The following is a 132607-nucleotide window of genomic DNA, read 5'->3' on the forward strand; positions in this document are numbered from 1 at the left end:
CCTATGCCCCAGTTTTGAGCACTTTTTGGTTTGGAAAGACCCTTCAATATTGCGTCCATGATTGTTTTCAATCCTAAGTGCCCTTCGGAGGGCGATATATCCCGTTTGGAAAGCATCGTGAATCGTTTGGGAGTCGTTGAGCAATTGAGGTAAACATAAATGCACATTATGTATTAACCGTTAACATACATAATCTTATTGTATTATCAAAGGAACCATTTAGAAATTATTATCAGTATAAACACGGCCCTCATCCCTTTTACCGCATCCTATACATTTGACAATTGTAAATACTCGAAACAGGCTTCATCTTTAGTCTTCAATGAATGATAGTTAAGTGGGTAAACCGGTTTTAAGAGTTGGCATATGGATTCACTTTATTTATTGGTAGACATTTCGGCAACCCTCATACAAAATTAAACCGCACACAGCCGAGCTTCTATGGGAACTTGGAAAAATTTGATCAAAAACAGACATACTGTTGAGTTTCAGTCCAAGTTTTAATTACAGATACAATACGGATTATAAAGGAGACCAAATGACAAAATCCTGGGTAACGTATGAAACCATAAAAGATTAAAACTAAAACCTAATGAGGGGGATTCATGTGTTGTTATTGTAAGGATGGTCCAGTGTCTGTCAAACAGAAGTGGGCGGAGTCATTCACTACAGTTTCTTCAAATCACAGATCACCAGGCTCAAGATACAATGGATAGGCTCATAAAATGTTAACGCAAGAACAACAATGACATTTCTTTGACGTATAATAATAAAAAAGAAAAACACTCCGTCATTTCTAGTACATTAACAATTACCTGTTATAACAACCGTTCATAATTTGTCATGCCAACTTTAAGAAACATGTTACAGTGAAGCCCAAACCATATTTTACTCATAAGCTAATCAAAAGGCCTAAACACAATGAATTGGCACCACCATGTGGTCACCGTGTCTAACTGCATGAATGATTGGGTGTTTAAAAAACAAAACAAAAAAACCCATCCCCTCTATTCCTGCTTTCTTCAGTCAATGTGAGTGGTACACCTCGCAGAAACCGAGGGTAGACGGGTCAAAACAGTGCTGATATGACAGACATGGAGAGTTCAGAGGTTCTTTAGTTTGTGATCTCAGTCACTGTCGAACTTAATGGAGTTCACGGAGGTGGAGATTGCGCCGCCACTGTAACTGCCACGCTTCTTCTTGGTCTTCTCATGCCGGAAAGATTTGCCCTTAGTAAATTTAAGCACGCTGTTGGCCTTCTGGCCCCAGTCACCGTTGGCTCCCATCTAGAAGAAAATAACAAGAGACGAACGTATTAAAGCACTATACGCGCACAAAGACTCTCCTTACAGTACACCCTCAGCTAATATGCATTCAGGTTTAATATCTTACCTTTGCGTCGAATGAGTTGTCTGCCAGGCGGGGGTCCACCTCAATTTCCTCGTCTCTTACTCTACGGAAAGGAGCATTGCTTTCCTTTATAAGTCACATGACAGAGAGACAGATATAGAAAATAAGTGCATAAACAAACTGTGAGTGGAGCGGAGCTGGAATGAGGAACTCTTGCCTCTTCTCAAAGCTATAAACTGGTTTCAAATATAAATTATTTTTTAAGCACGAGTTTTTTTAAGCTCAAAGCTATAAACTGGTTTCAAATATAAATTATTTTTTAAGCACGAGTTTTAAAGGGGCCATAAACTACTCCTGTTTTTTAATTTTGTACTGTTCTCCGAGGTCCACTTGTAATGTTATCAGGATTTTTACATCAAAAAACATTTACAAGAAGCTATTTTCTGTCCGTTACTTTTGAGGCGTCAGTTTTCACTTGAGGGACGCAACAATAACTTGGATTTCATTACAAATATTGTAATTTGTGCTTCGAAAAATAAACGAGTAAATGATCGGTTTGATTTTGGGTGAACTATCCCTTTAACACTTAAAGAAATGTGAAGCACCAGTGCTGCTCGCATCAAAAGCAAGATTCACTCGATACTGATGCTCAAATCCTAACATTTAGACTGATATAGTCCAGATCCCTGGGAGTGTGTTTGAATATGCACTGTACAAGAGCCGACATCAACACAATCACAAACACAGCCCTTTACCTTCTGTTTGGTTCTGGGAAACGTCTGAGGTGTGGATGTGGTGAGTTTTGAACTCTTGGGTGTTGTCGTTTCTTCCTCTTTGCCCTTTTTTTTGCTCTTTGCCCCTGTGATCATAGAAAAACTATTTTTAGTGGTTTACAATTGTGCTGAAGGCTAAATGTCTTAAGAAAAAAAAGAGAAAGAAAAAAAAAAGGATAAACATCAACAGTTTAACGCCAATGTAACCAATGCCCTCTCTTCCAAGATCATCTGAGTGTGAGGCCTTGACCTGCCACAAGCAATCTGACATTATAAACATCACAGGTGTGCTGCCAATTTTTATCCAAAACAGCAGACAAAACCATAAGAACCTTGAGTGCAAATAATTCAAATCCAAAGTAGTATGGCTAAAAACTTTAATATTTGCATGTGACGTGTCTTGTAAAACATGCAACTTGTGTTATATTAGATGCAACTTGGCAATAAAACAACTGTGGCACTTCTCAACTGTTTTTCTATGTAAACATGCACTAAATGTACATTTTTGATGGTTGCACTCACATTTTCAGTACACCATGTTGAGAGTTTGTTATTTTTTCCATTGCACTGACCTTTGTAAAAAGGTCATGCCATTTACAACATGACAAGTTAAACTTATGTCTCAAGATATTTTTCCCCTCATAATGAGCTGCCCTTTATCAAGCATAAAGTGTTGAGTGGTGATTTACGGTTTCTTGGCGTATCACGGGCCTTATTTGACAGGTTTGATTTTCAGTGTTAGTGTAACGCATTTAAAGTAATACAAACTGGCTTGAGAACCAGTAACACAAAAAACACCTTGCTATCAGATAAACTGAGTCCAGTAAATACCGTTTGTTGTGACGGGAGTCTTGGCCGTCGTTTCCTCTTCCTCCGATGAAGAGTCCTCAGACGAGCTGCTGTCTGCTGTGGCTTTAGCAGCCTGTGCTTTCGTAGCAGGTGGTGTTTTCACTGCTGGTGTTTTAGGAGACTCTTCTTCATCAGAGCTGCTGTCACTCGAGGAGGAAGACTTTGCCGTCTTCTTGGCCGGCGTCTTCGCTGCTGAGGTGGGGGTTTTTGTTGTAGCAGCCTTCCCGTTGGTGACGGCAGGCTTGGCGGGAGTCTTCTTAGCCTCGGTCTCGGAGTCAGAGCTGTCAGATTCAGAGCTACTGCTCTTGGCTTTCTTCGCACTAACTGGAGTCACGGCCGGCTTCGCTGCTGCTGCTTTGGGCGTCACCATAGTCTTCACTTTCTTCTCGTCTTCACTGGAGCTGTCCGAATCACTGCTGCTGGACTTAGCGACGCTCTTACCAGCTGGAGCAGGTGGTTTGGAGGCAGAAGCAGGGCTCTTAGTCGTAGCAGCCGCTGCTGGTTTAGCTTTCTTCGCAGCTGGAGTCTGGTCTTCAGAGTCAGAGCTGTCGGTTTCAGAGTCAGAGCTGCTGTCAGCTGGTTTAGCTGCAACTGCAGGTTTAGCTGGGGTGCCCTGTTTGGATGCCGGTGTGGTGACTGCTTTCTTTTGCGGTTCCTCATCTGAAGAGCTGTCCGAGTCTGAGCTGCTTTCCGCTGGTTTAGCGGTCGGTTTGGCTGCAGGAGTCGGTTTGGCTGGGGCAGCAGGTTTAGACACCGGTGTGCTGGCTGGTTTCTTTTGAGGTTCCTCGTCTGAAGAGCTGTCCGAGTCAGAGCTGGATTCAGCGGGCTTGGCTGCAGGTTTAGGAGCGCTCGAAGGCTTGGACTTAGCTGCTGGTTTGGCAGGTGCCTCGTCCTCAGAGCTGTCTGAATCTGTGCGAGATAAAATACATCCATCAGCTAACACAATCTTGATAAACAGCGTCCAGATGATGATACTCCATTTCTCTAGATCTCTGCATTCACTGCCAGTTTCAACTCTGTAAGACTCAATTTTTCTAAATGTAAATGACTAGCTCTACCAAGCTCCAAAGAGAGCAAGCTTAGGGCTTCAGTAAAATTGGGTGCAGAAGTTGTAGATATAGAAGCTTCTTTTTATGGAAAGAGATAATCATGAACATCTCTATTTGTGTTCCATATATATCAACCATACATGCTGCAAATGACATGAAGGCAAGTAAATAACGATTACATGCAAATGTTGTGTCTTTATGATGTGATGACAACTGACCTGAACTTGAGGAATGGTCTTTCTTAGCAGGGGTCGTCTTTGGAGGAGCAGCTTTAGCAGGAGCAGCCTTGGCTGGGGTTGGTTTTGTGGCAGGTTTGTCTTCCTCAGACTCGGAGCTTGATGAAGACGATTCTTTTGCAGCAGGCTTGACTTTAGCTGCTGTTTTCTTGGCTGGTGCAGGTTTAACAGGGACAACTTTAGCTGCCGGTTTCTTCACCACCTCCTCCTCCTCATCGTCAGAGTCTTCAGAGCTTGAAGATGAAGCCTTGTCTGCAGCTGGGGTCACTTTAGCAGGTGTAGATTTAGCAGATGCTGCTTTAGCGGGTGTAGATTTAGCAGATGCTGCTTTAGCGGGTGTAGATTTAGCAGATGCTGCTTTTGCGGGTGTAGATTTAGCAGATGCTGCTTTAGTGGGTGTAGATTTAGCAGATGCTGCTTTAGCCGGTGTGACTTTGACAGCTGGCTTTGCTGCTTCGTCCTCGGAGCTTGAAGAATCTGAACTTGAAGAGTCCTTTTTGGGAGCAGGAGTGACCTTTGTAGGTGCTTTCTTAGCTGGGGCTGCTTTAGCCGGAGCAGCTTTGGCAGCTGGTTTAAACAAAACAACAAACTATATATTATATGTAAAACTAATGTCTACATTATTACACAAAAAAGCATAATGAATACTAGTAACTGTAAGATTGATTATCCAGAGCAATGTGTTTTCTCTGCAGAGTTCTCAACTTTTGAAATGTTAACGTTCAGCTAAACTATATGGTTTTAAGGATAAGTCTATCTTAGGACCAGACATGCAAATTAATCTGTGCTAATCTTCGTATATTACATAATTGTTTACCTTTTTCTATGCTCAAATTATGCCTTTTGTACTATGCTTCGATACAGATAGTCAAAAAATGATTCATTCTTGTGTATTACAAATATAACTTACAGCTAATTACAAAAAATCAACGTAGAATTGAATTGTATATTATTGCACCATGCTGCTTAACATTATTGAAGGTCTGTGAGAATCTATGGATGAAGGTTTACTTTGATTATTAACATTGCAACCATTATAACACTAATCATTACTGTAATGTACACTTCAAACTCTTACCAGGGGATTTGGCTTGAGCGGTCAGTGATCCTGGGGGCGGGACGGCACTGAACTGTCCTGTAAAGAGAGATGCTCTTCGGTTTCGTGTTCAACTCTTCTTTTCCAGAAACTCACTTTTCAGATTTCTTAACATGTTCAAATGAGGCAAGCTTAGGACTCATTCTTGGACCAAAAAAGCGATTTAATTATGTTGTGATCGCTTGATCCAGTAAATAAAGCGTAATGACGGAGACAGGGTGATCGTTTTCGGTATAAAGTCAGATCACTGTAATACTGGTTGTTTGGGAACACTGATATATGCCGGAAATCCCATTTCTTAATGCACCTTTACGATCAAGCAATGTAAAAGAAATGTAGTAATACCAGTCTTGGGTTTCTTAGTAGGAGGTGCATCTTCCTCGTCTGAGGATGACTCCTCACTGCTGGACTCTGCAGGTTTAGCTGGAGGGGTCTTCACTGGGACTGCTGTTTTTACGGCTTTCTGTGATCAAGTGAGAGGAACTAGTTGTGAATAAGCAAGCAAACAATTGTAGTTTTTATTCTGAGCAAAAATAAAATTAATCATAGGTATTCAGGTTCTATTATGGTTAGATTTCTAAAGCATGATTGCGCTGGAGATATAATCTGCAGGTTGAAGTACCTTCGCCGGAGCCTCGTCCTCAGATTCACTCGAGCTGTCCTCACTGCTGCTGCTGTCCTGCTTCTTCTGAGCTGCAGACACGGGAGTGGACGCCGGTTTAGGGGTCCCCGCCACAGGCTTGGCCTTTGCTCCTGGAGACCACAGATCACCACTTTGATTATGTAACTTACTTTGAACAATTATACTTGAAAATAGGAACTCTAGTGGTGTTGACAAATCTTTGCATCGATGCAATAACAGAATAACAGAATAAATTATAGCCTTCTGACATAATTTGCATACATGCATGTCACGAGAGTATTAATGCACTCCCTATTTTAAAATCTGAGCTTGGCTTTTTCCTGTTGCAGCTCTGCACAGATGAACCAAGTGATCACACTGATCACACTCGTCAAAGGTTGAATTACTGTAATTTAGAAATAGACTATTACATGCAAAGATTACACGCAATCTTTAACGATTATTAAATTCAAGTGCTGTGTCATGTTGCTGGTGACAGCTCTCTTACAACATGTTTAGCTATCACAGATATTATACTCTGCTTTTTTGTTTTCTGACTGAAAATGTAGGCAAACTTTGGAGCACGCTTAGATTAGCGAGAAAGGCCTTGGCAGATCTCTAGGTCCTCACAGATGAAAAAAAAAAAAAAAAAAGCACATTTGACAGCAAGTATTTTGATTGCATCTACTTATGATACAAAACTGATGCAAACAATCAATTCTTTTTTCAGAACAGATCATCTTATGTGGAAACAGATCTGTGCATTATTGTGAATTCAGTCCATTAAAGCTGCCACTGTCTATGAGCTCATCATCAGTAATAAATGGCAATAATGTGGATTAAAAAAGAAAAACCCATAACTACTATTATTACTACTACACCCATGCTTCCGCTCACCTGTCGCCGGGGGTTTGGCCGGCTCCTCCTCCGAGTCCGACTCCTCACTGCTGGAACTGCTGTCTTTCTTCCTGGCTGCGGCTGCAGGCTTCACAGCTGCAGGCTTCTGTACAACAAACAAACAGATCCAGATTCAGGACGAGGCATCCTAGCAGAGTCGAACCACACAAGCTCACATGAACAGCTACAGCTTCCTGACCTTTGCTGCTGTTTTAGCCTGAGCTTCATCCTCCGAGTCGCTGGAGTCTTCAGAGCTGCTGCTCTTTTTAGCAGCTACAGCTGCAGGCTTCTTTGGAGCAGGAGCTTTCGCTGTTAGATGCAAAACATTTAGTTAAATACTTAGCCATTCATATTTAAGTTAAATACTTAACGGAGGGTTTAAACAAACAACTGCCCAAAATTTGAGGTCAGTAAGATTTTTAAATAAACACTTATATTCAGAAAGGATGCATTTAAGAACATTTTCGACATTTCTGAAGGGTCATGTGACACTGAAAACTGGAGTAATGATGCTGAATGTTCAGTCATGCCACGACAGGAACAAACTACATTTTAAAATAAACTTTTTATTTTATATTGTTATAATGTTTGGTTATACTTTATTTCAAGGTATCCCTGTTACATTAGAGTACTGAGTAATATTAATTAACTACATGTACTTACAATATGGTTAGGATTTGTCTTAGTGCTACTTGCATGTAATTATCTACACTTTGTTATTATAAGAGCAGTACATGTAACAAGGACAACATAAAATAAAGTGTTACCTAATATTTTGCATTTCTGATCACGTGAATACAGCGTTGGTGAGCTGAGCATAAGAGAGCAAAGCTCTGTACCTTGTAGGGGTTTTTTGGCAGGTGCTGCAGCTTCCTCTTCACTGCTGGAGTCCTCACTACTGGAGCTCTCCGCATCTTTCTTTGCCTTCTTGGCTGATGGGCCGTTGACCGCCGCAGGGGCACTGGTGACCGCTTTGCGCTTTTTGGTTTCTGGGGACCTTGTGCAGACAAATCATAGTTAGTACAAGCCAACAGTGACAGCAAAACTACAGGTATATGACCAAAGCATAATTCGGATGGGACTAGTTTTACAGGGGTTGGTTAGAGAAATCGGTGTTTCACAGACGCACTTGGTGATTTTAATCCCGTCTGAATCTGTTTTTTTCTCACACAATGGCTATTGTAATAACAGCATCAGGGAAGATTACTCACGTTAATTTATGCACTCAATGATAATGTTTTCATTACAGATAAACCTTTAGGAAAATTAAACATGGGTTTATCCTACTACAAAATAAGAAAAGTTAAACTAAAGAAACCACACATTCAAATGGTTTTGCTATACTAGCCATCTAGTATTTATTGTGTAATAATACTAATGGTAATCAATCTGAATGATTATATGCAATGCACGCATACAGAGCACGTGATCTCTGTGACGCCCAGACCCTCACCTCTGTAATAAACACGGAGATAATAGTCTCGTCCTAATTGGTACATGAAAATCACTTCAGGTGGTAAGAATCGAAACTCAAACGTAGATTAGTAAACTAGTCTCGTACGAATAGGGCTTGAGAGTGGCCCCATTCAAACACTCATAAGACACAGCTTGTACATACTTCACCCAGAAACTGAAGATGTCCATGAGACGCTCCTCATTTTGGTCTTGAGGTTTCTAAAGAGATGAAACAGACACAATTGTAAATTATATATATAATATAATTTAAATACGGTAAAACTCGCATAATCAAATTGTAATACTACATAAAAAGTACAATTTGTGAACGAATCCTGAACTTTATAATCTTCTTAAGAGTCAGAGATAACGCTGAAACTTATGTGGCTACAGAACACGTGTGAATCATTCAAGAAACTGTTGGGTTATTTCACATTGATTTCTTGTCTACTTTGATTCCCCTTGGCATTTGTTCTCCCTTTGCATCTTCTCGTTTTTCAGCTTATGTTGTATAATTGTATTATTCTTATATAAAGATAAAAGACAGCACTCAAACTATTGAAAAAAAAAAAGAACCATGATGAATAATTAATTCTGTACAGAGAAAAACAAGTTAAATGTGTAAGAAAAACTAAGCTGTGATGACACGGGTCAAAATGTTACAAAGACCAGCAGAAATTACAAGTAATTAAACACATCCTCAACATGAGCTCATATACACGTGTTCCACACAGAGCGCGCGTGTCAGTTCCATGCGCGTGCAGGACTCCGTGCGCCGATAGACACGTTACAGCACAACTACTCCCGCGCACGCGAGGGGATTTAATACACAAGTAAACGGGCTCTTACCACTTTAGCCTGCTTTAAAAACTCTTTCGCGGCTTTGGCGAACTTGTTTTCCACGAGAAACGAGTAAACATGCTGGTAGAGATCGCTGGGCACCGTGCCGTCCTGCGCCATCTTCGTTCGCTCGTGTGGAGGAGGAGCGCGATTGGCTATTTCACCGTCACGTGGCGTCGCTGGAAATGGCGCACAGTAACTGCGTCACAATTCTTACGCGATCGCATTACGCAGTTATAAATATAAATATTGTTTATTTGCTTTCTGTTTGGTAAGTACAGAGATGAATGTTATTGAACCCACAATATATATATATATAACAAAAGTAAACTGTGACATATTATACCCACAGTCTATGTAAAACTAACTAAAAATAAATGAATAAAATTCCGAGACAAAAAATTATTCAGACACTTTGACCTGAGCAGTTTTGCTTAAATGTTATTCTTTAAAATATAATCTGACCTTTCACATCACAGACTGAACTAAATTAAGCATTGCTAAGCGTGGCTCAACAAAGTTAGTTGTGTAAATATTGTCATACTAGCAGTTATCTGAATAATTTTGGTTGACTGTAATCCATTTCTTTCTATCAAAGTTATCTGACATTATCAATATGAATTTGTTCTGACACAGTCCTTGCCATATTTTATTAAAATTTTCTAAGCTATAGTGAATAAAATGTTGAAGGTTTGACTGTAACTGCACAAACGTCATCAGGTAGGTCCCACCCAACCAGAGTATGTGAGCGGAGTGGAGTGGGAGCGGAGCGTGGAGTGGTGTGATTTTGAAAGGAGCGAGGAGCGGATTTTTTAAAAGTCGGAGCGTTGTGGTTTTCACTCTCTCCAAGAGCACTCCACCACCGCTCCATCACGAGTACAATTCATGCCAACGGCCCGTAATATAACTGCATATTTAGCAAGTATTCACGTTAAACATATTCAACTATAGCTTGATAAAGATGGATCTCTCAATCAGAAGGTTACAATGACGACAATAGCCGAGCGGGAAGTTATAGGTTAGTTCTCAAGGAGTTTGTCTGTTCCTTTTACTGAATATTTTCGGGTCGAAGCATGATTTAAACAGTTACAGCACATTCACACGCAATCGCTTTTGCAATAATGCATTCAAACAAATGTAATCTTACAGTGTTACTTCATCTGTATCTGATTTTGTTGTTTGTGGAACCTATAGTGGATCTGCAGTTATTAAATAGCTGCAATATTTAAAGAGTAGAGCAGAGGTAGATTTATGTTGAGTTTTTTGTGAACATATGAATGAGGAGTTTGATGGGTATCTGGATATTTACATAGATGGGTCTAAAGATCCTAAAGATCCTAAATCTGGGCAAACGGGCTGCATTTGGAATACCAAAAATGGGAATTAAGGTACAGAAGAGACTGTCTGATCAAGTATCTGTATTTACAGTGGAATTGATGGGTATCCGGCTGGCTATACAGTGGGTAGAAGAAACAAGACCAGATAAAGTAGTAATTTGCTCAGACTCTAGTGCAGTACTAAATAGTTTGCAATCATTTAAGTCAAAATCAAGACTAGACATCTTGTATGAGGTACTGGAATGTTACACAAGGATTTCTCAGTTGGGGGTGAAGGTAAAATTTACATGGGTACCAGCTCTTGTTGGTGTTAAAGGAAATGAAATGGTAGATGGTTTGGTTTAACAAGCCAGTAAAAGAGAAGATGTGGAAATATCAATCTTAATAAGTAAAACAGGCTAAAACAGAAATCTGGATGGAAATTATGGAAAGGTGGCAGAATGGTTGGGATAGAGCGGAGAAAGGGAGACATTTATATAGAATACAACAGAAGGTTGGGACAGAGAGGATCACTGGAAGGAATCGAAGGGAAGAAATAATTTTTACTAGATTAAGGATTGGACATTGTGGGTTAAATAAGTGCTTACATATTTTAGGTAAGCATGTAACAGGGCGATGTGAATTTTGTGGTAGTATTGAATCTGTTGAACATGTGGTACTTGAATGCCAAAAATATTATAGAGAAAGGATAAAGATGAAAGAGAACATAATGAATTTGGGGGTGCAAGGGAATTCACTCAAAGAACTTCTGGGATTCACTTCAAATGATATTAGTACACATATATTTACCTTCCTGAAGGACACAGGGATAGCAAAGAGAATATATAACACAATTTTGGAAATATTTATTATTTATTTAAAGGGTGGGGTAAGAGAGTTGGAAGTCTCCATTTTAGTTATAGTTTCTCGTCTAGCTCCGGTTCACACTCCAGTACAGTAGGTGGCGGTAATGCACCTTTGAAGTTGGATGCCAACCGCTGTTAAACATCAAAGAAGAAGAAGACAAACGTCATCAGGAGGTGTTTAACCCTCCGATGCTGAAGGTGGCGCACTACACCAAGCTCCACGGATATCCTTGAGGAAGACGCGTGCGCCTCTTTTACTGTCTATGCTCTGTGACCGCTTTGCGGGGGAAGTGTGCAGCGGGAGGTGCGGGGGATTTCCAGAGCGTCGCTGCGTCACTTCCTTCTCTTGGTTTGCGTTTGTGGCTTCGACACGGAACATGGCGGAAACCTCAGCAGGTGGACGGAAAGGATCGGCGGCAAGGCACAACTGCTCCGCGAATGGAACAGAGAGGTTTGAGTGGGGGGATAGTGAAGGAAGTATGGATGTAGGAAGCGAAGAGGAAAATGGTGGATATTTAGGGAACCGGTGGAGTGAAGTTAGAAATAGTAGAGGAGAAAAACGGAAGAAAAGGAGTGATGTTGAAGAATCTGACGAAAGGAGTAGGGATAGCATTAAGTGCATTGTGAGATTTGGGGAACAGTTAGGGGTAAGCAAAATTAATCCGCTAAAACTGACAAAGATCATAAATAGGGACATCGGAAATGTTGAGTTTGCTAAAGTACTTTCTGATGGAAATTTGCTAGTTGGATGTAATAATGAAGAACAGGCAAACAAAGCTCTCAAAGTAAAAGAAGTAGGAGGGATTAAAGTTGTCAGCACAAACAAAGTTGGAACTATAAGTAAAGCTAGTGGTCAAAAAGGGATTATTTTCGGTGTTCCTCTTAACATAAGTATGGAAGAATTTAAAGGTAATGTAAAAGGAGGAAAAGTAGTGAATGCGCATAGGCTAAAGTCAGTTGTTGAAGGGGTTAGGAAAGACACTGAAACAGTAGTGATAGAATTCCAAGGGGAGGGAATTCCAAAAAGAGTTATGTTGGGGGTAATGAGTTATATAGTAAGAGAGTTTATACCGGGGCCAGTGAGATGTTTTAATTGCCAAAGATTTGGACATGTTGCTACAAGATGTAGAGAAAAGTGTAGATGTGCACGATGTGGAGGAAATCATGAATATGGCAAGTGTGAGGAGGGAGTAAAACCAAAGTGTTGTAATTGTGGTGAGGGTCACAGTGCTGCCTTTAGAGGATGTGAAGTGTTAAAGAGGGAGATGGTGATTCAGAAAAGGAGAGTGGAGGAGAAGATAACTTATGCAGAGGCAGCAAAACTGGTTAGAGACCAAAATACAAAGCAAAGTGATCAGCCAGGGGATGCAGTTAGAAGAAATAAAGATGTTTCAGAAGATTATATGATTATTGAAAAGAAAAAATTTGTGACATTTATTGCTGGAGTTATTAATGGTACAGCAGGGATTGAATCAAAAACTCAAAAAATACAGGTAGTTGTAATAGCTGCAATACGTCATCTTGGATTGGTGGGCTTGACCTGGGAAGAAGTTAGGGATGAACTTCAGATAAGGTCAAGTCAGGATACAAATGGGTAATACATATCTATGAGGGTTTGTCAGTGGAATGCTAGATCCTTGATGGCAAATGGTCAGGAGTTCAAGCAGTTTATTGAGGAATTGTATATAAAACCGGATGTAATTTGTGTTCAGGAAACTTGGTTGAAATGCCGTTTGGAATATGTTTTACAGGGATATAATGTAGTACGTCAAGATAGGGAAGAAGGGAATGGTGGAGGGTGTGCAACATTTATTAAACAAGGAATACAACATAGGGTGCTGGGAAAAGGGAGAGACCAAGAATATATTTCTGTGGGGGTATGGGGGAGAGGACAGGAAATAGTTATTATAAACTATTATAATCCATGTAAAAATCTGGTTTTAGATAAATTGAAGGAAGTGCATGGACAAGATAGTGGTAGAGTAATATGGTGTGGGGATTTAAATGCACACAATACATTATGGGGAGGGAAACTTATAAACGCTAATGGACAAGTGGTGGAGGAATTAATAGAGGAAAGAGAGCTGGTTTGTTTAAATGATGGCAGGGGTACAAGGATAGATCCTCGTACGGGGATGGAGGCTGTGTTGGATTTGACATTGGTTTCTAATAATTTAGCTAGTAAGTGTAATTGGGAGGTTTGGGAGGAATCTAGCATTGGGAGTGATCATTATCCAATATTTACAACTTTGGATATAGAGATGGAGAGAACATCAGCGCAAGGAAGAGGAAGATGGGTATTTGAAAAAGCAAACTGGGCTAAATTTGAAGAAATTTGTGAGGAAAGATTAGAAGTAATTGAATCAAAGCAAGAAATTAACAACTTAAATAATAACATTTGTACCATACTGCTTGAAGCAGCGTCGGAAACAATCCCAAAAAGTAAAGGAAAAATGACAAGGAAAGCGGTTCCATGGTGGACAGATGAGTGTGGTAAAGCCGTTAGAGCTAGAAATAAGGCTTTTAAACTTCTTAAGAGAATGCATAATTATAATCATTTAATATTATACAAGAAAGCTCAAGCAGTGGTAAGAAGAACTATAAGGCAAGCTAAAAGAAATAGCTGGCAAAGCTTTTGTAGTGAGATTGGGAGAACTACGCCAGTGGGTGACGTGTGGAGTATGATAAAAAGAATGGGAGGCAATAAAAGAGAGTGTGGATATCCAGTATTAGAAGCAGAAAGGGAAATTGCAGTAACAGACAAAGACAAAGCAGAAATGTTGGTAAAAACATTTGTACAGATCCATGGGTCAGGGAATCTGAGTGAGGAAGGAAGGAGGAGGAGGGAAATAAAAAAGAGACAACATCTAGAAGAACTAGAAAGAAATGGGGCAACAGAAGTTCTGTCAGTTAACCTCCTGTTTACCCTAGATGAACTGAAAAGAGCCATTAGTAATTTAAATAATACACGGTCGTCTCCAGGAAAAGATCAGATCACAAATATAATGTTGAAACATCTTAAAGATGGAGCAATGAAAAAAATTTTAGACTTGTATAATAGAGTATGGGAGGAAGGAAGGTTACCAAATGCTTGGAAAGAAGCTATAATAATTCCAATAAGAAAGCATGGCAAAGATCCTTCTAAACCAGCTAATTATAGGCCAATAGCTCTTACTTCGAATATATGTAAATTAATGGAAAGGATGGTTACAGACCGTTTGACATATTTATTGGAAAAGAGAGGAATATTAACTAAGTATCAAAGTGGTTTTAGAAAAGGAAGAGGAACAATGGACCCTGTTGTATGTTTGGAAAATGAAATTAGAAAAGCTCAGGTAAATAAGGAATCAATAATTGCAGTATTTTTCGATGTTGAGAAAGCATATGATATGATGTGGAGGGAGGGACTTTTGATAAAATTGAAAATGATGAATATAGGTGGAAGAATTTACAGTTGGATTAAAGATTTTATGGCGCACAGAAGTATACAGGTAAGAATTGGCAATGAATTTTCAAACAGATGTGAGATAGAAAATGGAACTCCACAAGGGAGTGTTATAAGTCCATTAATTTTTTCCATAATGATTAATGATGTTTTTAATCAAGTACAGCTAGATGTAGGTCGATCTCTTTTTGCTGATGATGGAGCTCTATGGAAAAGGGGAAGAAATATTTTGTATATTAATGGAAGGATGCAAGAAGTAATTAGAAAGGTAGAAGAATGGGCATATGATTGGGGATTTAAATTTTCAGTAGAAAAGACTAAGACTATAATTTTCTCTAGGAAAAGAAATATACCAGAGATAAATTTGAAGATGTACGGGAGGTCCTTAGAGAGAGTTAATGTTTTTAAATTTTTAGGTATTTATTTTGATACAAAACTTACATGGGTGGAGCATATAAACAAAGTTATTGAAAAATGTCAGAAGGTATTAAACATCATGAGATGTGTAAGTGGAGTGGCATGGGGGGCAAGTTTTTCATCAATAAAAACTATTTATGTGGCAATGATCAGATCTGTGTTTGATTATGGCAGTGTGGTATATTGTTCAGCTTCAAAAACCCTGTTGGAAAAATTGGATAAAATACAAGCACAAGCTATGAGACAGTGTTGTGGAGCGGTAAAAACAACACCCATTCCTTCTTTACAAGTCCTGGTAGGAGAGATTCCTCTGGAAATGAGAAGGAAACAATTAATGATCAATTACTGGGCTAACCTCAAAGGTCATAAAGAAGATCATCCTACAAAAATGGTTTTAATGAATTGTTGGGAACAAAATAAATTGTGTAGAAAAAGTTTTGGATGGAGTAGTAAAGTGTATGTAGAAGAAATGGAGGTAAATCGGTTTAAGATGAGCCCAACAGTGGTGATTCCTGAAAATGAACCATGGAGTTATACAACTCCCCATATAGATTTACATCTGTTGGAAATTAAAAAAGCAGAAAGAGAAGTAGACATGTCTTCAGCATTCTCTGTACACTTTAGAACACAATATCCTCAATACCTGCAAATATTTACAGATGGCTCAAAAGATCCAGAGCGTGAGACAACTGGAGCTGCCTTTTTAGTTCCAGAATGGACAATGAGTTGTATAAAGCGAACATCCAATCATTTGGCAGTATATACTGTTGAAATGATAGCAATACTTTTGTCCTTGCAGTGGGTAGAAGATTATAAACCTGAAAAGGTTTTAATTTGTTCTGATTCACTCTCAGTTTTAAAGAGTCTAAGGTCTTTTAAATCCAGTCATCAAGATATTCTTTTTAGTATTTTACAGATATATTCTAGATTGGTTCAGAATGATATTTTAATTAGTTTTATTTGGGTTCCATCACACATAGGTATAAAGGGAAATGAGGACGTAGATAAGTTAGCAAAACAAGCCTTGCAGAGAGAAGAAATAGAATTACAAGTTCCTCTAAGCAAGTCTGAAATTAAGGTTTTAATCTGGAAAAAGGTTATTGCAGAATGGCAAATAAAGTGGGACAACAACGAAAAGGGTAGATTTCTCTACAATTTAATTAACAAAGTAAGTAAAAAAATAAGACATATTGGTAAAACAAGGAAAGAAGAGGTTGTATATAATAGAATATTGCTGGGACATTCCAATCTCAATAGTACACTCAGAATATTAGGGAAGCATCCAAATGGACTATGTGATGAATGCAAAGTAGAAGAAACAGTAACTCATGCAATTCTTGAATGTAAGAAATATGAGGAAGAAAGAAGTAGTATGATAGTTGAAATCAAGAAGAATGGAATTCAGGTGGTACATTTTAAATCTTTAATAAAATGGGCAAGTAAAATAAATAGCAAAGCTTTCTTTGAATTTCTTAAAAGGACAGGATTAATGAGTAGAATGTAACGCTCTGTTCCACACTCCGGAGCAGAAGGTGGCGGTAATGCACCTAATTACGCTGGTTGCCAGCCGCCGTTAAAAACCAAGAAGAAGAAGAAGAAGAAGTCATCAGGAGGTGTTTAACCCTCCGATGCTGAAGGTGGCGCACTACACCAAGCTCCACGGATATCCTTGAGGAAGACGCGTGCGCCTCTTTTACTGTCTATGCTCTGTGACCGCTTTGCGCTTTCCACTGAGAGTCATTTAGTTTTCCTGAACGCGGTGGTCGCCAGACCCCAGACAGCGGGGAGATGCCGCGGTATGAGCTGTGTGTGATCCTGAAGGCGATGCAGAGGCCGGAGACCGCGGCGGTGCTGCGGCGCACGGTGGAGACGCTGCTCGCGCGCGGCGCAGTGGTCCGGAGTCTGGAGAGCCTCGGCGAGCGCAGGCTGCCCTACAAGATCTCCAAACACGACTCTCGACACACGCACGGAGGATACTTCTCCGTGGACTTCCACGACTCGCCGAGGATCGTCAGCGAGCTGCTGGATCACCTCGAGCGGGACATTGACGTGCTGCGCCCGACAGTCCTAAAGAAAGACCCCGAGCGTCTTCAGGCGCTCTGCTGCGGAGCACAGGCTGAGAGAGCACACACTGCCACCTCCAGATAAACGTGAGAGCACTTGTGTCTTCCTGATCTGTTTTTACCTTCAGGGTAGGGATGAAACTAAGATAAAACAATGGACAGAATGTTCAAAGTGAAGTAGTGCTGTCATACGATTAATCACATCCAAAGTAAATGTTTTTGTTCACGTATTATATGTGACCATGGACCACAAAGCCAAACATGAAAGTTGTATAAATAATATTTCAATTGATGTGTGGTTTGTTAGGATCGGGCAATATTTGACTGAGATACAGCTATTTGGAAATCTGGAATCTGAGGGTGCAAGAAAATAATTCCAAAAATCGCTCTTAAAGTTGTCCAAATGAAGTTCTTAGCAATACATATTACTCATCAAAAATTACGTTTTGATATATTTCTTTTATATTAGGAAATTACAAAATAGTTTAATGGAACATGATCTTTAATTAATACCCTAATGGTTTTTGGCATTAAAAAAATCCATAGTTTTGACCCTTACAATGTATTATTGGCTATTAGTACAAATGTGTGACACTAGAGTTCAAAACCAGTCATAAGGGTCCATTTTTTTAAATTGAGATTTATACATTAAAAAAAGAAAAGAGGTAGTGCTGTCAAATGAAAAATTGCATCCGAAACGAATTATTTTGTTCACAAAATATATGTGACCATGAACCACAAAGCCAATAATTAAAGTTGAATAAATGAGCTGGTTTGGTTTGTTAGGATACAACACATTTTGGCAAAAAATTTAGTTTTGATATATTTATATTTACAGTAGTAAATTTACAAAATATCTTCATGGAACAGGATCTAAACTTAATATCCTAATGATTTTTGGCATTAAAGAAAAATCCATAATTTTGACACCTTAGTAGTAGCCTACGATGTATTTTTGGCTATTGCTACAAATATACCCCAACGAGTTAAATGGTTTTGTGCTCCAGGGTCATACATGTGTGTGTAGTGTACTGTGTATATTTATTATGTATATTTAAATACACACATTATAATATATTGAAAATAATTGCATCTATTTAGATCTATATATTTATGTTATATATAAATATATTTAATAATAGCATATTTTTCTTAAATATATTCATGCACGTGTGTGTGTGTGTGTGTATACATACATACATGATAAATATAAACAGTACACTCCTAGTTCTATGTCTAGCATTGTTTATTTTTTGGGCGCTGCTTGTTTTGATATGCAGTTAAATCTGCACTAAGGTTCTCAAATGCTTTTGAGCTCAAAGCTCCCAATTTGGTTGGAGTTTATGTGTGTTGAATATTTTAGTTGTTGTTGATGATTGTGCTTTTATATGTGCTATAATTAAATTCTTGTCTTTTTTTCCCCTTAGGACTGGCGTCTTCTGCTGGATCGTATGAATGGACTTTTGTAACAAGACAAGCTAATAAATGTCTGCATCCTTTTTATAGTTTTGGAGAAATGCATTTACTTCAGCTAATTATGTGTTGTTTATTTCCACAAAGAACTATACATATGGCCTCTTTGCGGGATCAGTATTTTTGGAATATTTAATATTAATATGACTGCTTCAATACTGACAAGCTCATAAATAAATAACATAAAAATGAAGTTGTGTATCTCACTTTCCCACAAACCTGACTTACAAACAAGAAAATAAAAGTACGTAGAGGAAAGTGATTTATCCTCAGGATACTGAAACATGAGAAGTGCTGTTCATTGAATGCAACGCTTAAACTTTTCCTTTTAGAGAATATAATATAAACAGTCACCAGAAATAAAGATCAAACACGGCAGTTTACACATGAAAAGTGTTTAATCAATTGGAAATCAACTCAAGCCAGATGCTGAAATAACACAAAGGTCTTTTTTTCTCTCTCTCAGTCTGTTATCATGACGTTGTGGGTTTTATTGTAAAGCTGCTTTGTTTTCCAATCTCATTTCTTGTAAGTGGTTTTATTCATCTCTAGCTCATACAGATATTGGCCTCGACTAATGTCATCAACATAGTTAGGGGTTCTTCTTTTAATATGTTTTATATATGTCTTCTAATTTTAGAGTCTCTTATATAAATAGGTTAAAGAGGGGTCCAAAAATATATTCAAAAACATTGTTTTTAAATCTCCAATCTACCAACATGTCAAACGTTTGTGTTTTAATGGACAGGTTACATTTGATTTCTTCAACAGAGTCATGTAACATTTTACAGTTTGTTTCAGTATTATAATTGTCATTATTTTGGGATAAGCTGTAGTCAGAACAATTTTAGATAAAAGAGACATTACAATGGAATGAAGTAAATTAAACTCTCATTATTGTTGTTGAAAGCCTGATATAATCAGCTTGAGTCTACATTTAGGAATGAACCACATGTAAAGCAGTTCTATAACACTAATGTATTATCTTCTTGCCTTATTCAAGCAATGCAAAACAGTCTTCATCATCATTTCTCAGTACATAAGAACAAATAAACAGTAGAATAAACTTAATAAACACATACAATAAGTAATGTTTAGAAGAACTTATTATGAAGAACTTTTTAAGTAAAAAGGCAGAAAAGGGGTAAATGTTCTACTTGCACTGGAAGGTATTAGACATTAATATAATAACACATGGTACTCTGTTATATTTTCAAGTGGAAATTATATTCATATGTAATAATGGTCTTCAAAGATACTTTCATCTCATTGCACAACTAGAGTGCATGTCTAAAAAAACAGGGCAGGTTGCAAATGGAAATATAATTAATACCACACAGTGAACTTGTGTGACACTAGCAGTGCATGTTATGACGCTATATGGACTAGTTCTTTCAACATGAATTTACCACTGGAAAAACTTTAAAAACATTTATTTTTATAAAAATAAAAAATCATAAGGAATAAAACAGTTCATGAAACTGATTATGTACACATATTAACCCAGAAATGTATAGAAAATACGACGTTATTTGAATATTAGTTGAAGGGCAGAATTAGCCAAAATTATTATAATGTAGGTTTTTGAAACAGGGAACACATTTTTTTAAATTACTATTATATTTTGTATGTATAAATATAATTCTGACTCCAAACTCTATAGCTATTATAGTTAGGGTTTTAGGTAGACATAAATCACAAGACATAAATCACATCAATACTACGTAAAACTGCAAAATACAACAAAAAATGCAGTTCAGACGATAAGAGCACTGATTGCGACACACAGAGAGACGCCTCGGTCGCGCGCACGCGCATGCGCAGCGGTCAGCTGACAGTGAGATCATCAGCATAAAGCCTGGTCACGCGGAGCGGGCGAGTCACTGCAGCACAAACACCTTCACCACCCGACACATTCCAGATTCACAACACGACACTGCGGTTCGAGAGAAGCTTTTGCCCGAGTCACGATGCTTCTCACACTACTGTTTATCTCCACGGGTAATATTCTTGAGCTTCGCATGATTTCTAGTGTTTCGTTGTGAGAAGTGTGTCACAGCTGCAGTTAATGGCGGAGGGAGTGTTTGGTAAACATGTCATGTAGGTTATTGACAGTTGGGCCTGCTTAAATGAAAGCGTTATCTTTAAATCCAAACCTTAACATATAATGTATTCTTGTTTTCTTGAACAGATTAATCTTGTATATTGATTGTAGTAATATTGTTTTTCTTTTTGTTTATTAGGCAATCCGTCGCGTGTTGTGCTAACTGGCTAACGTTAACTGGTTTTTGATTTTTTTTTCTTTTTTTTTTTTTTTTTTTAACTGCGTCCATAAGTCATTTCCCCCCTTCTTTTGTAACAGTTTCTTTAAAATTATTTAAGTTGTTTTTAGCTGGTATATGTGGTTTCGTACACATGCATTTGTTTGTTGCTTATATGTTTTTGATTGGTCTGACTTGACGGAAGTATATTTTAGTTAAGATAGTTATAATTTGTATGAAAAAGTTGGGTTAATTGGTAATCTGTTGTAGTTGGTAATGTATTTCTTAAATTTAATTGGTATTTAATGCGAATCGTTTCCGCGTCATGACGCATCAGTTTTCATGTAAGCTTCGTCTCGTGCTTGATCGATGTAGATGATTTCATCAGCTTTATCTCTTTCTCTGATAGAGTTGTCTGAATGTTGAGGCAGTGACCGATACCAGAGGCTTTTTCTCTCTTGTAATTGTCTTTTGTCTGATCAATTGTATGCGTAATTTGTTACTAGGTTGCTTAGTGCTTCAAAATAACACCTATTCATACGTCCAGGAATCAGATCAGTTGCTACATTTGTAGTTTCTCTTTAGGATTTGCCATTACTATCACAATTTCAGGTCGTATTGTTTTTTTTTTTTTTGCGCAAAGGATTATTAATTTTGCAGGTTTTTTATTTTTTTTTGCTCCTGAAGACATAGAGGAGGCCTTTATACTTCCGTCTATATATGAGGTCATTCTCGCGGTCTCTGGCTTGTGGAGAATGGTTTATTAATAAACACACTCATACCTCTCAACCATATTTTCAAAAGAGGAAGCTGGAAACTGTCATAGTTTGGTCTATTGGCCAATTAGACCATGTGTATGACTCAGCAAGTTTAGTGCTAGTTATTTTGAGCATGTGAGTGTCTTTTCGTATCGCTTGAATCGTTTCCTCATTTTGGATAGTCTGATCACATTGACAAGAATTTGTAATGAAACATTGGGTTTTGGTTTACTGAATAGTTTTGCAATTAGCTTAAATCCAGTGGAATCCTCTGAACCGGTGGAATTAAACCCATTCTCCCTTAATGAGTTCATGCGCACAAATATAAGAGAATTAGAAAAATGTTGTTTAAAGCAGTTACTGTAATTTCTTTACATGCTTTTGTAACTTCCCATTAACAAATTAATTGGCCTGTTTTCTGTCTAGCATCAGTTGTTATTGATTGATCTTGTTCTGCTCTTGTATTTAGCACAAGTGCTGGTAAAATGTAAGTGTTTTATTGTTTGAAGGATCAAAACGGTCTCCTAACTAACACAGTGATCATGCAAAGTAAATGACCCATGGTTTATGGCAGAGTTTTGCCATAATCTTTAATGTCTGCACGGTTTCTGACTTTATGCTTTTATTTAGGTGGTTTCTGCTTTGGTTTTGATACTTGATATGTAGTGACCGAACAGAAGTGAAAGTCTGCTGGTTTAAGGTTGTGTTTTTATTGGTAGTAGAGTACTTTGTGTGTTGTCTGATTGTGTCAAGAGTTTAGTCGTCCTGGGATGGTTTTAACATTTAGTCATGGCACAGGTTTTTTTTTTTTTTTTGCGGATGCTGAGCTGGTGGAAACTGACACTGGATCATAAGACCTCTTTAGCTTGTTTTTGACATTGGTTGTGTCTTAAGTCAGATGATATTGCCTACACATTTTGCTATGCCTTGCCTTTTTTTTTTCAGCAGGAGGAATGATTCTTTAAAACATTTTTTCTGATTATAACTGTTAGCCTGCACTCTTAAAAATAAAGGTGCTTCACAATGCCATATAACCGTTTTGTCTAAATGGTTCCATGAAGAACCTTTAACAGCTGAAGAACGTTCTATTTCACAAAAGGTTGACGAAAATTTCTTCAGATCCTAAAAAGGTAAGGAGGAGGTGGATCTTTAAAAAGAACCTTTGACTGAATGGTTCTTCTAAGCCATCGCTGCGAAGAACCTTTTGCAGCACGTTCATTTCTAAGAGTGTGTTTGTGAAAATGGCAGTCTCTTAGCAGCTCCATGCAAGCTCAAGACATCTGCAGGCACAGACTGTGAAGCCTGTTCATTTCACTGGTAGTTTTAATATCCATTTTCAGTCGATAGAGCAAAGCAGCTTAATGGTCCCAATAGCGGTTCTGTGTTGAAAGCTTGCGGTATTTTGTTTTCGTGTTTTGGCAGCTATTATGATTTGCTTCTCAAATCTATATAACTTTTGATCAGAATTCAATGGGGAGCCTGCGCAGTCTTTTATTCTGCATTTTCTACAGTGTCGGTTTTGGGCACGAATTGCAGAAACGAAAACGTTATTGGTCACTTGGTTGTAGAAATATTAAAGACTCTGATTGTTGAAGAGATGGTGATTCCTGATTCTGTGGATACAATACAAATTGAATTCAGTAAACCATACGATGTTACCTGATCAGATAAGAAATGAGGCACTGCTGTGTAAATGCTGACTTGATTGGGCCGTCTCATCTGTTTGACCAGTGTGTCTGTTTTATACACATCTAATCTATTTTCTCTTGTTTCCTGCTAGCCGTTGCGAGTCCCCTGTTGGGTACGGAGCAGTGTGCCCGCGGTCCACCCTACTGGTGCCAGAACGTGAAGACCGCGTCCCTTTGTGATGCCGTCCAACACTGCCAACAGAACGTGTGGAACAAGCCTCAGATGGTGCGCTGACCGGATTCTCAGAAGAGCTTTTGTATGCCAGTGCAGAATTCACAAGCTCATAGTTTATAAAACCTTGTTGTTGTTGCAGAAATCTGTGCCATGTGATCTGTGCAAAGAGGTGTTGGTGGTGGTGGAGCAGCTTTTGAAGGACAATGCCACACAGGTATGCTGACGTGATAGCACTGGGGTTTTGAGTACTTTTTATGGGAGGCCAAAGTCCTAATTCTTATGTCAATCTAGAGCGAACTCCTGGACTACATGGAGAAGGCCTGTCAGCTGATCCCTGACGAGGGCCTGGCTGACCAGTGTAAGGAGATCGTTGACAACTACTTGCCCATTCTCATGGGCATCCTCGAAGGAGAGCTGGTGAGCCGGACACTTCCTTCCCTTTTGACTAATTCAGTATCATTATTCTCCTTTTAGTTGGTGGTAGTTTGTGATTTGAAAACTGTTGAACACCCACCATGTACCAAACACAAGCTCTGTTGGAACGGAAAGGCAGATATGCCGTTTGAAACTTGAGGAACCATCTGCATGTTTCCAATCCAAAACTATTATTAAATAACTGTGTGTGTATAGATTTTTTTTTTTTTTTTTTTTTTTTTACAATCTTGGCGTATTGAGCACTGACAGTATTTTTCTCAATGCCTGTTAACACCAGAGTCATAAATATGTACTTATGAATATATTGGTTGATGCTGATAATTAAAAAAATAGTGACATAACTGTGAAACCGGAGAATGTATATACGTAACTTCCCACCAAATAGTGGATTTTAAGCAATTTGTGCTTTTTTAAAAAGCCACACATCAGTGACATTCAAACATGCTGGAGGAAAAATTGATCAAATCACAACTTTTACCATCAAAGTCATGAAATTGTCTTGGTGGGTATAATCTGAAACTAAGCTCTTTAATGTGTATTACTGCTTGCTTTGGTCTGATTAGACTGGTCTAGTGCCGCTAAGATGGTTAGTCACCCACAAAGCATCCTTTGTGTAATGGGCACTTCCTTCCCACACAGAGCCTCATCTGTAATTCACCGCATCAGCCACAGTCTTCCTTAAAGAACTGAAGCAAGGGGAAATGTATTCAGCTGTGGATCCTATCGGTTTATATCATGCTTTACAATGCTTCTGTGTTCCCATCATCCCTCAGGATGACCCCGGTGTGGTCTGCAGTGCTATGGGCCTGTGTGTGTCCCAGCAGGCAGCTCTGGCTGAGCTCGTATCCAATGAGATCCCTAAGGTGGACCTGAACCAGCGTGTCAGCCCCTTCCTGCTCAACATCCCTCAGCTGCTCTATCCCCAAGACAACACCAAGGAGACCCCCAAACAGGTGAAGCTGTCATACCTGAATGTTTTAATGGGGGCGGGTCTGATTAAAATATGCTTAATCTCATCTTGTATGTTTATGAACTGATTTTTGTTCTCTTGTGACTGCAGACTGGTGGAGATGTGTGCCAGGACTGTGTTACGTTCATCTCTGACACTCAGGAGGAAGCCAAAGCCAATTCCTCATTTGTCAACACACTCCTCGCGCAGGTGGAGAGCCAGTGTGATCTGCTGGGACCTGGCATGTCTGATATGGTGAGAGCAGGAGTTTAGAGTTGGGTGCTCGAAGTAAAGATGCCATGCTTTTATGCATTGCACTTATGGGACACCTTTGGAGGTCTTATCTCTCATTTCTTCAACAGTGCAAGGAGTACATCAGCCAGTATGGGCCACAGGTCTTCGAACAGTTTATGTCCATGGTAAGTGATTTTTGCATCCCTATTTTTGTTTGTCTTTGTCTGCATTTCAGCGGTTTCATTTTCTTCCATCCTCTATTACCAAAATGGGTGTTTAAGTTCCTCTTCTGGTGGCACACCACAGTGAGTTTTAAAGGGGTCATATGAAGAATCAAGTTTGAATGTACTGTATCATGTTTGATTTCCAGATCTCAAAACCTCCTTCCTAGTGTAAAAAGTGATTTTAAACTATATATCGCTCCATCCTTTGGTTCTGCCGTTTGAAAAAAGTGACATGCAAAGAAGGCAAACAGTTATTTTTAAAATGTCACCCCTTTAATATGGGGATCTTGTTGCAGATTTTGTCAGTCAAGTGAACAAAACTGCGTTTAATTTCCCTGTTAAAACACTCTGCCTGTCAGCTTAATCCACAACTCTAATCACGTGTCTTTATTTTTTTAATACCCACCTTCATTTCTCCTTTCTCTTCACTCCCTCCTCTTGTGGTTTTGTTTGCTCTGGTCTTCAGGAGAAGGTAGGTTTTTCTGAGCTGCTTGTCTTATCCTAGCTTGTGCCTTTTAATCTGTCTGTCATGTGGCTAATTCATCTGTGCTGTTTTCCCATCTAACCCCGACCGTTGCTAATCTGTGCTGTTGTTAGACTAGTCACTCACACAATCTTAAAATAACCCTAACCCTGAGGATTCCATGTTTTGTGTAGATTTAGTACCAGACCAATCATCTATTATCATGACCTCCATCAATAAAAATGCATAGTAGGGTTGAAACTATGTACCGTATTTTCCGGACTATAAGTCGCACTTTTTTTTTTTTTTTTTTTCATAGTTTGGCTGGTCCTGCTACTTATAGTCAGGTGCGACTTATTTATCAAAATTAATTTGATGTGAACCAAGTGAAAACATTACCGTCTCCAGCCGTGAGAGGGCGCTCCGTGCTGCTCAGTGCTCCTGTCTACACTGTTCCGGACTTATACTCCGGTGTGACTTACAGTCCGAAAAATATGGTACTGATTCTACTTTGGTTACTGGTTTCATTCAACACAAGTATTTCAGAAAGCAGGGTTAAACTTGCTGACAAATAAACCCCAAACTCTTTGTTTTAACCAGAAACTTCCTTGCTGGTAAAAATGGCTGGGCTGGGCTGGGCTGGGCGATATATATAAAAAAAAAAAATCTCGATATTGTCAATTTTTACGATATTTGATTATATATCTCTATGTTTCCATTTGCATTTAAATAATAAAAAAAAACATGATTTTCTTTTTCCCGATAAAACAAACAACTTTTTTTTTTTTTTAGATTTAAACAGCTTATTTAAGCAGTTAAAAAAATCTAGACCAAGAGATCACTTACTGCTTTTTATTAAATGAATACATGTAGGCCTATATGTAACTGAAGCAGTGCAAATTAAGTACAGAAAGCGCATTGTCAACTTTTTAGTGCATGCAATTCACAATTTAAACCATGCAACTGGGATAAGTATTTTATTTTATTTTTTTTTAACAAGTTTTTAAGCTAAGAACACAAGTCTGTCAACTGTCTGCGGTTTTAAGAGAAGCTCTGTGGCATGAAACTATGTTCCTACTGACATTAAAAACCCTCTTAGATGGGGAGCTAGTTGCTGAAGCACATAGCTATTTCTTATATATATAAATGATTACCAAAGACTTTTGCATTTTCTCTGTCTATATTATGGAAACTGGTAAACGTATCAGTGAAATTCCCCAATAGTAATTCCAAATGGCCATAGCCTATGTTTCTCTATTCAATCATCAGCGGTCGAGTGAGTGCATTTATTTTGCGATCACAAATACAAACAATACAGTTGAGATCTCACGCAGAACACAGACCGGCTGAACGACGCTTTCATTAGATCGCTCAATTCCAGCTTGTTCGTGTTTTCAGATTATCGGCGGCGGCTCTTCCGCAATGAGGAGTGAACATGTGCACATGGTTGCCAGATTGCTTAAAATAAGCAAACACCGGGCAGAAAATGTATCCTTGTAACAGTGGAGCACTGATTTGGAGGTTTAAACTCTTGTTATCTGGCAACCGCTATCATTAAAGCTCTCGTAGTAGAGGGGCGTAGAGCAGTCAGCAGTTACAGGTTACTTTTTTGGACATGCGGCACGTTCTTTTGGGAAAGTATGCTTGAATTTGAAATATTCGATATTCCCGATATATTCAAATTTTACATCGTCGTCAAAATTATTCCGATACTATCGCTAATATTCGATATATCGCCCAGCCCTAGCTGAGAGTAAGTTCACTCGGCTCATTCAGCATCCAAGAACACACAAAGACATTGCAGCAGACTTGGAAATGGATGCTAAGTAGCACACCATACTAAAATAGTTTTTATTTAATTTTTTTTTAGTGTGAAAAGTTGATTTATAATACTATTAAAACCTGGAGCTTCATCAATGGGTATAAGCTGATATGGCTACTCGGTTACCTGTTTTTGTTTACTTAGCTACAAACTTGTTGCGAATGCCGTGTAACCAGCTTTCTAGAATTTACCAAATGTCCATTCTATTTTGGTTCTGACAACATTCTTCCCCAGGCAGATAGAATTACATGCAGACTGTTTCCTGAATTCCTTTCAGTGGCCAGTGACCTAAAGTATTTTGTGACTGGAGCGTTTGTATTGCAGACCAATTGCTTGAGTCTGTTCATCTGAAGTGACCAAATCTGTCAAAAGTATTTTAGGTTTGTGTCCAAGTGCTAAACAAATCTTTAAGGAACTGATTGTTCCAATTGCAAATAAGGATTAATCTTTGTCTTCCATCTTGAGAGCTCTTGTTCAACACATTTTGATTTGAACATGTGGTTTATATAGTGTTACACTGGATGAATTGGTCTTAACTGAACCACTAGCTTTTTGCACCTCTTGTGCTTGCATGCATGTTTGGCAGGGTGATGTTGGAAGCTGTGGGCATGAATTGAAGCAGCATCATGGGTAATTGGTTAGTCAGAGCTATGCTGCATGATGTCATCCAGGAAGATGGTGCGCTGTTAGTGCATGGCTAATATTCCGCTCATCTTGCTTTTTATCTGGTCTAACTGGTGCCATGTCTTACAATCCCTCTGCAGCAAGCCAAGGACATCTGCTCTGGTGCTGGATTCTGCCCCACTCAGATTAAATCTGTGCGCATGGAGAAGCTGATGCCCGCCAAATCAATCCCTGCTGTCAAGATGTTCCCTGCAACCAAACTTGAAACACCTGTCAAAAGCAAGCCTGCTGTGGTACGGAAGCATAGCTTTTAAATCTGTGGATTTGGTAGTTTAACACTTTTTTTTTTTTTTTTTTTTTTTTTTTAAGAGAAAATAAAGAAATGAATAAAGAAATGGAAACTTTTACTTTGCCAATGCAGAGGTCTAAAGTAATTTAGTGACTCAAATGTGGTCCGCTGTTAAATGGCCTTTTAAATGAAGCTTTGGTTGGGAAATTGGGAGAGGTTTCCTTGATGCATGTGTTACTGTTTTGACAGACTCTGGTGCGAGTACGTGACTCTCCTCAGTGTGCCATCTGTGAGTTTGTAATGAAGGAAATTGAGGGCTTGGTTCAAGATCACACATCTGAGGTAAGAAGCCACATGTCAGACGAACGATCAAAAATAAATGAATTGAAATGTGGAGTTAATTAAATTTCATTAACTATTAGTAGTAGTAGCCATTTATTGTAGTAGCCCTTTGTCACAAGTACCAGTGCAATTAGATGTAAGGACTGAATGATTGAAGCCAGTGAGACAAACATAGCAGCAGCTGGGACTGATGGAATAAGGCCTTCTCCATTCAGAGAAGAGAAAGTAGATAAATATAAAAAAGGATAATGCATGCATCCTGTTTCCAGTCAGCAAACCATAGCATGCGATTCACTTGAACTATAAAATTCATTATTAGATAAAATAAGCATTGTGTCAGTGCAGAAATGGCTTCACATTATGAAATACTTGAATTAAAATACTCAACTGTTTTTAAATATTAACACTGACAGCAAGGTTTAATTAGCTATAGCTATATTGTTTGTTTTTTCGCGCTCAGATTTTCTGGAGAACTTGCTTTATGATTTTGCGCCTATATGTCCTCTATTAAAGGTGTGCTTACTCTGTTTTTTTTTCAGGAAGAGATTGTGCAGGCTGTGGAGAAAGTCTGTGATATTTTACCCTCCACACTCACAGCTCAGTGCAAGGACCTGGTTGAGACCTACGGCCAGGCCATCATTGAACTGCTTGTGCAGGAGGCCGATCCCAAAACCATTTGCACTTTCCTCTCTCTCTGCAATGGGGTCAGCCATGTCCGTAAGTGCTGAAAACACCTTTTGTTTTCTTTATAATGTTCCTCTTTTTCTAGATGTGAGCTGCATTTGTAATGCTCTATTCTTGCAGCTGTAATGGACAAGCAGCGGTTTGAAGCGGGAGGCTTCTGTGACGTGTGTAAGATGGCAGTGCGTTATGTGGACGGGATCCTGGAGCAGAACGCCACTCAGGCAGAGATCGAGGTGGCTGTGCTGAAGGTCTGCAACTTCTTGCCTGACGCTGTCAGAGATGAGGTAAAGTCACGCTTGCAGTAAAGAACACCCATCTTACATCATTACTTCATGTTTTTAATACATCCAACAACAGAACAAATACAAGTGTTCATTTCATTTAAATTGTCAGCAAACATTCCACTGTGCTGTTGTCCAGCAACATGCAGTGTGAGATTTATTTGCTAACAAATTTGGGTCATTTTTAATTCACATTTAGGAACAAAACAGGTCAACCAAACTTGTAATGAGGCAAACTGTTTGGTTAAAGGGATAATTCACCCAAAAACGAAAATTGTCATTTAATTACCCTCCCTCCCCTCGATCCAAACCTGTTAGTCCTGCATCTTCAGAGCACACATGAAGATTTTTGATAAAAATCTGAGAGCTCTGATCCTCCCAGACAGCAATGTAACTGACACGTTCAAGGCCCAGAAAGGTAGTAAGGATGTCGTCAAAATGGTCCATGTGATATCAGTGGTTCAACTCTAATTTTATGAAGGCACGAGAATACTTGTGCAAAGAAAACCAAAATCATGACTTTATTCAACCATTCTTCTCTTCTGGGTCTGTGTGTGTGTGCTGCTGACGTAGAATGCACTGCTCCTTGTTTACGAGCAGAGGAATGCACACGCGTGTGTCGTGGGACTCATTAAAAGCGTCTATGGTGACCCAGAGAATTGTAGAACAAAGTCAATTTGAACAAAGTGTTCTCATAGCTTCATAATTTCTGTTGAATTATTTCGGCTGTCTATGGAGGGTCAGAAAGCTTGTAAGGTTTCATCAAAAGTCTTAATTTGTGTTCCAAAGATGAACGAAGGTCTTACAAATTTGGAACAACATGAGGGTAATTTAATGACAACTTTCATTTGAGTGAACTATCCCTTTAAATGTTTACAAAAATTGTACAGCCCTATTTATACACTTACATTGCAGAAAATATTAACTTTTTCCTCCCACATCGTGCAGCCCTTCATCAATCAGTGTTAGATAACTCTTTGAGTGCTGTAGGAAATGATGTGGTGTGTGTGTGTTCTCCTGCCTGCAGTGTAACCAGCTCATTGAGCAGTACGAGCCTCTTCTGGTGCAGCTGCTGCTCCAGACGCTGGATCCTGACTTTGTCTGCATGGTAAGATTTACCCTACACTCTCCAGCTCAAATCATGTGATCAAATGATGATCCCTGACCAAGTTTGTTGGGGATTTATTTGTGTGTACAGAAGCTGGGAGCGTGTCCTGAGGCAGTGCAGAGGCTGCTGGGATTGGAGCAGTGCAGCTGGGGACCAGCATACTGGTGTAAGAACGTGGAGACCGCTTCTCGCTGTAATGTAAGTGTCGTCTGTCTAGAGTTACAGAAGATAACTCTTTGGGTTTATAATGTTGTACTGCACATCAAAACTGGCTGTGACTTGAAGTAGCTTCTGTGTTTGTGACGTAGGCCTTGGATCACTGCAGGCGTCACGTCTGGAGCTAAAGGATGAGCAGAGCGGTCCTCAACAATCTTAGGAAACTAAAGGAGAACTGCTGTAGAGCTGCTTTTCGGTTTTAAAATCAATATTTGGGTTTTCTTTAAAAAGTGACATTTGAAATTGGTCACTGCTAATTTAACAGCCTTGTTTCAGGGGAAGTAAGCTTTTACTATAGTTTGAGGGGGCAGGGGTTCGGAGGGAGTTATGAACTGCAGGTGTAGATGTATGGGAAATACTTGCACTGAAAGTTTTTTTTTTTTGCGCTATTTTGGGGACTTATCTTTTAGAATAATATTCTTTTAGTTGTACAATGTTGATTTCTTTAAATATGCACACAGCGTGAGTTTATATGGAGATATGTGTCTTTATCAGAAGAGGTGGTCTGAGACCCCTGAGAATGAAGATGAAATGCTTTTGGATGCTCTGGTATCCCTGCCTCCCTCTTTAACTGCACCTGCAAGGCCAGTCATCGAAATCTTTGTTTTTAATGGAAGTCGATTATCTCTAACTGTCACTGTTTATTAATGATCTGAAGGGGAAGTGATTGTGGCATTCTTCATCTGATCCCATTAACTGCTGCCCATCACCGATTGATCGGTCACCGCTACATACATGTGTTTTATCCTTGTGCTTCATATGGTTTGTTTTTTTTAAAGTGAAAATAAAACCAATTTCAACCCCATTCTCCATGGTTTCAGAAGTTTTTCAGACCAGCTCTGGAAGTTAAAATACCATTTGATTTGTTGTATTATTGTTTGTAAATTGTCTGAAACTGTAAATTACGCCAATGTCTTTTGATGACGTGAACCGGACCATTTAGTTTGCTTAATCTGCCTCTTTCTTAAGGTGCAGTCACATTTACTGTTCTGTGAGATTTATAATTCAGTAGTTTTCGATAGGAATCCTTCAGATCAGGCCGTTATTTACAAAAAATCTTAAGGCTAAAAGTTGCTCATGACAAAATCATAAAAATAATAGGTGTGCCAATCCTACATTTAGGACTCTTACATTTTTGCTCTGAGTATTTCACAAAGGTGAAGAGGAGTCTTAAGGCTACACTCTCCCTAAAATGTCTGTTTCCAGAATTTTTTTTTTTTACGTTTGCATGTATTCTCAGCCATGATTATGAAGGGTGTTTATATGCATACCCGCTAATTAAAAAGCATACATGCAAGCAGCTGTCAATACACGCAACATATATTTGTTTAATGACACTTATTCTACATTTTAAAATCTTTATTTTAACGTGACAACTTTATTTTTAAGCCTATTCTGTATTCCTTACTGAAAGTTCATCACAGCTTTGTGAATAGGTTTTAAGAGAAAACTAAGCTAAAAACTTCACGGCTATTTAGGAGAACTCTTAGTGGTAAGATAAAATGTTTTGTGAACACGAGCCCAGGAGTTTTGTGAGAGTGAAACATCCACCTATGGAGATTTCAGTTGGTTGCCTGAATTTGTCATGTTTCGCAAATCAAAAGGCTGATCTGCTGGAATGCAACCTCCATCACAATCGACATATAAAACCCTTTTTTGCCCAGTATGTCACAATGTGTGAGAAAAGATCTGTTGCTAGTGCCATTTCATCGTGATTCCTGTTAACTCTTCATCATTCTTCGAGAGTTGTTGCTCCTGCAATCACATCAGTCAAGTGTACTGTAGTTGTTCTTTGGCAATAAACAACACTAAACACAATTTGGCTTTTTTTTTTTTTTTTGTGGATTCTCTGACTGACACATTTCTCTGTGCTTGGGTTACTTAATGATGCACAGGGTTCAAAGTTAAAACAACAAACGAGTGACACAACCAGTGTCATCCCTTCACTTCCAGCGATTGATCCGACGCAGCTGCACATACGAAAGAATCAGACACACGCACATAATGCCTGTCAGTGCTACCTGGTTCTGCCAGAAGCCCCAAGTGCTGTAATCGATCTCTTGATGATCCAGATACATGTCACCTGTCATGCTGTCAATAAGAGAAGACACCTCACATTACCCACATCACCTCCTAGAGACTAAACTCTGGTAATAATTCAGTCTTTACAGTAGGTGGCACCACAGAGCTTGAGTCTTACCTGGTGTAGTTACTGGTAAAGACTTGATCTTTTAGCTCGATGATGGCAAGTGCCTGAAGGGAGGCAGTTTGATTTGATTACTGCTGAAACGCAAATATATACCGAGTCATAAAATGTTCTATGTTCTTACATTGTAGCCATATCTGAATATACTGGCCCACTTCAGCCAGGACATCCAGCTCAGCATCGAATTCAGGTTCACTAGGAAACCCCCGAACACCTGAAGAGACACGGGACAGAAAGACATGTGCGAATAGATCAGGCCGAATTCCAAAAGTACATCTTCATCCCATTAACTGTAGTTTACTTCCTAATGTTGTGTTGGTGCATTTAAAGCAATTATTTTTACTATCTCAACCTGACATAATGCTTTGCACATTAGTTTGGTTTGTTTAGTAAAATGGCAGTTTAGTGCCACATAAAATAAAATAAAAACCTAAGGGTGTGTTCACACTTGTAGTTTGATTTGTTTGGTATGGACCAAAAGAAAATGATACATTTGGTCCTGGTCCGCTTATAGTGTTCACATTGGCATTTTTGATACCGAAAGACAATGAACCCAAAGGCAAAGTGATGTGTACACAACCTGATTGTTCAAAGGTGCAGTCAACAAATGCAGTCTCTGCTGGACTAAGCGCGCTCATTCTTGCATGTAAATATAATTTTATTTTCACCACCTGCATACTCTCAAGGAGCTCAAAAAAGGCACTTAACCTCATCATTGCTCTATGTTTGCTCTCTGCTCATTTTTTTTTTTTTTTTTGATTACACTGTGTCGTCAAATCATGTAGCATAGCGTCGCATTGTCATTACTTCCTGTTTTTGGTTCATTTAGAAGAAGTATTTGTGCTGAGTTTATATGTAATCTGAACTACACCTGAGTTATCTTTTTAGCGGTCTCAGTCCACTTGTTTGGTGCACACCAGAGTTCGGATAGCAGCGTTCACACTTACTCAAACGAACCGCACTAACAGAGCAATCGCACCAGGGTTCGTTTCGGTTGAACCAAACATGACAAGTGTAAACGCACCATAACATAATAATCATAATTTTTTGAGGGGAAAAAAATATGCAAAAAAAAAAAAAAAGTCATCAATAAAGTCCAAATTATGGGAATTAAGTTGAAGTATTTCTAAAATAAAATTACTAGAATTAATTTGTAATAATTAGATTAAACATTTATATTTTGAAAGTACATTCTATAGCTATAATATATAAAATAGAATATAAATAAAATTCTCAAAATATTAAAACTCTAAATGTCAATCAACATTTGATGTGGCACTAAAATGCCATTGTAGTTTAGGCATATTTTGAATAAGAATTTTGGTAAGAACTATAATTTTGGTATATTTTCAAACCAATTTGAGAATGCAACAAGTGTTTGTTTTTTGGAACAAGGCAAAATAATCTAGATGCCTGTAAATCTTCTGTTCGGCTAAACTCACCATCATTACGACGTAAGGCAGTGCGATGAGGATGTTGGCCATGGCGAAGGAGCCCACGCTGGCACTGACCAGGAAGGCCAAGCTCACCGCTGACAGACTGATCATACTCAGGGTCACACAGTACAGGAAGAACGTCTCCACGTCAGGCTTCAGGCCTGAGTCACAAATAGAGATGAAGATGAGAGTGAGTAACTGCCACTATAATGACAACACCCATATCATGCACCATCTTGGATGCTTTCACACATCTTTTCAGTGCACTACAGGATTGTGTTTGTGGACAAGGATACGTATGAGGATTCCTGAAAGAAGGCATTTTAGAAGATAGTAACACTACTCACCCATCATGAAGTATGGGATGGCAGAAAAGATGAAGACGGGGAGGATGCGGTTCGGTATGAGGTCAGCAAACACTTTGGACAGGAAGTAGACAGAGGTGCGGTAGAAACCACTGGAGTTCTCGTGGCTGCAGGTGAGAGGAACATGTGATGGGGGTCTTCATCTAATAAAGATAGCAGGCCGGAAAGCTCATGTTTAGAGGCGGACTCACATGAAGAGCACTCTCTCGCTGATGAAGAGCTCCACCGCAGACAGATTGCCAAACACCATGTTAATGACTAGGAAAAAGAAAGCTCCCGTTCTGAAGAGACAGTAAATGCATTGTTTATATGCACACATAATTTCTCAGTTAATATATTTCTGAAGGTGCTGTTGACACGAAATCACCAGATGTCAGTAACAACCAACGTAATCCATACATAGAAATAAAAAAATAAATGAGTTCAGAAATTAAGTTCTGTGTAATAAAGTCGAATGACTCAGAGAAAATGTATTGAACACATGACGAAAGGGAGGTAAAAGAGGCATGGAAAGCCAAGACACCAGCTGAAATCTATCAGCAATCCTGCCCCTGGTCAGTGGAAATTGATGGCCTACAAAAAGGTTTCTTATTACTAACATGTCACACAAGAAACACAATCCGGATTTGGAAAGAACATAGTTTCACCATAAACCAGCCACGACCAGGTGCTCCTCACAAGATTTCTGACAGAGGAGTGAAAACAATGATCAGAAGAGTTGTCTAAGAGCCAAGGACTACTTGTGGAGAGTGTCAGAAAGATCTGGAATTAGCAGGTACAATTGTTTTAAAGAAAACAATAAGTAATGCACTCGACCGCTGTGCCCTGTATGCACACTCTCCATGCAAAGCTCTACTGCTGAAGAAAAGCTTGTTGAAGCTTGTTTAAAGATTGCTGGACAACATTTAGACAAGCCTGTGAAATACTGGGAGAATATAGTCTGGTCGGATGAGATCAAAATTGAACTCTTTGGATGCCATAATACACACCATGTTTGGAGGTCAAATGGCACTGCACATCATCCCAAAATCATCATGGTGCAGCTCTGACAAAATTCATATAGACTGAACAAAATAATAAATGCAACACTCTTGTTTTTGCCCCATTTTTCATGAGCTGAACTCAAAGATATAAGATTTTTCTATGCCTGTTTCTCTCACACATTGTTCACAAATCTAAATCTGTGTTCGTGAGCACTTCTCCTTTGCCGAGTTAATCCATCCACCTCACAGGTGTGGCATATCAAGATGCTGTTTAGATGGCATGATTATTGCACAGGTGTGCCTTAGGCTGGCCACAATAAAAGACCACTCTAAAATGTGCACAAATTTGTGAACATTATTAAGAGATACAGGCCTTGTGTACATAGAAAGTGTCCTAGATATTTGAGTTCAGCTCATGAAAAATGGGAGCACAAAAAAAGTGTTGCATTTATAATTTTGTTCAGTATAGTTGAAGGAAGGATGAATGAAAAAAAAAAAACATACAGAGACATTTTTGATTAAATTTTGCTACCATCTATCAGATAAAACAAGGGTGGACACAGCCAAGGAAACCCTCAGCTGGTTTCAGAGAAAGAAAGTAAAGCTGCTAGAATGGCCAGCCAATCATCTGACTTGAGTCCAATAGAAAGTAAGAACTACAGATCAGAGTTAATAGAAGAGGCACAGAACCTTCAAGATTTGAAGAATGGGTTAAAATCACATCTGAGCAATGCATGCGACTAGTTTCTCTGAAAAGGATGCATCTTGATGCTGTCATAACTAACAAAAGACTTTTGTACAATTTACTAAAATTTCAGTGTGTTCAACACTTTTCCCCTCTGTCATTCCATTTTATTAAACATGACTTAATTTCTGAATGTATTTGTTTTGTTTTCTTTGTATGTAGGGTTGTTACCAACATCTGGGGCCTGTACCATGAATCTGGATTAGCTGACTAGCCAGGTACATTTCAGGTTAGTTTGCACCAATCCTGGGTTCTATGTACCATGTAAGTCGCTTGGCTTTTAGTGGCATGCATTCATAGTAATTTACACTCTACGGCTAAAATGCTCCGGGGCAGATTATGTTCTGAGTTAGAGATCTCAAACTGAAGTTGGACCAATCAGATGTGAGAAGAGTGACACATGTCTGACACAAAGTCACTCCAGTTTATCTTGCTCCAAATAAAAGGTCACTAATACAAAAAAAATCTGACCTTACATGTTCGAGTCGATCACTATATATTTTCAAATGTATAAACTAAGTTAACAAGTTTCACATGTCACTGCACTGATAGAGCAAGATTATTCATTTTATTTGTCCTCCATTTTTCATAAGACATTAAAATTTGTTATTCTTCAATTTCTTAACCTTAAGCAAAACCTTTAGTTTTGAATCTCGCTGGGTCTCTCGCGAGAAGTAAATCAAACTTGCTTTGTGTTGCAAGGCTCGTGATTGGCTGTTCGCCAGTGATGTCACACATTAATGTGCACGCTCCACAAACTCAGGATCAAAGCCTGAGTTGACAAAGAAAGTTGATGAACAGCGTCATGGTACCAACAAAGCCAGATTGGAGAGGTTTGGATTTGTCAACTCAAAACTAATCCTGTAACTCTGAATTTGTTCAGCTACCATCATGGTACAGGCCCCTGGTGAAAATGTCATGTCAACAAGCACCTTTTTTTAAAATTGTGACGTTTTGCTTCCAAAATAAAAACTATAGGGTTTGATCATAAAACCACAGAACTGATATTTATTTAATGCACGTAGTACGATATAATAATAATAATAAATAAAAAAAAAAATAATAATAATAATAATAATATTAAATCCCACTGATTCCCAAAACTATCAGAATTTCAGCTACTTTTGGGCCAAATAAATATTAGCAACAATATTAAATAGCATATTTATAAGTTTTGTTTAGTTTGAGCCTCCACCTGGAGTATAAACTCCTATATCGTACTATATGAGCCATTAAAGCCTGATGTATTGAAAGATATATTAAAAGATATGAAAATTACACGTGTAAACATTTACATATACTGTATACATATGTACACACACACACATATACATATATAATATGTATATGAAATATGTAAGCTGTAGATCTGGTAGCACGTACTCACCTGTTCTGAAGAGCCTCTGGTAAAGTGTGTGGGATCTGGTAGTAGATAAGACCCACTAAAATACCAAAGAAAATGTTGAGGAACAGCTGGGCGTAAGACGTCTGAGGATTCCTCAAGATGTTTCTGACGGTGCGGCCGCTCACCAACATGAGCTGCAACATGGACACACACTTATCACCATATACTGATGTTATTCCTGGTTACCTAACGAGTCAACATTAGTTCAGCTAAACCATTGCTTCTACATACCTGGTAATAGAAAGGTGTGGCGTACCCAACCCGGTCACCTTTAGTAACCTCAGGGTCAAGTGCCTCTGAAATATGAGTGAGTCTGTCTTTTACACTGAAGAAATTAGGGGACCTTCTGTAAATTACCGCCAGAGGGTTATCATTCTCCACCACCTCGTCGCTGTTGATACATTTCTCTACAAACACAAAACACAGGTAGTTAACAAGAGTAGTCAAAAAAACTAGTTAACAAAATAAATAAATAAATAACCGCAAGACATGTCTATGTGAAGTACCAACAGTATGACTCAATGATGTATTGTTTATTCCAGTCCTGGATGTGGACTGGTCAGTGTTGAGACACAGTCTGTCTCCACCACTGATTATTGGGAAATTTTGTCTTTTATTCAAAATTTTCTCTATGTAGCATAATAAAAAAAAAAATATTTTTTTGAAAAGTCTCACCAAAGCTGCATATTTGACTTCAGTGTCACATGATCCTTCAGGAATCATTCTAATCTGCCGATTTACAGCTCAAGAAACATTTCTGATTATCATCAATGTTGGAAACAGCTGTGCTGCTTAATTTTGTGGAACCATTTTTTTTTCTTCTTCTTTGGTAAATAGAAAATTCCAAAGAATTTATTTGGAAGAGAAATCTTTTGTCATTTCTTTACAGTCACTTCGGATCATTTAATGTGTCATTGCTGGAATAAAAGGTAGTAATTTAATTCAAATAAAACATTCAGCACCTGATTTATTGTTGTGTATTTGAGGAAGGATGGTTCCATTTGTGACGTCCAGGAAGAAGTCTGCCGGGTTGTTGAATGGCTCGCACTTGTAACCTACGACACATCGACACAAGTCTGAGAATCACAGTACACATGCATTGATTTAGCAGATCACTGCTGATCTTCATTTGAACGATGTCTGTCAGTACCCAAGTCCTCAAAGTAGGTAATGGCTTTGTTGGCGGCCCCTGCGTAGGTGATTTCTCCTTTATGTAGGAGTGTGAGGTGGTCAAACTGGCTGAAGATGGAGTAGCGTGGCTGGTGAATGGAGAAGATGACCGTCTTACCCTTTTTGGAGAGCCTGAGTAACAAAATAACAAATAATCAATCTCAATCAATGCATTTGTCATGATTAAAATAGACAAAAACAGGTTGTATGTGACTGCTTTATATTTGAAGTGGAATGTGGCTTATTCTGAAAACTACAGTATTAAATACAGTTTTAACGGGGAGCCATTTACCACATCATTACTGTGACTCATCTCCCAGTCTGAAGCACAGTTATACCTGTACAATAATAAACTCAATGAAAGTCAATGGGAAGAATGCACTGGAAGCATTCAATGAAGCTTGTACTTTATATTTTAAAGCACTTTATACAGCGATTTAAAAGAATGAACCACAGTACACTTTACACTTTTGAGAAAACGTATTCTACAAATGGCTTCAGTTATCTCAGCATATTAACTCTATAAGCGTATGAATTTGATGCATCAATGAATTACACTGAGTAAAAGGCCTTTTAGTATAATTCTGAAAATGCATCGTTCACGTCTCGGTTTACATGTTAAATCAAATATGATACATCAGGCTTTTGAGAAACTTATTTGTGCATCTCATAATAATCATTGTATTGTGTTGCATTATATGTTTTGATCATAAAACTAAGCATTAAAATCTCATCTTACTAAGACATTATTATGAAATATATAATGACAAATGCAAGGAGACTGCTAGACTGTTATAAAGATCTTATTGATTTACATTACAGGCTTTCTGAATTTCACGTTTGGGCCAAATAAATAAAGCAACAGCACAAACCATTTCTCCTTGAAAATGGCCTCCATATTCTCATACTACATGAGCCATAAAAGCCTACTGTATCAAATGTGAGACTGTCAAAACTAGGATCAATAAACTGATCCATTTCAAAAGACTTCTCACATGTCATGAATTTACAGGGTTGAGATTAAGGAGAAAGGTTTTTTTTTTTTGAAATGGCACACAATGTTTACAGGAAGTAGATATGTCTGATAAGAGAATGTGTGGTACTTCTGCAGCAGTTCCATGATGGAGTTGGCAGTGTTGGCGTCCAGGCCTGTGGTGGGCTCATCCAGGAACAGGAGCGAGGGGGACGTGATGAGCTCCATCCCAATGCTGCACCTCTTCTTCTCTCCACCAGAAACACCACGCAAAAACATCGTCCCAATCTGAGAGAGAACAAGTTCTGTCAGTGTGAAATGACACATTCCTGCTGTCACATTGTATATACACTGACATAGCACCCAACCCTTCTTCCTCACACACACTGTGGGGAAGTTTTGTTCATACCAACACAACAATCATTATCAACATTCCTCTTCAGTGCAGTACCTTAGTATCTGCGCAATCTTTCAGGCCAAGCTCCTGGATGACGGAGTCGACCCTCATCTGTTTGTCAGCTGAGGAATACTCTTTGCGTGACAATCGAAGATTGGCAGAGAAGGCCAAGTTCTCTCTTACAGTCAGAGTTCCCATCAGAATGTCATTCTGGAAGGTGAAAGAAAGCATATAATGCATGATTTAGTCATATTTTCAATGATCTAGCAATTCTTAAAATCACTACTATGCAAGATAAAATAATACATACTACCATCAAAACATTTTGGGTCAGTAAGATTGTTTTTTGTTTGAAATAAATTATTTATACTAACTGTACTCAGCAAGGATGTATTAAATTGATCAAAAGTGACATTAAAAATACAATTCATAATTGTTACAAAAGATTATTTCAAATAAATGCTAAACTTTCTATTCATGAAATTATCGACAAAAAATAAACTGGTTTCAACACTGATAATAATCAGAAATGTTTCTTGAGCAGCAAATCAGGACATTAGAATGATTTCTGAAGGATCATGTGGCACTGAAGAAAATTAATCACAGGAATCAATAACATTTTAAAATATATTCAATTAAAAAACATTTTCACAATAATATTGTTTTTGCTGTATTTTTGTTTGAATAAATGCAGCCTTGGTGAGCATCAGACAGTTTTAAATACATTAAATATTACCAAACCTTTGTACAGTAGTCTATATCAGATTTCTTTTTTGTAACATGTCTTTTGAAAGATCTAAAAAAAAAAAAAAAAAAAAGTGTTGTTCCCCACCTGAACTACATAAGCAGAGGAGAGTCTGAGGTCAGAGGTCACAATGGTGTTGTCAACTAGCACCTGGCCTGACTTTAAGCCCTTAGGATCTTTCCGTCCTGCAATGACATCCAGAAGCCTGAAGACAGACACACTGTAATTAATATACCATATATTGTTAATGCAAAATCTACACACACATATATATATAATGATTTATTCAACTTTATATCATTCAAAACAAGAATTACTTCTGCGAAATACAATAGAAGATATTTTGCAGAAAGCTGGTTACCAAACAACTTTGGGCCACATTGATTTCCACTATAGTCAAACAGTGCCTGAACTATCCAATTAATTGATGACTGAAAGTGCATTAATTACATTGATATAGATAAAGTATCAAAAATCTGGAGATGCAAAAATCTGTCTTCACTGCAGAACACTCCTTCCACCTTACATATACCTAAAGATACCCATATCTCTACCCCAAGCCCACCCTAAACCCAACGCTAAACCCACCCTAAATAAACCCATCTCCACCCCTAAACCCACCCAAACATCCATCTCCACCGTTAAACCATCTCCAACCCTAAACCCACCGATTCCATCTCCACCCATCTCCATCCCTAAACCCACCCATCTCCACCGCTAACCCATCTACAAAGCTACACCCACCCATCTCCACCGTTAAACCATCTTCACCCCTACACCCACCCATCCCAACCGCTAAACAATCCATCTCCATACCTAAACCCACCCATCTCCACCATTAAACCCCACCCATCTCCGACCTAAACTCACTGTTAAACCCATCCATCTCCACACCTAAATTCACTCCTCTCCTCCCCAACCCACCGCTAAACATAAATATCCACCTCTAAACCAACCCATCTTTACCTTAAAACCACCCATCTCCACCCATAAACCCACCCTAAGCCGACCCATGTCCACCCCCTGAACCCTAAACCCACCCATCTACACGTTAAACTCACCCTAAACTTACACGTCTCCACCCCCTGAACCCTGAACCTACCCATCTCCACCCCGATCCCAAAACACACATCCCCACACCCTGAACCCTAAACTCACCCATCTCCACCCATAAACCAACCCATCTCCACCCCTAAAAACACACATAAACACATCATAAGCCCACCCATCTCCACCCATGTCCAGCCCCTAAACCATAAACCCACCCTAAGCCCACCCATGTCCACACCCTGAACCCTAAACCCACCCATAAATCCACCCATGTCCAGCCCCTGTACCGTAAACCCACCCATCTCCACCCATAAACCCAACCCTAAACCCACCCATGTAAACTCAACCATGTCCACCCATAAACCCACCCATCTCCACCCATAAACCCAACCCTAAACCCACCCATGTAAACTCAACCATGTCCACCCATAAACCCACCCATGTCCACCCTAAACTCACCCAACTCCACCCCTTAATCCACCCTAAACCCACCCATCTCCACCCATGTCCACCCCCAGAACCCTAAACCTATCCATCTACACGTTAAACTCACCCTAAACCAGGGGTAGGCAAGGTCCTAGAGAGCCGCAGACCTGCAGAGTTTCAACCCTAATCAAACACCTGAACATGCTCAATGTCGTCAGGATTACTAAGGCTACAGGCAGGTGAGGGTTTTTTCAGGGTTGGAGCTGAACTGTGCAGGACTGCGGCTTTCTAGGACTGAACTTGCCTACCCCTGCCCTAAACCTACCCGTCTCCACGCCCTGAACCCTAAACTCACCCATCTCCACCCCTGAGCCCACCCATGTCAACCCCTGATCTGAAAACACATCCATCTCCACCCTTAACCCTACCCTAAACCCACCCATCTACACCGTTAAACTCACCTTAAACCTATGCATCTCCACCCCCTGATCCCATCCATCGCCACCCCTAAACTTACCCATCTCATCCCCCTAGATGTAGATCTAACCATGCGCCCAGGTGAACTGACATTGTGGGGCTACTGAAAATCAATAAAAATAAATAAAAGCTTGAAACGTGTACTCATGATGTTGTTCAGACCCACTTTATACACCTTATGGTGGATAAATGATGGGTGAGTTTGTTTAAATGCAGAAGTAAGCCGTTTTTGGTCAATGTGTGAGACTTCCAGTTAATTAGCTGCTGCAGGAAAATAATGAGAATAATAAAAAAGAAAAAGAAAAATGCAGTAAACCGTAAAACAGTTTCCAATTCAAACTAGCATGTTCATAATTAAGATGATATAATAAAATACGGAACATACCAGTATGAAATATCATGCCACAAAAAAAGAAAAAATAGCTGGAATCAGATGAGAATGGAAGCAAAACGCATTAAAGTTACAAATGTCTGCTCCCGCTTTTACGGAAAAAAAAGGTGGATATTAAGTGTCCTTAACTTATTTGTACTTGCATTTAGATTAAGAATTTGATACACACTGCACTTATTGTGTATGTACGTTTTAACTTTGTACTTCTATTTGAAAATACATATATTAATTTCTGTAATTTATTTCTGTAGTTTCACTGCCAACCTTAAACCTAAATTAATGATTAAATTAAATTAATGGCAGCAAGTGTTAAAAATGAGCATGAATTGCACCTAACAATTCATTATTGTAAGTACAAAGCATTTAAAGATTGGGACCTGATATTCTTTAAAATTATTTTTTTTTTCAGTTGATGACATTTTATCTAATGCAATGAGGTTTAGATATTTTGGTGCCCAAATACCATTAAAACAAATCAACAGAAATAAATGAAAACACACTTACGATGTCTTCCCACTTCCAGTAGGGCCCATAATCGCATTCATTCCTGGGTTCATGATGCCACTGCAACAGATTTAAAAGATGACATCACTTCCTGGATTGCTTTAAACTAGACAAGAAGTTAACTGAACTGCGAGCAGCTCTTTGCACAACTGTGTATCACTGATTCTTCTTTATACACTGCTTGTATTAACTGTGCAAGAAAACTTAACCCTGAATTAAAACTGTTCAGTAATAGGAGTTTTTCACTACGGAGAGCAGGGCGGCTGATATAATGCAGATGTATCGTGCATTTAAGATAAACTGAGATCCCCCTTTTTCCCTGTGACTAGGGTCCTTATTACTGCACACATCAAAATACAGATGGACAGGCTGGGACATGTCAGATCTAGGCTAGCTAATATAATTAATTAGCTTAGATTGCATTAGAACAATCTAAAACTACACTACCGGTCAAATGTTTGACTGGATTCATGTTTTTCCCATAGGTTTATGCTTGGATCCTTATAGGATTAAGTGTGTCCAAATGTTTGAGTAGCTGAACAGTTCAAAGCATTACCTGACATCTTTGAGGATGTCCTTTTCAACCCACTGCCTACTAAACATTCCTAATCGTTCCTTGATGCTGTAGCGGAGATTATGGAAGGTGACGGTGGGGCCCAGAGTCTGGAAACATGGCACGGTCTCCTCTGTGTCTGTGGACGGCTGTGTGTTCAGAATGACCTCATCCAGCATGATGCCTTCTTCTGTCTGCAGGAGATGCACACCCATTTAAACCAACAACCCATCTCAATTACTTTTCGGTTGCACCACTCTTAACATGTTAAGGGCCTTAAAACTAGAAACATGGAGCTTGTGTTTTATAAACCAATGTCAAATAATTATCCGGAGTAAGTGATTACTGAAGGAGAAAGTGTTCAGTGCAGTAAATGATTTACTACAATGCAGTAAATGATAATGTTAATGATAAATTTCTGTTATGCATGTCAGATGCACAGCAAATGTACAACATAACTTTTACTTTTTTGGAGATTTGTTTGTTACTCTAAAATGAGCACAGTATTTTAGCTTATAGAAAAATAAATATCTTAATATGTGTGTCACATTCTCTTCATTAATAATATAATTTACTATCTACATAATTACAAGAAAACATCTAGGATACCCAACATAATATATTTGCCTTATCCAAATACACACACTTGCGGTCTTTGCACTTGCCCACTTATGTATTTCCTGTATTTGACCCAAGTGTTCAATTGAGGATGAAGACCACAAGTGTGTGAGAACAACTTTTAATTACCTGATGGGACACACTTCTAGTGTTGTAAATACAGTACGTGTTTACAGACATTCATTTGTATTTTCAATACTTAAACTTCTAAATGTCTGTTCAGTAGTCCCTATAACAGATGACAATAACATTTCTGGTGCTTTCAATTAAACAATAACAAGCAGTCGCAAATGACGTATATAATAAATATACTCACCTTTGCATCAATAAAACGTTTAGCACTTTGTTTTACTACCAAATTATGTGCAATATATCATTATTATTAATATTTAACTTACATTGGAAAGGTTACAGTGACCTGTCGCGATCTTGGCAAAAAGTCTTGCGATTTATTTCCAGAGCATGATGAAAAATGGGATACCTTTAGCCTTGAATAGCACTCCATGGCGTATTTGAGATAGTGTGGATTAAGTGTGTGTTAAGGTCACGTGCTTCAGTTTTTAAGACCTGGGAGGACAGTCTTGCGCACTTACTTCCTGTCAGACACACGCGCTCTCAAGTGGCCAAGACCTCTAGTGTGGGTATTTGTACAAGGCAATTAAATCCATTGTTAATGCTTACTGATGCTTGTGCTGTTCCCTTTTTATACAGTGTTTGGTGCTGTTGTTATCCTAACAAAGATGATGTCACTTCCTGTAGTATGAACTTCTCGGCTCTTTTATTTAGGTTTACTTCAGAACGGTTATCCGCCGATAAAGATCACCTCTACTGGAAAACAACGTAAAACCGACGAAACATTCGGTTCTTTTTAGCGAATCATCTTACAACATGAATACTGTTGTCAGATTCTCGAACGAATGGATCTTATGTGTCGGTTCTTTAATCAAAAGCAAAGTGATTCTTAAATGACTCTCAAGAGCCGGTCAGGCTATTTGTAATGTATAAAAAACATACGTTTTTCGTAGAACCCCACATTTACCATTCGTTGCAGCCTTTCTGAATCGCGGAGCTCTAAACCGAGCAAAGAATAACTATAAAATATTATCATGTTTGGTTTCACTTTCCTGGCAGGTCAACCTCGCCGTTATATGCTTTATAAAATGTAGACGGACAATCTCGAGAAGGTAACGCTATCTAAACACAGAAATCAGGACAAATAAAACCGATGACGTTTTTAAAAAGAAAAAAAAGAAAAAGAGCACGTGTTCCGGTGTCACGTAAATCGCGGATCAAATCGCCATCGGACAACTTTTTACTAGAAGAAAATGTCACATGATGTAATTTATAATGATATTGTTCGTAGTAAAAACGAACTAATAGTCATAAACGAGGCCCCTAATTAAATTCGCAAATAATGTGTAGGTCAAAGTACACTACACAGACAGAGCTTAAATATAAAACTCAATGCACAGTATTCGCCATTTGTTTACTTAAGTCGCTAAATAGCGTCTCTTCTCGATAAAAAAAGTATTAAAATTTTTGTTTACGTACCATGTTTTTGAGGAGATGTGCTCCGGTGGGATATATTGGTCTACCTTCGGTGGTCTTGACTCCTTTGTTTAGTTTGTGTGAGGGGTGGGCTTTAACTCAAACGTCTATGAGCATCACAAAGACGAAACAAACTGCTGAAAAACCGAGCAGCTCCTCCTCACAACACAGAGCTGCTGCAGGATACACACACAGGTGATTGGACAGGTGCTCAGCATCTGAAGATTGTTTCCTCATTAGTGATGATGAGTCGTTCTTGAACGATTCGTTCATTTTGAATGAATCTTTAATATGACTCGGCAACGACGAGTTGTCTCAGCAAGGGGATTCGGTCATTTTCCCTGAGAAAATCACTTTGATCACTTTGATAATTCACATAACACTACAAAATCCGGTATGAGACTGCAGCCAGCTAAGCAATTAATTAACATACAGTACAGACCAAAAGTTTGGACACACCTTCTCATTCAAAGAGTTTTCTTTATTTTCATGACTATGAAAATTGTAGAGTCACACTGAAGGCATCAAGGGCTATTTGAGCAAGAAGGAGAGTGATGGGGTGCTGCACCAGATGACCTGCCTCCACAGTCACCGGACCTGAACCCAATCCAGATGGTTTAGGGGTGAGCTGGACCGCAGACAGAAGACAAAAGGGCCAACAAGTGCTAAGCATCTCTCGGGGAACTCCTTCAAGACTGTTGAAGACCATTTCAGGTGACTACCTCTTGAAGCTCATCAAGAGAAAGCCAAGAGTGTGCAAAGCAGTAATCAAAGCAAAAGGTGACTACTTTGAAGAACCTACAATATGACATATTTTCAGTTGTTTCACACTTTTTTGTTATGTATATAATTCCACATGTGTTAATTCATAGTTTTGATGCCTTCAGTGTGACATAGTCATGAAAATAAAGAAAACTCTTGGAATGAGAAGGTGTGTCCAAACTTTTGGTCTGTACTGTATATACATATTATAATTTGTCCTTGGTTGCATTATAGTTAATTTGTTTGTGTAAATATATTTGTTTGGGAATTTGGATATTAACATGTGACATTTTAATTATATTCTGTTGAAATGAACGAAATGAAAGAAATGACTTGAAAAGGGATTCGTTCATTTTGTTGAACGAGATTCAAAGATCCGAATTAATAAAATGATCCGAACTTTCCATCATGTAAGGCTAATAAATGAGTAGGTGAGGTGACAATAGTCTATTACATTAATAGCTCAGGATTGTGTATATTTTATATTTAATTAACCCTTAAATCACAAAGAAATTATATATATATATATATATATATACACACACACACACACACACAATTAAAAATAAAAGTATTTAAATAAGCATTAATTTTGAAAAAGAAAAAAGGGACAATTGTGTAGATGACAGATTTCTATTATCAATATATATATTTTTTTATTATTTATTTGATGTTAGATATGCTATATTATTTTGCATTTAATTTTAAAATTTACTTTTTATGAGAATGCATTTTTAAACATGACTAAAACCATTAAAGCACAGTAAAACCAGGCTATGCCTGTGTATTATTGCAGGAGCACATACAATGCTTCTTTTTACAAACATGTTTTATTATAAAGGTCAAAATGGACAAACATAATTGCATATTTTCTGAAATTTCTTTTTTTGACTGTAATAGAAAAAGCGTACAAAAAAAATATTAAAAACAAGAAATAAAAAAAAACATCCATTTCATTGTGACCACTAAAATGCATAAAGCCTGTAACAAAAAATAGGAAATATATATATATAATTTTTTTTTTCTTCTTGAGTGATGTAGTGTAAACAGTCTTGTGGCAATACTGTAAAGGTCTGAAAGGCAGCCAGTCCATTTTTTAGACTCAGATGGATCGAACGAGTGCCACAGAGAAGGCTGACCCCACAGCAAGCCCCAGCGTGAGGAAGAAGGACATGACGACCCCCGCAGGCTCAGCCAGCTCCCGCGGCACCACTTTGGGCCCGTAGATCATGGGCAGTGTGCCCAGGTACCCGTTAGAAATCCCCAGCAGACAGACGAAGACCACGGGGAAGAGGTCATGTGCAAAGAACACACTGTGCAGATGATACCGGGGCTGATAGTTGCAGAACATGAAGAGAGGAACCAAAGCGGTTCTGGAGAAGACCAGCAATGGCAGCATGCGGCTGGTGGGACCCGGCACCTGCAACCAGGCCGTGACCTGGCGGCCGCAGAAGTCTGCAACATTGTACAGTAGAAAACTAGTCAGAGGCACGAAGTATGTGGTAGCCCAAGGGTTTCCAGAGTCTTTATTCATGGACTGGATTCCTGAGGAAAGAGCAGGGAAAACCATGATGGAGATGAAGAAAACGTAGAAGACGCAGCTGCCCAGAAGCCAGGTCTTCTTCAGGATGGGTTTGAGGGGTGGCACGGATCCAGAGGATGAGTCCGAGCGGCTGCTGTGGCTGTTAGACTCACTGTAGGGTACAGAAGCTACTTCCATGTAGTATCTGAAAGACAGTTAGACAGACAGACATCCTGCTATTATGATTAGGAATGTCACAAAATACAATGTATAGACACCTTCACTGCAATGAACATATTGTCACGGGAGGAGCACAAGACAGACACAGTGGGCGTGGCGTCAGGCCTCGGAGAGGCTTTTATTAACAGAAATCATAAAATAAAAGGGAATAAAAGTGGCCATAGGGGGAAAGTGTCCAAAATAACAGGGAATCTGGTGTCCTCGTCGTGCTGCGGGGTTTGTGTAGGTCGGGCAGTGTTCATCGAGGAAGGGTCCAGGCAAGGGGCGGAGTCCGGCGGCCGCACGCGCTCCCCTCCTTGGTCCGGGGCGCGAGGGGCGGCGAGGGGCGCCGGCAGCTCACGTCTTGGTGGCGCGGGAGTCCCTCAACGCACCCTTCCTGGACCCACGAGGACACCAGTGTGCATGCACGGGGAAGAGACCGGTCTCCCTGAGGAGAGGCGCGTTGGGCTTTTAAACAGCGGCGGTAATGAGGCTCCACTTCCTTCAGGTGTGCCCCATCACACGCCGCCAGCCCTGACTCGTCCAGCGCCCCTCCTCTCACACACCCACTCCAGTCGGGAGCCTGGTGAAGGGCGGCGATTTAGGACGGGGTGCCGGTGATAATCAGGGAGGAGGCAGCTGACTCGTCACAATATTTATAGCATTTCTATAAAATAATATATCAGACCATGGACCACAACACCAGTCTTAAGTGTACATTTTTTAAACTGAGATTAATACATCATCTGAAAGCTGAACAAATAAGCTTTCCATTGATGTGTGGTTTATTAGGATCAGACTACCATAACTATTTGAATATCTGTAATCCAAGGGATTCAAAAAAAAGAAAAAAAAAAAAAACGTTTTAAGTCGTCCAAATGAATTCTTAGCAATGCATATTATGAATCAAAAATTAAGTTTTGATATATTTATGGTAGAAAATGTACAAAATATCTAAATGTAACAAGATCTTTACTTAATATCCCCGTGATTCTTGGCATAAAAGAAAAATCTATAATTTTGACCCATACAATGTTTTTTTTTTTTATTGCTACAAATATACCCCAGTGACTTAAGACTTAAGTCCAGGGTCACATATGAATATTGTAAAAACAATTTTTCTGCTTCTGAAATGTGAAATCGTTATGGTGTTTAGTCTAAAATGTTTGGGAGGTGTAACTATCTGAAAACTGAAATAAAGTGTTTCACTGATTGTTGTTATAGCAGACTACAACTACATGCTGCTTTCCTCAAGCAACCATCTCTGACATGAAAAAAGAAGTCCGGAACATTCTAATGAAGTACAAGACTCCAAATCAGAACATCATCCATGCGGAGAGGAATGATATTCGGAAAGAGCAGTCAGAACTCCTTAAGAAAGATTTCAGGGAGTCGTTCATCAGAGGACCACTCCCAGAAAGTGGAACTAACATGTTTTTACGGCTTCTTGGGCTGAATATATATCTACAAAGAACTTGCAGCATAAAAGGAGTCAAATTCATCAACAACTTCAGTCTTTTCTGGGGCCATAGACAACTGTTTAAACTGGAAGGGCTCCACCCAAACAGACTTGTGCAAGAGTGATAAAGGACTACGGATATCTATTTCTCCCTCCGCCATCCTTCAGTAGTGTGTGCCAATAAACTCCTACCTGACTGGCACACACACACACCTGGACAGAGTATGAGTCACAACAGGACTTCATATCAGAGTCATCATGTGGTTGACACATCCCACAAGGACACTGATAACACCACGCAGCCACAACATGCCCACAGAGCTCATCACAGACAGACTGTCACATATCAGAAGAGCTCTGAGACTCAGCTCCCAAGGACGGCTTTCTGGAAAAAACCCAGCCAGGGAAGCCAGGATAACACATCACAGCCACCGGAGACACCAGAGACACAGCCCATCTCACCAGACACATTATCCCTCTCTCCAGCATCTCCACTTCTGAGCTTCTCACAGAAAATGGAGGAACTGGTGTAAGCAGTGACCAAAATCTCCCACTCTTTCACTGCAAGCCCCCAGATATCAACTAAAGCCTGTGGGCCCATCTCGTCGTCCTCGTCCTGTCAGAGCTCCCCGGCCACTGCCACATCCTCCACCTGCTCCAGGTGAACCAAAAACAACTGATAAGAGCTCTCAGTGATGTGTGTCGGGGTCCCGCTGATAGCAGCAACATTCACAAATGTTTACAGAACAAGCGGGAACCCAGTGTGCCTGTAGCTTTCTCGTTTTATGTTTTATCCCGTGATAGAAAGTCTAAGGCCTTCTCAAGCCGTACATCTGACTAGTCTAATCTGCGGCCTGTTTGCATCAAACTAAGATTACTGTAGGAACAAAAAGTAATGCCATCAAGTTAGCTTTTTTAAACATTCGCTCACTAAAAAATAAATAATTTCTGATCAATGACTTAAAAACCACAAACAGCCTGGATGTTATGTTTCTAAATGAAACATAGGTGACAGCTGCAGTGCAACGGTCCTGAATGAAACAGCCCCTGCTAACTTTAGGAGAGGTGGAGGTGTAGCTGCTCTATTTACAGATGTCTATCAATGCAAGCAAGTGTCATTTGGTCAGCTCTTGTCTTTTCAATATCTAGGCATTGTGCTGAAAGGTGCTCCACACATTCTGTTTATCACTATTTACAGGCCTCCAAAATACTCTCCAGCATTTGTTGAAGAGAAATGCGATCAGTGAGTTTGACTGTTTTTCTATTGCAGGGATTTTGAAATTCACATACATAATGCAGAAATCAAAACTACAAAACAAATTATAACTGTTTTTAAAAATGGACCCACATGCTGATGATACCCAGATACCCAAATGACTACAGCCCCATTGACTCCCTCTGCCAATGCATTGATGAAATTAACAGCTGGATGTGCCAGAAATTTCTTCAGTTAAATAAGGAAAAAAAACTGAAGTCATTGCATTTAGAAACAAAGATGAAGTTCTTAAGCTGAATGCATACCTTGACCCTAGGGGTAAAACTAACTAAAAATCAAGTCAGGAATCTTGGTGTGATTCTGGAGACAGACCTTACCGCAGTAGTCATGTCAAAGCAGTAACTAAATCAGCATACTATCATCTAAAAAACATTGCAAGAATTAGATGTTTTGTTTCCAGTCAAGACTTGTTCATGCATTTATCACCAGCAGGGTGGACTATTGTAATGGGCTCCTCACCGGCCTTCACAAAAACACCATTAGACAGCTGCAGCTCATCCAGAACGCTGCTGCCAGGATTTTGACTAGAACCAGAAAATCTGAGCATATCACACCAGTCCTCAGGTCTCCAGTTACATTTAGGATTGATTTTAAAGTACTTTTACTCGTATATAAGTCACTACATGACCTAGGACCGAAATATATTGATGAGATATGTTCACTGAATATAAACCTAACAGAGCACTCAGATCACTGGGATCGAGTCGGTTAGAAATACAGAGGGTTCACACAAAACAAGGGGAGTCTACTTTTAGTTATTATGCGGCCCGCAGCTGGAATCAGCTTCCAGAAGAGATCAGATGTGCTGAAACACTAGTTACATTTAAATCCAGACTCAGAACACATCTGTTTAGCTGTGAATTTATTGAATGAGCACTGTGCGATGTCCGAACTGATTGCACTGTATTTTATGTATAGCCTATTCATTTTCTATTTTCAACTCTTTTAAATTCATTTAAAATCTATTTTTAAATAATTTTAAATTCCTTGTTTTATTGTTGATTTTTTTAAGTGATTATTTTACTTATTTTTATGTAAAGCACTTTGAATTACCAATGAGTATGAAATGTAAAGACAATTTTTGTGTCAGATATAATCGCTGCTCTAGTGCCACTTAACGGTCACTCTGAGCACTGCATTTACATCAACAATTGATCATCATCATATGCTCGAGCCATTGTTATTCTAAAACAATACCCTTAGGCTCCAGAGGGTTAAAGCTTTCTACTGTTGAACAAAGGAGATATTTCACAGAATCTCCAAGATGCTCTTTTCTGCACAATGACTTTTGAATCTGTATAATATTTGACAGCTGTTCTTTACGCAGTTATGTCATATGGTTTTAGACAATTAGATAATACTAAAGTCATATGGACTGTGATTATACACCCGTGTCACTTTCATTACATTTCAGCTGCTTGTCAGAGTCTCCTTTCAGTGTCACTGTTTTGAAAAAAGAGATTCTGCTATACTTCTCCTTTCGTGAATGACAGCAGACAACAATTTCGGTGGATGTAGGATTTTGAAAGATCCCCAACTCAAGCATATAAAAATAGTATGTTGGCACATCAGTAACTGCTGATCTCTACATCACAACTGTGTCACGAAACTGCGGTTTGACCCCAGACCGCCGATGAAACTCATGGATTCACTACCAGCACCACACTTCCCCTTTCAGCTCGTCTTTAAAAAAACAGCTCTGTCAATATCATGCGGCGAGGTTTTTACATTGTAGATATTCGTGAGATAAATGGAACAGAACAATGCTCCTTTTGTATTTGTGGAGTCTAATGTTTAGTGCAGTGAAATATTCATAATGGCAATCAAGGGTTGAGTAATTATACTGTGCAATGACAGAAATGTCATACCTTTACTGGGTTTGTGCTACATGTAAGCAAACTGGCTCACCTTGAGTAAGACAGCCTGGGCAGCAGCAGGTACATGAGGATACAGACAAGAGTGAAGATGTCTGCTGTGATGAAGTACACCAGCGCACTGTCGGTCACGTCACTCGAGGCAGCCAGGTCTACTATTGATGCCAAAGCACTCAAAGTGCCGCCCATGGCCTGACCTGAAGACAAAAGACACACGCTAAGTCTTGTGGCTTCACTCTATATATATATATATTTAGAGTTGAATAGCACCGACTTCCTTTCAGTTAACTCAAGAGGATGAACACTTCGTGTAATATGTAATTGTACCTGATATGATTGCTTGAGATATTCTCATGGGAAAGTGGCCACTGATACCGAACACACTGCCGGAGAAGATGTTGGACGCCCCACTGACCAGGGCCACACTGGCCAGTGTTCCCCCAAAAAACTGCATCCTGCAGCCAGACATGTTTACTTTCACCAGCGCTGTGGTCACCACAAACACGACCAAGATCACCAGGAGAGAGAACATTATCCGCACCTGAGAGGAAAGCCTGAAAGAAATACAGAGGCCAGTGTGAAAGATGTTCGGGACGGTTGACGGAATTAAAATTCAACATGTGCATGTTTTTAAAGAAGACATAAACAGAGGTCATTGTACTATACTAACATTATGTAAGTTTCAGAACTCAAAACATTCAAAAAAAATTCTTGTTACTCTAAAAATACCTTATAATGAATCCAATCTGCCAAAATGACAAGAATGTGAGACTTTACGATGTAGAAGAAGATCAAAGCCTGCTTCTGCGTCACGGTCTATTTAGCCCCGCCCACAGATTCACACAGATATTAGGTAAATGACAAGAGCAGCGAACACAGTTCTATGCCAGAAACCAAACTATAAACTATATTTGATTAACTGTATTTTTAATGAAGTGCCAGACCGTGTCAGTTATTTGCATCACCAACTAATTTATAATCATTCTTTTTATATTGGCATCATATTACCCTCAATCCTGCAGTCTAGATGCATCAATATCGCCAATCAAGACATTTTAAGTCCGATTCTAGTCACTAATCATTGGCTGCACCTCCACTTGCTAATTCCAGAATAGGGTTGTTGACATGCTGTTGTAGCTCCTGGAGTGGTTTGGCAGAGAGTTACAGGTTAACATCACTGCGTGAACACTGAAATATTTCTGCCATCCAGTTTGTATGATCCAATCACTTAACCCAATCCAGTTAGTCTTTGCACAAAACAGCAGTGTGTCCATCAAGCGGCTTGTTTTTACTATACCTGCTGGCCACAGACGTCTTATTTTCAACTCGTCTTGACTCTTTAAAATTAGAGTCCAATGTTCACAACAAAACCACAAAAAAGGGAAGTCTGGAGACAAACATGTAATGTTTCAAATGGACACACTGAGTCTTTATTCTCTGAGAGCACAGGGATGGGCAACAGTTACAAAGGTACCACAGTACACTTGAACAGGACTCTGTGTGTGCAGACTGATTCAATTGAGGCTCGGCCAGAGATGCTTCCATTGTGCTGCACATGAAGTTGCAAACCCTTTCTGGTTTTTATTTTGAGACAAACCAATGCCATTTTTCAACCAGTGTAGAATCTCAAATGGAAAATTCTATCCTGCACTCTTAAAAATAAAGGTTGGGAAGCACTTCAGTATAGAGACCAATTCTCACTCTTTACTAGTTGCTTAATAGCAAGCTTATTATTAACATATTGACTGTTTATTAGCACCAATACTGCATGACCACATTCTAAATAACAAATACCTAAACTGAACAACTATCTTACTAACCTTTAATAAGCAGCAAATTAGTAGTTTATTAAGGCAAAAGTCCTAGTTAATGGTTTAGTGATGAGAATTGGACCTTAAAATAAAGTGTGACCAATGGTTCTTTGTTAGCATCAATGGTTCCATAAAGAACCTTTAACATCCACAGAACCTTCCAATGCACAAAATGTTCTTCAGATTATTGAAATTGAAGTTTATTTGGGGAACCCAACATGGTTCTTCAATGGCGTCGCTGCGAAACCCCCCTTTTGGATCCTTTATTTTTAAGAGTGTGGATTTAACAGCATTTGAAATCATAGCTCACCTGTTCTGAGTGGATAATACGGAAAGTGAATTGTATATGTGTTTTGTGTTTGAAGATGTGTTTCATTACCTGTTGACCAGGAGGTAGTTGAGGATGAGACACAACACTGAGGGAATTGTGGAAGCAATGGCGATGTAACTCTCAAAGTAGTCCTGCACACCAGACCAAAAAAACAATAAAAAGCATAAGTCACTCATAAAGCATGTAGCACAAACAGTGATGTACCTTACTAGTCTTCTACCACGTTACAATCCATCACGCTCCCTAAGGTCACAAAACGCTGGACTTTTGGTAGTTCCTAGGATAGCAAAGTCCACTAAAGGAGGTAGATTTTTTTCACATTTGGCTCCCAAACTCTGGAATAGCCTTCCTGATAATGTTCAGGGTTCAGACACACTCTCTCTGTGTAAATCTAGATTAAAGACACATCTCTTTGGCCAGGCATTCAAATATTGCATCTCATAATCTTGGACTGCAGTTATATCTGATCAAATGTGCATTATTATTCTTTAGCTTGGGTTAAACTAATCAATTTTGCTTAGTTGGAACAGCAGCTACACTAATTACGTCTCTATTTGTCTCTCTGTTTCTGTTAATAATTGCTGTTAATAATGTATATAGTCTGTTTGACTACGTCTTTAATTGATTTTTCCGTACATTTCAGCCATAAACTGACATGATACATTTGATGGAGTTCTATTATGTAAAAATAATGAGTGCAGACTGATAAAAGATGAACAGTCCCAGAGCAATGTTTTCCTGAAACATCAGTCAATTATACAGTTAGTTTGAGGTCAGTTATACACGCATATCTGATCGCAGAATACAACAGTTGACCAATCAGAATCAAGTATTCCAAAGAGCATTCAAATGCAGCATTCATTTTATATCAAATATGATTACCTGCCTGCTATGTCATCATTTCTGTTTCCAAAAACTTTTGGAGAAATCAATGAATGTTAATTTTAGTAACTGTACGCAAGTTTCGTTTATTATCATTATTTGTGTCATATCATACATGCGTACTGATTTTGTAGTAGTCACCTCAAGACGCTGGCCACTGAAAACTTACTCTTTAGGCAGCAAGTAAGATCAGCGCTTTACAGCTAAAAAGCCCAAATCAGTGCTTGAGTTTTTATTTATTTGTTTATTTCTCACCTATATATGAAAATGATGTTCAGATCCCAACCGAACAATATTTAGAAAACAGTTTGGGAACCAAACAGTTGCAGGTCCCCACTGAAGAAGAAGAAAAAAAAAGAGGGTCAAATGGGATCAGAAACTGTTTGGTTACCAACATTCTTCAGAATGGCTTCTTTTGTGTGGAACTGGAGAAAGAAACTCATACAGGTTTGGAACAACTTGAGGCTGAGTAAATGATGGCAGAGATTTCATTTTTGGGTGAACTGTCCCTTTAATTATCATAAATGTAATGACAAAAGGACATGCATTAAAAGCGTCTCATAAAATGATCTGCTTTCACTTCCAGCATTTCCTGCCCTGTCGGTTTAACCAGAGATTGGGCAGAAGTGAGAGTGACAAACAGAAAATAATTATTAAATCAATACTTATAGCGAGTTTTAATCTTATTATTAAAAATATCCAGATTTCTGTTTATAACAACTAAAAACAGTTATTGATTCCAATAACAGAACCCATTCAATGAGAACTGATGGTTTTTCTTCCTGTTTAAAATATTGTGGTCTGCCTTTGCCACCCTGGCAACTAAGAGGGAAATACAAACATAAAAGCGGTATCCCAGGATGCACCTCAGCCTATTTAGAAACAAACATGAAAGTGCAGCCTGTGTGCATAATCAGATCAATTCCAAAGGTCAAGAAGGAAAGAAACAGCAGACTAACACTATAAATCACACACTAACGTCACTGTCAGAAGAGGACAGATTCTACCCAATAACCGACTCTAGAACACACTTAAGGAGCAAAAGAGAGCCTGTGCTTCTGCAGATGAAAGGAACATCAGTTCTGGCAAATATCACAAGACCTTGAGAATGCTGGGGTGAGCAGAAAGTTACAGAAACATGTTGCTTTAAATAGCTGTTCAGCATGCTAACAAGTAGGTGACACTCGTGCATTCGGTGTCATCTGACACACTTTAGCAAACAGCTGGCACATGATTGCACAATGTATATAATGTGTGTAACAACTTACTATTCTTCAAAGTCAAGTCAAGTCACCTTTATTTATATAGTGCTTTGAACAAAACAGATTGTGTCAAAGCAACTGAACAACATTAATTAGGAAAACAGTGTGTCATTAATGCCTTTAGTGTGACAGTAAAGGCAGTTCATCTTTGAATTTAGTGATGTCATCATTCAGCTCAGTTCAATTTAAATAGTATATGTGCAATCATTTGCAATCAAGTCAACGATGTCGCTGTAAATGAAGTGTCCCCAATGAAGCAACCCAGAGGCGAAGCTGCACTGTACCTTATTTGGGTAATTTTTACAGAAAAAAAACAAAAAAACTTACAAAAATCCTACAATAAAGTCCTGTCAATCGGCTTACCGTAAGTTTACATTTACATTATATTTAATCATTTAGCAGACGCTTTTATCCAAAGCGATTTACAAATGAGGACAATGGAAGCAATCAAAAACAACAAAAGAGCAATGATATATAAGAGCTATAACAAGTCTCAGTTAGCTTATGCTGTACACGTAGCAATGGCTTTTAAATAATATAAAAAAGAAAAAGAAAACAGATAGAATAAAAAAAAAGAATAGAGCAAGCTAGTGTTAGAGGTGTTTTTTTTGTTTGTTTTTTTTGCTTTTGTTAATTGTATTATAAATGAAAATAAACCTGATAAAATATAAAAAGGTTACAAAAGGTAGTTAGATTTTTTTTTTAAAGAATAGAATTAGAGTAGTAAGTGCTAAAGTAAGAGAGTCAAATAAAGATGGAAGAGATGGGTTTTTAAGCCGATTCTTGAAGATGGCTAAGGACTCAGCTGCTCGAATTGAGTTGGGCAGGTCATTCCACTAGGAGGGAACATTTAATTTAAAAGTCCTTAAAAGTGACTTTGTGCTTCTTTGGGATGGCACAATCAAACAATGTTCACTTGCAGAATGCAAGCTTCTAGATGGCACATAAGTCTGAAGTAACAAATTTAGGTAAATGGGTGCAGAGCCAGTGGTGGTTTAGTAGGCAAACATCAATGTCAGTGCAAATTGATAAACAGAGGTGTGACATGTATTATTTTCGGCTAATTAAAAATGAATCTTTCTGCCGTGTTCTGGATTAATTGTAAAGGTTTGATAGAACTGGCTGGAAGACCTGCCAAGAGGGCATTGCAATAGTCCAGCTTGGACAGAACAAGAGCTTGAATAAGGAGTTGTGCAGCATGTTCTGAAAGATGGGGCCTGATCTTCTTGATGTTGAATAAAACAAATCTGCAGGATCAGACAGTTTTAGCAATGTGGTCTGAGAAAAAATCAGCTGATCATCAATCACAACTGTTTTTGAAGGAGTTATAGTTGATGTGCCTAACTTGATGATGAAATTGTGATGAAATGATGGGTTTGCTGGAACCACAAGCAGTTCTGTCTTGGCAATGTTGAGTTGAAGGTGATGGTTTTTCATCCAGCAAGAAAAGTTGCGTGTTGATCAGCATAGCAGTGGTATGAAAAGCCATGTTTCTGAATGACAGAACCTAATGATGCCATGTAGACAGAGAAGAGAAGTGGTGCAAGAACTGAGCCCTGAGGCACTCCAGTAGTTAGATGTTGAGACTTGGACACCTCACCTCTCCAAGATACTTGAAGGACCTATCTGATAGCGAAGACTCAAACCACTAAAGTGTGGTTCCTGAGATGCCGTTTGCCAGTAGGGTGGATAGGAGGATCTGGTGGTTAACTGTGTCAAAAGCAGCGGACAGATCAAGCAGGATAAGTACTGAAGATTTGGATTCCGCTCTTGCCAGTCTCAGGGCTTCAACAACTGAGAGCAAGGTAGTCTCAGTTGAATGTCCACTCCTGAAACCAGATTGGTTGCTGTCAAGGAGGTTGTTGTGTGTGAGAAATGCAGAGACTTGGTTGAACACAGCTCGTTCAAGTGTTTTTGCAATGAAAGAAAGAAGGAAAACTGGTCTGTAGGTCTCTAACAGAGATGGGTTGAGGGTGGGTTTCTTAAGTAGTTGAGTTATATGAGCCTGTCTAAATGATGAGTGAAAAACATCAGTGTGGAGGGATATGTTAATGATATGAGTGAGTGCAGGTACATCTGCAGGAGAAATGGCTTGAAGGAGATGAGATGGAATAGGATCAAGCGGACAAGTAGTAGGATTAGAATGGATGAGTTTGGAGACTTCTGACTCATGCCGCGTTTCCACCGAAATTACCCGGAACATTTGTACCAGGAACTTTTTTTCCCAGGAACTTTTCCCCCACAGACCTGTTGCTTTCGGCGTTTCCACCGCGGTGTAAAGTACCGGGAAGATTAGGCAAATAGACTGGTGACGTAGCTCTGTGCACCCTCGGTAGTTCAGATTTCGCTTATTCGACTCGGGAGTGTGATGTCCGCGACGACGCGATTCCGGTAATACTGCAAACAGCAGCGTACTTCATAACTTCAGTCAGCTCGTCTTGGTTACTGCAATTTTCCTCTCTGTATATTTACAATAAAACTTTAATAGGATATCAAATACCATTGCCTCCTTTCGTTTTCATTTAAACATAATAACAGCTGCAGAAATGTACTTAGTTCAGGGATATGTGTATATACAGCCATTACAATGAAACAAAATATTATATAAATTTGCCTTTTTTATTTTCATTTTAACATATAGATAAATTGAATACAGACCAAAGAAAACCTGTTAGATTTACCCCGCAGCTGAATTATATTTTGTGTTTAACCACTAAAGACACATCAGAGCCAGCTGCACATATCAGAAGGTCTAGCCGAAGTGAGGCTGCTTCTTGGCGGATAGATGATCACTGAGCTCTCGCTGATTGCGTGGAGCTGACCGTCTCTGAGATCGGCAAAAAGAGGGGCTGTCTTTATAAATAAACCACAGATTTGAGTTTTAAACAACTACATTCTCGCCTGAAATACTTTTAAAATTACATTTCATGACACAATAACACTAATATTTTGAAAATGATCCGAATAAATGCTGCGTGAACTCAGCTGACCATGGCTACTGCAATTTTCCTCTCAGTATATTTACAATAAAACGAAATAGGATATAAAATACCACTGCTCTCGCTGATTGCGTGGAGCTGACCGTCTCTGAGAACGGCGAAACACATTTTTAAATAGGCGCTTTCTTTATAAATAAACCACAGATTTGAGTTTTAAACAACTACATTCTCGCCTGAAATACTTTTAAAATTACATTTCATGACACAATAACAGTAATATTTTGAAAATGTTGATCCAAATAAATGGTGGTTGAACTCAACCAATCAGGATGTTTAGTGCCCAAGTCCCGCCCCCGAAAGTTCCGGAACTTTGAAAAAGTACCACCTCGCCAGCAGGGACTTTCTGAGGGGTATTTTTTTACCCGGAACTTTATTTAGTTCCTGGTTCCTGCAGTGGAAACACACCGAGTACCAGGCCAAAGTCCCTAGTTCCTGGGTAAAGTTCCTGCGGTGGAAACGGGGCATCAGAGAGTGAAGTTACCAGTAAAAATCTGTATATTGTTAACCATCACATTAAATTCAATTATATTGTGAAATACTGTCAAACTCGTCATTTGTATTTCATTTAAGCTTCTTCTCAATTTTGTTATCAGTAATGTACAGTAGGTTGTTGTTTTTTTCATGTGTGTTATCCTGATAGTGTTTTGTGTGTGTGACCCTGTGCACTGTGTTTTATGGACAGGTCACAGATGAACTCTGATTTCCCACCTGCATTATTGTCTTGGTTATCAGTACATTTCACGGTAAAAAGCAGATTATGGTACTTCAAGCAGCTTGGTAAATTAATATTCTGTACTCTATATATTCCATAGTCCGGTGTGCTGTATAGGTAATGTCCGTTATTACAGTTAACTATGCAAAGCGATATGGAACTGTAATGTGGCCAAGAGAGCTGCCTGGAACTATGTTTGAAAGTCAAAGTCATGAAATTTGTGACATTTGCCAAGTATGGTTACCCATACTCGGAATTTGTGCTCTGCATTTAACACATCCAAGTGCACACACACACAGCAGTGAGAAGTGAACACACCGTGAGAACACACCTGGAGCACTGGGCACTGGGCAGATATATATCCAGCACCCGGGGAGCAACTGGGGGTTCAGTGCCTTGCTCAAGGGCACTTCAGCCTTGGGTATTGAGGGTGGAAGAGAGCACTGTTCATTAACTCTTTCCAACCTACAACTTCTGCCAGCACCGAGACTCGAACCTGTGACCTTCGGGTTACAAGTCCAAGTCTCTAACCATTAGGCCACATATATAATAATATAATAAGTTGTAAAGGTCACATTATATTTTATATTTTAATTCTCGCTATTAACAAACCATTAACTATGATTTTGCCTCAATAAACTCCCGATTTACTGCTTATTAATAGTTAGTAAGGTAGTTGTTAAGTTTAGGTTTGGGGTAGGATTAGGAATGTAGAATATGATCATGCAGAATAAGTGTCTTTATAAGTACTAATAAACAACCTATATGTTAGTAATACACATGCTAATAAGGAACTAGGTAATAGTGAGAATTTGCCACTAAAATAAAGTGTTACCTTTTTTTTATTAATTTAACAAGATTTTTTTTATACAGTGCTAATAAATTAAATAATGTAAAAAAATAAATAAACAAAAAACACTGATCAAACGATATAGTTTGTTTAATTTATTTAATTTTAAGATATTTTCTTTTCTTTTCTTTATAATATTTTATTGATATATTTTCCTTTATTTTATAAGATATTCAAACATATTCACATTTATTAAATGATTAAAGACTTGCTTAAATGATCCCGCCAGAAGATGAGAAACTATTGTAGCCTTTCCCTTTCTATTGCTAATCACAGAAAAGCGAAACTACAATACTTTTTTGTATACCATTTACGTTTAATGTCTAATGATTTAATCAACACAACATTTAAACAGAGACTAAGAAAGATGAGAGGTCTCTCATTTTCAATGCTGTCAAAATAAAAGCCTCCGCCTTGGCAATATATCGGTCAACCACAAGTTACTCACAAACAAAAGCGTTCTGATTTGTTAAGACACTTACGCTGAGGTCATTGTGAGGTTCCTCTTGACCAGAGGGACTGGAGTTGTTACTGAGCTTGTAGAGCCAGTACTGTTTGGCTGTGATGAACACATTCCAGGGCAGCAGAGAGCCGATGCCCATCAGGAAGAAGATGATGTACACCAGATTATAAGAGTCCTCCGGGCAGTGACGAGTGGCCAGGGACCCTGCCGTCTGCTGCCGAGAGAGCAATGGTGAAGTGTCGTCCCCAGACGCATCGCTCTCTGAATGCTCTTCATCACACATGGAGGAGATGGAGGTGGGAATGTAAGAGGAGTTCACGCTGGCCTGTAGAGACCGCTGACCGTCCATTCTCAAAGAGACGGCACGCAGCGAGGGATCCAGGGGACTCTATATGTGAGGGTGACTGGGAGAAACTAATGCTGGAGGAGAGAGAAAAAGAGATCAAAACATCACTGGAAATGACTCAAATCATTTGGATAACAAACTTTGCTACAGGCATTTCAGAAGTTGTCTGCCATTTGGTCAAGTCATGCAGACACTGGTTTAAAATGCAATAGCACGCCTCACCTTCACGTGTCACATGATTTACCGTAACATACATGTCCGTGCTTCCCACTAACGCACCACTAATAAAGAGGAAGGAATTTCAAAGAAAAGAAACCACTTCAGTAAAAACACAGAGCTCATGAAAAAACAGTATTCAAACTCACTAGAATGTTGTGAGATTATCTCCAGTCTGCTCCTAAAATCTGTCTGTCATCCTGCAGATGCTGCGTGCTCAGATCACACAGAAGAAAGAAGTAAACACTCACAGCGCTGCAAGACACAGAGGGAGACCATATGCGAGAAAACACCTCCACCACGGGTACGCTCAATTTCACACCGGTTAAAAAAAGAGCATGTGACAGTCTGGAATAACTGCTGATGCCTTACATGCATTACAACATGCTCCTGTACTCTACCGAGTCACATGACATCAGACTGGCTCTACCTAGGAGACTACAAACATACACACTGTGTTATTGACAAACTCCACTCTCTAAAACACAGCTGATAATAGAACACTTTAAATAATATTGCATACAATAAGTGTTCATTTCAATTCAGCATTATTCTTCATTTTATTTGCTAGCATTAAACTGGATTATATATATTGCCCATCAAACACTGTGCTATGTAGACCTACGATAAAACAAACAAACATTGTACATTCATCATTCACATTTATGCTGATAGTAACGTCATGGTAATTTATACCATTACTATGAGACTAAATGATCACCACACACATGTATTTAATTGTGTGGTAACTTACTCCAGAAAATATAGACAATATAGACACCAGAAAAAATTTAAGGTTACTGTTGCTCTTTTCTTTAGAACTAAAGGAGCTCTCGGTTTCACTGAAGAACAATTTTGTCTCAGAGGTTTCTCCTAAATTACTCATGAGAAAACAATAATTTACTAATGAATCGATTCAAACCTGCTGAACTGGATGAAACTGTGAACTGTAACAACGCTTATGAATTTAGAAACTCACCAATAGCTTGATTTTAGCTGAATTCATCCTTCTCGTACCTGCTCTCCACTGACAGACGATAACAACACACTATCAGTAGACATGGTGACTTATGTTTGCATCGGAGTAACTTACACAACACGGACTGTAATGTATTAGGCACTGAGATGGTCTTTTTCGGCTAAAGGTTGTAGGCTTCAAAATAAAAGCCTCACGGCAATTTAAAAGTCTTGGAAGCAAAACAGAGATATCTATAAGCGCGAATTTTATTTGCAGGTACCTGCATTAATCATCTTAAATAAATATATATGTATATATTTTATAAATATTAATAAATCTTACTTATAACGAAGAGATATTAGACAACAGAGGATTTTATAAAGACAGTTTTAAATATAAAGTGTCAAATCATAGCTAAATTAAATGCAAAGCCAATTTTTCATAAAAATTTTAACATGACGAGCGTCCACTACTTTATAGTAAATTAATAAAATACTACACTGAATACTAAGTTTGAATTTTTTTCCCTCACAATTTTAAGGAAGGGTGAGAACCAAAAAGGAGGATGAAAAACGTTAAACAATTACTTTTATAGTAAGAAATACTATTTAAGTGCACTTTGTTAATTATTATTGTAATATTTACTTGTTTAGTGTATTCGTGTAAAAAGCACACTCTGCAAGTTAAAATGTTTGATATATAACACTCAACGCTGTGGGATAAAAGAAACCGTTGAACATGTAATATTAAAATGTGGGAAATATAATATAGAGAGAATAAAAATGATAAAGAACTTGAAAAGTAATCATAAAGAAAAAAGAAGATAAACTGGATATTAGGGTAAGGATTAAAAGAAAGTATTAATCAAAGAATAGTAATAGTAGAAACAGGATTAAATAAACGAATTTGATAGTTAAATAAATAAATAAATAAAATAAATAAATAAATAAAGCAACGGAATAGGGAAACATACATGGGAGCTCAACACGCAGAAGCCAGAAATACAGCTTGGGTGAACCCGAAACAAAATTAACAATACAATAAAATAAATAAATAAATAAATATTTAATATTTAAATAAATATTACATTTGTGACAATGTGGATTACCACAGTAAATAATTGCCATGCACTGTATTTCTTCTTCTTATATATTTTCTTCTATAATATAAACTTTTTGCACAACACTGGTCATGGTGATTGAAAACTGTTCAAATAAATAAATAAATAAAATCTGAATAGAAGCAAGACTATCTTCCATGTATGAATAGAAACAGTTGATGGCGGTATGTGCCTATGGTGCGGAATACCCCCAAAAAAATCCAAGGAAGAAGAAGAAGAAGAAGAAGAAGAAGAAGAAGAAGAAGAAGGAGTTGCATGGCTTTTATTTTGAAACGCCGCTATTCGAGCATCACATGTTTTTTTTTTTTTTTTCTTTTCAGTGAGGCAAAGTGTCTCGTGTGGTTTCAGGTAAGGGCTTTTTAAATAGCATCAACTTGTTTAATGTGTAACAACTATTTTAATGAGTGTTTAATGAGCAGTCTTCGATGGCGTCTTAATGTTTTTTTTATTTTTTTCAGTCAGTGATACAAACTGTGCTTTTGTTACATGTCACCAGAACACGTGGAAAAGCTGGACATACATTGAGTCTAACTTACTTGAATGTTTTATACTTTATTATTATTATTATTATTATTATTATTATTATTAGTTTGATATGCTTTAAATGAAATATGTTACAACGTTAACATAATCTGGTTTATGGTTGTATTTAATCATCTGTTATGTATGATATGGGATATAGTCAAATATCATAGAATTAAAGATTCCAGGCCTAAAACTTCAATCAAATCGTAAAATATAATGGAAAAGGCATGGATTATGATATATATATATATATATATATATATATATATATATATATATATATATATATATATATATATATATATAATATATTTTTTTTTTTTAGTTTTTCAGCTAAGCTCAGCTATGAAATGTGTAAATAGTTTGGAGTTGGTCTTTGTGAGTGAATGTTTCTAATTTTAAAAACCACAAACGAATTAAATTGGAATTAATTTATATGAAATAATTCTGAATGTGTCACTGTTTTCAGTCTGTTCATACAATGGCTGATGATGGTCCCGCAGAGGACTATCCCACTGAAATTGAGGAAAACCTGAATGATTTCGAGTCCTCTTTGAGCACTGTCCAGAATATGGTCCAAACGCTTGCATCTGTATCCAGAAGTGACAATCTGCTGAAAGTATGTGAAAGTAAACGCAAAAATTAGTAGTTAAATTAACATTTTCACATATGAATGAATTATTTTTTGTATCTTTTTGTACCTCATTTAAGCTGGATCCTCTTGATCAAGCTAAATTGGATCTGCTGTCTGCATATGCCCTCAACTCAATGTTCTGGAGTAAGACTTTACACATTCATGGTTTGCTTTCACGTCATGTGTAATGAACGTTAACAGGTTATGACCAGATTGAACTTTCCCTCTCAGTGTATCTGGTGACACAAGGAGTCAATCCGAAAGACCATGCGATTAAACAAGAGCTGGTAAGATAAGTTTGTCATTTTACTTATGTTTTAGGCTTAATTTAAGCACAAATTCATCAGCAGCAACATTTGTGACAATGTGGATTACCACAGTAAATAATTGCCATGCACTGTATTTCTTCTTCTTATATATTTTCTTCTATAATATAAACTTTTTGCACAACACTGGTCATGGTGATTGAAAACTGTTCAAATATTGCATATCATTGTTTTTATGTGATAATCCACTTTATGTCACAAATTCAGTCTATAGAGCTCACCTTAAATTTAAACTAGAACTTTTTTATTATTATTATACTGGGGCATGTATTAAATCAGGTAAACTCCATTGTTCATGAAGGATGGTTTACTGTTTTTATTGACTAATTGAGAGTAGAACTAACATCCTCCTTTCCCTCACAGGACAGGATCAGGACATACATGAACAAAGTCAAAGAGATCACAGACAAAAGAAAAGCTGCACGTCTGGACAAAGATGCAGCTTCGCGGTTTGTTCGTAATGCATTGTGGGACGCAGAGGACAAGAAGAGAAAAGACTCAACTGAGCATCCCCGCAGAGGAAAGCACATCCGGTTTTCTTGATTGAATTGACTGGCGAAATATTGAAGTTTCCCTGCAAATATTTAGCAGACTTTGGGATTAAGCACAACAGATATCTGTGGTTTGCCTGGTGACGTGTTATGATGCTGTGTTGAGTTATAGCATCATTCTTTTCAAGATCGTTACTAATTTCAAACTAAAGAGGAAACCCAATTTTTTTTATTGTTCTATTCAGTTGAATTTAGACCAGAATGTTTTTTCTTTTTTCTTTTGAGTCATTAGTATGATTATATCTGGGGTTACATGCTCTGAAATGTGGACCATCCATAATACCAGTCCCATTAAAACTACTAAATCCTCTCTGTCTCGTCAATTCATTCTTTTAAGGAATTGCTGTCTTCTGGTTCATCATTTTTAAAATGAAATGAAATGAGTGTCCACTCTTCCACCAAGTCAGTTCTCATACACGTTGATTAGACGATCGCTGCTAACCAATCTTGGGGACGGATGCATCCATTAATGATCCAAGATCGGTCGTAACCCACTGCTTTTCTTGGGCACAATGAAGTAAGGGCTGTAAAACCCCGACCTCATATTGGCTGGAGGGACCGGCTCTATCGCATCCTTCGCCAGCAGAACTGTGATTTCAGCATGCAAGACAAGGGCATCGACAGCCTTGACTGAAGTGAACAGGTGCACCTGCTGCCTCTTATACCTCCACAAATAAGAGGGAATGACCTACCACCTATAAACTGGGTTATACTTTATTATGATAGTCCACTGTAGACATTCTACTATCTGTATAACTTTGCAACTATTTCAACTAATTCTTATTAATTAGCAGGTAGATGTCGACTAACCCTCAGAGAATACTGTTAGGTTAGGGTTAGTAGAATAAGTTGACACATACTCAGAAACTTTTTTCAGGATGCCGCATTTAAAGAGAATTGTGGACAATGAACTGACAACATTAGATAATTTGGACAGTCCTTTATGGGATGTGTTTAAGGGACTCTTTCAGGGATGGATTGACTATAGCTTTGTGTTAAAACCATTTTAATGATTCTTATTACCACTAAAGCCCTAGGACTTTAAACGTTTTGAACGGTGCAATTAAAACATATGAAACATATTAAAAATGAAGGATTTATGTTTGGTGTCCATGGCACTGAAATCACAGGCTTAACCTTTGCATGAATATTTCTCTTTCACTCTTTTATTATAGTAATTTCAGTGTAGACACAGTAGTCCTACAGAGGGCAGTAAAACATGCTGTCCAGCATCCATTACACTCAGAGCTGGCACTCATCTGTTTGTTCAGTCGAACCTTTGGGGCTTTAGTTTCAAGAACATACGGAGTGAAGTTTGGAAAGTCTTTGAAAGGCAGTTCTTAAGTGGAAGGAGCTTGGAAAACTAGAGGGTCTAAGGGACTAATTAAAAGCTTGGTTGAGGAGATCATAATGGCTATTGTTGGCATTGCTTGAGGGTTTAATTAAACAGCCTCATGTCTAATGATGCGATGTGGGATATCGCATTTGTCTTGCAATCCTACAGAGAGAGAGAGAGACTGTACATAAAATGACTTTGAAGAACGCTTAGCCGATACAGTTTGTGGTATACTGGGAAATGGCTGTTGGCTAGTAGATGATGGGAAAATGTTTGTTAGAATTATGTACGAAAAAAAAAAAGACTTCTGTCAATGCTTCATACTATGTTGGCACACAAGAAGCTCTCAAATGTGTAGACTTCAAATAACTGTGCCTTCAAGTCAGAATGATCATATTTACCAAATACAGTCAAGTATGTGTGAACACCAGCATAAAGTCTTCTAGGTGTTTACAGACACTCAAGTGAGACTTTGAGCCCTGACTTTCTCTCTGTTATGGTATAGTATAGCCTATTGTGACTAAAAAATCACGATGGAAACAAACTGATATTGATCATAATCATGTAGGCCCTATGTTGAATATACAGTTTACGTATATCCTGTTGGGAACTGAAACACCTTCATGTTTGTAAGTCGGAGAAATAAATAGGATTTTAAATGGAACACAGCATGCAATGCATGGACAAAGCATCAATTGCATACATAATGCACCTTTAGCTCTTCATTTATTGCACTAGTGCTTGAATGTATTTTGTATTAGTTAAGAATTAAAGAGAGAGAATGAGTCAGTATTATTTTAGTATCCAAAACAATCTATGTCAAATGCAAAATTTCGAATTAATCAATAAAACCGGAAAAGTCGCCTTGCCCTAAACAAAAGCATACAATATGTATATATATATATATATATTGTAAGGATTAAAGAACCTGAGATACTTTGATCTCCTGAGAAACAGACAATACAAACATACACGGGCATCTTTGAGACACCCCACAGAGTGGAGGAGCAGGAGACCTCCTCCCCTTCTGACCATTTGTTTCATTTTAAATCCCTTCACCCATTCTTCCTTCTACTCAGTCTGCTCAAAATGATTACATGAAAATATCAATGCAAGTGAACTAACACATGTCTGGTATCATTTGAAATGTCTCGGTGCAACTGGTACAATGGTCTCAATCTTACAAATGTAGATTAGAAGATAATACAGATCCGAAGAGTCAAGAGATATCTTGATTACTGTGATGGGAGGGAGTGCCCTTTCCTAGGGTCCTCCATGTAAATTACCCCCTGTTCCCATTGAGTTGTAAAACCACCCAGGCTTGGGACCTGAGTTAATGCAAATTCCAATTGTTAGTTTCTGTCTTCATCTCGGGGGATGTTTGTCTTGGTCTGAGGTATTTAAACGATTGCAGCAACAGGATCAGGGCGATTTCTGTAGCCAGAAAGCCCGTAGTGTGTTGTGTGTCTCTTCACTTCATACTATGTATTTTCTAAGGTCAGGTATGCATATTTTACTTGTAGATTCATCTTTGAGAATTTGATGTTTTGTATTGATATGATTTGATGTGTTTTCAATTGGATATGTAACTGGCAAAATACATATCTACCTGACTGATAATAAATTGTTACATTTTGGTTCTATTCTGCCTTACTCTGTAATTATTGACTCTAGTAGATTACGTTGTATCCTTGTTAGCAACATGAGCACCCGAATGAACGAGTTAATATAAAGAGTTAACTAGAATAATCAAATGTCAGAAGAATATTAATTAAAAAGGCATACAACCAATTTGCATTTCAACCTAAATTCGAGGTCATACTAAAATGGAGTCAGATTAAATAATAAAATGGAGTCAGATTTGAGTTTAACCTAAACTGGATAACTTTACACACTGAAAGACCGAACACGCAGGAAACCTTCATCCAGCACCGGATACCTTCCTTGGGCCGAGTGCCTGGACCTTACAATATATATATATATATAGTCAAAATATTAATTTATAGCATGAAATCCAACAACAACTGTTTTAAAGGTGTAGCAAGAGATCTCAGAGCTAACTTAAGCATGATAGCACTGAAGGTCCCACCCTCCCTGCAAATCACCATCCAAAGCCACGCCACTTGAACGCTTTAATGCACACAGACCACCAGACGACCAGAGACGACATTACTACAATACATCATGTGTCATTCACCGGTGAGAAAACTTCATAGTACAGTTAGTAGAAGTACTACAATACCAGGAAGGAAGATCAGGTTGTTGATGTTTGCCTGCCATTCTTGCAGTCTGCAACAAGCTGATGACGTATCATATTTTAATTTGACAAACATGTCTTGGTTCAATTCCTTCCACAGAATATATAAATAAATACATTTAGACCACTTAATGATTGCTACCAGGATGTGAAGAACTTTCAACCAGTATAACAAAAACATTTTCTGAAGTCAGTCACCTATTTTTGCACCTAAGATTGTTGTCTTGCAGATGATAAAATGTGTGACTTTCTCTTTTTTTTTTATGTGATCGACCCGGTTTGGATTCGCCTTTTGGGAAACTTTTTTCTCCTTTTTCAAATTTCAAATCACAAAAGCATTTATTCATTTAGCATTTATTTATTTATAAAAAAATTACAAATAAAGTATTGGTAGGGTTAGGGTAGGTTAAGGGAGGGCTTTATTGTCCCAATAAAGTGGCATCCATATAATAAATTGAATTAAAATTATAATTTACACTCACTACATAATTACTGCATACTGTTTTATAATGTACTATAATACTGAGGTGCAATTAACTGTAGTATAAATAGTTTTTGTCTTAAAAAAACTTTCCTGGGGGTGTGTGTATATATATACATAATTAACATAATTTTTTGGGTTTTACATAATTAACCTTTGCTAGTATATTTCACTAGTATATTATACTCTGTAAGACTAAATGTTAAAGTCCAAGTTAACACCTGACCACTCTTGTGGGTTTGCTGCTGTTACAATTAAAGATCACAGAAGGGTAAAACACTGGTGTGATGTAAGCAACACAGCTACAACAAATGAAACTGATAATGGGTGAGTCATGTTGGTGTATTTTAAGTCAAAACATTTATCGGTCGCATCAAATAATGAGACAAGATTTGGATACCTCAATCCAGGTGCGTTGCATTCTGGGATACAGTACTCCATGCAGTGTGATCTGAATATTTAAAGTAATTACAGAAATTTCAGCTAGTAGCAGCAGTGTGTTGTTTTAAACATTCCCTTTGTGTGATGAACGCATAACGGAAAGAAAACAGCAGAGGAAGTTGTGGGAATAACCCAGACTGGATGGGATGGCCTCCCCTCTCTCCCCATCTAATCACTGCTGTGACCTCACCGCGGCTGTTGCTGGCTCTAAATAAATGGTCAGGGCCTGGACCCAAGGGGGAAGCCCCTGCCATGAGTGATGGAGCGGAGCCTGACCCAGGGGCTGTTTACACTAGCGCACCAAACATTCTTCACCCTCATTTGTGCCACCTTCCATTCACCTTGTTCGTGTAGACGGATAGATTAATCAGGATAAGAGTCTTTTATTTACCCTCACTGGACTGAGTGGGACAAATTACTTTTAAAAGTCAGACTCGGCCGTGAGCCCGGTCCCCGCCGCAGAAACTAAGGGTCCTCGAGCATCAACCCCTCCTCGTGCTTTTTTTCCCGACGTCTTGCTCCCACTCACAGGGCTTTTGCATTAAGAGGAAATCACAGCAAGCTGAAGGCATGTGTGCAGGGTTTTGATCTGAGACGTAAGCTTGTGTTCACATATGCAGCTCCATGGATTGTGAAATGACCTTTTATTAAATTATTTTATTGCCAAACACTAATGTATTGATGTCTTAAATGGATAGTCCTATCATATTCATGTCATCGTTTACTCGCAAACGATACTTAAAAAAGTCCATACAATGAGAGTCAGTGGAGAAAAATTGTTGTTGTGACCACAACACGACTTTTACTTTTTTACACTAAAAAACGAATTGGTGTAGAATTTACGCTGAAATAATTTTTACTCAGAATTCCTAGAAGAATTTAGTAAATAATTAAATAGAAACCACAAGTAACACACTGATTAAAACAACAACAACAACAACAACAACAACAACAACTGCTGATTGGCCAAATATCGACTAATTTGATGATGCTATTGTTTCATATGATGCATTTGTAAAATATAATTAAATACTTTCCATCACATACAGTTTTTACACAAAATAAGAATAAAGATTTTTCCAATTATTTATCAGCTTAAATGAATTTATGCTTTTATGTCAAAGAAAAGTATTCAAAATGTATTTTTTTAACTTACAACATGCAAACGAGAGGAAAAATACGTTTGAAATACTCCATTTAATGCCAAAAGCATCGACAGTTTTTTTTATAATAATATTAATAATAATAATAATTCTGTCGCCATTTAAATGTACTAAAACACCAACATAATAAGGGATAATAAAACAGTTTCTTCACCTTACAAATGGTTGTTGAAAGCAAACATGCTACAAAATACAAAATAATAAGTTTAAACATCAAATTTTGTGAGAAAGTGTACTACAGAAAAAAATACACTATTTTTGGAATCGGCAGCCTAAACAAGTATTGGATTTCATTCAGCAAATATGATGCAGGGTGCTGTAATATTTTTTTTTAATGTTTGAATTTTTTTTTTATTCGGTCTATGAACAAATGGTTGATTTGTTACTTTGCATTCTGCAGAAGAAAGAAAGCAATGCATTTTTTTTTAAAAAAAAAACATGAGGTTGAGTAAATGATGACCGAATGTTCATTTTAAACTATTCCTTTAGGACTGTTTTGAACAGATTGCACTTGAATGTATATTCATGGCAACTTATGTTTAATCCCAATAAGCTCCCCCATTTTTACCATTTAAAAGTGTGTAGGCCAATTTGTTATATTTAAAACCGAACCTGTGCAAAAGCTGACCAAATGCTTGTTAGGGTTTTGAAATTCTGCCAAGCTTTCAAAGTGCACAGCTTTCCTAAAGGTCCTTCTTCTTAATGGATCTTGCATGCTGAGGTGGTGTGTAATGGATTTTATTCAAGACAGTGGTTTATTCAGCAGTCTTAGCGGGAGCAAACCACAGCTGTCGCTATACATATTTCCCGAAGAACGTTTCTGCCTTGTAGCTGAAGGCTGTGAAGTCAGATTTCTCCCAAATGACAGATTATAGGTTTTAAGGAACATCTGTATACACACACACTGTAGAGGGAAGAGTGTGTTGTGCATTTGTAAGGGAGATGAGCGGGATCAAGTCGGTCCTGTAACTTCTACTCAGTTAAACGACAGCTGGCTTTAGCAAAACAGCTGACAAACATTTCTCTTATGGCCATTATGTTTTAAACAGTGGCTTTGCACATTTACATGTCTGCCATATGTTCACCATACAGTACACTTTCCTACATATGCACTCTCCAAGAGCTTTTTAATGACATTGGCATCACTGAACTGTTTGTATGCAAAGATTATTTGCTGAAGGCAATTTTCATAATACATATAATTTCAAATACGTTTTACAGAAAAGTCATACTCTTATGTCCAGTCCTTCGCTAAGAACAAGTTTGCTGAGCGACATGACGAAATAAATTGATGATACAATCTGGATTTTAAATCTAGCTATATTGTATTTATAGTACTGTTTGGTAAATTTATTAATGGCGCAATGAATCGGGCACATGTCTGAGTTTTATAGAAATGAAAAGATTGTGAGTTGTCAGTTGTCGCAGATGAAAATTTTGAAAAGACTCTGATTCATGGGCACGTAGAGATTGGTGCATTGTTCTGTGAAATAAAACAAATACAGTGGCCAATTACACAGTGGAAATAGAGAGAGATCAGAGCGACAAAGAGAAATTATTCTGAAAAGCTAAGGGTTCAGGTCTCTTCCAGTGACTCAGCATCAGTGTGGAAAGGTCTGAAAGACATCACATCACCAACTACAAGACACCATCCCCAGCACTGTGGAGAATCAACAACTGGCAGACGATCTGAACAAGTTTTACTGCAGGTTTGAAAAAAACAAGCTCGCTCTGGACCCCTCACATCCAGCACACTCACTCGTCTGGTCCGCGCTACAGGCACAGAAACGGTTTCTTCCCTCAGGCAATCCATCTCATGAACCCTTGACAATAACTATGGAACACACAGCACTACCGTATTTTCCGGACTATAAGTCACACTTTTTTTCATAGTTTGGCTGGTCCTGTGACTTATAGTCAGGTGCGACTTATTTATCAAAATGAATTTGACATGAACCAAGAGAAATGAACTAAGAGAAATGAAGCAAGAGAAAACATTACCGTCTAAAGCCACGAGAGGGCGCTCTATGCTGCTCAGTGCTCCTGTAGTCTACACTGAAAACATAGAGCGCCCTCTCGCGGCTGTAGACGGTAATGTTTTCTCTTGTTTCTAAATAAATGCGACTTTTAGTCCGGTGCGACCTATATATGTTTTTTTTTCTCATTATGACGTATTTTTGGACTGATGCGACTTATACTCAGGTGCGACTTATTGTCCGAAAAATACGGTATTTATACACTTACATACTTATTTAACTAACACACATATTTAGTTCACATTTACATTTTGCACCCAATATACCTGTACATACAAAACCATCTATTGTAATATACCTGTAAATGCAATTGTCAGTTTGTATATTGATATTCCCTATTTACTTGCTCTATTTTTATTCTTTTATTATCTGTGTTTTTGTCCTGTCGCTGTCATTCTGTTGCACTGTTGAAGCTTCTGTCACGAGAACAAATTCCTCGCATGTGTAAATACAGCTGGCAATAAAGCTTATTCTGATTCTGATTATATTCATGTCATGTTTATTACATGTGTTGTTTTTTTCCCTTCAGTATGGACTTCCACCTACTTACAGTACAGAAATATTATGGGGGTTAACAGATTTAAGACCACTGGGCTGGATTTAAGCTATAGCTAAAACATATACTGTATACAGTCATGAACACATTAGTAATTTGAATGACAGAGAAGAATGAGGTGTGTGTTAAGAATGTCACTCAACATCAGTTTGAAGCGATTTATTTGAGTGAAGTGATTTTGCTGGTCAGTGGTGTTAGCCGAGTTTGAAGGTTATTGAAAGGTGTTCTGTACTCGTCCTCGTCCTCCACTGAAATAAACGCTTTAGTGAATGACAGGAGAGGCTCTCTTCCCTGTCTGGTGTTTGTGTTTTACGGCTGTATGTGGGATGTTCGTATGGAGCGGGCTCAATGTTGATGTGAGTCCACTGTAACTGTGGTTAAGGGTGTAGTAAACCCGGGGCCCTTCACTTTTATGATCTGAATGAAGTAGCTGGAAAACACTGTTGGAAAGAACAGCAAGCACGGCCTCAAATAAACTCCAAACAAAACTGTCTGGATAGATATCGATGAAACTTTCTAATGCAGAATTTTAAATTCAGTGATTCTTGTGCTAAAATATCGTCTGCCATTTTTAAAATATCAACATATATATAGGCCATATGACAGAAGAATAATACTAGATAGATAGATATATTCATTGCTTCACCTTTAGAAAGAATAATGCATTGAAACATAAAAAATAGACTTTCAAGTATTATAATGCACTTCATCTTCAGTTACTATTATATATGTGTGTGTGTGTTTTGGATGAAATAAAGGTAACACTTTACTTTACCTAATTCTAAGCCTTAATGCAACATACAACATACATTAAAAATACCATTTTTAGTAAAGCATTAGTTTTAAAATTGCTTGTTTTAATTTTGTTATTATTTTTCTTCATGATTATTTTACTTTCTTTTATGTAAAGCACTTTGCATTACCATTGTGTACGAAATGTGCTATATAAATAAACTTGCCTTGGCTTGCCTAGAATTAGGTTAAGTAAAGTGTTGCCTTTATTTCATCCAAAACACACACACACACTCACTCACACACACACACACACACACACACACACACACACACACACATATATATATAAATATAAATATATGTATGTGTGTGTGTGTGAGAGTGTGTGTGCAATCTGTGTAAAATGTATGAGGTTTGAAAACTGTGTGTGTGTGTGTGTGTGTGTGTGTGTATATATATATATTCTTATAACTGGTGGAGCCATTAATCAGTCTGATATGAAACAAGAAGAATAAGAATCTCTTCCAACAGTCTCAGACACTATGGCACAAAACGACCCCTAGGTGGCGCTCTAAGGCAGCTTATTTCTGAACAGCTGGCCCTGTGGCACACTACATGAGGCTGGTATATTTCTGTAAACAATTTAACACAAAGTCTGGTGACAAGTATGCGAATTAGAGTAAATAACTGCATGAATGCCAATAACATTCATGTCACTGTTTAGTGGAGTTACAACACAAAATATTTTCATTCTTATGTTTTCTTTTTCAAGGGGAAACATTGACTACCCACACTGCTGGAATGTACATTTCCAGTTTAAGCCCTACAAGATTTATTACATTTTCTCAAGAAAGTGACAGTGATGTTTGCTTGTGCAAAAAGGGTGTTCTGGGCGTCTGCTGTATGGTGGCCTGCTGGCCCAAGACAAAAGTGTTTATGATAATCTGATCTGTAGAAATGCCCCGGATCCATCATTCAGTATAAATCTGTAGATAAAAATAAATAAAATATATAATAATAATAATAATTTGATAAATATGATTGCTCATTTAATAAGACACTGATAAACCACATATTCTTCACAAATATTCATAGAGGTACGTGTCAAAATACGTAATGTTAGGTCAGTAACACCCCTGTAAAATAAAATTAATAACAAAATTTGTGATATATATATATATATATATATATATATATATATATATATATATATATATATATATATATATATATATATATATATATATATATATATATATATATAAACCTGCAGCTGTGGTTGCCTGAACTTTACCATAACAATATTTTACAGCAACATTTTATGTTTTACAGATTAAACTGATATTTATTCAGTTAGCTGAAACAATGCTAATACACCAAATTACTTAAATCAATGTTTTACCTTTATAATATACTGACAACCACCTAAAAACACACACAAAGAGAAAGCCACATGCTGAATAATGTGGTGTATTTTGCCGGTTCTCCAAAGAATCGAACTCAGTCAGGGATTTTTCTCTCAGAAGAAAAGACTTTATTTTGCGCAAAACAAAGTCGAGAGCTCCTGGCAAGAAGATCTCTCGTATGCTATTTTGTTTTTGGTTTTATACATTATATGGGGTGGTTCCACATAGTCAACAACTTTATCTTTAGTCTACACATTTCATACATCCCTAGAGGAGAGGCCTTCTGCTTGCTTTACGCAGGCCCTCAATGTATATCTGACCCTGTGTTTCTTATCAGTTTGGTACATTCCAGGGCGTAGGCAACTTTCTATTAGCTTTTAATAGAATAATAACTTAAAACAAAAATGGCTAGATTCACATTGATTGTATACTTGATTAATTAAAACCTTTCTACTAAAAATCTTCCACATATTCTCCCCTTTGAGACTTAATAAGTCTCACATTTGATTATTCTTATCCAGAGTGCTACTCCATAATCCAGTCATATTTTTTACACTACCTAGTGACTAAATAAGTCACATTGTATTATCACCAGTGACTAGATTATGAGATTCCACTCTGAGGGATTACTGGACCAAACATCTCTCTCCTAATTTGACTAGGAGCGAGTAAAAGATCCAGTCTCCCTAACCCCTCTTTTAACAGTAAACATTGTTAAAAGCATGAATGTGCAATTGGTTCAGCACTGGCCGGTGGTCATCACAGTTATGTATAAAAGACATACAAATACATACATCACATCACACATTGAATATCACAAGATTATAAGAGTTGATCTTTGGCTCGGATACCTTATGTATAATAGAGAGCCTTTTCGGTTACCTTCAAAAATCTATTTCCCATCATTTTGACATCTTTGAATTTAATTTGCTTAACTGTGGCTTTGACTTGTGACTTCAATATAGGAAGTATACATTAAAATAGTAAATCTCCTGTCAATAATGCAATTCCTAAAAACTTTCCCTATTTAATTATAAACTATGCTCCCCATGCTCCTAACTGTAAATCAAACCAGTCTTACATTTTATTATCTTTTCCAACAGTTTCTTTATCTACCCTTCTTAGCCTTTTCAATTTGATCAGTACTTCATTAAATGCTCCTTCTTGAGCAGTATTATTTGGTATATAAATACAGCATTGTCCCTCAAACATAACACATACTTTTCCTTCTTCAATTCACAAATAATCTTGAGCTTTTCTATTTTGCTCCTTTCATTCTATTTGTTGCATCCAATTGCTCTATTCTCCCTTCTATCCTTCCTACATCCATATTTCCCTTCTCATAACCTTCAAATTCTTCATCTACCATTACTTTACATTCTTTTTCCACTTTTTCTTTTCTATTTGTTGGCTCATATCTGCTCCCAAGTATTTTGATCTCAGTAGCAGTCCCATCATTCTCTCATTCCATCTTCACCAGGGAGACTCTTTGCGAGTCGTTGCAATGGTCTTTCCCTCGTTGGCAACTGGGGTCGTTACTAGCACGCCCTTCATCCCTCACTTCATGCTGTGTGGAGTTGTTGAAGCTGGTTGGATTATTTTAAGGTTAGAGATGTGAACTCAGGTGTCACTCTGTAACCATTTTGCTGATTAATGCCAGGCTCTCTTGAGATGATTACTGCACCCTCACTGGTTCTCTTTGATGGGGCGAAGCATTCCTTGGTCTTACTGGAACTGCTGTCACCTGTAAATGGAAAACTTAAGAGTTTTTTGTTAGTGTTATCAAGCATGCTAATTTGCTCATCTTGCCAGTCGTCCTTCTTGGTGTGACCTGTGGAAATGTAATGTGGGTTGAGGGCTGTCCTGGCCCCTTTTTGAGTTTTCAATTTCAATTTACAATTCCAGTGCTGTCTTTACTATTTTTTAATTCATTTCAATTTTATTCTCAACAATTTGCTTATTTAGTTATCTCTTTGTTTTGTAAACTGAGTTCCACTAGATTAATGGATAATTTATCTAAGCCTATGTTGCTCGGTAGCATAGGCCTTTCGACCTGGAAAACACTCAACCCACTGTATTTATTTTACAGTCAGAAAGACAATATTTCATCCTTTTGACACAAAATCAGCTCCCTGATGTTATGCTGAAAAGAAAGTTAGATGTGGGTGGACAGAGCAAGCTTGCTTTGCTCTGCTCTGCCTTCCCATGTTATACGCTGCGCATGTGTGGCACTGTTTTTCTTTCTGCCACAACAAAGACCTAGGTACTGACCAAGAAACTTAACCAAATTCATCCATGGTCATTATTTTTCTGGGCATAAGTTTGCCCTGAGGGCCCACATTCATATTTGTATACAGCTATTTGTATACAGCTGTTTGGGCAAATTGATTGAATTGCCTCAGTGTCTCGTCAGACACTCTCTTTCATGCCATACAACACCATCATTCATACTTTTTCACACACTTTCACTCCCCCTTTTTTTTTTTTTTTTTTTTTTTTTTTTTTTTTTTTGCCAAAAACGTTTATTTTCTTCTCCTTTTTTCAAAATCTCATAGATGAATTTGTTTGTCTAATTTAAAGTTTAGTCAAATACTTTTTTGTTATTGCTCATGAGCGACTCTGAGAAGAGGATTGGAGATCTCCGTAAATCTTGGATCCATGGTCATCAACATTTCCATCTTGTTATCCCCAGTGATGACAGCATATTTGATTTCATGATTTTGGATCTTTGGAATAATTTTTTATTCAATATTATTTTATTCAGTTTTACCTTAGAAAATTACCTTTAAACAAAATGGAGTGACCAATATTTCTATTTTTTCAAACATATATATTTTTTCTATTGTTCATCAAGATACCCTTTTTTTTAATTTATTTATTTATTCTCTTTTCCCAAAGCACTCAGCATTGTTGTCAAGTATTCAGTTATGCATTTTCCCCTAGTTGGTTAATGAAACAGCCCTACTATGCCAAATCCAGCTCCATGTTTATCTGATTGGTGAGTCAAGTACTCACTTCTGTCTGTCACAATATTATTTTTTCTTTAAGACATGAGGCTGGACTGGTACCTATTGAAAAGCAGATTGAGAGAGTTAGTTAAAACACAGAATTTAAAGAAATGCTGTGAGACCAGTGAATAATCAAGATTAAAACATAGTAAATAAGATAATGAAATAAAATAATTAACATTTGAAGCAGTCTCTATAGTGTTCATTGAATCTGCAGGACCTGTGCACAGAAGGGATGGAAGTCCTTCTGATGACATCATCAGCCTGGGCTGTTGTACTGGGTCGTCAGTCTGTGATGGCACTCAAAGACCTGATGTTGTGGCGTACGGTCTCTGTTGTTCCTCTGCTTCTTCTCAGTCTGGCTTCTGGTTGCTTTCTGCCAGAGTTTGGCATTTCATAATGTTCTTTTCACCCTCAGGAAAAGTCTCAAGTGAAAGATTCACCTTTTCCTGCTTAAATTCAGTCTTTCTCCTTTCTGAAGTGTGTTCTTCTCTTTCAGGGGGGTATAGCGTCCATCAGCCCCTCCCTCTTCTTCTCTCTGCTGCTGTGTTTGCTGCTTTGCCACTTCTCCAGTTCATTGCTTTCCTTTGTCAAGGCACTGTTCCAGAAATCATCTGAAAGTTTAACACTCAGAGACTGCATTAATCAAATGTACCTATGTAACTTCTGACCAAATTGTTTCTGAGCAGTCAGCTCTTTTTCAAATTTTATATACTTTTAATCCTCCTCTTTCAGTGGTCCCTTAATAAAAACAAAATCATCTGGTTGAAAACAGCAGTTCTCTTATTCTTTGTTAGTTAAGCAAGTTCTTCATTGCAGAAAAATAGCAAGCATTTTTTCTTCTTTGCAAAATGCGGAAATCAGCTACCTTTATTATCTAAGTATACTGCAATAAAATAAAATAAACCCTTTTATAACAGCATGACATGCATATGGTAAAAAAAGACTTCAATTATATTTATTCTTCTATATTTGCATACATGATTCAGCATAATCTGGTATTGGTGAATTAATGTTTCCTAACCAACATAAAATAATTCCTATTTATTGTAAATAAAATAATTAAATTAAATTATTTAAGCAACTAGTTCCCTTCCTATTGTAAAATGCCTATGGCTTTTGTATCAAAATGTCTATTAACTTGGTCACCCAATCTTGCTTTCATTCCACATTGCACAAGTTATTTATTTTATTTTTTACATTTAACCAAGCCCAATCTCTGAAACTCTGTAATGGATTAATTTTCATACTGTGTCCCAGGGATAACAAGATATAAATTTTAGATGTCTTCACATATTAGGTATAAAGTTTTAAGCACGTGCATCTTTTAAATTAATTAATCTATTAATATAAGTTATTAAATAATAAATGCATATCTTATTTTGATTAATTTATTATTATTCCTATATTCCACCATATCTGCCATCTCTATATTAGTCCATTTCTTGGAACATTTGTATTTATTTTTCTCTAAAACAACCTTCATACAGTTAACTTTATTGTTTTAGGGCTCCTGCACTTATCCTTTCTGGGTTGCCTCTGTGTTTTTACAGCTGGCTTATTTTCCTCATCCATGTCTAACTGCCCTTCTAACTCTAGTTCTCCTGTTACCTCCATGCTAAAGGCAGATAAGGAGGGGGCTCTGCATATATCTTTTCTTTTCTCATGTTATCTTTCTCTGCCTCCTTCAGGACTTTCCTAGCCTGTTTTATACTCTTCAACATATCTTCACCTTCTTTTTTAAACAGCGCAAGTACTTCTTTCTCTTTTTCCCTTTTTGTTTCTCTTTTTTCTTTTTTCATATTGATGCTTTTCATTTTATAATTTTTTATCAGAGTTTCCATTTCCTCACACAATGCCACATCAAATGTCCCTTCCTTTGGCCATTTTGTCGTCATATTTTTTGTTCTCTTCTGACATTTTTTTTTGAGATTTTGTTTATTTGCTCTTTACACAGTGGATTTTTTAATCCTATGATTTCCACTGGTGTGGCTGCCATATCTTTATTTATATTATTACCACCAAAAATCAACTTTTTAGTTTTATATAGTAACTTGGTTACAATCTCTTCTTTTCCTCTCACTGAATTTAACTATTTTTTAATCATTTCCCTCTACTTTTTATTCTTTATTATGTGTCATACCTTGTTGAATTTAGTTTTTTATTGTCTCATGCGTTTACACTTTTTTAATTTTTATTATTATTTAACTGTCTATTTTATTTACTCTATTTTATTATCACTTTTTAGATAACTATTTCTAACAATAATTCTTTATTTTTATTTTTACTTCTCTTTCCTTTTTTGTCCACCCATGTATTAAAACTTTAATGTGGAAACTTCCTCCCTTGCTCTCACTCTCACTGTACTGGGCTCAGAAAATTTTTCTCCCCTTTCACACAGACATCCAAAATGCAAAAATCCATTATAGATTTTGGTTCAAACTTTATTGATACTATTTTCCTCAACTCATTCACACTTTCTGCACTCTTTATTGAGCCAGAGTGCTTATTCTCGCATACTTTTCCCCTTGATCTAAGGGATAATCAGTCATTAATTATCCTTTTATTATCAAGGCTTGTCATACATTAATCCCTCTCAAGTGGATACCCGTTGCGTTCAACTCCACCCAGCCACCCTGAAGTGACAGTCCAAGAATGGTGCGCAACTTTTACCCACCCAACACAGAATTTATTTGTTCACACATTCATTTCGTCCGGACACAAATACATCCACACAACAAAACACAGCTCACCTAGAGCTCCTTAAGGGCCCACCTATTCAGTCCTTCGAGAATTTCACTTATACTTTCTCAAAGCGGTATCCGTGGGACTTTTCCTCGCGATTCCTTAACTAATCTGCTTATCCGTTTATCACTGCCCTTTCCTAGGTCACAGCTATCCAATAAACACAGACCCACAGCATGCAATGTCTTTCTGCCTACACCATTTTTGTTTTAAATCAAGGTTACCTTCCAAGGCTTTCCTATTAATAACCCAAATATGTGCATGCAGTTATTTCTTCTGGAGTAAAACCCCTTTTTCAATTTAGATATCCTATTATTTTTCTAAATTTGGAAGAGCAGATTTTAAGTGTCCTTACCACTCAGAACTGACCAGTCAACAACACACACTAATTATAAAAGCAAAAATGCTTACCTTATTCTATGGTGGCCACCACTGTGTGTGTGTGTTGCTCATCAGTCAGCTCAAAAGCAGTCGTCCACTCTGCTCCTTTCCAGTCCCATCTGGGGTGCCAAATATGTGGTGTATTTTGCCGGTTCTCCAAAGAATCGAACTCAGTCAGGGATTTTTCTCTCAGAAGAAAAGACTTTATTTTGCGCAAAACAAAGTCGAGAGCTCCTGGCAAGAAGATCTCTCGTATGCTATTTTGTTTTTGGTTTTATACATTATATGGGGCGGTTCCACATAGTCAACAACTTTATCTTTAGTCTACACATTTCATACATCCCTAGAGGAGAGGCCTTCTGCTTGCTTTACGCAGGCCCTCAATGTATATCTGACCCTGTGTTTCTTATCAGTTTGGTACATTCCAGGGCGTAGGCAACTTTCTATTAGCTTTTAATAGAATAATAACTTAAAACAAAAATGGCTAGATTCACATTGATTGTATACTTGATTAATTAAAACCTTTCTACTAAAAATCTTCCACAATAATAAACTCATTATGATTTGTTTTCCAAAAAGCTGAGGTAAATATCAATTAATATATCAGTTTTCAGTGCAAGTTACAAGATGCCTTCACTTCCAAAAACTACTATTGCTCTTTCTACCTGCGAGCAATAGCAATAATAATGCATGCACCTCGAATAATATAAATAGAAACATGACAAGCAAAATCACCTGTCATTTAGTGTTGGAGGAAACGTAACATGAGTTACGTAATCAGATTACTTTCCAAAGTAACACATTACATTAAAAGTACCTTTCTCCAACATTGCTGGCAATGAATGACCAACTATTAAATTTCACTCTTGTAATATTGCTCTCAGGCTTGTTTAGCCTCTATATGAGTCCTAACAGGTGCTCTTTAACACTTCTATGCCTGAAAGCGTCGATGCCCGTGTTTACTTTGAAGACTGTTTTGATGGGAGTGTTTCTGTGGGACACACGGTTCAATGAAACCCTTATCTTTAAGCAAACTATGAAGCCGTGCTTCCCCTCTGACTGGGCTTGAATAGAGACAAATGATTCCTGCGTGTAGGAGGAACTGGTTTGGGAAAGTTCTCAGTGAGACAGCTGCTGTCTAGACTGTCACCCTGACGTCTCACGGTTGTGCCGTAGGGCCAGATCGGAAGAGCAGCACTTGACAAGAAGCTAAACTGATCCTCGAAGCCTGTAAGATTATCTGCTGTCCTTTAAACATCTTATGTCTGTGTCTTTACCTGATTCTGGAGCAAAAGAAAATGCAAGCAGAGGAGCTCATGTGACACCTGAACCCTCTACACCTGAATCCAGACTCGTTCTATGACACTGTAGAAGTGTGATGCAGGTTGACCTAATATCAAAGTGCCACAGTCATTTCTTGATATAAAAAGTAGCCTACATATTTTACTGCTACCTCAGTTATTTTAGCAGTCTTAAATACGGAGGAGTAGGAGAGACAATAAAAATAACATTAAGGTAAATACGGTCAATTTACTAATTCAAAACAAATATAAATAAATCACTTTTCAAATGGACAAATTAATAGATAATATTTAAAACGGTTTATTAAATGTTCTTAAAAATTGTAGTTAAACAAAAAAGTAAAATAATAATGATAAAAAATAATAATAAATAAATGCACATTTTAAATGCATTTTCAAAATTGTACACCCATTTATGGTTTTATTTAGCTGGTGTTTTCCATCGTGAACAGAAAGCAGGCTATGCTTTAGGATACATTTATTTTTTTTTGGACACTTAATTGCATGTTATTTACAATTAAATGCAGTATATTTTAAATTAAAGGGATAGTTCACCCAAAATGAAATGTCTGTCATCATTTACTCAACCTCAAGTTGTTCCAAACCTGTATGAGCTTCTTAGTCTGCTAAACAAAGACAAAGATATTTGGAAGGATGTGGGAAACCAAACAGTTGATGGCAGCCACTGACATCCATAGTATGGAAAAAAGTAATGATATAAAACTATTTCAAAATATCTTTGTTTGGGTTCAGCAGAAGACAGAAATTCATATAGGTTTGTAACAACATGAGACGGTGAGTAAATGATGACAGAATTTAAATTTGAGGTGTACTGTCCCTTTAAGAGTTCCTTTTTACCCACTTATCCAAGGCTTTATATATATTTTCATAATTATAAGTCACATGAGAATAAACACTCTTCTTTAAATAAGGATAAACGATTGTTAAAATAGAATGATTTAAAATTAACTTGCAAATGCACAAAAGTCCAGTTTTTAAAAGTGTTAAAGTAACACTGTACATTTTGGTGCTCTAACGGTTAATAAACAGAATGGCATGCATCCCGGTTTGGTAGATGATTTTATGATGTACTCGCTCATTTTGCAAATTTTGAACACAGAAAAAATTACATTGTGTTGCTTTAAGAAACTTTTTTTTTTTTTTTTGAGTGTGCTCTCTTTAAGTACACTCAGGCAGCCTTTTATGTAATTTACAGTAAATTTTCTGCAAGCAATTGAGCGCAGTTATTTTTCACAAAGGTAAGCTGGCCAACAGGTCCTGGCAGCCTCGCAAATTTCCTAAACCCTGATAAAACCATCAAAACAGACTAACCACCTCAACCTGGCTAGAAGACTAGCTATTCAAGTCTAGAGCAGCTGTTGTTCCAGCAAAGACAACACCAGTCAGAACGGCTAACAATAAAAGCACACATTGCAGAAAAGAATCCAATCTGCCAATGCTGATTCAGGCCCTGACCAGTAATATAATGCAATCTAAATGAGGACTGGCAATGCAACTGTCAAATTCTCGACCTCTTTCCTGTTTTTCCTGCACAATGAGCAAAGCTATTAAAAGCAGCCCTGCCAAAAGTAGGAAATACCACAGCTGATGTGAGCTGCCTGAGTGGCTAATGGTGATTATGCTTGATTTAAGCCCAATGTGTCATTAACTAATCGAGCAGTATTCTCCCAAGTTCTGCCCCTTCAAAGGAGCCCATTATACTTCAAGAAAGAGTAAACAGCCGGTCCCTAAGAACCATGCTCTCCGGAGTTTAAAGAAACATCATCTATCACTCGCCAGGCACCTGCAGGTGTGACCTTGCTCTCTCGACACAGCTGACACCCAGGAGAACCATCTCCCGGGCCGCCCTCTTCAGGATGATGGGGAGGTCAGATGGAAAGCATCATGGGTTATCCGTGAAGTGGCTTCAGGCGGATACACGGTTTGTGACATTCAAGGTTTAGGTCAGAAACATACCCTTCATCTGTTGCTCTGCCTTGACAGAGGTTGACCTTTCTGGAGAAAACTGACTGTAGAAGAAGCCTTTCTGCGCTTATAGTTACTATAGCATATAGCATAACACATATATGTTACATTACACAGCCCAAAAAAATTACAATAAATTATAATAAAATAAATCAAATAATAAAATAAAAAATATATATTTTATTTATTTATTTATTATTATTATTATTATTATTATTATTATTATTATTATTATTATTATTATTATTATTATTATTATTATTATTATTAATATTATTATTAATATTATTATAAGGTCTGGCATGAAATGGAAATGTTCAAATGCATGCTGTTGTGAATGATTCATCTATTGCTTTTTTTTTTTTTTCAAATTGAATCATGTTAATCATTTTAATTTTTAATATTTTTACCTTCCCATGAAATGACAGACTTCTTTCTGGTAATGTATGCAGCCATGTAAATCTAAAAATGAGTTACAAACATTGGTAAAACACTTTGCGGGATTTAATTAAATAGATTTTCATAAAAGAAAAATTCGAATGCATATGTAATAAGGTTAGCTGAAAAAGTGACTGTCGCTAGTGTTCACTGAATGTCTTCAGTAAATCCTAATAGTATTTTATTTTTTTTTTATGTTAAAAGGGAACTTGCCTGTGCAAGCTGTTAGAAAATTTGGTCCCAAGTCTCTTTTTCTTAGAGATTTACAAAAATGAAGTGAGATTGTTTAAAACAAAGAACAAATCTATCTGTGCAAGCAATAGTAAAAATAAACTTGTAACATAATTTTTTTTATTGGAAAACAAGACTAAATATTGAACCAAAACCTTGTCCTTTATTTTTCTTGTCAATAAACCATTTCTGTAACACTTTATGGACAAATTTTTCGCCATTAACTAGTTGCTTATTTGCATGCATATTACTAGCATTTAGGCTGTTTATTAGTATTTATAAACCACATATTAATGCCTTATTCTGCATGGCTGTATTTTAGATCCTGTTACAGGCCGGTGAGGTACAAACTCACGAGGATGAAGGAGATTGACATAAAAGGTGTTTTAATAAGAATATCCAGGAGACAGGTCAATAAATCCACATGAGAGCAATGAATAAACATCAACGAGAACAGACAAAAATACCAAACAGGAAGAAGACTCTAAATAAGGCAGCTGACGAGGGAAAACAGGTGGCGGGAGTTAACTAATAACTAATAATGACTAATGAGCAAATGAATCAACATCCATAGAAACAAACAAGGCAGGAGAAAGGGGAAACTAAACCAAAACAGATCATGACCATAACAAATCCTACACCATCTAAACTTAACAACTACCTTACTAACTATTAATCAGAGTTTATTGAGGGAAAAGTCGTAGTTTATGGTGAGTATGTGTTCCCTATTCTAAATTGTCACCACCATTTCATTCAGTTCAGCTAATATTCATATATTCAGATAACTCACAACCAATTTGCACGTATTTTACAAGGTGGCTTATTCGTACGGATTTGTATGACCTTGCTCGTATAATTTCGCATGTTGTCTGTGAGGGATAGGTTTAGGGACGGGGTTAGAAATTCCTATGAATTTGCTGCTTTGTAAAATACGCATGATTTTTCACAAAACATATGAATTTGTATGACCTTCTTTCAAATTAGCCACCTCATGAAATGTCGTTGGTATGTCACAGAATACAAGATTTGTCAATGCTTCTGTGATATTGTGACTTTAAAGTCAATGTAACAAAAAAAATTACTGAATTCAAAACGTAAACGAATGTCTTCTGAGGCAGAACAAACTAAAATCTTTAACGTTAAAAATTAAGAACAAGACCAAGAATAAATATCAGCGAGTTAAATAATTTACATTTAGATTTCACTATCACAGCGAAATACGTGCATGTTGGCATTGGGGATGGAAAGGTGGTCTCTTACATTCTAAGCTGTTTATTCATCATTTTGGCCGGATATGTCCTTGAGTTCCAGTCATGAGAACGTGTGTGTTTATGTGCAGGTATGAAACAGAGTTCAATTTTCGAGTTTTGTGAGGTCCAGGGGTGCAGTTGGGTAAACAGTGCCGAACACCCTGCACTGTGTCCCTGGGACGGAAGCCAAGGTGACACCAACAAGGAAGCTCACACACACACACACACACACACACACACACACACTGTGTGAGAACGAACAGCGTATTTGAACTCCATGTGCCAGAATCTACACACAGGCACCTGTCCACCCCAGCGGAGGTGTTTCAGTAATACCAAGGCCAAATACCTCCCTGCTAATATTGACTCAGAGAGTGGAAAGGATATTGATGGGTCTTGTGTGTGTACACAGGAAGAACGGTGGCATTGTATCAGGAGCCCTCCTTTCTGCTGAGAGGACACCTCTTTATCAGTGTCTGTGTGCGGAGAGCTTATGTAAAGTTGAGTTTCTGATAATGTGCTGTGAACAACACTACAGATGCGATAAGCCAGGAAACTGAAATAAACTCTAGATGCAAACATCAAGCTTCACACTGACTTCATTTCTTATTTTATTTTTATTTTTACAAATGAATCATTGCTGGAATACATTAACTTACATACATTACTTTCTTCTTCTTCTTCTTTTTAAGGTTAAAGGTTCTAAAATATGGTCCTGCAGAATAAGGAATTAATATGTGCCTAATAAGTACTAATAAACAGCCAATTATACTGGTGATATGCATGGTAATAAGCATCTAGTTAATAGTGAGAACAGTCAACAATCAATCAATCAATCGATCGATCAATCAATCAGACAATTTTCCAAAAACTTTCATGATAAACAAACAAACAAAAAAATTAATAAATACTTTCTTATTGTAAAAATGCAAAAAAAAAAAAAAGAAAGGTATGTTGTGTAAATTCTAAGGCATGTATTTGTTTGGTAGTATTTATTGCATTTGTTGATACAGAAATCTTGTTTTGCTTGATTTTCCATGACAGTTAAGCAATTAATAAAAAAAACTTATTATTGCAGTATGCTAAAAAATCATATATAATGTAAATTATTAAATATTTATACATAATGTTATTTGTTATAATATGTTTTTGTACAGATTTAAATTGCAACATTAATTGTATTTAGATATGGTGATATGGTACTGAGAATTTACTTACTGAATCTAATCAGAAACAAAATCAAAACGTTTTCGTTTCTACTCCCTTTGGTGCACAGTCATTACATACACCATAGTTTCTGTAATGATAACATTTATTTGTTTATTTGTTTAATGGTAACAGTGTATGGTAATGAATATCAGTTTTTGAATACCAAATGTAGTCATTCCAGATTATAGAAGAATTGTTATGGCATGTTATTGATAACATTGATTCAAGATTAGACTCTAAATTAGGGTTAGGGTTAGGGTTAGTATGTCCTCATGCTGTATGTCCTAGCTAGTAATGATGTAGGCATCTGTAAAACAGCAAGAAAACACCACCATTTGAACAAAATCTGCAAAACATTCTAACCCTAGCACAGGAAGTGAGTTTCTCTCACTGACTGCAAAATTAGCAGGGGACCGTATTTTGTGGTCATGAGGCCTGAGCAGAACTGTTCTCCACACACACACGCTGAGAAAACAGCCGCTAATAACAAACCAAACAATAGTGGAGATGAAACGACGTGCCAGTGCACACAAACCTTGGCAGAATAATTGTGTGAGAGTAGTTTGAGTTGAAAACAGTGCAGTTTGAACTTTGTCAAACACGCTTGTGTAATTAGCAACATCTGCTAAGAGGGAAGGGTTTGAAACAAGTGAGTCAGTCTTTTCTCCATCTTCCTCTCCTTCTGCTCCTCCGTCTTTGAGCGAGTGCATTATTAAGCTCTGCACATATGAGAAACGTGAAGCATGTTTGTCATGTTGGTGCCTCCTTTAAAAGATGTTTTCAGGGAAGTTTATTCTCTTTTATCCCGTTCTGTAAGCTCATATTTACTACACTCGGGGTCACTGATTGAGCGGCTCATAAACGGATTATGCTGTGGATATTTTTGTCCAGAATGTAAAACTTGTAAACGTTACAATACGTTCGCTCATATGAGGCTGTGAAATGTGGTTTGCGTAACACATAATGTGCTATTGTGATGCTACATTACAGTGACTGTTGTTTTCTTGACTCTGGTTGGTGTCTTGACTCTGGTTTGATGGAGCCTGTCCTCCAACAAAAAACAACCATATAGGTCATTTGGGCAAGCACCTTATTACGACCTATATTTACGTTTTAAAGTTAAGCGCCCTCCAGCCGGCGTCAAAATAATGAAAGTATCGCGTTGCGTCTGTCGTCATGGAATGACGTATCACATCATTAACCAATCAAAACGTCTTACACCGATCTCACAGTATATCCTACATATTTTACTTGGTTGCTTATTGGTTCGAATGACCACACCTAACCCCACCCCTAAACCTAACCCTCACAGAAATCATGCTAAATTATGATTTATTGAGCATATACATTTTCGTGCACGTCCGTTCCCTGGGATCGAACACATGATTACATATCACGGTATAACGCAATAACCTACCAACTGAGCTACACGAAACACAAACCAGGCTGCAAATAAAAGAGTACAAAACATTCATATGAAAACGACGTTTTGCCGATAGGGGCGCAATTGTAGGATACGCTCTTATGGGTTGTATTTCAGGGATTTGGACAAATGACCTATACGAGCGTATTGGTTGGAGGACAGGTTACTTTGTTCTAATTATAAGGTCGGCTGATGGTCCCAAGGACAAGTTCAACACCATCCTGACCCCTGTACATTAAATTATACCTTTCCCAAACTCCTGAATTCAGTGTGGACAAATATTCTTCAGCATAAACAACCTTGTCACACAAAACTTATGTCTTAACTTCTAGTATTTCATATGTCCACCCTGGTTGATTCTTTATAATTGAATTTCTCTTGTCCCTGTGAAGAACAGGTGTCCTCTCAGTGCCATTTCCCGTCTCTTTGTGACTGTTCGTGTGGTGAGCTTCCGGTCGGTGGAAACTGCTGTTACTCACACTGCAAGACTACTTTGAAGGACACTCTGCTCATTATCAATTTTTGCCCACTCAGAAACTTAAACTATTTTTTTTTTTTTTTACAAAATGACATTGTGGAAAATTATAACAGGTAGATCCTTGCATTGATAATTGTATTGAATGTGTTCTTGCGGTGTAAAATATATTTTTAGTATATAGTGTATTGCATTTAATATAATATTAATGGCCAGCCTAGCACAGCCATGAAGAGAATAAACCATTTGAAGAATGGATGGACAGATAATATTAATTAAAACAAGACCACTTAAATGTACTTACACTTTAATTACACATACACTTTAACAGCACTTAACGTAACAATGACAAATAATGTTTAATAATCTTTTGTCATGTTTTAAGGATGTGCTCTTATTCTGATGTGTTGACTGAAGTACATGAAAAAAAGTTGTTGATTATAATTTTAACTGTAGTGTGTCATTAAGTTAATACATTTTTTTAAATTTTTAGTTTATTATTACAAATGTGTTATTACAAATATATTTAAATACATGATATACAAGTTTCAATGCAAATGACATTAAAAGTATATATATATATATATATATATATATATATATATATATATATATTTTTTTTTTTTTTTTTTTTTTTTTTTTCAATATACAATTCAAACGTCATAGTCTTACTTAAGTGGTTAAAAAGTGTTTTAAAGTTCAGTTGATTGCATTTAATACAAATTTAAATCACAATATGTTTCCATTTTAATGCAATTAACATGCATTTAGATGTCCAGAAACATTATGTAATATATATATATATATATATATATATATATATATATATATATATATATACATATTTCAAATATATTATTTCTGTAATTTCACAAGGGCATTCCTCACAGTGCTCTGGTATAGCATTGTATTTTGAGACTGGTACTTCTGTGATGAAGCATAGCTGACCTTGTAGACACCCGCTGGATGGATCTGTGGCTGATTTAATGTGCATCAATCTTACCGCTGTGGAGTGGTGGTGGTAGTGATGTATGAATGGAAGTCTGGGACCACCCACACATAATAGGACTAACAGCTGGACTCCCAAAGGCCTCCCAAACACCTCCACCCCCAGCCGTAAACCAATTTCTATCTGGCACATATTTACAACAAACATTTTCTTAATTAGTATTTTTTGTCTTGCTTTTCAGTACAGATATCTAAACATCCTTACAACATACATTTATTTGACGCTAAACTGGTATTGAGACTTTTTAGAGAGTTTATCTTTAAATTAAGTTATTTTTTTAATCACATTAGACAATTTCATATATTTATAATTAGGTTTATGCTTAAAAATTGCATTGTTATTGTCATTACATTTAATTAATAATTGTTAATGTAGTGTTAATGCCTAAATATTTTATCTTTTACTTTTGTATTTCTGTGTTGATTCTGATTACAGTGTAACATTAAACTATTGTAATACAAATATAGGTTTTTTATTTAAAACAATAAATAAATGCAACAAATACTACTTTTGTTATGTAACTTTCATAATATACCATTAAATGAATTTCTTTTGCATTTTAACAGTAATAATTAACTTTTTGTGCCGTTTTAGTTGTCATAAAAATTATATCACATTGCAGTTGTTCATAAAATTGTTTTCAAGTAAAAGAGAATTTGGAAAAAATATTAGTAATGCATTAACTAACCTTAACTAACATTGGGTATTATATTTGTATTAAAAACTACTCATTCAGTTAGTTCATTTTATTTCAAGTTTATGAAATAATATAAAAATACGTAACTATTAATAACATATTAGTACATGCTGATATTATTGCTAGCTAATAATGATAATAATAATAATAATTATTATTATTATTGTAGGAAGTATTGTTTAAGGATTTTTCAACATTTTCACTGGAAAAGAAAATTTATTTATTTATTAATTTATTGCAGCACAGATGGGATATTTACTCGTAAGGCACACATCTGCTTAGTAATTATACATAACAGATACACCACAAAAAAAAAAGAAAGATAAAAATTAGACGTAAAGTAGACGTAACTTAATCATCACATTCGAGTCATAATGAGTTTCTTAGACGTTTCACCTGCTCCTTTCAAACCCTGATCAGACGGGATATTTGTGGTGCTAAGCAGACTACAGCGCTCCGATGGAATAATAGACAGGGGATTGCCAGCTTAGATGACACTTTTTAAAACATGATCATGTCTCAAGGCGCAGCTCTCTCCTTTTTCCAGCCCGAGTCCCAAAGGTCTGTATTGAGCAACACATAAAAACAGGTAATTGCACAGATCTGGCTGGCATTACGCGACTAGGATTTCATTTTTCATCCTTTAGGAACGTTGAGATATTAGTTTTAATATCTTTCACGGCTTTATTCGGCAAAGGTCAGCTGTCAGCCTCCGTCATGCCCTGCTTATGTGTGTTGATCCACTGTACTGCATTGGCTACTTCTCTAATCCTCAGCACTTGTGCCTCAGGTATGGAGGGTGGAAATGTGTCACCTATGGAAGTAGGTTATAAGCTCAGGGATAAGTCTAATAGCTTCATTTCTCTCTCTCTTTGCTTTAGAGACTGTATTGTTACCGACCTGGCTTCGCTCCAGGACTTAAATTCAAAGAAGTCTGTCTATTGAATTTCATCCAAAAGAAATATTATAACCTCAAAAGATAATGTTACCCCTAGGCCCTCCCTTGAGTCAATGATAGTCTCTCTGTCCCTTATTTTGTCTGAAAGAGTCAACAATAGCTATTTGACCGAGACCTGTGGAGACACCTTCTTCAGACAGTTGTTTACATAATCCAGTCCCAGGGTACAGCCTCTCCAGGCCACCTGTGGCTCTCAGGTGATCAGCAGGTGCCAGGACAGAGTGTGTGTCGCAGGGAGAATGCAGAGGAAATTCAATCCGCGGAGAATATATTAGTAGTAATCAGCTTCTGTGTGCTCTCCTGCTGATTTGGGATGAGGACTGACATGATTCTCATAACTCTCAATTAAAATAGGGAGCTACCGATGGGAAATGGTTTTCTTTTGATGATTACACTATCATGTTAATATATTTATTGTGGAATATGGTAATTAAACTGTACTATGGTACATAACAAAATAAGGTAAAACCAATGCAACCAGTTCTTGACTCGAGAACGATTCAATCTTTTGTTCGTTATCTGGCTTGGTTCGGGGTTCATCTTCAGTTCTCTCTTCACTGCAGTTCTGTCTGTGTACTATTTGAGTAAATGAATAACTCTGGGATATTGGTTTATTTTAACTCAGAGGGAGTGTCAGCTTAAGTAGTTTGTGGATTAATGCTTATTGGAGATGACGTTTCAAACAATTCAGTTCGATTTGTTGAACTGGTTCAAGAAGAACCGGTTTAATTGAATGACACGCACTCACAACAGACCAGGAAGAGAAGACAATGATGAATAAAGTAATAGTTTTTGTTATTTTTGGACCAAAATGTATTTTCGATGCTTCAACAAATTCTAACTGACCCTCTGATATCACATGGACTACTTTGATGATGTTTTTCTTACCTTTCTGGACATGGACAGAATACTGTACATACACTTTCAATGGAGGGACAGAAAGATCTCGGACTAAATCTAAAATATCTTAAACTGTGTTCTGAAGATGAACGGAGGTCTTACCAAAATATGTGTACCAAAATATTTATCAGCAAGAACCATGGTGCCATAAAGGGTGCTGTATTAATCACAATGCTATAAGCAAACAATGTCTCTTTTCATTAGCATGCCGTATTTCTGTGGTGTTGCTCAGCAGATGGAGGTGTTACCCCATCACTGGTACCTCACAGAAGCCCGGGCGCTCTCAGGTTTCACTCCCCACAGTGGCAGCCTGCTCTCATGTCTGAGTGTGCCAATGTAAATTGGTGTAAACATTAGCTCTTAGGCTAACACCACAAGAGTGTTTTCAGCTCTTAACATTTCCAGTAAGCATCTACTGCTACAACTGCTATTAATAATGCATGCAAGAAGAAGCAAGTCCTTCAATTTGTCAGCTCGTGTCAACCAACAGATGGATCATAGTTAACATGTCTAAAAGCAAACCCTCATATTAAATTAAATACACTGACAAAGGTTAATAGGAGAAGGAAAGGGCATTTATTAATATGTTGTCACCTGCAATAAGTTTTGATAGCTATGGTAAAAAAATATATGCAGCATTTTAAGATGTCAGAGCCAGATGTAAAAGATGTTTAAAAAACTAGGGTCAATGATTATGTAATGAGCTCAGTTAAAAAATCCATCCAGCATGGCAGATGAAGTGAGATAAATTGTGCACTTAAAATAATATCAGGAATTGACATTAAAAAGCTATTCATTTTTCTTTATTAGCTTATATAATTACAAATATTTTAACCAATTTATTATGTATTTTTGTGCCTATTAGCCCATGTGAAAAAGTGCACTTAACTGTATTAAATGTGCATTTGTAGTGTGCTTCAAATCTGAAAAAGCATAAAAAACAACTGTACTGGCAAATTAAATAAAATATTACTCAAATAAATTTTCACTGTAAAAGACATACACCTTAATGAGGTTTCTTAACACACTTAAAAAACATTTCCCATCATTTTACACAATAAATAAGCATACTTAGAATATTTTAGTTGTGACTTTAACCATATTTCAAAGACAACAGAAGTAATTCTAATATGACTTACAATAGAAGTACAATATAAGTAATTCTAAAATGACTGTACTTAAGACCTAAAAAAAGCACTCTTAGGTTGCATTTAATTTAAACATTAAACTTAAACTATAATACAGTTTTATGTCAGTGCAAATGTATCTTTATCTGTGCGCTTCACACAGTTGCTGCTAATGTACAGTTCACTTGACCTTAGAAGGCAGCCACCTTAAGGCAGTAAACAGGAAGGAAGCTGTAGGATTTAAAACAGAGAGAGAACATGTTTTGTTCCCTTATGTCATGTCCTTAATTTAAAAAAAATATTGTCAAAGTAGCTTTACAGAGATAAAAAAATGAAATAGCAGAATCACTTATGGAAACTCAATGGCGGTAATACAGTACCACGTTGTTAGACATTACCATGATATGGTAAGTCAGAATTTTTACCTTGGAGTGCTATGTAAATAATTACTATGTAGAGTAGCCTATTATGGTAAATTTAAAAGTACCAAGGTATTGCCATCTGATATTATCATTGTACCATTTTCAAATTACTCGCCGTCTTTCGTTCTCTCTCTCAGCGAATGGCCAGCATGCAAGCACAGTGAATGAAACAGCAGACAGTAGAAGCAGGTGCCATAACAAATCTAAGCTGGGAGTCGGCGCGGTGGAACGTGTGTGCGTGTCTGTGTGCCATTACAAACAACAAAGAGGAGTCAAAACATTCAAGCACTGCTGTTCAGCCCATGTTTTGGCCAGTGCACAGGATCCTGTGGTGGAAATGTCAGAGGTTGAGTCAGCGCAGGGACGCGCCGCTGGTCTGTTAAGAGAGAGAGGAAATGTACTGATTGAAGGAGACGAGGAAAGTGTATGTGTGGATTTGCCCAGTTCCAAGTTAAGGTTTTTCTCCAAAACAATTCTGACATGCTTGCTTTGTTGGTGGTTACTCGGTCTCACATTATCAGATCTTTGACTAGCGGCATGAAGTCTGGTCCACACTGCAGCTTGGACCAGAAGCACCAGTAACCGCCTGCTAACGGCTTCTGACTAAAACTGAAAGAGACCATTTACAGTTTATTTTGTTTCTAAGTGCTGTTTAATGGTTTATCTAAAATCGACTGTACTAGAATAACAGACCTGCATGAAAAATAGCAATACCTATAATCTTATGACAGTGTCTGAGTTTAGACAGAAAATAATTTCTGCTTATGGAAAATCTATAGTATATGAACTGTCTCAAACAAAACTAAAAATAACATTTTAAAAAAGATCCTTATAAACTTGTAAAATCTTATAAACTTTTACTTTATTTCCAGACACTCTGGTTTGTTGCAGTGAGTTGCAGTTACTTTCAGTTTCAAAAATATTTGGCAGCTCTGTGTTCAAGTAACCACTAAACCACACCACCCACATTGATTGGTCTCCAAAATACTTTCGCAACTTTTGTCATATTTCTGCATTTTTTCTAACAAATGAAACAAACTTGAATTTAAATGATCAAAAATTATTTGAAAAAACCTGTTTGTACAATGTTTTGTGTGTTTTATACAAAGGTTACATAAAAACATTACCATGCTTTCATCATTTATTTATTTTTACTACATTTTAAACACTTTTAATATATAAATATATTGTTTTTTATATTTATTGACATATCACTTAAGACCTACTGATATAAAATTATAATTAATTATATATTAATTATAATTAATAACTTTATTTAGAGTATTTCTTTACTGCACAATGCACATTTCTTAATATTATGCCTAAAATGTGTGTTATTGATGAAGAATGTCTTTGAATAATATAACACTTTAAATGCAAGATATTTAAAGTGTACCTGAAGTAGTTGAAGAAATAGTACCACTCTAGCACAATCAAATATGCTTCAGTATATCTTTAGTTGGACCTCAGCGCACAATTAAAGTTGTTCCATAAGCAGACTATAATATATAAATGTTTATTTAACACAAAATAAATGTATATCAAATACAATTTAGTATTTATTTTAGGAGTTTAGCTTTCACTTCTCTGCTCCTCTTGCCTGGCGGGGCTCCTTTAAAGGTGCTGCTCATGCTAATAGTGCCTGTAATCAATCTCTGCTCTTTCTCTGCACCTCACAGGAGGCCATCATCTGCCTCTTTGATGTTAACTAATGACCCTACCAGCAGGCCAGCTCAAATGCATCTCAACAGAGAGAAAGACATGAGCAAAGAGAGGAAGACGAGAGAGGCATACATGGGAAAAATCACTCTCTTAATCAGTATTTCACTCTAGAAACTTAAAACAAGATGCTTGAATTGTTTTCATAGAATGTGTCTTTAAAATGACTTTTTTTAACAAAAAAATTGGCTTACATATATTTAAAAAAAATCTGTCAACAATAGATGTTGTTCTCTTTAATGAACAATAAATAAAACCAAAAAAAATTAAAAAATGGCCTAGTTCAAAAAGGCAGTGTTGTTTTTTTACTGCCATATTAATGTTGTAATTTCTCACATTCAAATTTCTACAGCTTCTCCTAGGGTTCCGCACAATGGTGGGTTTCCTGTTCCTTGGATCATATTATTTAGAGCCCCACTTTTCAGCTAAAAAGGTTGTGTTATTTCCTCAATGTTACTCTGTTTAAAAATATCACTGTTATTCCATTGGCTGGGAAATTTGGATTTGGAATCCCAATCCAAACATGAACAAGCTAAAGCTTGAGCTCCGTTGAGTGATTCTCTCAGATTCTGTATTAAACTGGAACCTCAATCACTCGTCACTCGTAATGTGTACGTTAAATCATATTGTTTATATCAGCCCAGCAGAAGGGTGGCCTTTGTTCCACCCTATGTAATGTTTACATGAAAGCCTACCGATTCATGAAACATAGCAAATTAAAATAAGATATTATACTGCAGAACCAATGATGCAATGTTTATGACACACATATATGGCCCTGGATATAATGAACACACGGGCGCAGATAGTGTATCCATCTTTCAGTAGGCTGGAAGGGTGTTTAATATTCATCTGAGCCTGTCATTGTTTTGGGAGAGCTACATATGGTGTAATTATTTGGGTAATTTATACCTTCATAAAGCAGTGCCTTCTGGTCCTATGTGAGTAAACTTTAATGTGAAACAGACAGTGGGAGCGCTTCAGCGGTGCTGTGAGAGAGCGTGACTGCTCTAACTGCTCCCCTGAGTGCACTGGAATCCACCTCGCACAGCCACTGTCCACTCACACACACTGACACACACACACACACACACACACACTGTGTGAGAAATTGTGGCAGAGATGCAGGACTGTATATCTGCACTGTGCACCACACTTTACATGGATGAATGTGTGCGATTAGGTTTAGAAACACTGTAAAAATCAAACACGTTTCAGTTGTTACGCTAAAGGTGAAGTGTGTAACTTCTGGGGCACCAAGCTGAATTGTAAAATTATGTAATGGACCTCATTTATGAAACACGAGCAGAACAAATTTCTGTGTAAATTTATAATATTCACATAAAAAAAACAAAACAAAACAAAACAAAAAACAAGCCAGGTTCTGTGTACATTTCTGCAAAACCTCACCTATGTTGCTCTTGGTTCATTTTGTTGCACTTTTCAAGTGATATGTATACAAAAAAAAAAATAAGTCAAAGATTACCTGACAAACATTATTCATAGCAAACATTAGGTATAGTCTTCTGAAAGTTAATTAGATCATCTTAAACAATAATAACTGCAGGTAAGGCTAAACTAGATGACACTAACTATTAATTTACACTGTAATTGAACTGAATTGAAACAACATTGAACTTAATAGAGGTGAATAATGCCAATATTTCCTTCTATACAGATAAAATTGAAGATAGAAATACATTGAAAATAGAAATGAAATTACTGCATATGTAGTGACATGCAGGTGGACATTTTTCAGTAAAATCCCAAATCGTGCTAGACATATCTACTGTATGCTGCGATTAGCTTTAATTTCGTCTGTTTATGTTGTATTGCATTTCAATGAACACAGTGGGTCCGGATACTCGGTGTTAGATCTGTAGGTCTCTGTTCTATGGACATCATTTTTCATGTTATACTTACTTCATGTAACAGTGTCATGATAAATGACTTGTAATGATTAGGAATCAAACACACAGTGTGTCCCTACACAGGTGGAGTCTGTGTGCATGTGTGCACTGCAAGATCATGAATGCCTTGACATTTCCTCCACCGTCACGCCTCCAGAGCACAGCCACGGTTCACACAGAAGCCACTTCTGCTGGAAAACACACAAACCTATACAACCCAACACACATGGGCTCCATCATTTACTGGCTCCCAGCACCAGGTCAGGAAAGAAATGCTCTTTCATTGCAAATTCTCCTTCTGTAATAAATCTAAAGGAAACAGTGGCCTTTGTTGTGGTCTAGCTGACACATAGAAAAAGCCAGACACCACAAATGAGATTACATTTGAGGGCAAAAGAGAGAAGTATGAATGTAAATCAGAATAGATGAATGGAGCGTCTTCATGTCCTCACATAACACTTCCTGTTCTCTGCCTCGCAGGAGTTTGAGTAGCTACTGTACTGTACATTCAGGGAGATATGTTTCACCTAACAGTGGCTACATATGTTCAGCACTACATAGTGCTATTCGAACTATGTTTATTGTAAATAGTATAGATACTATTCACAGTATGCAAATTTGATTATATATATTTTTTCAACTACTAACACACAATATCTTTACCTGTCACACAATATATGAAACCTGACATTTAAACACCAGAACCACACACCAAATCTGCAAAACCATACACTAATTTATAGTATTTGACACTTTTTGCAAAACACAACACACAATTCTCTATGTGACACACAAAAATCGAACAGGAATTAAAATGATGATGCTTGTTACAAAATTATGGCGAGATGTGTTTCTGATAATTTGAATGCAGTACTTCATTTTGTAAGAGATGGCATTTTGCATTTTGTTTGTGCATTTCTTAGATTTGTGTGTACATTTTATTTTTTATTTTTTAAAAAGAGGCAATGTTTTTAAAATGTGTGTAAGCAGTTGAAAAAAAGATAAAAACTGTAATGTATGTAATATCCATATGGCCTTCCATTGTATTATTGTCAAAATGTTCAGCATATAACAAAGCACACTACATGCAATGATATATCCCACAATGCAATGAGCTTGACTTGTTCGACCTTCCATTTCTTGTGTGTGAACGAACTTAACTATTTGATCGAAAAACTGTAAAATATTTTAAAACATCTTAACTATCATGGTTGTAAACTGCAGTGCTGCTTAATATATATATATATATATATATATATATATATATATATATATATATATATATATATATATATATATATATATATACACATTTTCTTTGTGTGTAAAATATTTATTTTAAAAATGTATTTTATATTTCATAAAAATATTATGTAACACTTTATTTAAAGTGTCCTTTTTACACATTACATGTACTTGCTATTATAATAACAATAAATTATGCATAATTACATGCAAGTAACCCTAAACCAAACCCTAACCATATATTAGTGAGTACATAAATGTATAATGACACTGTAACAATGTTGTAACAAACTTAAAATAAAGTGAAACCAAATATTTTTAACTATATATATATATATATATATATATATATATATATATATATATATATATATATATATATATATATATATATCTTTTTTCAGGATTCTATGATAAATAGATATTTTAAAATTACAGCATCTATTTAGAAAATATATATTTTTTGTAACAATGTGAAAAAACCTTAACTTTCACTTTTGATCAATTTAAATCATCCTCGCTGAATAATAATAATAATAATAATAATAATAATAATAATAATAATAATAATAAAAATTACTGACCCCAAACTGCATTTTTGTGATATTAAATGTAAATGTTGCATAATTACAACATTCCAAATATTCCAGCTTATATAATTTCATGTTTATTTGTATAGTGCTTTTTACGATAGAAATCATTGCAAAGCAACTTTACAGAAAATTAAGTTTCTACAATATTTAATAATAGCTTATCAGTGGTGACTGTCAGTTTATGTGCATATGACAGAAAAATGTTCAGAAAAATTTATACAAGACGTAGTCAACCGGATGATGAACACTATTAACAGCAATTATTATATGATGCAGTCACACTTGTAGCAATAATTGTTAGTTCTGTTTGTTGTTTCAGGGTTAGCATCATCTGGGGTCCTCTGAGGGTCAGCATCATCTCTTCTCAGGTGTTCTGGATCCAGACTGGAGCTTGTGTAAATCCTTGTTAACACGGTATGTAAATGTGTTTTTAATTTAGATTCAGACAGAGAGAGTGTGTCTGAACCCCGAACATTATCAGGGAGGTTATTCCAGAGTTTGGGAGCCAAATGTGAAAAATCTCTACCTCCTTTAGTGGACTTTGCTATCCTAGGAACTACCAAAAGTCCAGCGTTTTGTGACCTTACGGTCCGTGATGGATTGTAGCGTGGTAGAAGGCTAGTTAGGTACGCTGGAGCTAAACCATTTAAGGCCTTATAGGTAAGTAATGATAATTTGTAACTGATACTGAACTTAATAGGTAGCCAGTGCAGAGACTGTGGAATTGGGGTAATAGAACATGAAGAAGCAAACAAACTATATACTTCTAAATTGTCTATTCAGCATGATACTATAGTAACTACAAACCTTGAAAATATTGTGATATGTTAATAATTCAGTACCATGCAAGCTATTTATCAAACCATCATGGCTCTGCCACAATACTGGACTCCCATATAGCAGCAACATACAGAAATTCTGCTGAAACAGATGATGCCATGAAAGTCATTTAAGGTAAAATTCATTTTATTTCGTGTGTGCTGCAGAACAAATGCCTTCTTATGTGGAGAACCAGAGGTCTGCTGACCTTCCCTACGCTTTCCGTGGTTTCTCAAGGTGAAGGAGCCACAGAGATAAAGTGCATCACAGATTCACAGTGTTTCTTGATCTTTACTGGGAAGCTCCTAATTATGGGAATGAAAGTCTTATTACAGTAATGACGAACACTGAAGTGATTGTGTTCAAATAAAATGTTTATTATAGTAATTTTCATTCTTTCTTTTTTCTTTTTTCTTTGGTAAAAAACGATGCTCATTAGGTGAGTGAAAAACTATATCATTTGCATATTTGTTGATGAAGAACACTCAGACATTACTCATTTAGCCATGAGGGGATAGGCAGAATAAAAAGAATCAATTAGACGTCTAATATGCACCATTTGTTCTTTATTTTGTTGCATTAGCGCTAAAAAGTGACCTGTGTTTGGCAGGAAGTGAAAGAGAGAGAAAGAGAAATGAAATTGCACAGCAAGTCCATTGTATTCCGACCAACATCATTTGAACTTACATCAGATCATAATTACAACTTCCGAACTCCTAAGTAGGAACTTCCCTGGAGAACTTGAAAGCAGCGTAATTACGACATTGTGGCGGGGTTCATGTGCGCTCATCACATAAATACGATAATTCTGATATGATTTCAGGCTGCATGCATGAAGGGATGGGGACGTGCATTACCAAAGCTTGGCTCTCTCTCGTTTCCTTTAGTCCAGATCAAAACCAGATCAGGCCGGCCTCTCTCCTGTGCTTCACTGTGTCCCACACTCCCCAGAAGGAGCCCTTGAAGTGCGGCATGGGAGTCAGCTAACAGATGGAGAGAATTTGGAGGCTAAGTTCTGGCCAAGCCAGCTGGTGAGAGCTCACATTTCCACTGGCATGAAAATGTTCTGCTTATATCATCTGCAATCTGAGGAATTGCATTCAGGTGTTGCAGACCCATGTTTTTTTCTTCTCACAAGGAATGCTTTGGCAGCAAAACAAATACATCTTTAATTGTCCTACACACACACACACACACACATGCTCGTGTGAACACACACACACACACACAGTCAAATATAGCACTTTTATAGCAATGTATAGCACTTTTCACAGTACAGCAAGTTTCAAAGCAGCTTTACAGAAAATCATAATGTAAATGTTTATGATATCTTAAATCCTTCATGCCTTATAGTTGAATTTAGAAGATTAGAGCTGGGCCATAATATACTTTACATTTTCCAATAAAACAAGCAATCAAGCTTTTGAGATTTGCTATGTAGTATATACAGTATATCACCCTATACACAAGTTTACTATACGCAGACCGGTGCATATTTTTTTTTCTATTAACATTTACAAAGTGGGAAAATTTATGATGCCTAGTGTTTTAACATCTGTTTAATTTGTCGTATAAGTGCATTGCAGCCTTTACTTTAAAGGACAATAAAATGAGTGGCATATTGCATACAATGAAAAGGTAAATTTTTTGCCTGATTTTAAATTATATTTTGCACCCCCCCCCCCCCATTTATCAAAGGCCCCATGTGGATAGCCACTGATGTAAATAGCACATTACTCTGTCATACACACTATTACATTCTGTGTGGAGAGTTAGTTTGTATTTTTTTTTATATGAAATGTTTGCATTATTGCAAGTTTATTTACATTTTCAGCCACACATGCAATGTAAGATTCTTGGAAAAATGTTGCAGTTGTCAAATTGTCTGTTTTCATCCAAGCAAACCTGTCAGTCCATCTAGAAATAGGCTATGGGGGGAATTAGGCAATTATGCTGTTAGACTGTATATTTTACCTCAGTGCGACGGTAACACAATGACATTTTAAAACGGAAGCAGAAGCGGTCGCGTCTACCACCGGCTCTTAGTGCTGGATTATGAGCCTTTACCCTCAGAGCTGCTAAGCCTCGGCTTACCTCAACAATCGCACCAAGCAGGCCATTGAATTGGTTGTTGGTGAGGTAATGAGGAGCCTGCAGTTTGGGGACATGGACTCCAGGGCAGCGCAGCTATGACCCATGGGAGCTCATTATTTACCATGCAGCCAGGCCCGGAGTTCAGCCTCACGACTAAAGACAAACTCTCGCTCGTTTACACGTCATCTCTGACCTGTAAATAACCATGAAAGTGAATTAATGTGGTGCCATGGGGAACAAGGCAGGAGCATGTGCTCTGTTTTACACGGGCTCTGGGAATGTACAGTCAGTGTTGTTGGAGAGCGTGTTAGTATGCAGCCCTTCGCTCTCATGGGTCCTGACAGTGCACGGCTTGATTGAGTTATGCTTAAGGGAGGATTGGAGAGACGTCGATAGTATGAACTGTCTCCATCTGGAGTGCTGTTAAAACATGCAGAATGCTGTGACTCGCTTTGACTGTAATGAGTCTTTTTTATGGGTTTATGTCAAGCTCAATACTCAAATTGAGTGAATCATTATCATTTACTCTTTAATAGTGCTCTTAAAAACGGAGCTCATATTTACTTTTTTGGACAGTTATGCACATATGTGTGTGTGTGTGTGTGTGTGTGGTTCTACAGTTTTACAGAACATAAATACGTGATTGCAATTAAATAAAAATATCATATACACTTTATATAAAACATTTTTTGTAACTATATGATGCATCTGTGAGCAGAAACTTAGATACTGAGATACTGGCTACAAATCAATGTAATTTCACCATATGCTTTCTCAGTATGACTGACCCCGTCTTGGAATGAAAATCAAATCAAATGTCGCTAAAGAAATAGCATGTTATATTTCTTCAACATAATTTAGGATAATTATATGTTGCCATATGGAAACACTGTACCACAGATGGTTGAAATTGGTGTGATTTATCTTCTTGGAGTAAATTAATAATAATATAAATAATTAATTTGTTTAAATAATTATTGATTATATCAGTCATGGGATAAACAACTATGAATGTAAGAATAAAATAAGAATATAACAATAATATAACTTTTGAAACATGTTTTTCTTCATTATCAAAATGTACACTTGATAGATTATATAGTTTCATGTTGATATTCATTTGAAAGTGATGTGACATATAGCCTAGTATGGTGACCCATACTCAGAATTCATGCTCTGCATTTAACCCATCCAAAGAGCACACACACACACCATGAACAAACACACACAGAGCAGTGGGCAGCCATTTATACTGTGGAACCCAGGGAGCAGATGGGTTTTCGATGCCTTGCTCAAGGGCACCTCAGTCACAGCTGTACATTCACTCCCTCCAACTACAATTACTACTGGCTTGAGACTCGAACTTGCAACCTTTGGATTACAAATCCAAATCTCTAACCATTAAGCCACGACTTCCCCAGCTACAACTTCTACTATTAATTGATTGCCACTATTAATTGATTCATTAATAGAATTTGTATGGTTGACTATATAGATAAAACTCCATGTAGCCTATTCCACACACACACAAACAAACAAATAAATAATTAAATAAATCGTATACTCCTTTTACATTTTTATAAACGTATAAATACTGTATATTTTATGATTTAAAATTACATTATATATAATATATAATTATTTCTGAATTATATTTAAGCTCGCAAAACACCATGTGTTTAGTCCACTTTCATGGAATGACTTCAGTACTCATCTGCTTAAAAATCTGTGGTACTTTTGACATACAGACTTGTATGGTTGGCGTCCTTTAAGTCCTTTCTGATTTACTGTAAGCGTGTTCATTCAGTGTCACAAATATGCCAATGCTTTGTGAAATCTAAGAATTGCTCCCGGACAGCTCTGATTATGCTGGACCTGTAGAGAGAGAGAAAAAAAAAGGATTTTGATCTTTTCCAAAGTGAGGGATTTGATTTCGATCTCTGGACTGATTGTTTGAAGCGGTGGGGGAGTTAGATTAAAAAAAAAATAATTACAACAACATCCAAGAAACAGAATTCCACAATAAGATAAACAAAATGATGTGTTGTTGCTCCAGAGCTAAGCACTTATATTGTGCCTACCAACCAGTCAAACTCTTTTCTTTCCACAATCCCTCAGTGTTTCCTGAACAGCCTTAATTGAGATCACCTAGAGAGAAAACCATGGGTCCCAGTCACAAGCAATTAAAAATCACATTCATAGTGTGCTGGTCAGCAGCACATGGGCATTTTAAAGAGTGTGATTTTCACTGGAGCGGCCCATCTGTTTGTGATTTCTATATTTGGGCCCTTTTTTCATATTTATTTAAATGTGGCCCTTCATGAAAGGCTGGTGAAGGAAACAATGTGGTAAAATGGCTTTTTGATCATACAAATAATCAAGCACTTGGCAGGATTTGCCTTTTTAAATAAATAGCTGATTTGCAAAATATTAGCTTTTTAAAAAGTCTGTTTATTGTCTGAATGCCTTATGCCTGAACGGAGTAAGAAAACACAGAATCAATTATCACTGAATCAAACAGCCGCCTGATTAAATAATGCATCTGACAGAGGCACTGACCACATTTCACAAATAAACCCCACGTTTCTGCGAGGAATGCGTGGGAACGTGGGGCTAAATGCACCGGGCCATGCTGCATTTGGGGCCCAGTGCTGTCGAGTAATTACCTTTGATCCACCAGCCGCTTAATAGCAAACCTTATTTGTATAAATGATCCCATTACTGCATCCAAAGAAAGAGGGACAACTAGAAAGCAAGCAAGCAAGGGGAAGAAAAAAAAAAACCCTCCATGTAATACAACACTCTCCTGGAGTCATGAAAATAGATTTTATCACAGTCTCCGAGACATTTGGTTTTTATTTTGTCCCATAATGACGAATGCAATCTAAAAGTGGATGCATATGTCATCAGAGAGACATGTCATCAATGAGAAATAAAAAAGACACTCACAGGATTACATTTGGTCTGGATGTCAAAGGAGAAGGAGTTTCTGGGAGCAATGTTACGGAGCGTGTCCCGCCAACCTGAATTGTGCTGTAAAATAAGACTGATTCCGAGATTTGTGTCCTAATGAACACCGCATGACAAACTCAAGCAAACACAAACCTGGCCAGTGAGTTTGGCAGCTGTCACTCCCCACGAGAATAGAGTTTTTTTGACCGGTGAGGCATAGACTGGGCAAGCTCGACTGGGCCAGTCTGGTTCTCTTTACAGGAAACTGCTTTTTCACAGAGACCAGGAACATTCCACTGTATCTATGGTAACAGCATCATCCTGCAGCGCATCAAGCTGTCCGGGACATTTCAATAGATGTGTTCAGTGTGTTCAGTTGACTGTCATTTTAGCACCTGTGATCTCATCTGAAACTCTGTCAATCCAGATGGATGCCAGAATCTCCAACAAACCCATCAATTCACTATCTCAACAAATCAGAATACTTCATAAGACCAATAAAAAAAAAATATATAATTTAGTTAATTGTTCCTTTACGAAAGGAAAATATATTTACCAATATATTTCTTAAAATATATTGTGATATATTGTAATACATTATTTTCCCTTTTTATTTTCTAATATATTATATATTTGAATACATTGAACAATATATTGATGATACACATATTATATAATATATTGCAAAATATACAAATGATTGCTGCTTTCAATATATTGCAATATATTAGAAAAAATAAATATTAAATCCCATATATAAGAATATATGCCTAATATATTATATGATATTTTCCAATATACTGCAATATATTTTTGTTTCATAAGGGTTGGCTTTCTGGAAAGTATTTTCATTTACTGTACATGTACTCAGTATTTAGTAGGGGCTTGGCATGGAGGTGATCAGTCCTCTTTTCTTCTTGACAATACCCCATAGTTTCTTTATGGGGTTCAAGTCTGGTTCAAGCTGGTCAAGCACACCAACACCATGAACATTTAACCAACTTTTGGTGCTTTTGGCAGTGTGGGAAGGTTCCAAATCCTGCTGGAAAATGAAATCAGCATCTTCAAAAAACTGGTCAGCAGAAGGAAGCATGAAGTGTTCCAAAATGTCTAGGTAAACAGGTACAGTGACTTTGGTTTTCAGAAAACACAATGGAGCGCCACCATCAGATGACATTGGACCCCAAATCATCACAGACTGAAGTGGAAACTTATCACTGGACTTCATGCAACTTGGGCTATGAGCGTCTTCCACCATTCATCCTGAAGAGCGGACTTTGGACCAATGGGCAACAGTCCAGTTCTTCTTCTCCTTAGCCCAGGAAAGATGCCTCTGAAATTGTCTGTGGTTCAGGAATGGCTTAACAAGAGGAATACGACAACTGCCTCCAAATTCCTTAAAATCCAGCCTCAGTCCATTCCTTGTGAAGTTCACTCAAATTCTTGAATCAATTTTGCTTGACAACCCTCATAAGGCTGCGATTCTCTCGGTTGGTTGTGCATCTTTTTCTTCTACACTTTTTCTGGACAACTGTCAGATCAGCAGTCTTCCCCATGATTGTGTAGCCTAGTGAACAAAACTGAGAGACCATTTTGAAGGCTCAGGAAACCTTTGCAGGGATATTGAGTTGATTAGCTGATTGGCATGTCACCATATTCTAATTTGTTGAGATGAATGAACGAATGAATTTATGAACGAATGAATGAAAAAACAAACAAAAAAATGAATGAATGAATATATAAATTGTAACACTTTATTTTGATGGTCCCTTTTGAACTTTTCACCTACATGTCAACTAACTCTTATTAGAGTATAAGTAGATTATTTGCTTAATATCTGCTAACTCTTTATTGTTTTGGTCAATAAAGACTAAAAGTAACTTTGCAAGTAAATGTCAAATTGTTCTAACCGTAAACCTATCAGTCTACTAATACTGTACTAAAACTCTAATGAGAGTTGCTAGATATGTAAGTGCAATATTACTTGATGTTACTTTGTTAAAGGGACCATCAAAACAAAGTGAAACCAAATAATTAAATAAAAGCCACATGTAACCCACAATTATATCATAGTAGTCTACATATATTGGGGTGATATAGACTGATATTTATGTATATGCTTTTGTTTTAAGTAGTCTGCTATATTGTTATAAATATTTAACTGATTTACATAAGCTATCAGAATTTTATCTTACTTTTTGGCCATATAAATATCACCAACTACACCTATATATATATATATTCTGATTGTTATTATTATTATTATTACTGACTATCATGTATATATTAAAACTAATAATAATAAAACCACTTTGGTCACACTTTATTCTCAGTATTAACGAACTAAATGAACTAATGTTCTGCTTATTAATAGTTAGTAAGGTAGTTGTTAAATTTGAGTATGGGATGGGATTCTGGAATCTGAAATATGGTCATGTGTAATTAGGTATTAATATGTGCTTTATATGTTTGAATAAACAACCAATATGCTATTAATATGAATACTAATAAGAAGCTAGTTAATAGTAACAATCAGTCCCTAAACTAATGTATTACCAGTACTTCAATCAAAATGCAGTAACTGCTGGACAGAAGCATGCAGGAAAGACGTGAGAGCGAAGAGGTGTTGGAATGTGGTTCAGGCTTCCAGTTTGTGCCTGTCTATAAGGGGACGCCAGCCTCCCCTCATTAATTACCCGAAGAGTTATTCACAGCGCTGCGTGCTTGCTGTGCCTTCAGCACCTTGATCGCTGCCTGATCTGCCACTTACCCCAATAACTGGCTTCCATTAACACTTGCTCTTTGACGTCATGTTTGATCACGGTGACCGCGCAATGACGGCTGCGCTTTCTGGAGGGCAAATGTGGCTCAATTTTCGAGGTGCAGCTGTTTCCTAGTATGCAGAGGATGTCTTCTACCCTGTCAGCTTCACCTCCTGTAGTATGCAGCGATATAAATAAAAGTACAGAAGAAATAAACAACAGTGGGGGGTCCTTCTAAGTGGGAACAGAAGGTTTTGTGGGAGACACGGTCAAGACTTTAGAGGCCTTGTTTTAATTTACAAGTGCTCTGTGATACTAGGACAAATGAAATTCATCCACAAATGTTAGGTGTTTTGGAAGGATTCAGCGGGAGGTTGTTTTTTAATACTGGCCCCAGCAGCTCTTGGTGAATCTATCAAAAAAAAGAGTCAATCCCATCATGTGTAAGAAATCAATCAAGCCTTATCAGACAGGTGGGAGACATAGTCAGCGGTGCTATACATTAACCTGCAGGTCTTTCATAAAGGGCTGTATTTATTCACATCTGAGATTACTGTTTTATGAGATTAGTGTCTGATTTATGTGAAATAGACAGAGAGCAGTGAATGGGATTAGCATGTCCCCAATGTTTCAAACCCCAACTGAAGATCTTGGTTACGTCTGTAACCCCCGTTCCCTGAAGGAGGAAACGGAAACGTCACGTTGGTGATGAACACTTCTGGGATGTGAATGGCATAAAAGGAACTCAGATGCTTCTGTCTCCACAGAAGGAGGTGGCGGGCAAATTGATACATGTGATGGGAGCATAAACCACCTTGCCACTTGTTATGTGCAATGGTTGCAGTGTAGTCTGTGTGGACCAGAATGTCCTCGCCCCACTGGCACCCTCTGATGTGGCACAGTGCAAGGTGTACTGCTTGCAACTTCAGGCAATTGATATTGGGGTCCCGTCCAAACCCCTGACACTGTGTGCCAATTGTATGTGGCTCCCCAGCCAGTGGCCGAGGCATCCGTGAATACCACAGCATGCCTGGATACCTGTTTCATTGGCACTCCTGCCCAAAGAAATGATGGATCTGACCATGGGCCGAAGGTTCTGTGGCAGGCTGGTGTAATCTGAACCCGGTAGGTACGGTGTCACCAAGCCCACCTCGGGACTTGGCCATGGAGCCAGTGCTGAAGCAGTCTCATATGAAGCAGATCGAGTGGAACTACCACTCACAGCTGCAGCCATATGCCCCAGGAGCCTCTGAAAGAATTTTTGTGGGACCGCCATCCTGCCAGATGAAGTCTTGAGGCAGTTCAGCACCTTCAGGTCGATCGCTGCAGTCTTGGGGAAGGATGCACTCAAAAATGAGTATAAACATCTTGAATGGCAGCTTGTGAAGCACACAGTACAACATTTGAAGATCCAAGATCGGTCGTAACCAATTGCTTTTCTTGGGCACAATGAAGTAAGGCATGTAAAACCCAGACCTCATATTGGCTGGAGGGACTGGCTCTATCGCATCCTTGGCCAGCAAAACTGTGATTTCCGCATGCAAGGCAAGGGCATCGAGAGCCTTGACTGAAGTGAAACTGGTGCACCTGCCGCCTCTTATACCTGTGCTGCAGGATGACAGCCAGATGTGAAATCTGCATGCCAATGTCCATTGGCTTTGTTAGTTACACTCGAAGTGGATTGGTCACTCTGGTGAGATCCCAATTCGTCAGCATCACTGACGTGACGTTGAGAGTGACCGACTGAAATGGAACTAAAATATTTACCTTTCATTTATTGAAACTTAATTTCTTTTCACCATTTACGTTTGGTTCCTTGCCACTATTGCTTTTTGTCTTGCTAGGTTTGGGCCTGTAAGAGAAAAGTGGTATATAAATTAATATTTTATTGTCCTGAAGGGGTTTGCTTTGTAATAATGATTGGTCGACTGTATCACACTTATTACACAGCTGCTTCTTAAAAAAATACTCTACAAACCAGGAGTCAAATGTATTAAATTAAACAATTCTATTTTATTCAAATACTACTAATAGATCATTGTACTTCATAAAACAATAAAAACAACAACAAAAAGTGAACTCTGTAACCGTTTACATTAAGCAAAACTCAAATTAAATGAGTTAGTCAAATTAAATTTTCCCTGCATGCTTTGCTTTGGACTGTTAAAGGGAGTACTCTGTAAAAATGAAATTACTTTGCGCTTTGATAACGTCAAATTAAAAGTTTTACTTTGAAAGTCATTCTTAAATCATTGTTTTAATAATATTTTAATTAAAACCCTTAAATCTATCTGAAATTAGGGTAAATCCAATCAATCAGATTTTTTGAGTGAAATGTACAACAGATGGTGAGTAAATGAACTGTAGACAGGCTGAAGCTGGAAGTAGATCTGACTCCTCACCCTTCACTTTGATCTTTTGCAATGTAACCCACATTGAAGAATCACTCAGTAGCATAATAATTATTATTATTTATATTAACATTTAACTACATCAGTACAATCAGCAAGTCACCTATGATGTGAAGTAAGATCCAACTGATCTAATATACATACTCAGCATGTAGAAGACCACATGCTGCATGGCCAGCATGCAAAGCCTGCTGGGGGGCTCTGTGGGGGTATTGGGTGTTGTGTTGAATATGCAGCCTCCCTAACGACTTCAGAATCACAACTATTCCATAGCTCTGGTGTCAGATGGCCACGGGGGCTTGTGGGAACTTGTTGATGCATAGAAAGTCCGGGCCAAGCAAGTCTGTCTCTCTCTGGGTACTGCCAACCTCGTCTTTCTCAGGGTAACTGATGAGCAATCCACAATCTCCTTCTGGGACATCAGTTTTACAGCAGGAGTGAAGATTTAGATAAAGCAGGAAAACCTCTGCGATCATGTTTCCCACTTTGAGCATGATGGAGTGAGTGTGTGGAGGAGCTCATGGGTGAACTAGGACAATCCATCCTTTTGCAGAATTTAGGGAAGCGATGAACTCATAATGAGGTGAATTTACATGAAGCTGTTTTTTATTTTATTTTATTAATTTACATGAAGGAGTTTTTTATTTTCTTCAAAATTCATACTTTTCTGAAACCGCAAATAAACAAATAATAATTAAAAAAATATAATAAAAATATATATATATATTGAGCCCTTTTTTCTTAGAAGGCAAATCATAGAAATAGTGATTCAAGCAGAAATTTAAATGTGTAGTGTACATTTCAATGTGTAATTTTATTTTTATTTTTTTATCTCACTGATGTCTAAGAGAAAAGATCAAGCTATTAAATTTAGATTTTGCATTCCCTATACAAATTGATATCAAATAAAAACATTTTTAGGACATTTTAGGACATTTTGTGAAACTGTTGAAGATTCAATCTTCAAAGGAGACAAATTTGAGATTTTATACCAAAAGAAAAGAAAAAACTAAAAAAAACGAAAAAAAAAAAAAAAAAAAAAAGGGAGATATCAGTGGAGCCACATGTTTTGTTCCAAAAAGCAAGCAAAAGTCTTGGAAAACTTAAAGCCTTTGTATATCATGCATTATAATTAGTCATAATTTCATAATGATTTCATAATGTGCTAATACATTATATTGTATTGTAAATAAAACAATAACTAAAAAAATGCATAATGTAACAATTAATGGATAAGTGTTATAATGTATAAACTGTGCTTACAATTATTTATGAGATTGTACAATGCATTATAAGGTGTATTACAAGACATAATTAATGAATTAAGACTACTTTTATAATTAATTATACATAAAGGCTTTAAATAAAGTGTTACCAAAGTCTTCTTTTGGTGTCAGAAAAATCTCATTGCTATCTAGGTAAAACAATTAATATATTTAAGAAATCCCCCCCAGAAACTCTACATGAGAGCTTTACATAAAAAAAAAAAGTAATCATAAAAAATTATAAAATAATCACAAAAATAAAACAAGGAAATTAAAAACTTGAAAATGATTTGAAGATTTATTTAAATTGAATTTAAGACAATCATTTCAGGTTACATAAAATACAATTCATAAAAATACAGTGCAATCAGTTCGGACATCTCACAGTGCTCATTCAATAAATGCACAGCTAAACAGATGAGTTTTAAGTCTAGATTTAAATGTAACTAGTGTTTTAGCACATCTGATGTCTTCTGGAAGCTGATATTATGCGGGCGGCATAATAACTAAAAGTAGACTCCCCTTGTTTTGTGTGAACCCGTGGTATTTTTCTAACTGACTTGATCCTAGTGATCTGATTGCTCTGTTAGGTTTATATCCAGTGAACATATCTACAATGTATTTAGGTCCTAGGCCATGATTTATAAACGAGTAAAAGTATCTTTAAAGTAAATCCTAAATGTAACTGGAAGCCACTGTAAGGACCTGAAGACTGGTGTGATGTGCACAGATTTGTTCTTTTTGTCAAAATACTTAAAGCCACATTATGTATGAGCTGCAGCTGTCTAATAGTCTAATAGAGGAGACCATTACAATAGTCCACCCTGCTGGTGATAAAGGCATTAATAAGTTTCTCCAAGTCTTGACTGGAAACAAAACATCTAATTCTTGCAATGTTTTATAGATGATAGTATGCTGATTTAGTTACTGCTTTGACATGACTACTGAAACTAAGGTCTGTCTCCAGAATTACACCAAGATTCCCGACTTGATTTTTTAATTGTTAGACCCCTAGAGTCAAGTTATGCATTTACCTTGAGAACTTTGTTTCCAAATGCAATGACTTTCATTTTTTTCATCAAACAATGATCTAGCACAAAAGTCTCCATTTATTCTCATTGCTGTCTAGTAGTCAAAACATCTCAAAGAGATTTTAGTTGGGATTTCAGAATGAGACCATGACATCATTTAATGAAGAGAATTTGGTGGTGCTGTGATATCGAAATCTTTTAAGGATATTTTCATTGTAAATGAGGCTTTTCTCTTCAGTTGAGCACTCTCTGTAACTCCACACCTGAGTAGCACCATAATCAAATCCATATGTGTGTGAAAACCCTCCAGGGGAGTATTGGGAGCCACTCTGGATTAAGAAGATGCCAGAGTAATGCATAAATTCGAGGCCTATGAGGAATACATCACCTTCCAGCACTAGGCTGATATTGGAGATTAATCCTAAGGCTGGGGCTAGAGCTGAAAATGAGTAATAGTGGAAGAAACTTTCAAGATCAGGTTCCTAGCCAACCAGTGCTGGGTGGAGGACGGTTACTGACCCAAGAGCTGAAACAGCACTGCAGGAGGAAAAATAGTCTGGAAAAATCAACAGCGTCCAAAAGTATCTGATCCAATTTCATAAGGACTATTATTGTAATCCTTTCAGGAACTCGGGGCTCCAACTGAATTTGTTGAAAAAATAAAGTGATGAAAGCCGACATGAAGCAGGATGATTCTCAGTCTTTCAGTAGCCTTGTATGCCATTATAAAAGCATTATGTTAAGGGTGTGGGCACATTTCTTTGGGCTGAAAGCAGCTTCAGTTGACTGCCGCTCTGATGAGGAGATGAACCGATAATGTTTCACTCATGGTATTTAATGTACAAAACACGAGCTATGTAATGAGTCATGTCCAGAAAAAAATAAAATAAAATAAAATATGCAGCACAAAGGTTTCATTGTATTAAACTTTGCCCATCTGTAAAATATGTAAAAAGTAATATAAGTGGTTTCAGTGTGCAAGAAATATGGATGTGATGACTTTCTGTTTGCCTTTGTGACAGACCCGTATGTATAAATGGAATATTCAGTTCAATAGAGGACATGCTGAATAATCTTGCCATCTGCCATGGCTCTCAAATCTCATTCACACTTTCAATAGGGTACAGCAGATACAGTATATGGATTAATGAAGTACCGTAACACTTATTTTGTCTGGATCTATCATGTTTTTATACATTGAGAATGCTGTTCAAAACTTAAAACTTTTCTAAAAATATATGAATTAAAATAATTGTTAATTTTGTAATTTTTAAAGTTTTTTGGTATATAAATAAATAAATAAATAAATAAGAGAGAGTCATCTATTTTTGTTGAATTTGCTTCTAAACATATATTTGTAAATTGTCTTTAAAGCCCCTTTCACACTGCGCGTTGGACCCGTCATATTGCCGGAACATTGCCGGGTTGCCTTCTGTGTGAAAGCAAACACGTCCCGGGATTGATTCCGGCACTGAACCCAGGTGGGGACCTAGTAAAGCCCCTTTCACACTGATATTATGGCAAATACACAGGTAAAGTGTTCCTGCAATTGTTCCCGGTTCGCTAGATTTTGCACTTTCACACTGCCAGTGATAACCCGGGATATGTGCGTGCTTTCACACACAACCCGTAAAGATCCCGTAACGACACGTGACATCAGGGCGTGATGTGTAATGCACGAGTCGAAAACATTAGGCTCGTTATACTTTCACTGAAGCAAGCAAACTATCTCGGTGTCAGAGTGGAAAGTGAGGAACTAACTGATCTATGCTTCATTATAGTTTGCACATATTTTTTGCAAATGTTGATCTTCCTTCAAAACAGCCTGTAAAAGAGTCGCGTGATAACGCACATCGTCACTTCGACACGGCATTAGATCTGGCTTTTGCTCACACAGCGCTCGTCCCGGGTCGAACCCGGCAATGTTACTAGGTCCCCGACCCGGGTTCAATGCGGGAATCAATCCTGGGACGTGCAGTGTGAAAGGGGCTTCAACCCGGAACGAGCGCTGTGTGAACAAAAGCCAGATCTGGTGCAGTGTCGAAGTGACGAAGTGCGTTATCGCGCAACTCTTTTACCGGCTGTTAGGACGAAAAAATATGTGCAAACTGTAATGAAGCAGAGATCAGTTAGTTCCTCTCTTTCCATGCTGACGTCGAGATCGTTCGCTTGCTTCAGTGAAAGTATAATGTGCCTAACGTTTTTGACTCTTACATTACACGTGAAAGTACAAACGCATGAAACTGTTTCTAACATTGATAATAAACCAGCTTAATAGAATGATTGCTCAAGGGTCATGTGACACCAAAGACTGGAGTAATGATTTATAATTGAAAGAATATTAAAATAGATTTTTTAAATTATTATATTATTGCAGTAATATTTAACTTTATACAGTATTTTTTTGCAGTATAATAAAACTTTACTTTAATGTGTAAAGTGCTTTTATATATAAAGCATTGTAAAGGTATTCATAATGTATGCTGTAATGCATTATATTTCCCATAAATAATAGTAACCAAAGTTAAAATGCCTTATAATATTTAAAGGTTGGTTAATGCATTTATACTTTCTAAATGTGTAACAATTAATAGATAAGTATTATAAGGTATTATAACTCATTACAAGAACAATGTGTTTTATGGTGCATTACAATGCATAATTAATACATTAAAACTACATTTGTAATGCATTATAAATAAAGGCTTTAGGTAAAGTGCTACCTATATTTCCTTTTGATCAACTGGGACATCCTTATTTTTCCTTGCTACATTTTGTATCATTTATGTTATACTTGATATAACACATCTTCTCTAAATTTATTTATCTTCTTTTTTAATTATATTTCTTCAGACCTAACTCTCTCTCTAGCTCATTTGAACTGATGCTCTTGTTTCTACTCAGGCAGTCTCTCCACGTCCTTCACTTCAAATGGGGTCTGAGAGCACTAAGGCCTCCTACTCTGTAGAGATGCGTGTCTTTAATGAGGGCTCCAGAGCGTCTTAGGCCAAACGTAGCTTGTTGAGTGCAGGGTTTGATCTTTAGTCAGAATGCAGAATGCTGATGTTATATGCTCTGCTGTAGCTCTTCAACTAATGAGTGCCTTAGTATGCCTACCCATGTTACAATGGTACAGCCTTGGAATGAACAAACAAAGTCGAGTCAGCAGGTTAATTAAAACAGATGAGGTGGACGAGACAAAAGTTTTTTTTTACTGACTTATCAGCTGTTGTTTTTAGGTCTACACATCCTTTGCAGGAATGAATTCAAAAGTAAGCTCCACGCTCTCCTCCGGTGTCAGGTGTCAGAGGTGAGTGCTGTCCCACAGTAAATGAAGCATCCAGAGGAGGTGAAACTACACAGTTCACATCACAATGTCGAGACATTGACCAATCAAAGCTGAATGTTTAACAATGCCATAAAATACAATACAATAGGAACAAAGTGCAGGTCAGCAAGCGATCAATAGTGACTTGTGAAAGACACTTGACTCTCAGTTTTCTGGTTATGCGAAAGTACAATCAGTACTGTTGAAAATGTGCGTTCCAGTCCACATTTTTACTTTCCAATGTGGAAAAGTGCAATAGAATGGCACTTGAAATCAGATTTCTAGCTTGGAAGTTGGAAATAAACAACTCATAGTGATTTTGTCAAGATGCAACTTTATGTAGTAGATGGGGTTGTGGGAAATATTAGTCTGAAACGCATGCACAGACGCATACTTCAAACATCCACTGGAAACAGTACACCATTCAAACAGCCTAACAGTATATATATTACATTATAACATTTTGGTCACACTCTAAGAGCCAATTAACTATTTACTAGTACTTTTGTATCAATAAACTCCTTATTACTGCTTATTAATAATCAGTAAGGTAGGTGTTAAATTTAGATATGGGGTGGGATTAGGGGATCTAAAATATGGTCACGTTGAAGAAGGCATTTATCATGTTTCACTTTTGTCTGTGGGGGGGCACCTACCAGCAGATGCGGTGTAGCAGTCGATTCTGTTCCCCTCGGAATGTCTGTTTCCCTTTACGCAAACATACTACAATTCTTGCGTAGTTGCCGAGTTACTATACGTACGATCAGAACTAGCATGCGCAATAAGCGTGACTGGATGTACGGCAAGTCAAATAGTTCAAAATACCGTCCTAAATCTTAAACTTGAAAATAAATTTAAGACGAGAGGTTTTTCAACTTGAAATGTAAAAACATAAGATAAAAATAACGGAACAACTGCAAGATGAATAATTTAAAAAAAAAAAACATAAACAGAGTGTGAGAATCATTTTACTATGCTGCAGTGTAGCAAGAAATTTGTCCCTTTTTGCTTTCCTTACATCCAGGTGTGTTTGGTGCATTTGCATGCGGGTATGTTGCCAAGTCCGTGGAATTTAGGCTACTTTGGGAAATGTTTGATTAACTGTTTGGTTGGGTTTATTACACGGACCTGGCAACCCTAGGGGAAACAGACATTCAGAGGGGAACAGAATCGACTGCTACACCGACCTCGGTTGCTGTGTCAGTAGCAGCAGTGGAATTGATGGTTGAAGTGCCAGAGTTAGAAAACTCCACACTTTTACTAGTGGGTTGATAAAAAAAAACGACGAATGTCCATTTCGTTTATTTAGCATGTAGACTAAAGCGGAACAGAATGAGAAGAGAGTCCACTCATGTAACTTACTGCGATACTTTGAAGTCCACCAAAATAAGCTTAGTTTTCAATATAGTAATTAAAAATAATGAATTCTAAACTTACTCATTATATCCACAAAATTATAAGATAGGACAAATAAAATTAGAAAATATGAATTCTGTATATATTTTTATTTTTCAAAGCACAAGACAGGCATTAATTGGCTCTGGTCTGGGGGGGCAGTGCCCCCCTTAGCCCCCCCCAAACTCCGCCCATGGCATTTATATGTGCTTTATAACATCTATTTAATATGCTAGTAAAATGCATGCTAATAAGCAGCTAGTTAATAGAGAGAATTGGTTCATAAAAATAAAGTTACCAATATTCTATTTTATATTATATTTGTGTCAGTTGACTTATTATTTGATTGCACTGCCAAAAGTTAATATATTTTATACAAATGTTAACTTTAATATGCAATATAACCAATAACCTGTAACGCCACGCCAGCAGAGGGAGCCCTCTCCCAAGTTCTGACTGTGTGGATATTTAGCATGGCCGCAACCTCTATCACGTTGCGAAGTATTGCCAGCCTGTCTGCCTTACTCGGTGTAACACAACCCAACTCAACAAACACAACCCATGAAGATGCAGATAGGCCTATTTCACCAAGAGACTATTACGTTCTATGTCATTGACTCACCATTCCACGAAATTATCCTTGGATATCCCTGGTTATCTGTTCATGACCCAGCCATCTCCTGGCAGAGTGGTGAGATCAAGCATTGGTTGCCGTTCTGTTTTTCCACATGCCTGAATAACGTCCTTTCTAAGCCCTGTCTCCCTACCAGTGTCGAAAGTCTGGAGTGTAAGCTTGTCACCATACCACCCCATTATCAAGATTTTCAAGAGGTCTTCAGCAAAACCAAGGCCACTCAACTACCACCTCATTGTCCATGGGACTGCGTCATAGAACTATTACCCAACGCCATGCCACCCAAGAGTAAGATATATCCACTGTCACTTCCATAAAGTCAAGCTATGGATGCATATATTGAGGAAGCTCTCAGCTCTGGGTTTATCCGTCCGTCCACTTCCCCAGCGGCAGCAGGATTCTTCTCCGTGGAGAAGAAGGATGGAGGACTACGCCCCTGCATCGATTATAGAGGTTTGAACAATGTCACTGTCAAGTTCCGTTATCCATTGCCACTAGTTCCAGCAGCACTTGAACAACTTAGAGAAGCCAAGATTTACACTAAACTGGACTTGAGAAGTGCCTATAACCTCATTAGGATCAGGGCGGGTGATGAATGGAAGACTGCATTTCTGACCACTAGGGGGCATTATGAGTACCATGTTATGCCGTATGGGCTAGCCAATGCACCTGCGGTATTCCAGTCTTTTATGAATGAGATTTTCAAGGACCTCTTGAATAAATTTGTGATAGTCTACATAAATGATATCTTGATCTATGCCAAGTCCGAAGAGGAACACAAGGGTCATGTTAGGACAGTACTCACCAGGCTATTAGAGAATCAACTCTATGTCAAGGCAGAGAAATGTGAGTTCCATGTATCAAGAACCTCTTTTTTAGGCTACAACGTCAACCATCAAGGTGTGGAAGTGGATCAATCCAAGATCAAGGCAGTCACTGAATGGCCACGACCTACCACCGTGAAAGAACTTCAACGCTTTCTACGATTTGCTAATTTCTACAGACGTTTCATAAGGAACTATAGTATCACAGCCACACCTTTGACATCATTATTATAGGGAAAGCCATCCAAGTTGAAATGGACTGATCAAGCTACACAGGCATTCACTAACCTCAAGAATAACTTTTCCACTGCACCTATCCTGAAACACCCTGACCCCAACTTGCCATTCATACTGGAAGTTGATGCCTCCGATTGTGGGATCGATGCAGTACTCTCTCGGAGTACTCACGGACAACCAGGCAAGCTCTTCCCCTGTGCTTACTTTTCCAGGAAACTCACGGATGCTGAGCAAAACTATGATGTCGGAAACAAGGAACTACTGGCTATGAAGGCAGCCATTGAAGAATGGAGGCAATGGTTGGAGGGTTCCGCTCTCCCCTTCCAGGTAATCACTGATCATAAGAACTTTGAATATATGAAAAGTGCTAAAAGGTTAAATCCTTGCCAGGCTCTCTGGTCCCTGTTTTTTGCCAGGTTCCAATTCGCAGTGACTTACCGCCCCGGCAGTAAGAATAGCAAGGCAGACGCCCTGTTCAGAAGACATGACCACCCATCTCTCGCACACTACACCTCATGCAAAATTCCTTCTGATGGCCTGCTATGGTTAAGGATGTAGCAAATTACGTCAAGTCATGTCCTGTGTGTGCACAGTCAAAAACCCCCAAGGAACTCCCATCAGGTCTGCTACAACCCTTAGCCATACCACAGAGACCCTGGTCACACTTATCTATTGACTTTGTCACCGATCTACCCCCATCTGATGGTTTCACCACTATCCTTGAAATTATTGACCGCTTCTCTAAAGCATGTAGACTCATACCGCTGAAAGGTCTTCCCACAGCCATGGATACAGCTCAAGCGATGTTCCACCACGTCTTCAGGAATTACGGTATCCCCTGGATATTAATGTCAGTTTAACTTCAGGTTACCACCCTCAATCGAATGGACAAGTGGAGAGACTGAATCAGGAGATCGGCAGATACCTCAAATCCTACTGTGGACGTGAGCAGCATAGGTGGTCAGAGTTCCTTCCATGGGCAGAGTACGCTCAGAATTCATTGAGGCATTCAGTTGACTGCAGTTGATGACTGGATTCGTCGGAGTGAGAGGGTATGGGATAGTGCTCATGTACGTCTGCAAAGAGCCATCAGGAGTCAGGAAATTCAGGCCAATCGAAGACGTCGTCCACATCCCCCCTACCAACCGGGACAAAGGGTCTGGCTCTCCACTCGGGACCTCAAGTTGCGGCTGCCCAGCAAGAAACTCAGCCCACGGTACGTAGGCCCATTTAAAATCTTAAAACAGATTAATGCGGTCACTTATGAACTGGAGCTTCCTGTTAACTACCGTATCTCTCCCTCCTTCCATGTTTCCCTCCTGAAACCGTTCCACCCGAATACTGACCCCAAAGTCAAGAACCGGGAGCCACCTCCACCGCTGGACATTGATGGAACTCCAGCTTATGCGGTAAAGGAGTTGTTGGACTCCAGACGAAGAGGGGGTCAGCTTCAATACTTGGTGGACTGGGAGGGATACGGTCCAGAGGAGAGATCTTGGGTGGCCGTCCACGACATACTGGATCCCTCGTTAATTCAGGAATTTCATAGAGCCAGACCCGATCGTCCAGCACCGCGACAACGGGGACGTCCTCGTAGAGCGCCAGGAGGCGCTCGTGGGGGGGGGGGGGGGGGGGGTCTGTAACGCCACGCCAGCAGAGGGAGCCCTCTCCCGAGTATTGACTGTGTTCCGCTCCCTCTGCTTCACCTGTACTTCCTGTTTGTTGGATATTTAGCATTGCCGCAACCTCTATCACGTTGCGAAGTATTGCCAGCCTGTCTGCCTTACCGAGCATTTTTCCCGTTGCCATAGTTTGCCTTATTGTGTATGATCTTTGCCTGGTCTCCTCGTTACTGCCTTTGGATTTGCCCACGGTCTTGTTGTTTGGATTGGACTGCCTATCTGTGTATGATTCTCTGCCTTCTACGATTACGACTCTCTGCCTACTGTTTGGATTTGTCTGCTGTGGATATTATTAAACTGCACATGGATTCTAACGCCGCCTCCGCGTCATTACATAACCACATGCTTTGCTGTTAAAACAAACATTTATATTTATAAATAAATAAATTAATTTATTTATTTGGCTATTTACATTTCACATTTCGCTATTTAGGCTTTTTTAAAGCAATGTAGAGTATATTTTAATCTATATATTTTTTCTTTTATTTAAAAATAATAACCATAACATTTTTCAACAATAAACGTGTTGTGGATATGTTAATTGCATAATATATTGACCTATAAACGTGAATATGTACTGATAAAAAAAACAACAGATACTCTGAAAGTTTGCCTGCGATTCTTTACATTTCTTTGAATTTAATTATTTTTTGATTCTATTTGCTATGTAAATTACAATGAAGAAGGATGGAGGACTACGCCCCTGCATCGATTATAGAGGTTTGAACAATGTCACTGTCAAGTTCCGTTATCCATTGCCACTAGTTCCAGCAGCACTTGAACAACTTAGAGAAGCCAAGATTTACACTAAACTGGACTTGAGAAGTGCCTATTTCCTCATTAGGATCAGGGCGGGTGATGAATGGAAGACTGCATTTCTGACCACTAGGGGGCATTATGAGTACCATGTTATGCCGTATGGGCTAGCCAATGCACCTGCGGTATTCCATTCTTTTATGAATGAGATTTTCAAGGACCTCTTGAATAAATTTGTGATAGTCTACATAAATGATATCTTGATCTATTCCAAGTCCGAAGAGGAACACAAGGGTCATGTTAGGACAGTACTCACCAGGCTATTAGAGAATCAACTCTATGTCAAGGCAGAGAAATGTGAGTTCCATGTATCAAGAACCTCTTTTTTAGGCTACAACGTCAACCATCAAGGTGTGGAAGTGGATCAATCCAAGATCAAGGCAGTCACTGAATGGCCACGACCTACCACCGTGAAAGAACTTCAACGCTTTCTACGATTTGCAAATTTCTACCGATGTTTCATAAGGAACTATAGTATCACAGCCGCACCTTTGACATCATTATTAAAGGGAAAGCCATCCAAGTTGAAATGGACTGATCAAGCTACACAGGCATTCACTAACCTCAAGAATAACTTTTCCACTGCACCTATCCTGAAACACCCTGACCCCAACTTGCCATTCATACTGGAAGTTGATGCCTCCGATTGTGGGATCGATGCAGTACTCTCTCAACGTCACGGACAACCAGGCAAGCTCTTCCCCTGTGCTTACTTTTCCAGGAAACTCACGGATGCTGAGCAAAACTATGATGTCGGAAACAAGGAACTACTGGCTATGAAGGCAGCCATTGAAGAATGGAGGCACTGGTTGGAGGGTTCCGCTCACCCCTTCCAGGTAATCACTGATCATAAGAACTTTGAATATATGAAAAGTGCTAAAAGGTTAAATCCTCGCCAGGCTCTCTAGTCCCTGTTTTTTGCCAGGTTCCAATTCGCAGTGACTTACCGCCCCGGCAGTAAGAATAGCAAGGCAGACACCCTGTCCAGAAGACATGACCACCCATCTCTCGCACACTACACCTCATACAAAATTCCTTCTGATGGCCTGCTATGGTTAAGGATGTAGCAAATTATGTCAAGTCATGTCCTGTGTGTGCACAGTCAAAAACCCCCAAGGAACTCCCATCAGGTCTGCTACAACCCTTAGCCATACCACAGAGACCCTGGTCACACTTATCTATTGACTTTGTCACCGATCTACCCCCATCTGATGGTTTCACCACTATCCTTGAAATTATTGACCGCTTCTCTAAAGCATGTAGACTCATACCGCTGAAAGGTCTTCCCACAGCCATGGATACATGGATATTTTAATCTATATATTTTTTCTTTAATTTAAAAATAATAACCATAACATTTTTCAACAATAAATGTGTTGTGGATATGTTAATTGCATAATATATTGACCTATAAACGTGAATATGTACTGATAATAAAACAACAGATACTCTGAAAGTTTGCCTGCGATTCTTTACATTTCTTTGAATTTAAGACCCGTTTTCATATGAGTTGGAACACTAAAGCATTATTTTGTTGATTCCAAACAATCAAATTGTCACCTGTAGCTAAATAATCAGGTTTAGATTAAGATTTCATTCTGTTTTGATATGCAACAATGTAAATGACTCATTGTGTTGTGCTGAATAAGAGGAAGAAGAGTCAATTTTAAAGGCCTGTGGCTCATTTCTCAACGCTGCTGAGAAGAGCAAATCCACCACCAGGCATAAAGCACTTCTGTGTGCAAGGTCTGATCCCGAAGCAAATTCCCCTATTTTCCTCCCAGCAGACTCGTCTTTCTCTGTGGACGTCAAATGACAATGTGACTGCTTAAAGGCCCTTAAAGCACATTGTGAAACCTTCTATGGACTGCAAACATTCAGCAAATTCACAGGTATTGTGGCCGAATGAAACTCATTCAAAGCTCTTTCCATCAAAGCAAAGCTTATTGTGATGGTAAACCTCTTGTAACTAGACTTTGAATTCTATCATTTATTCAAACATGAAGCATTATATCTGATGATGCCTTTGAAGGGTAATATAAACATGCATTTATTGTTAGTGCTCTACCTAATGTGAAGCAGCTGAAGTGACCCTATCGTGACCGTTTCAGTCTGTGGTTTTATAGTGTAAGCGAAGCGGCGCGGGGGTTCCTTCACGGGTGTATTTCTGCCCAGTAGCAAAATTTACAAGAGGACATACCCTCTATTTTGTTGATTAATAAAAGTGGCCCTGAAAAAAACAATAGAGGAAGGGGGCTGGATAACTTCTAAGGATCAGCGCTGTGCTCCATTCAGAATGTAACTGAGAATTGCAGTTTAACTTCTGAATTTTAATTAAAGTACTATTGCAAACAGGATGCAGAATTTACATAGAAAATAGAATCAAAAAAGAATTAACATGCAAGAAATGTGGAGAGTTTTGACAACAGGTCATCATGATCAAGCAACTGCCCTTGTATCTCTAGTTTTCATGGCCACTTTTGTCATCAAAAAAGTAGAGACGGTATGTCCTCCCATAAACTGCACCGTTGGTACAGAAATACATTTTAAAGGCATCTATGCAAAAAGTTGTTTGTGCTTGAATGTGGAATTTTGAAATTGTTCACAAATTCCATTTTAGATTTGATAATCTTGAGCTATAGAATCTGATTGAGATATACGCCTTTTGACGCATATGATGACATTTTACACATAATAAATGTGGTCCTGGCCACATTTAACACTGAGGTATGTCTGTCTTCTGTGGCTTGACAATTCTCTTTACGAGCCTCAAATCCCTAAGGCATTATGAATAGGCCTTTTCTCTGTTTCATCACTAGGTTTTTGTGAAAATACTGTGTTGATGAATTTCCAAGCTTGGTTCCTGTTTGCAAGCTTGGCTCCATTCCTGTTCTTAAACAATTCTATTACGATTCTCCTTGATGAATTATTAGCAATTCTTTATTCTAGTACTGTACACTAAGGTAGCCTTCTATCAATAGTATGTACCAAATAAAATAGCAATACAAAACAATACAATTTTTACTAACATTTTTTGTTATTAAAGTACCTTTTATTCTGAATGTGCATGTGTTATCATGTGAACAACCATTCAGTTATTACACAATTTTTACCAGTTTAAATTAGATACAATGATGTTCAGTTAGTCACGGACAGCTCTGACTGATTCAGTGATGGAACGAATGAGTCATTGGATGATTCAGGTTTTTACAAAACAGTTATTATTGTTATTATTATTATTATGATTATTATTATTAACACAACCAGTAAAAACTGTACTGCAGATTTCCCAATTTAAATATATGTGTTGTGTTTCTCCTTATTTATATTGGCCTTCAAGGAACTAACAAAAGTTATAGACTAATTGCCTGGTGTACCTTGGTTTTGGTTTTGATTTCACGGTTAGCTATTCATTTCAATACAGCATGGGAAAACTAAACATAAAATTGCTTATTGCTTTTTCTGTTTTATTAAACAGTAGTCTACTGAACAGTTTGTTGCTTTATCTTTAAATAAACATTTTATTTTATTATTATTAATAAGCTACATCAACTAATACTGTAACTATAGGAAGCCTGATTACTTGCACGTTACTATAATATTTACAGTACAGTAAAGTATTAAAGTTACAATAGAAACAACTAATACAACACTTAATACAAACAAAATGCAGTAATAAAAATGTATTGTATTTGTTCTGTATACAGGTATAGTAAAGCAAAGGCTAACATATACTGTTATTTTACACTAAATGATTAAAGGAGTCATATGATGTTGCTAAAAATAACATTATTTGTGTATCTGGTGTAATGAAATGTGTTTATGCAGTTTAAGGTAAAAAAAAAAACATTATTAATTATCGGGGAAATTGTGGCTTAATGGTTAGCGAGTCGGACTCAAAGGTTGTAGGTTTGAGTCTTGGTACTGGCAGGGATTGTAGGTGGTGGGAGTGAATGTACAGCACTCTATCCCACCTTAAGTACCATAACTAAAGTGCCCTTGAGCAAGGCACCAAACCAACTGCTCACCAAGTGCCACATCAAAAAAATCGCTGCCCACTACTCTGGGTGTTTGTGTTCACTGCTTTGTGTGTGCACTTTGGATAAGAGCTCATTCAAATAATGAGGTGCTAAACCATTGGGGACTTCATAAGTAATAAGCAATATTTTAAAATCTATACAATGTTTGATAGGGAGCCAGTGCAGTGTTGACAGGACCGGGCTAATATGGTCATACTTCCTGATTCTAGTAAGAACTCTAGCTGCAGCATTTTGGACTAACTGTAGTTTGTTTATTATGTGTGCAAAACAACCACTGAGTAAAGCATTACAATAATCTAACATTGGGGTCATGAACACATTAATTAACGTTTCTGCATTTGACATTGAGAGCATAGGTCATAATTTAGATATATTTTTGAGATGGAGAAATGCTAAAAATGTAATTAACTAGTTCTTTGATGTCTACAGACAATTTTATCTCTAATTTTATCGGACTTGAAAGTAAAGTAGTTCATAAAGTCATTACTGCTGTGCTATTGGGAAATGTCAACACCTGTTGATGCTTTATATTTTGTTAATTTAGCCACTGTATTGAATAAATACCTCAATTTATGTTTGTTTGCTTCTAAAATAGATGAAAAATAAACAGATCTAGCAGTTTTAAATGCTTTTCTGTAGGAAAGTGTACTTTCCCGCCAATCATTACGAAATACCTCTAGTTTTGTTTTCCTCCAGCTGTTCTCCATTTTCTGGGCTGCTCTCTTTAGGGTGCGAGTATGCTCATTATACCATGGTGTCATACTGGTTTCCTTAACCTTCCTTAAGCGTAAAGGAGCAACTTAAAATCTAAAATCTAAAATGCTTGAAAAGAGAGACTCCATAGTTTCATCATCAAGTTGTTCTGAGTTTTTGGATGTGCAAAGGAATTGAGATAAATCAGGAATATTAGTTACAAAGCAGTATTTTGTAGTAGAAGTGATGCAATTGAGAGTTTTAGCTATAAGTTTACACAAGACTAGATAATGATCTGTGATATTGCTTGGCTGCATAATTTCAACACCATTAGCATCAATTCCATGTGACAGTATTAAATCTAATGTATGATTTCTACAATGAGTAGGTCCTGAAACGTGTTGTCTAACACCAATAGAGTTCAAAATGTCTATAAATGCTGATCCCAATTAATCTTTTTCATTATCAACATGGATATTAAAATCACCAACTATTAAAACTTTATCTGCAGCCAGAACTAACTCGGATATGAAATCAGCAAATTCTTTAATAAAGTCTGTATGGTGCCCTGGTGGCCTGTATGCAGTAGCCAGTACAAACATAACAGGGGATTTATCATTAACATTTGTTTCTCTAGATAATTGTATATGAAGCACCATTACTTCAAATGAGTTATACCTGAAGCCTGCCCTCTGAGAAATACTGAAAATGTTTTTTTTTAAGTTGTAGCAACACCTCCCCCTTTACCTTTTGGATGTGGCTCATGTTTATAAAAGTAATCTGGGGGGGGGCTCATTTCAAATGTAATCCTCAGGTTTTAGCCAGGTACATCTAGGTTATGATCAGTGATCATATCATTTACAAAAAGTGCTTTCATAGAAAGAGACCTGATTCAATAAGCTAAGCTTTATCATTTGTTTATCCGTAATACATTTGTTTTTTATTCGTTGAACATCCATTCAATTGTTACTCTTAAATTGGTTTAGACATTTTTTTGTATTTTCTAGTTCAAGGAAAAGACAGTATCTATAGTGTGATATCTAGGTGAAAGCGTTTCTATGTGCTCAGAATTAACTGATTTCTGTGGTGTGAGGCGGCTAGCAGATGGTCTGCTTTCTGACCTGGGCCCCAGTTAGTCAAGTGCAAACTTAAAGGAGTTTCACTTTCACAATGAAACACACAGCAACACCACAACATGGAGGTGGCGGCAACAGCGAGAATAAAATATATGGCTTCTTTCTTTGCGTGAACATTTCGAAAGCATTGTGCTAATCTTCCCATATTGTGACATTGACCTAAGAATGAATTCCTTTCATTATAATGTTCATTAGGTTTCTTAAGGCACACACCCTGAGGACTCGACCTTCTATAAAAATGTTTTCAGACAACCAGTCATGTAGTAATGTACCAGCTGAAACAGCATTTCTTTTGTCGGGGCATTGTTAATTTAATAGTGATGCAGCTTAGCTACTGAAAAATTGTGCGGTGTCAGAGTACTTTATTACAGTGTCCTAAAAGAATACAGTTCAATGTTTTTAACTATTTTGTTTTTTTACAATTTTAATATGTAAATTGTTGATGCAAGTTGAAGTTTATCATGCATATTTGGGTCACAAACTGTTGCCTGTTATCTGCATCAACTCATGTCATTAGTGAGGAAATTGAAAGCGAGCGAGAGAGAATGAATTGCCTGGTGTTGTTGATGATGGATTCTCCCCTAATCGAAACAATTTGCTTAGTTTCCCAGCTGGGTTTCATGTGCTTTTGATTACTCTCTGCTATTTAGTTCCACAAAA

General features: G+C 37.5%; 6 protein-coding genes and 1 long non-coding RNA gene across 15 annotated transcripts; 3 read left to right on the plus strand and 4 right to left on the minus strand.

Annotated features, from left to right (window-relative positions):
• Positions 1–481: 481 nt before the first annotated feature.
• nolc1 (nucleolar and coiled-body phosphoprotein 1) lies at positions 482–9343 on the minus strand. Of its 4 annotated transcripts, none has more exons than XM_052572909.1 (14): positions 9177–9343; positions 8491–8546; positions 7712–7869; positions 7072–7181; positions 6873–6978; positions 5976–6106; positions 5699–5816; positions 5336–5392; positions 4240–4824; positions 3753–3881; positions 2955–3623; positions 2106–2209; positions 1393–1476; positions 482–1286 (listed from the first exon to the last, which is right to left on the minus strand). In XM_052572909.1, exons 1-14 carry the CDS (start codon positions 9285–9287, stop codon positions 1128–1130), a joined length of 2577 nt encoding a protein of 858 aa, XP_052428869.1. In that variant the 5' UTR covers positions 9288–9343; the 3' UTR covers positions 482–1127. The 4 variants fall into 4 exon arrangements, with proteins under 4 accessions (XP_052428869.1, XP_052428868.1, XP_052428867.1 ...); XM_052572908.1 differs by having other exon boundaries at positions 2955–3587; positions 3717–3881; XM_052572907.1 differs by having other exon boundaries at positions 2955–3881.
• A 7631-nt stretch (positions 9344–16974) lies between these two features.
• LOC127970368 (28S ribosomal protein S6, mitochondrial) lies at positions 16975–18940 on the plus strand. The gene is made up of 2 exons (XM_052572912.1): positions 16975–17361; positions 18702–18940. The coding sequence occupies exon 1, from the start codon at positions 17000–17002 to the stop codon at positions 17357–17359; it is 360 nt and encodes a 119-aa protein (XP_052428872.1). The 5' UTR covers positions 16975–16999; the 3' UTR covers positions 17360–17361; positions 18702–18940.
• A 1640-nt stretch (positions 18941–20580) lies between these two features.
• Positions 20581–32105, plus strand: psap (prosaposin). Its single transcript, XM_052572915.1, has 14 exons — positions 20581–20748; positions 23547–23680; positions 23769–23843; positions 23921–24046; positions 24838–25017; positions 25125–25268; positions 25376–25432; positions 28521–28673; positions 28919–29011; positions 29551–29728; positions 29816–29979; positions 31004–31084; positions 31175–31282; positions 31393–32105. Exons 1-14 carry the CDS (start codon positions 20718–20720, stop codon positions 31426–31428), a joined length of 1560 nt encoding a protein of 519 aa, XP_052428875.1. The 5' UTR covers positions 20581–20717; the 3' UTR covers positions 31429–32105.
• On the minus strand, positions 30021–47519 carry abcg2c (ATP-binding cassette, sub-family G (WHITE), member 2c). 2 transcript variants are annotated; one of them, XM_052572913.1, is made up of 16 exons: positions 47296–47519; positions 45130–45320; positions 44574–44633; positions 41813–41930; positions 41035–41190; positions 40714–40871; positions 39591–39742; positions 39403–39495; positions 38672–38847; positions 38423–38574; positions 35499–35588; positions 35290–35414; positions 34949–35103; positions 33631–33720; positions 33501–33553; positions 30021–33391 (listed from the first exon to the last, which is right to left on the minus strand). In XM_052572913.1, the coding sequence occupies exons 1-16, from the start codon at positions 47296–47298 to the stop codon at positions 33244–33246; spliced, it is 1920 nt and encodes a 639-aa protein (XP_052428873.1). In that variant the 5' UTR covers positions 47299–47519; the 3' UTR covers positions 30021–33243. The 2 variants fall into 2 exon arrangements, with proteins under 2 accessions (XP_052428873.1, XP_052428874.1); XM_052572914.1 differs by lacking the exon at positions 47296–47519 and adding an exon at positions 46143–46279.
• A 1306-nt stretch (positions 47520–48825) lies between these two features.
• LOC127970463 (equilibrative nucleoside transporter 3-like) lies at positions 48826–65435 on the minus strand. 4 transcript variants are annotated; one of them, XM_052573053.1, is made up of 8 exons: positions 65256–65290; positions 64426–64531; positions 64283–64341; positions 63734–64134; positions 56595–56677; positions 54732–54958; positions 54439–54601; positions 48826–49781 (listed from the first exon to the last, which is right to left on the minus strand). In XM_052573053.1, the coding sequence occupies exons 4-8, from the start codon at positions 64061–64063 to the stop codon at positions 49157–49159; spliced, it is 1428 nt and encodes a 475-aa protein (XP_052429013.1). In that variant the 5' UTR covers positions 64064–64134; positions 64283–64341; positions 64426–64531; positions 65256–65290; the 3' UTR covers positions 48826–49156. The 4 variants fall into 4 exon arrangements, with proteins under 4 accessions (XP_052429013.1, XP_052429012.1, XP_052429010.1 ...); XM_052573052.1 differs by lacking the exon at positions 65256–65290 and adding an exon at positions 64649–64681; XM_052573050.1 differs by lacking the exon at positions 64283–64341 and having other exon boundaries at positions 48827–49781; positions 65256–65297.
• On the plus strand, positions 64486–68700 carry c1d (C1D nuclear receptor corepressor). Of its 2 annotated transcripts, none has more exons than XM_052573056.1 (5): positions 64486–64580; positions 67349–67498; positions 67591–67657; positions 67745–67800; positions 68203–68700. In XM_052573056.1, the coding sequence occupies exons 2-5, from the start codon at positions 67361–67363 to the stop codon at positions 68380–68382; spliced, it is 441 nt and encodes a 146-aa protein (XP_052429016.1). In that variant the 5' UTR covers positions 64486–64580; positions 67349–67360; the 3' UTR covers positions 68383–68700. The 2 variants fall into 2 exon arrangements, with proteins under 2 accessions (XP_052429016.1, XP_052429014.1); XM_052573054.1 differs by lacking the exon at positions 64486–64580 and adding an exon at positions 66546–66702.
• A 10777-nt stretch (positions 68701–79477) lies between these two features.
• On the minus strand, positions 79478–85477 carry LOC127970388 (uncharacterized). The gene is made up of 2 exons (XR_008156595.1): positions 84966–85477; positions 79478–80559 (listed from the first exon to the last, which is right to left on the minus strand). It is a non-coding gene; the product is annotated as an uncharacterized LOC127970388 (long non-coding RNA).
• Between the last annotated feature and the right edge of the window lie 47130 nt (positions 85478–132607).

The sequence above is a fragment of the Carassius gibelio genome, chromosome B13 (assembly GCF_023724105.1).
Source record: "Carassius gibelio isolate Cgi1373 ecotype wild population from Czech Republic chromosome B13, carGib1.2-hapl.c, whole genome shotgun sequence".
Classification (NCBI taxonomy): domain Eukaryota; kingdom Metazoa; phylum Chordata; class Actinopteri; order Cypriniformes; family Cyprinidae; genus Carassius; species Carassius gibelio.

Coding starts and splice junctions, on each gene's coding strand:
- LOC127970463 (XM_052573053.1), bottom strand. CDS start 64,063: ATGGACGGTCAGCGGTCTCTACAGGCCAGCGTGAACTCCTCTTACATT. Junction 56,678..63,733: donor AACCTCACAATGACCTCAGC/GTAAGTGTCTTA, acceptor TCTGGTGTGCAG/GACTACTTTGAGAGTTACAT. Junction 49,782..54,438: donor CCCAGGCTGTCTTACTCAAG/GTGAGCCAGTTT, acceptor ACTGTCTTTCAG/ATACTACATGGAAGTAGCTT.
- c1d (XM_052573054.1), top strand. CDS start 66,610: ATGGCTTTTATTTTGAAACGCCGCTATTCGAGCATCACATGTTTTTTT. Junction 66,703..67,348: donor AGTGTCTCGTGTGGTTTCAG/GTAAGGGCTTTT, acceptor CACTGTTTTCAG/TCTGTTCATACAATGGCTGA. Junction 67,801..68,202: donor ATGCGATTAAACAAGAGCTG/GTAAGATAAGTT, acceptor TTTCCCTCACAG/GACAGGATCAGGACATACAT.
- nolc1 (XM_052572907.1), bottom strand. CDS start 9,287: ATGGCGCAGGACGGCACGGTGCCCAGCGATCTCTACCAGCATGTTTAC. Junction 7,182..7,711: donor TGCCAAAAAACCCCTACAAG/GTACAGAGCTTT, acceptor TGCATCTAACAG/CGAAAGCTCCTGCTCCAAAG. Junction 3,882..4,239: donor AGACCATTCCTCAAGTTCAG/GTCAGTTGTCAT, acceptor TATCTCGCACAG/ATTCAGACAGCTCTGAGGAC.
- LOC127970368 (XM_052572912.1), top strand. CDS start 17,000: ATGCCGCGGTATGAGCTGTGTGTGATCCTGAAGGCGATGCAGAGGCCG.
- abcg2c (XM_052572913.1), bottom strand. Junction 41,931..44,573: donor ACTGGAAGTGGGAAGACATC/GTAAGTGTGTTT, acceptor GTCTGTCTTCAG/GCTTCTGGATGTCATTGCAG. Junction 39,496..39,590: donor TACCTACTTTGAGGACTTGG/GTACTGACAGAC, acceptor GATGTGTCGTAG/GTTACAAGTGCGAGCCATTC.
- psap (XM_052572915.1), top strand. CDS start 20,718: ATGCTTCTCACACTACTGTTTATCTCCACGG. Junction 25,269..25,375: donor GACCTGGCATGTCTGATATG/GTGAGAGCAGGA, acceptor TTTCTTCAACAG/TGCAAGGAGTACATCAGCCA. Junction 29,729..29,815: donor CAATGGGGTCAGCCATGTCC/GTAAGTGCTGAA, acceptor CTATTCTTGCAG/CTGTAATGGACAAGCAGCGG.